The sequence below is a fragment of the Aptenodytes patagonicus genome, chromosome 2, assembly GCF_965638725.1.
Source record: "Aptenodytes patagonicus chromosome 2, bAptPat1.pri.cur, whole genome shotgun sequence".
In the NCBI taxonomy this organism is placed as follows: domain Eukaryota; kingdom Metazoa; phylum Chordata; class Aves; order Sphenisciformes; family Spheniscidae; genus Aptenodytes; species Aptenodytes patagonicus.
This window is the reverse complement of record NC_134950.1, coordinates 137,123,350-137,266,449: the sequence shown is the minus strand read 5'-3', so window position 1 is coordinate 137,266,449 and position 143,100 is coordinate 137,123,350. Positions and strand designations below refer to the sequence as shown.

Genomic DNA, 143,100 nt, shown 5'->3' with positions numbered 1-143,100 from the left:
AACTCACTGTTATACTAATATAATTTAATAATAAATGAAGGTCTTGGTATCTTAAACTCTAAATTTCAACACCTTTTCTGTCATCTCCTTAAAATTTCTCCTTTACTCCTTAAAATTTCCATTTAGATAAGATACTTTTCCCCAGACTTCATTTCTCTGAATGGACCATTAGCTCCTAACAGAAATGTTGGTTCCCAGTAGAAGTATTTTCAGAGCCAGATGTTTTTGACAATCCATTGTTTTGGTTCAAACAATCATTTAAAACATAGTAGTGGTATTTTACCTTAAACAGGAAGATTTAAGTTTTGGGCTGATGATTTTTAACATTCCTTTTCATAGGGATGAATCAAAATTCATTAAATCTAATAGGCTTCTCAACTGTTTCTCAGCTAGAAAATCACTATAGAGGATATTTGTACTCGTAGCTTTGTGAGACCCTGCAGGTGGGACCCTGCTGACCCACATAAAGCATCTACAGGATTTCAGTTCACCTCTGGGCCTCAGAAAAGGGCTTTAGTATTAACATAGTCTATCGAGGTTTTCAGTACAAGGGTGACCAATCATTAGTTCCCACATTTTTATTAAACTCTGCCACTTCTGTCTTTGTTGCATAATGGAGTTTACCTTGAAGGCATCTCAAGTCGGTGTTTAAAAGACAGCGCTGCATACCCTGCTACCTCTCCAAAAACAGATCTGACCAGTCAGCTTCCATTTCCCGACTCCGCTGAAACCCATACTCTGCAACAACTTCTCTTTGAACATCACTTGATGAGGCACTGTGGTTTTCTGCAGTTTGACTCATTTTCAAGGCAAAGTCTTCCAGAAAGCAGATTTAGACTGTTAGGTCTTAGGAATGCTAACTATTATGTGGACAGTTAATAAGCAATTCCATGTGTTTAATTAACTGCACTGTTTGTGTACAGGGGAAACCCACATGCTGTACACGCAGACAAAAGCAATAGCAGATGCTCACAGGCTCATTTGGCAATATATTTTTCACATTTTTTGTTTGCTAAGCTCAATCCACTTCTCAGATATATTTCTGTCATTGAAATCAATGGAATTTAGGGAGGAATATTTTGGGACAGAAGCGGGACCTATGTGGTTAGTTTTGGGATGGAAAGTTTGGAAGGTGATAACACATGTATGTAGGAAGCCCTGGATGAAAGCTGAACACGATGGGTCGGTCCATGTGAACGCAGTGACTAGCGTAGCAAGAACAGGAGAGCTGGGCTGCAGCAACCAGGGCTGCCAACTCCAGGGCCCAAGCAACATCATGGGATACTTATGTCACTTTGGAAGTGGGTGAATGCCACCAGGCCACATCCTTTCGCTTTTGCAACCTTACTGGTAGTGCTGGCAGGATCCTGGAAAGCTTGGGAGCGTAAACAGTCACATTCTGACTTGACATAACGTAACATATATGGGAAGTGGCAGCCATGTCTTCACTTTTCATTCAATTACTGTATGTGCTTTCCACTTCACTGATTTTTTTCGTTTGTTTGTTTAAATAACTACATATTTTGATGGCTAAAGCTAGCGATGATTGCAGGATCAAAGGGCTCACTTCGGTTCTGTCTGTAAACATATTCTATTTGCCTGCAATAGATGGAGTAGCTGGGGCAGAAAGTAGCATATCGTTTTGGACCTGATCTCCGTTTTGCTCCAGTTCTCATCAGAAGAATGATAAACACCAAGGCTTCAGGGTACATTACATATCGTTCTCATCCCGTTTGTTTCAGTCGTTCCTAAAGCTCATGAGAAAACAAATATGAACCCCCTGCCCATCAAACCATTAGAAAAGGGGTACCATAAACCCTAGGCTACGTGACAGTTACCTGTACAATGATTTCCAATGAAAATTAGCTGTGGCCACTACACCATGGTTTATGCATGCATGTGTGAGAGAAAACAAAGGTACAATGTCAGGCCATTCTGGATATAAAGAAGCCACTTAGACATGGTCATATATATATATTTTTTTTCTCTCCCCCCTCCCCACCAGTGGAAGAAAAACTTCCGTGGCAGAGAATATTCTAGCCAAAGATGCTTACATGTGAGGTAGCAGCTTGAGTATACCTCCCAATGAAATAACATTTAATAACCAAGAGAGGTGTGGGGGTGAAAATTGGGTTTCTGCCAGGTCTATGCTAGAAAATGTTTAATAGTATAGTTATGCTGTCAAAAGTGGTTTTGGCTGGTTTTACTGATTCCAGAACCCTGAGTATAATCTATACCAGCAAAAGCACTTCTTCTGCCAACTCTGTGTCCACATTAGGGCTGTTGCCAGTATCAAACGTCGCCAAAAATCACATTCCTAAGGGACATTACTTATACTAACAACAGATTCTAATACAAAGCAGGCTTTACAAACACTCCACCCAGGCAGGCAAAACCACCTTTCCTGATGAATAGTGAACCAAAGCAATCAGAAAGCGTTTACCTGGTTTCTGAAGGGCAGGACACACTTCTGTACAACGTTAAACATCAGAAAAACAACTCTCAAAGCATGTTGTATCCTCAGCGGGCTATCTCTTAGACTTTAGTCAAGGTGAAGACTTCGTTTAAAAAAAATCTGTGGCATCGCATTTTAATGAACATATAGAACTTGTGGCAACAGTACCACCGTATGGGAAACTGCAGCCAAAGTCTGCAGCAAAAATATGTGCTGAAACTGCTGCAGGCAATAGACCAAACCGAAACAACACTGTGCAGCATGGAAGTTGGTAAGGAAGATGTTATATTGAGCAGCAGAATCTATATCTGTATTTACTATATCTGCTTGCACTCTGGGGGGAAAAAAAAAAAATTGAATCAGTTCTCCATGGTGAGCTGGACCAAGAACTGAAATTTGTTTTAAAAAAAAAAGGGAAAAAAATACCACCCAGAAAGTCCTGGTGAAAATACAGTTATGATTTGCATATATCAACTCAAGGAAAATCATTGGTTTCCTCTAATATTTATCTTAGTGAAGGAATAAATATACCATGCCCTTATGCTGATTGAACATTAAATTATTTGAAAAAGAGAGATTTTTTTTTCTTATGAAGAGAAAACTTTAAAGAGGATTATCCAATCAAAACATTAATATGAATAGGTAGCTGGCAAATTGGACTGAAGAATATTAGGGCAGGAACTTTCCTGAATGGTGAGCATATGGTTGCCAAAAGGGAGTTGGAGGAAGGGCTCTGAAAGTGGTAGAGAAAGAGCTCTTTCTCTCTTGAAATAGCAAGTGGGTTGGAACTTGTGCCCTAGGGAAGGACTCACAAGATGTCTTTTGTACCATGAAAACATTTGTGTTTCCTCTCTGTAACTAAAGCTGTTTAGCTTGGTTAGTTGCTACATTACTTTATACAAAGTGTGTTCATTACACAAACAATTTCTTTTTGTGTTTATACCGTTTTCACTCTGTTGCTAGCAAGCCTCTCTCTCCCACAGCCGAATCTGCTGCGCTCTGCAGGGAAGGTTCACTTACTCCATTCCCACAGAGAAAAGGCACTAGGTGACCTCAAAAGAAGGAAAACAAATTTGGCTTGAACATGCAAGCCTACCACCTCAGTCAATAAGGCACAGGCAAAGACCACCAGGGCCCAAGCAGTGTTTTGCAGAGACCCGTCCTGGAGAAGCGCTTGCAGTGATGCCTCCAGATCCGAGGCAGAAGCAGTAGTAGGCGGCAGGGCCACGTAGCACTTACTTCTGTAGAATTAGACTGGGCAAAAGAATAGCATCTTTCAGGTTAGGAAAACCCTATTTTTGTCCTAGTTCCTCATTAAATCCCATGGACTTGTTAAGATGGATCACTTCACTTACATTGCATGTCACCAAGGAAAATGTTCCATGTGACAGTAAAAAAAAATCTGCAGGCGGGAGCGACAAGGCAAAAGAATAGGGTCCAGGCCAAAAAGTTCATGTCTTAAAAAGTAATGAGCAGCGGGGCAAGAAAAATACTGTCCCATCTCAGAAGATTTTCTTATATTGTGTTTCTAGAAATGATTAGCAGGTTGTACTCAGCCACACTTGGGTAGAAAAAAACTGATTACTAGAGATGAAGCGAATAAGATTTCTTTGTTGTTTTTAGCCTGATTTCCTCAGGAAACAAGGTCTATACAATCATGCTGTGTCTAAGACTCCGACTGATCCTCCTCACCACCAGTTTGTGAATCCATTATCCAGTTCAGCTCAGTTCAGTTCAATGCAGGGACAGACATCTCAGATTTGGTTGAATGCTGCAAGTTTCTTGAAAAGGCTCATCCAGATAAAAGAGAAAGCTAAGGATCTCTGTGGAGGAAAGGTTACTATGTTATTAGACCTCAGAGAATCACACAGAAAACAACAAATGAAAGAGGGACTGTTATGAAAACACAAAATCCAGAGAAGGTTTCAGGGCTTGTCCTTTTTTAACAGTTAAAAATCCAGTTCAAAACACAAATTCACCAGAAATTCAGCTGCAGAAGCTCCTCTTGCTCATAGGGATACCTTTTTTTTTTTCTTTTGGTTAGTCAATGTCCATATAGGAAAAAAGAAGATATTTATGTGCATTTATACAACATAGACATAAAGAATCAGAATCTGATCTCATTGTAGATCCCAAGCAGCTCTGCTGAATTAAGTAGTAGGTGGCTAGCTTTGACCATAAAGGTTGTCAACATGGACCAGTTTTTCAGCAACGAGTAAGTTGAGAACTTGAAAATCTGGCCACAGATGCCTCACTGTGAGTCAGGAGATACCAGATGCTTTTGAAAGTTAAGCCTTTGTTTAGGTGCCTATATGGAAAGCAGGATCTACTGAAAATCAGATTTGAACTACCAGGCTAAGACCTGAAAAATGTATTCTAGCACCATTACAAACTTAAAACTGATTGTCTCCATGTTAGATAGGGGTTGAACACTGGCATAAATAATAGGAGTTTCACATTCTTCATGCCATTTAAAACTGAAAGTAAATATTTACTAGCTGTGGTTTCTTCCTTTTACTTCAGATTGATAAAAATGCAATTTTGGAAAGGCTCAAACACATTAAAACTCTTCTGTCATACCTTCTTACCAACTTGAATAATTATTTGCTAAATTATCAATTACAGCATAATTATAACTTTTTACCTATAAACCAAATATTCATCCCTTTATCACAATTATACCTCCACTAATATAGGAGCTAATAAGCCCTGAAAACTTAGGGCCACAAATTCAGTGCTTTCTTCATTGTAAAGAGAAGGCTTTTTTTTTTCCTCCAGTTGAGAACATTTCCTCAGGTTAGTAGAAAATATTTCTCCTATTTTAGGTTTAATAATGCCTTAGCCTGCATTGAATGATAAACCCAAATGTAACTGATTTGTTGAACTGTGACCTAAAAAGCAGCTAAATAGCAAGTCAGCAGTGAAGCTGTGAATGGAGCTAAAGGCTGACTTCTAGTCCCTTCTCGCAGTCACCTGGCACCCTTAACCACAGCACGTTGTTGCTCACTGTGACATTTCCTTGAAATGTGGTCTATTACAGCGGTCCAGTACCTGAAGGGGGCCTACAAGAAATCTGGAGGCAGACTTTTTACAAGGGCATGTAGTGATAGGACAAGGGGTAATGGTTTTAAATTGAAAGAGGGTGGATTTAGATTAGATATAAGGAAGAAATTCTTCACTATGAGGGTGGTGAAACACTGGCACAGGTTGCCCAGAGAAGCTGTGGATGCCCCATCCCTGGAAACATTCAAGGCCAGGTTGGATGGGGCTTTGAGCAACCTGGTCTAGTGGAAGGTGCCCCTGACAATGGCAGGGGGGTTGGAACTAGATGATCTTTAAGTTCCCTTCCAACCCAAACCATTCTATGATTGATTCTATGATTACAATAAGCCAGATGACTGTACGTTTCTGCAATAACTGAAGCAATAGTCTAGGTTTACTACATTTTTGACCTATCATACCCCATACTTTGTGTCTAATACCTTAAGTATTCATTAGTCATATCTACTGTGTGGTATATCAGATAAAGAAATGTAAAGATTTCCCTTCAAATGTTGCGTACAACTAGAAATAGGAGTCAGGGTGTGGATAGTGGCTGTAGCATGAAAAACAGTATGTGCGAAACTATCATAGAATTGTATGAGAGACTCAGACTGATCAGGTTTTATTCATCAATTACTTATACATCATTTTTGTAGATTAAAAATGTACAGGTTTTCATTGCATTTTTCATCTATTTTCCTTAGATAATTTGACCATATTTATTTTTATAGCGACTCTAATCAGTTAAGTTCTACTGTGCCTTTGTCACAGACTTGAGATAGAGAACTATGGATCTCACTTTCTGTGTACTCATTACCTGGAAAAAGGCACTCTGTTCCTCACTGTCAGGTACAGCAGGCAAGGGAAAAATCTTATAACAATGCAAAGAACAAAAACCACCACTGATAAAGAAACTATTCAGCTATGTAATCGCTCGGGTGTTCAATTAAGTTTCTGAGTCAGCAAAACATCAGATAATCTTGTTGATGCAATCCAGATGCATATTTAACTGTGTATTTTGATGTTTTGCTCTTTAGGAACAGCATTATCATACTTACATTGCATATGTATATGTTTTTTTCTGAGCTGGAATCTAAGCTCTGGAGTACGTATCTCTCAGCTCCACAAGCAACCGATACTAACCAGACACTGCCACCATCCTGATAATACTGTCTCACCTTTTAGTAACTCAAATGTAATTTTCCAAAAGCTCTACAAACACTCACCTGATCTGCAAAATGCTATTTCTGGAACTGAAATCTTTTTTCTATAACAAGAAATTTCTGGTGCACTGTGAGCGCATCACCCATCCTCCTAATGCAGACCAACCCCACTCCTTTCAGAAAAGGCCTGGCATTATCATCCTTGCAAGGGAAACACAGGACCTGGCTTTAATTCCCAAGCAACCTCACATGGCCAATCTGAAGCACACATAATGGCCCTGAGACCTTCCTAGATGGTCTTTAACGTTGCCTACCAAAAGGAAAGATCATTTCTGGCCCCCTTAGGAGCAATAGGGCTGGAGCCCAAGAACATTTCAGCTGAAAAGCCACTCCCAGACCTGGCGAGCTCTGCAAATAGCTGCTGTCAGCTCTGGGCCCATGGTACTTAAAAAAGATCCCCTTATTCAGTAATACCACCAATTGCCTCTGATTACCATAATGACTGTAATTAATGCCTATGTTACCAGAGCAGTGTGTGTTTGTACAGCAGCCCTCACCAGCTGCCCGCACGCCTGGTCATTCTCCGCAGTGTACGAGGCAGGGGGAGCTGTGCACTCCCTGCATGTACTGACATTTTTTGCATTGAGGTTGCTAAATAAAGGAATAATAGTAGTGCAAGAAGACAATATTCTGACCTCATTTTCTGTTAATATCATGATTCTCTTTGTTTTAAGTTTTCTTTTTTAAGGCTTTCAGAGGTTCCAACTAAAAATTATTTGCCAGCTTAGAGAAAACCTGCAAGGTGCAATAAATAGTATGATTTAAGTGCAGCGTATGCTGAGAATGCAGTTATAAAAAAGAAATAATGCCAGATCTTCAGCTGCTATTAATCAGAACAACTCTGCTGAAGCGAAGGGAGTAATTCCAGTTTACATCTTCTGAGGATGTGATGCCTACATTTACCACCAAAGCTGTTAAACATGGAACATCGCTTCAGCACACTAGGTCCCTGTTAACTGAAAGCTGTGGAAATAGGAGCATATTTGGTTTTGAGGCCTTTATGGGACCTGTTCTGGAAGGCAGGTTCCTGCAATGCACTGAATATTTTCAGTGCTGACTGGCTCAAGGGAATGCTCACTCAGAAATCGTGCAAGGTTCATTCCTGTTGTCTTCATTTTGAATGTAATGATTTATCTTTGTTGACACCTACAGGAGCAGGATAAGATCAAATAACAAACTGCTTTAAACTTCTTTAAAAGACATGGGTGGTTTCAGGAAACCTTTTCCAGCAAAATAATACAACCGGTGCTTAACCTGGCATCTTCCAGTGTTGTACACAATTCTCTTTGCCTTTTAAAACAAATGCAGTGAGGAAGCTGTGATTATTCAGGGGTGATGAAATTGCAGTTCTGCACCAAAGCTGATTGTGGTGTTAACAGCTGCGACTTCGCTGACTTCAGACAACTTTGAGTTTAGACCAGCAGTGACACTGCCCTGTGGATGGAAGTTCAAGTAGGAACAGCAAATAAAAAGGGCTGTAAAGCCATCTCAAAACGTAACAAAGAAAAACAGTTGCATTTCACTAAACACACACACAAAAGTTACTCAGTCTATGAAGTAAGATGGTTTCAAATAACAGTTTGGATCACAGAGGATCCATCAGGATTCCCTTTGCATGCATTTCTTGCTGAAGGCCAAGTTCAAAAACATACATAAATTGGACAGTGATGCTGGCATGCTTCAGTAAAACTTCTAGACTGTAGTAATGCAAATGCAAAAAAACATAAGAAATGCTCATAAATACTTGCCTGTATAAAAACCTACATTTTTGCTTTCGTATTATTAGCTACTCTTTTCACTGGGTTAGTTTACTGGCATTTTGGACTTCATTTCTATACAAAGAAATACTTTCTGGAATAGGGCCTCATTATCTCACTTTATTAAGAGTGGACAAATTTAGTCATAGTAAAATACTATTCATTAAAACATTAATCTTTTAAATGTGAGAGAAAAGAACAACTTACAAGTCTGAAAAAAAGTCCAGAGAGTGATCTTCCTGATGAGCGTCTTGAAATGAATTCTTCAGCAACATCTGCAAGCGGTAAGTCGTCATTTTTTTCCCCTCATAAACATGTAAAATCATATACAAGTTCAGTCATGATTGTTAAATTGTGGATCAGAGCCACAGTTCATTATAATGAAGGAGTACTTAAATATGCCCACAAGCAGTATTCATTATCAGTGCCACCAGGCCCATTGTTACTGCCTTCACTGCTTTTGAAAACAGATGATATTGATGTTTGGTTGAACAAATATACGCATTTCTGATCTGACTTTAACAATCTTGTTGTGAGCTGACACTGTCTCGCAACAGATATGACCTGTCAAGCCTCACACACTGAGAGGTCAAGGCTCATGCTCATGACTCCAGTCTCCTGCTCCCCTGTAGCTTGGGCCACATCTCATGCACTAGCCATGCAGTGCCTTCACTCTGGTTCCTTTACAGCTGTTTATTTGCTGACCAGCTGCACCTGGAGCATTTGGTTACAGAGTAGGGGAGTGTGCCGTGTTGCCCCATGTGGAAGGACTTCTTCCAGGACTCATTTCTCTGGTAAAAACAGTGCTACTTCCATGCCAGCCCCTTTGACTCAGATCTCAACCTCACATCCCCCTTTCCACCATCCAGAATCTTCCTCATGCATTGAAGCAGAAGAATCCTGAAAGGAAAAGTACTAATGAAGTTGGAAAATCAGTCAATCATAGTTGCAATTAGAACCATTCATCCAAAGCACATCTGCATGCATGTTTCTATTAAGGTTGACATCATTATGAATTTCGAGATCTTATATAATTGGTGCCTCTTCCGTTCAAAGTTTGATTGAGTGCTGGACATTGGGAAATGTATTTATGAGCCAATGAAAAAGTCATAAAATACTTTGATGAATTTGAGTTTCTAGTTTTATTTGTCAGCCACACTTTCTTTGGAACTTTCTTCCTCCTTGGAATCTCAAGCACCTCCAAGAACTTCTAACTTCACATCTTTTTGGTGGATTTGTCCTAGAATATAACCCTTTGGCAAATCATTCCTGCCAAAATGTCTGTGGCAGTTCAGAAATTACACCTTCACAGATTTTTATCCTTGCTTCCCTGCCAAGGATTCTGTAGCTAGAGCTCTTCAAGCATAACATATCAGGTGAGTGCTCCTCTTTACAGACATAATCTGAAACTGTACCATGAAAAACCTCCTACTGCAGCCCCATTCTGCCATTTGAATTGCAAGGTGCTAATCTTTGCTTGATATCTTATTTCTAGATTTCAGCAATGTGAGTAGACAGAAGTAAGATTTGCCTTCTTTTGCTGCAACTTGTGTTGGAAAGACGATCTACCCTTTTTGGAATTTTTCCATATAACTAGTAGGAAAGAGGGTGACTTTTAAAACTCACAATACTTTGCAATCACTTCAAACAATCATTTTAAATTCTTTCTTTGCATGTCTCCCAGTTTTCCTATTGCAACATGTTCTAGTCAGTTCAGAAATTAAAACTAGTGCTCCTCCACACATATGCTATCCTTTTGGTCAAATTCCTTATGATGTCATCATTACTCTTCTTTATTTGGCCTGAAAAATAACATCTCCTTTGTGTCCCTTAAATTAAATTTGATAGTTTGGTAAACAACTACAGAGATATCACATACAATAGTAGTATTTTACAGTCTGAAGCCATGCCAAATTCCAAGCATGGGCATTGTAATGAGCAAACAGAGCCCTTGCCAACTCCATTTTGCTACATATGGTACTAAGCTTTCCATAGTATTGGCATCCTTGCAGAAGTTTCCATGACAGTTGTTGAGCCTCAGGACTGAATAAAATATTGTAACTTTACCATTTTAACTACTTCTCCACATTGAGTAATCTTGTGGACTCTATATGTACCTTCCATCATTATCCATGTATGCTTGAATAAAGTCAGTTGCTTTTTCTTGGGGAAATTTCCTGTTTCATCAACCATAATTAGATACTGTTTAAAAGAAACCATTGCAAAAATAGCCCTCACAGACTTAAGATCCACGATTTCTGTTATCTCATTTTAAGTAACTGGAATTGTGCATTTGTTTTGACCCTTTTCCAGTTGTTGTAAAGTACCGGGATCACATCTGCTTGCAAAAAGCAGTTGAATCAAATTGCACTCGGCTTCTGAGACTGTCTTCAGCTTATTCTGTACAGTGATCCTGTGGTGCAAATCTTTGTCTTGCAAGATGATGAATGCAACTTAGAATTGTGTTATCATTTGCCTTTTTCCTTCTTTCTCCTACGAATACTGAAAACTTACCAGGTCACTGGCATCCTTTGTGGTTTCTTGAAGAGTAAGAGCTCTGATGCCTCAAACTTGTTTTCTGCTTAGGGGACCCAGGCTAAGTAAATGCTTCTGAGTAGTTAATCAGAAGTTATTCACAATTAAAAGCTGCATGACCACACAAATGGAGTGCATTGTCACAGACTTCAAAATAGAAGCCCTGAAAATCTTCAAATTAGCAGAGCAGAGGAAGGGTTTCATTTCCCAGAGTTGCACAGAAGAAAAGGCTTCAGTGGCCTCTCATGAAATGTTTCAAATGTTTTCCTGGGATCAAGTACTGTTTGTTCTTGTTTCAGGTGCTGATAAATATAGGCCATTACTACACCAAGAAAAAAGGTTCACTTTTTGTTAGAACTGGAATTCCACTTTTTAAATAAAGATTTTAAAATATATTTTTAAATATATTTCATCTTATTTTCAGAAAAATATTACACTTTCTCATTTATTTTGTTCAATCATTACTTTTTTTTTTTTTTTTTTTTAATATAGGACTCCTGACAAATGAAACTGTTTAGTTGAATTTGGGTTTACTTCTTAACTGTTCTTTATAAAGCAATCTGAGATACAGCAGAATAATGAAGGGAAAGTTAGAAAGTTAGGTTCTTATTTGTCCAGAGAAGAAGTATCTTTTCCTGGTTCTGAGATAACTAGTTATAACCAGTTTGTTAAAATAGAATTTTAATGAAAAAAGAAAAGAAAAAAAAAAAGGAAAAAAAAAAGGTTAAAGATATTTCCTGTAAATACCTTTTTTCCCTCAAAAAGTCTGGGAACTTCATAAAAAGTACCTTTATTTAAAACTATTTCAAATAGCAAAAAGTAATTAAGCAGAGGTTTTGACTAAAAACTTTTGATCTTTTCTTCTATTTAAAAATCTTCCCAAAGTCACATATAGATTTTGCAAAAGAGTGATGGAGATTTTTTAATCATAGTCTAACCTCACCACAAGATCCACCTTTACCACAGTGCCTCATATAAAGTTCCCAAATAACATAGGCCAAACTTTCACTAAGTGTCAGCTTTGCTGTAATTGCCACTTGCCCTCACTTTTTATTGTTTTTTGAAAGAGAGGAAACCAGGAAAAGAGCTATGTCTGGTAAAAGAAACAACCTTACTATTTATTTACTTTTGGAGATGTCCTGCCAAATGCTTCAGGTTCATTTTCATGAGAAAGAGCAACATTACCAGAAGTGAAATATGTCTTTGTGGCTCTAAACATCAGCAAAATACTGGTGAATCAGAGAGATAGAAGTACACTGCCAAATCACAATTTCAACAGAACATTTTTTTGTTTCTTTAACTGAATACTTTGTTAGAGATAAAACACTATTTTACCAAATCAGAGAAATGAACCATCCTTTCTTCATTCCGTCACCAGCAACACAGTGGCTCTAAAAAGTAAAAAGCCAGGAGCCACATCTCAGGGTTTTTTGGTCTAAATAGAAAATCTGGTTACATCCATGAAGTACGAAAGGTGTATTTTTCTCACTGTCCCTTTCCTTCCCCTTCTGATTTCTTTCTAAACTATCCTTTACTCAGTCAATGTTCACCATGAAGACCAGCAGCAGCCCACTTAGAAAAGATCAGAAAACTTTACATTGTTCTATAAGTTCAGGAGTTAATAGAGGTTTAGGTTTTGATTTTGAGTATTTGGATGTTACTGCCATGTTTCTTAATAACATAAATGGTCATTTCAGCATGCATAATGACTTCATGTATACCTTAACAACTTTCTTAATATTATGATCTTTTTTTTTTGCTGTTACTTTTCCTATAAAGACCTTATCCCAGTTAGTCATTGGTCATTGAATTCACAGTGGTACTGATAATTTTTTCATTACTTTAACCTCTGGAGCATGAAAGTTTTTAGCTGTATGTTTAACTTAAAATGTTTGTATTTAATTGAAGTGTGCATTTACATGCTTTTCTAATGTCAGATATTTCAAAAAAAGTCTTTAAAATTCAATTTCTACAGTAACACGCATTATTTTAAAAAATGATCTCTATTCTGTAACAGATGTCATATGGAAAGTTGAACAAAAAATGTGAAGTGATTTTTATCCACACCAACTTACTTTCAGATGATTTGAATCAAGAGATCATTGAATGTGATCTATATATAAACATTTGAAACCAGGGTTAACAGACATCTTGAAAACAAAAAATACTCTAACATCTTTTACAAACGTTTCCACTGACGAAACACCCATGAGTCATATTTTAAAAGCTTTGCAATAAAAAAGCTGATATAACAGGGCTCTATTCCACACGCACACACAAAAACGGTTGGAAACTCACATTAGTTTGATAGTGGAATAATTCTATTCCAGAACATGTTCTTTCGCCAGCTTTTTTTTTTTTTTCCTATGGAAACAGCAGATCTTTCCTCATGAAATACAAGGCTAGAAACACAGTGTACTCAATCACCAGAAAAGCATGTGCATTTTCATAGAGTCTCCTTGTAACAGGATAATACAATTAGAAATAAAAGGATATTTTGCTTTTATTTATATTTCAGTCAATGAACTCATATTTCAAATGAAGAATTTATGTTTATCATTAGATGTAGAATTAAATATTAGTGATAAGGAAAACAGAAGTGAGAAAGAAGTTTATAAAGCATTTTCTAAAAACTTAGAATTTTCAAAACCTAATGAAGCTTTTAGTTTACATAAAATTCTTTTAAAACTTGCATTCTGGTTCACTAATTAATATACTAAAAAATGGAGTCAATCTATCACTGGCTTACATATTCTAACTAGACACAAAATTAAGCAAGCAGATGTAAATCAGGCGTGTTTGCGCCTTGCAGTGTTTGTTCCAGGAACAGAGCTTTTTAAGAGAGCAGCAGAGAGATGCTGCACACTACAATTGCTTGCAGGTGATGACCTTCAGAGTACTCAACAGGCCTGGCACCCGGCCACCTTTGATAAACCATACAATTTGCTATGCAGATCTTTACTACTGAGGTACTATCAGAAATAGTGCCAACAGACAAAAGTCCAGAAAGTGAGGAAAGTATTATATCAAAATATTTGCCTCGCATTCCTGGACGGGAAGCCTAACGAGAGCTATCAGAGAGGCCTGGGGTAGATCCTCCAGCACAAGCAAAGCTTAATGGTGCAAGTGCAATCTTTTTCAGAGAAATTATGTGGAGTGTTTTATCTGGGAGTGCAAAACAGATGATCACAACAGTCCCTTCTACCTTTATGATCTATGAAAAATGAAGGATCCCATAAACTCCAGAAGAGTATTTGAGACAAAGATAAGGCCAAGCCTGTGAAGAAGAGAATTTATAGAGCCAAGACTGGCCTAATAAACTACAGCAACAAAGAGCAGGCCAGGGATGGTTTGTACAGAGAAGACTGCTAACACAGCTGAAGGGTTTGGGAGAAAGGGCTGAAATAAATCAACTCTGGAATTTTTAATGGGATGAAAGATGTAGAAAGGCTTGGTAGGGCCATGTGATAACTTTAACTGAGTGAGATGCATCAAGAAAATGCTTGTTGTGGAGGCTTCTCTTGACAACACACTTTTCATGCAATGATTAACAGTAAGGCAGTTTTTAAAATTATTTTTTTCCTTTTCAAAAAGACCTGAGGACCCACTTTAAATCCCATCAGGCTTAAGGGAAAAATACACAGCTCTTACAAATGCTTGAAGGCTGATTTTTTTGCATCAGTATCATCTTAAGCATAATTTATCACTAGGTCCCCTATAATATCATTCTTTACCAAACAGGGTGAATGCAGAAGGCACACAAGAAGATTTCTGCACAAGTCATGACATCGCCATGGGCAAAGCGTCATGCTCCGGGGACTTGCGGCAGCGCTGACTGGCTGAAGTAACCTCACCAGCTTCAGGAGCCAAAGATGCAGAGTCTCTCTTGCCATGGTACCCCTTCCCATCAAATGGAAATGATCCCTGGGTTTTGTAAATGACATCGCCCAATTATCCAACACAAACGTTGCTAAACATCTCTAAGTTAGCAGAGTTTGTGTGTCCTTTTGCTTCTTTTTCAATCGTCGTCTTTGATGTTCAGACTGCACATGTTGTCTTAAGGGAGAAAGAAGAACTTTCTTCTTGTTCCAGAGCAGCTTTTCTGTGTTTTCTTTCGTAATACTGACTGAAGATAAAACTCACGAGTTCATACTTGATCGTTGCCAGATACACTGCAAAAAGATGCTAGTGTTGTTCCAGAAAGCCTACAAATATTTTGGGGATACCTGTTTCAGATCCGCATCTGCTCTGTTGTCTAATAATAATTATACTCCAGAAGAATCCCACAGAAAAGAGGGGGAGAATGAGGACACTTTTGGGGTTGCCTGAAATGCCCCTCACTGGAGGGGTTATAACAGGATCTTAAAGGAATCTGAGGCCTGTTAATCCCACGGGTCATCAGGATCTGGAAAGAAATTGCCTCCTCGAACAGAGGTAAAAATACTTTGAAATCATGTAACTGTGCACAAAAAGAATCTCAGCTGCAACTTCTGAGCCCTTGATTTTGCAGCACACATTTTCAATGGAGCAGGGAACGGTAGAGAGGAACGGGCATGCAGACCACCTCTCTACGGTCTTAATTAGGTGGAGAGAATACAATTTTCTCATGTTTGACGGGATATTTGCCAGGCCTCTGTGGGATGTTAATTATAGCACCTTTTCCTTGTTCTCACCTTCCTTGACTGTTGGGAGGAAATTATCACTTTCAGGCTACAAGTAAATGCTCAGGAAAATCATTAAGGTGGCCTTAATGCATGTTTGGTTCCTGGTTATCCAGTAAGTCTGGCTGACTAAAGCTTTTTATTGCTGTTCCAAATAAATGACTGCTATCAATCTCCCAAGTTTCTCATGGAAAACCTCTTAGCACCAAAATTTGACTTGTGTATATATTTCAATGTTCAGTACGACTGGGTATTGGCCACCAGTGGTCTGCAGACCACAGTTCTGGAATCTGTGCTTTAAAATACTGGCTAAGTTAAACAGAACTGGAAAGCTTTGGAAGGTTTCTCATCATTATTGGCAGTAAAAAAAAAAGGGGTTGTTTTTGTCCTGGTTTTGGCTGGGATAGAGTTAATTTTCTTTCTAGTATCTGGTACAGTGCTGTGTTTTGGATTTAGGATGAGAATAATGTTGATAACACACCGATGTTTTAGTAGTTGCTAGGTAGTGCTTACACTAGTCAAGGACTTTTCAGCTTCCCATGCTCTACTGACTGAGAAGGCTGGAGGTGCACAAGAAGCTGGGAGGGGGCACAGCCAGGACAGCTGACCCAAACTGGCCAGAGGGACATTCCATACCATGTGACGTCATGCTCAGTACATAAACTGGGGAAAGCTGGCCGGGGGGGGCGCTGCTCGGGGACTGGCTGGGCATCGGTTGGTGGGTGGTGAGCAATTGCATTGTGCATCACTTGCTCTGGTTTTATTATTATTATTATTATTATTATTATTATTATTATTATTATTATTATTATTATTATTATTTTATTCTATTTCAATTATTAAACTGGTTTTATCTCAACCCACAAGTTTTCTCACTTTTATTCTTTCGATTCTCTCCCCCATCCCAGTGGGTGTAGGGGGGGGAGTGAGCGAGTGGCTGTCTGGTGCTCCATTGCCTGCTGAGGTTAAACCATGACAGTTTTTTTTTTTAAAAATAGGCGTACTGTGTGCTTTGTAGGGACAGTTTGTCACTTTGAAATAGAAAGTATTGGTCTTGGGAACTGATTGTAACAAGTTAGGTGTGCCATTAAAATGTCCCTTTTTCAGCATGGTTAGCACTCGGAAACTTCTCCATTTACAGGAAAACAATTCCACTCCTAGCCTTCTTTTGCAGTCTTTCATCAGAGGTCTCAGTGCCAAAAAAAGTCACAGTTGCCAGTCAGAGTTGTTACAGGTTTTGAAGGCAGATCTCTCACTGAAGTATAGTAATACTATTTTGTATGAGGGGGACTCTGTGCTTTACTCCTTACTGTTTAAGGATCAGACCATGGATAAAGTAAACTTGCTATAAAACCACTTTGAATAAGATTCTTACTTTCCTTTTCAAGACTCCATCAAAGGAGGTAATATAAAAAAGGGGGTTTCAAACATAAATTACATTCCAGCTTACTTTCACCATTGGGGTGCAAAACAACGCAGAGCTGCTTTACCTTGGAGAGAAGCTTTTGCTGCTCAAGCTCCCTGGCATGCAGAGGAGGAGCAGGCATTCCCAGCCGCCTGGCTGCCTCCTCAGCCTGCAACGTGGGGCAAGGAGAAAAGTGCATTATAATCACGAGAATACACATCCGTAATAGTTTACAGTCATGCCTACCTAATGTGGGTCTGTCAATGAAATGTATAATTCGCAGGCTGCCCCTCCAAAGCGCAGCCTGGATATAAAATGAAAGTGAAAGTTGCCACAGTCATTTGTACACTGCAGAGCACATTGTACAACCACTACTACTCCTTTAGCTCAGCAGGTTCAAAAGTGATAATAATCTCTCACAGGATTTAAAGGACCATGCTTTATAACCAAATCACAGTTATACATTTAGAAATATAATGTCGTATATTGGGAATTTTATTAGGTTGGAGAAGAATAGAAAGTGAATATGCTATTCACCTGGTGAATTAATGTTTGCCATATAGGTAATGTGCAGAATATCAAAGACTGTTGTGTAATTTTTAGCCCTAGAAATAGTAACAACCAAGAGACCACAGGCTCTCTGCACATTAAGTTTTGTACTTTGGCCCATCATCAGTATATCAGCATCTCATACAAGAAATGGACTGATAGAATCCTTTTTAATTTTTTCCATTTTGGGTTATAGAAAGCTTTGATTTCGCTAACAGGTAGAGAAAAACAAAGGTAGTTAATAATGGTGTCATTCTGGTCCTGAGAAGGAGACTTCGTCAAATAAAAGGCTGGTGGTAGTTCTGCATATATCTCATTTAGCCAGCCTCCTCGTAAGAATGCACAGGATTTACACACAATTTTTTTTAATGATCTGTATTCCCTGGAATAATACAACCTTCTGAATAGTTCATAAGATTATTGTAAAAGTTCTTCTAGTGTAGTTTTACGCCTAAGCTTTTGCATTTGCAAAACCTTGAATTCAGCATTTGTGTTTGTTGTTTCCTATGTTTGATTTGAATTTAAGAAAGAAAAAATGCAAAGTCTGTTTTTCTTTCTTGGGAACAGACTCAAACCCATACATATGAAAAACAGTGGGTCTAAGACCTGAGGAAGCTTTGGGATGGGGATGCTTTGAAAAACTGATCTTTAAGCAAGTGACTTGTCAAACTCTCAGAAAGGGGTTAGGAAAAATCCGGGTAGAGAACTCAGTTTATTCAGAGGAAAAGGTGCGATTCAAATACATGAGTGACAACCTACAATAAAGAATGCTTGGAAGAGCGATTGCACCCTGTAGCATGCACTTATTTGGCAGAATAAAAAGCGCTTATACATTTCTGAGGACCAGCACAAGGAGTGAAACATTGAAGTACACTTGTAGGTGAACAGTCCTGCAAAATACCGTGTACTTTCAATTCTCAAAAAAATTAGTGGGAACAGAATGCAGGTTCGAACCTTTATACAACTAACACCTTTTTTCTAAAGGATGATTCATTTTTCTTTTTTTTCCTTTTCCCTAAGGGGATTTCAGTAATCTCTTCTATCAGTATATTACCTAGCATATTATACAATGTGTGGAGGGCACTAGCCTGGAATCTGAGACCTTACTTTGCTCCAGATTTTCCATATGACCTTGAACAAGTCAGGTGTTTTGTTTTTTTTTTTTTAAGAAACTAAAACATTTTGAAGATCAGACCTTAATCTCCCATCTCTCTCTTCTCTACCATTTTTTGGTTTGTAAAGTGGAGATAACAAGACTTTTCTATCTTACAGATTATAAGAAAAAATAAATTAAAAAATTTAATGCAGTCAGATACTGAAGGGTTTTTTTATAAGACTGTTAATGAAGCATTATACATGTAGTCTGCATATTTATTCCTGCTGGGGAAAAAATGATGAAATTATACAAACTATAATTACAGACTTGTCAGTCTCTGTCTTTGAAAGCAAGACACTGCCCATAAATTGAGTTAAGATACTAACTTGGAATTTAATGTATGATAACCACTAAAAAATTAGGCTACTTTTAATTGTCACGACAAACCTGTTTAATCAGATCATTTTGAAAGGTCTAAAATACAATATAGGTCATTGTAAATGGAAGATTGAGAATACACATGCAGACATGAAAGAGTTCATATAGCTCCCTGTTATCATGGTCCCAACAGATCAAAGTATTTTCTGCCAGACAGGCTATGGAAAACAGACATTTTGGGTGTGTGCAACTGGGAGTGATTTTCTTCTGGAATTAATATATGTGTGGAAAAGTAAGAACTATGCAGACTTTCACATACTTAGACATGAATATACAAAATTACACATAGGTATGTGCGTCCAGTTTATATAGATTGAGAAAAGCTTAAAAAAAAAAAACAACACAACCAAAAACAACCATGAAAGATTAAAAAATGACAGGCAAATTAAGATTTAATTTCACAATTCTGGGGAAATGAGCTATGGCTTATTATTTTGAGGGCTTGAGTTTGACAGTAATGACTGTAATAGAAACAACATCAGTAGTTCTCTGTTTCTTGGCGTATTACCTAGGACAGAATAATTCTGGAATCTGCAGTTTGTGGCAGCATTTTCTCATTTTTATTTAGCATAAATTTAGAATTCATTTAGAGTTTATATACTGAAAGAACAGGGCCATATACACATGCACAAACATATGACGTATGTATGTATGTAACATTTAACTCGGCAAGTGGAAAATGAGCTGCAATTAATCCCTCGCTTCATAACTGTGAGCCATACCATAGATTGTTTATTCATTTTTCTTGGTGACTGTGATAAAGGACACACATGTTCTTGCCCTAAAAGTCCATCCCTGAATGGTAAAAGGGTAATTACTGCCCATCAGAAATAAGGATTTCTGATTCTAGTAACAAAAAACACATACTCTTACATATACACACACCACTTCAGCACCTCACCAGTATCATATGAGAAAATAAAATCCTGTTGTACCTCTCAAGTTGTCAGTCCTTTAACTCTAGACAGTGGCTTTAAGTCTCTAATATGGAAATCTCTGATGTGTCTTTATCAAATAGAGGGTTTCCGTATTTCATAAGCCTGGTTTTCCATGCATGAAATAAACTGCAAAACATAATGGCAGGCACCAATTTATTGAACGGGCACAGGTGAGGAAGAACAATCTAGAAAAATCAACAGAATAAAAACATTAGTAGAATGACCTATCATGATATGAACATTCAGCTTCATGATTAGTCATTAGAGTTTAAAACACATACTCAGGAATGAAGAATCATATTCTTTTATTCTGAAGTATATCTTCAATGAGGAAAACAAAATGGTAGCTCTGTTTAGGCTGTAAGGAATATTCACGCCAGTATATCAAAGAGAATTTCCTCTAATGTGTTCTGATGTAGAAGATAAATATCTAGAAGACTAGCTTAAATTTAAAACTCCTGTATGATTTGTCCGGGGGTGATTTCATTTGCAAATGACTATGGAAGGGTACATAGTGGAAGTAGGGTGGTAAGATTAAGCAAGGAAAGAGCAGAGGAGGCCTCTGACAACATGTGCATGGGAGCTGAAGACAAGCTTATTGTGATGGGTTTTGCTGTGAAGAAATGAGAGCTTGTACTGAAGCATCACTTTCTGTTTCTTCAAACATGCCTTGACAAAGAAATTATATTATATATTATTATATTAATTGTATACTGCATGCTACTGTCATCCACTCTGTCTCCCAAAACCTAGAACTTCATTTTCTCACACGGCAGACAACTTTTGGTCACCTTGGTCACACATTGTATTCTTCCATCACAACAATTTCTTGGGGAACCTGGGAATAGTAAAGCTATTGGAGATGCAGAGAGAACAGAAATTGTAGTGAGAGGAAGAATGTAAAAGACATTTGAGTTGTTTCCCAATGGGAAAAATGAGAGGTAGAAGGACGAAAGTCACCAAAATACAGAGAAACTCTGGGGCTAAGCAGAAGCAACCTCACAGTCAACTTTTCTACATACTTGACATTTTGTTTCATGTTTGATGCTTTTTTCTGTCTCATATTTTCCATTAATTATAATTTTAATTTGTGTCACACTGTGCCTTTTTAATCAGTTGACTCAATGGAGAGATCCATTTACCTCTGATTTCAACCTTTCTAACCTTTCAACCTCTCTAACCAGAAGAAATAAGTTAATTATGCAAAACGTGAAATATTGAAAAGGTCACAAAAACCTACAGAAAAGTGAGATGTAAATTATACATCTTGGGACAGATGTGTATGCATGTCAATCTATCTGTATTCACTCAAATGCCAAGCCTATCTTAGCCTTCTTCAGGCATGCCCTTTACAGACTTCCACGTCACCCTTCAGCTAAGTTCTCCAGCTCTTTTCTGGTCATTGCTACTTCCAGTTTCCTTTGCACCAGTCTGACTTCAGCCTTTTTCTAGACTACACAGTAGGCCATGCAAAAGGGAAGAAACCACAGCATAAAGCTGCTAGAGAGGGATGTGAAATCTGGAAAGGTTCCTCTGCAAGTGGGGCAACAGAAAAGGCACGAAAGATGCCCCCATGTTGTGCTGCGTGGGAAAGCAGGGACAGAGATGAAGGCACGGGTCTACGACCCAGGATGTGAGGCATAACAGGTCTGCCCTGTCCTGTGTCTGCCATGGGTTCTCCCTTCTTGGCTTCTAGTTCAGTTTTGTCAGATGGGGAGTGCCACCTACTGGGTGACCTTCTGAAAGTAAGTCATTAGCTTATGATTTAAGATAATAGTAACAGGAACTTACACAGAGCAAAAACACAGCAAAGGCCTAAAATTAATGAAACGGCTAATCAGACTCAGTGAGAAGGACAAATTGCACTTAAAGTGGCTCCCCTACAGTTTCATGACCAGCTTGCTGCTACTTTTAGTAATCCTTTTCTGGCACGCTGGTCAAAAATCCGTAAATCTGATCATAACTTGCCCTCTTTACGTGTAATGAAGCTTTTCAACAGCCGGCATGCAGAACCTACCTGCCTGCTAAATCTCTCACAGATCTTAGGGTTTGATTCTAAGGTGCGATACTGTTGTATTTATACACAAAAGAAAAGAAAGAGCTGTCAGCTCTTGACAAGGTCTTACACCTACACATTCAAAGTCAATCACAAAATATTCTGAGTCCTCCTGGAGATCCTGAAGGAATTTTCTGTGGTTCGCTCAGTATAACTGTGAATAGCCAATGGATAGGATGGATCAAAATTTTCCAAGCACTGTATTTTAAATGTGTACACATATCATTCTGCTAATCCTGACTCCAGGATTCCTAAAATGCCTTAGAAAGCTGGCCTAAGGATGTTTAAGGAATAATTCTACGCATAGAGAATGTTGCAAACTGCATATAGAAACTGTTTCTATTACTTTCCCTGTTATGGGAAGGTGTTCTAAACTAAGGTGAAGGTATAAAAATGTGGTTCTTTATAACCAGATTTGGGCGGGTGTGACACTTCAGGTACAGCACATCATCTGCCTAAGAGAAGAACTATGATTTTCAAACAAGAATATTATGCTTGGTTAGTTGATAAAAGAAGTTCACGTTACACATGATATCTCAACCTTTATCTGCAGTTATTAAGAAAAAAACAAACCAAAACAAAACACCAAAAATACGTAATACTGAAAAGAAACAGGAAGAATTGAAGATGGAGCTGAACTAAATGAGTGATAAAATCCCAGAGGTTCAATGCCCCATAGATCTCAATGGGCTGCCCAGGAAAATGCAGCAAGGTCTGTAGTGAATGTCTTGGCTTCAGAACCAGACAGGAGGCTGCCCAGAGAAAGTCAATCAGGGTCCAGCGCCTGACTATTGCCGAAATACACATTGGAAAGGTGGAGGTGAGCACTTAATTAAATGCAACCACAGTGCCATCGTTTCCCAAACTGACTACCTCTTGATAAGAGAAAATGGTCTAAAACATGGTAAAGCGATCCTGTGAGAGCTGACTGGAGTACATTAATCAACTTCTGTGTGAAAAGGCTAGCAAAGGACACAATGCGAGTGCAGCAAAGCATAAAGCAGTAGAAAAATCACACATACTGGCATTAGTTTAGGTTTTAAGATGATGGTCAATGACCAAACAACACAAAGGTTTTGGTTCAGTGGCCATCTGTGGCCAAATAAAAGAAGGAGAATATCTTGTTGAAGGGATTTCAAAGGGATTACCTACAAGAAGATGGAGTGGAATTGAGAAGGTGGAGCCAGGCTGTTCATAGCAATGCGTGGGGGGAAGATGAGAGGCAATGTGTGTAAATTGAAACAAGAAAAGTTCAGACTAGATATAAGGAAAAACTTTCACCACAAGGACAGGCAGGCAGTTGAAACAGGTTGCTTGATTATGAGGAGGGTGTGTTGTCTCCATCTTTTGTTTTCAAGACCACGATAAAGCCCAGAGCAACCTGGTCTGCCCTCATAGCTGCTGTCAGCAGGAAGTTGGACTAGATATCTGCTGAGGTTTCTTTCCAGCAGAATTTTCTGCGAGTCTATGATTCTTTTATACTGTGAAAGTAAATAACTGAAAAATTACTTAGGCTGATAGAAATCTACATGAGAAGAAAATGGTTTAAAAATTGGTTGGCAGAAGAAGAACTATATGTTATGATGAGAAAAACAAAAAGAGCCCAGTAAAATTCAATTATATAAAGATCATATGAGCATTCAAATACCTCTTCTGATGTGTAAAGATCATGCAAGAATTGCAATACCTCAGCTGATGGGTAATGACTGTGAATAACAATGTTGGTTTAAATGTTAGTGGTCAGGATGAATAGAATGAGAAGTTGGAAAATCCCCACAACAGGAATATGCTAAATAACCTACAATGTCGAGTGAACTAGACGATGATTAAGCAAGTCACAAAGTACATGTCAAATTGGTGGCCAGCAAGGAGGGCAGAAGAATGACTACTGCATAGAAAGAAAATGGGATTTCTCAGGAGAGTTCTGCATAAAAGGGCAGATATGCAAAGAAATTATAATCACAGTCTAGGGAACCCTTCTCACAGAAAAGCTGTGTGGAATGAAAAATTGCATTGTGGCCAAAAAAACCAATTTATAGAATTTTTAAAAAATCACAGGAAAGAACAGAAAAAACTGAAAGAAACTGTGGTCAGCTTGAAGGTAACGAATGAGATCTGCTGACTCCAGAATTAAGATAATAAGAGTACCTAATTTCATAGATCTGCATAACACTTAAAAAAAAATAGAATGCAATAATAGTCTCATTAAAAATAATTGTCACTGATATAAATCAAGCCAGAATTTCACCCCTGGGTTTTGTTCCAAAAAGCTGATAATCCTCAGATGGACCTTGGGAGGACTATCTTTTTGTGAGTAGTCCTGCCCTCGGTGTTACACTAATAAACTCTATGTGAACATGCAGCTCCAGGCTGAATGCAACAGGTGATGATGCAAAGGGAAAAGACAAAAAGAAAACACAGATATGAAACTGCTTTGTTTTACCAGCTATTATGAATATTTTAAAAGGGTTGCATTGTCATGCTAGTACTAATACATATTCTTGCATTTAATACCCAGCTGATCAATTGTAATAATAATAATTTCCAGCTTGTCCATCTCCACTTAGCTTTCCCATCTTTGTTTTAGATATCGTTTCATATATTTGGGCTTCTTTTTTTTTTTTTTCATTTTGTCTTCCCATTATCCATCTCTGCTCATTTTTAAGGCAACGTTTCTCTTTGAAGCTGCTCAGGAAGCATGCTTCTTCTTCCAAAAAAAAATATTATTACTTTTTAAGAATCATAAATCAAGACAAAATTCTGAAAGCTGATTTTTTTTTTTTTAATGGGAGTCCAGAAGCTATATTTTTAAAAAAAAAGAAAAGCAAAACGTTCCAAGGGCTGAGTCTATGTTTCTGAAGCCAACAATGTTGCCTAGGCTCCTTAATGGGTGGGTGTTTGGGCAGCGAGTTCCCGGGGGCTCTGAGCTTCCCCATCCTTTCACACGCTGCATTGCAGTGGCCTGGAAGGACTGAGTGCTTGGGACTCAGGAATCAGCAAGTTTCTGAAGAACCAGTTGATGAAAACCCTGGGATCCTGGTGCCTAGGTCAGCTGCCAAGGTATAAAACCCACTTTGTAGAAAAGCCAAACAAGTGTCTACAGAGGTCAACATCCCCAGAATAATTCCATTTTCAGCAAAGTAGTTTTCTCTGACAGAAAAACTTCACATCAGAAAATGCCCAGCTGTCATTCTCACCTTAGTTGCATTTCTGCACAACGGGCCTGTATATACAAAATACAGCGCTTAATCATGGCTCCGGCTTCCAGCTTCACTGATCGTAGATTGACCTTTTCTCAACGCCAAATCTGCATTTACCTTTCTAGACAGTTTGGAAGCCTATTTTATTGTAGCATACATGAACCCTTCTGATTTCTGCAATAGTCCTTGATCTAGATGCTTTGGGTTTTGTGCTAACATAAGGAAATATGAGCTTTTCCCTGTCAAAATATTGTGAAGCAAGCATTCAGTAATCACACTGACAGCTTGCTCTTCCCAAGAAATTCTTTGGGCAGGACATCATTAGCTCATGTTGTATATCATGGCAAAGGGTGTCACGCCCAGCGGTGCTTGGTGACAGCTTTGCATTAGATAAAATGAAAGACCAAAAAAAATCACTACCCCCCAAAAAAAATGCAGTTAAAGAACTAGAAAAAAGCTGTTCAGTTTTCTTGTCTAGTTACCATATGTTTGTTCCTTAGCAGTAGAGTAATGAGTCTCCTCTTGGAATAGAGAAGTTATGGCCTCATATTAAAGAACTGTGTTTTTCCCCTTGGTTTAGCAAAAAAAAAAAAAGATTTTTACATATGTCAAAGTTTCAAGATGGTACTGAACCTGGTAGATAAAGAAATCGTAACATATCAAACCATTAAAACCCAAAAGAGACAAGAAGGAAAGGTTATAACTGAGGTAGATCAGGAACCAAAAAGCTGAATACAAAAATGGGGGAGAGATGTGAAAGTTCTGGGGAGACTGGCTGGTTATTTACTAGTGGTTGTCTGCTGTCAGAGATATGCATAACGTGAAAAGAGTCTACTTTATTGCTCCTGATTCTCACATTTTTGCACTCCAATCTGACATTTGCATATAGGACATCTAATTATGAAATACCTGTTAGATACATTTATTGTCTTCTGTTTGATTGGCAGTGATATGGCTGGAACAATATTCTCAGTGGCTTCAGTCTCATGCCCCTTTTACGACATGGGAAGTTATACTGCTTGATTTGAGTCAAATCTGTTCTGACACTGGACCCCTGCCTTGAAATAATACTTCATTATATGGCTTCAGATATTTTACAGTGTTTTTTTGACTAATGCTTCCATGCAAGAGAAAGTGCAGTTGTAGGAAAACCATGAAAGAGAAAGTGCAGTTGTAGGAAAACAATGTTTTCTAATTATTGTAATTATTTAGCAGTATTTTAAATTCTGATTTTTTTAAATTCGATTAAATGATCTTGCATTGTTTTCATCACTCTAATGAAAGCTCAGTCTTAAAGAAAAGTTATACAACTTAATTTCTTCAGAGTTTTCATTGTAGCCTCTAGTCCTTGAGGTTCTGGAGACAGAGAATAAAAATACTTATGTTTGTTTCATGACTCTGTCATTAACAAAAATGTGCCATAGTTCAGGGCCTCAGTATTTATATCTAGAAAATAGAGAGCATGTGTACTTGCCTTTATAAAATATCTGAACATCTAAAATAATCAAATTTCAACAAGCTTGAATGGAAGGTTCCCCTTGGGATTTATTTCATGGTAAAATCATGCTCCATGTACATTTTTCATTTTTTATATTTTCCTACACCTTGCTTTGCTCGGTTTCCTTCACTTCTATTATTCCAAGCTGAACCAAAATTTGCGTGTAGTTCACTTTTAATTTTAAGTAAATTTTAAACTGCCAAACCCCAAAATGATATATGTCATTTGGATTTTACTGGTAGAAAACTGAACACCTGCACAAACAGAACTTTCCTTTAGAATATAATATGGATTCCCCCAAACCGGTATTTGATGTCACATTTTGACGGAAAAATCTAGACAAGCATTAATATCGCTATATGTCACTAAACCATCATTTCCTTTTCAAAGATTCTACTTAATTGTTTTCGATTTGGTAAGACATTTGTATTTCATTAGTTTAGATTTCATGTCCAGATATGACTTTTTCTTCTCAGATTGCTCTGCTTATCACCAACATTGTGTGCAAACCATTGTGCTGTACATTTCAGTGCGGGGGAGCTTTTTTGGTCATTGTGTATAACTGTGTGTGGAAGCATGTCAACCCTTCTTGTGGGTTTGTGTTTATGAAGTATTCTGTTTTCACATACTCCAAGTAACATAGGAATCTCCATTTGTGGTAGCTTAATGTGCTTTTTTAAACTAAAACACTAAAAACTCTCGCCCCGTTGAGACTATGTAAAGAGACTATTCATACCTGGCTTTCCGGGAAACTTACTTTAGGTTTCATATGTACCAAACTACGTATTTTGCTGAAACTTTTTAGAGGCAGCAGAAAATGAATATGCAAGAGCAGAAAGGCAGCCACCCCTATGCTTCTCATGGTCTAGTTTCCAACAAAAGCCAGATTGGCCCCTAAAGTCTGCTTTGAAGGGGGTACGCCAGCTTACAGTTGTCTCTACACATCTGCCTAAGAGGGGCAGAGGGCTATCTATTCCAAAAAACTTCTAGCCTGAGACTACCCAGGGTAGGTAAGGAACTATCCTGGTGCTGCCAAAACAGTCCAAGAATTCCAACTGTGCCACTGTGCAGATATCTGGAAGGCTCTTCATGCACCCTGGCAGCACCCAGGATCAGCCCTGGAGACCTCACCTCTGACTGGGAGAGCAGTGCCACCAGTGACAGCAGAGTAACCAAAACGGGAGCTCACACTGTGCAATGCAAGAGAGGTTCCAGCATCGCCTCTTACCCCCCTGTTCCTGGCTCCTGGGCTTCCAGTTATCTTACTCTATGTTGTCAGTACCCAAATATCTCCCATTCGTGCCATGCTCTACCACCACCAAAAAATTTGACATCCAGAATACATGGTGGTGCCACAGCTTATTTAGAAATAAGCATCTGATTTTAATGTCTCTCTTGCTAACGCTGAAAGTGCATTTGTTCTGAATATAGTAGCTCAGCTTGCCTGACAGTGTAATCATTTAAAGCATTGCTTCTGCCTGAAGAACCCTGCCACCGTCCACTGATTTGTTATCTACGTAGCGTGGAGCATGCATTCTTTGCTTGATGAGATTTTAATATAGCTGTGACTCTTACTAGTTCCCAGAGGTTAGATTTGCCATGTTTCTTTTCAGTCCCTGTTTTTCCTACCTGTCTGTGGCACATATATACCTTTTTCAATAAAAGTAAAACTTTCAAACTAATTATGTTTTACACAGCATTAACGGTTTCCCTTCCTGTTTAAGCCCTTAGTTATACCCCGGTTACAGAAACTCAGTTACCCTTTAAACTTCACCAAAACTTCAGTCAATTCCTTTTCTGTTTCCAAGGACAAAACCATTTATGTCACACACATAAATTAGCCTGTTTCAGACAGCACTGGGAACATTCGTAGTTCTTGGAAATTAAGATTTCCCTATTACTGACCTTCACAAGGGTACATATATTTCTTTTAAACCTGACCTTACTAGTGAGAGAGTCACTAAGAGTGAGCCCCTAATAGCCCAGCTAGTGTTTAGGTAAAGAATAGGCTCAAATAATATTTCTGAACTTTTAAGAGCATTATTTTAACAACCTACCTCCAGAACTGAATGAGGAGGTGACAGTCCATCTTAATCAAACATTAGTGACCATTTTTGAAAACAGTGTCAGTGTGTTCCAAAAATGTGTTTTTAGAAATGAAAATGTAAGAGATCCAGAAAACTCACATTCAACCATTAAGTTCTCAAGGAACTAGAACTCATTTAAAACGAGGTATTTCTGCCTACACAGGAGGAGGGAATTTGGTGTCTACTTCCCACTTGATCCAGCAGTTATTTGGAAGGTCTTCCAAATATTTTAGTTCTCTAATGAGATTAATTCTGAGCATACATATACATCTGTATTAGGTAATACATATGATATAGAGGAATGATAATAAAACACAGTCAAGTTCACTCAAAAACCTGGCTGGTGGTCACAGCTGTAGAAAAATATTTTAAAATCTGTGCCTTTATTGTCTCTAAAACATCCCTGAAGAGAAGCCCACATGCCTTAATAGCTTCCAGATGTAATGTTAAGAATGGGTTATCCATGAAGGAGGTCTATCTAATTTATAGCTTGAATATTTTCTTCATGTTGTGGTACTACACAGTGATGCAATGCTATAAAAGGCCATATATATTGAATTCCACAAGCTACTTGCAGAAAATGAGAGACCTATGAAAATAATGCGTATAAGAAAAAATACAGGAGCGGTTTTAACCTATCCTTTTTGATACCACGTGCTAGGATTCTTACTATTTTCATGGAGAGCTAGAGGAAAGTGATAATACAATGAGATATTTAATCTGAAATAGAAGCTATGATTTTAGACAGCATATGCAGGTAAAGTTGTGCACTTCAATAAATGTAGCGCTGACGTTGGCATGAGCTTTCCCTTTGCTGAATTACTGGCTACTGGAGAGAAAGACCATTATAATATTTTCTCCTTGATTATCTGAGACTGTGTCACTTTCACGGATATTACTTTTGGAGTACAATGATCCAGGTAGGTAGCTCATGTGTACTGTGCTGGCTTCTCAGAGACAGAATCGCATCTCCACAACTGTATGTTTAGAGGTTCTTTTATCCAAAAGCTTAATGAAGATTTTTTGTGTATGCCAAGTGGCAGATGCTTGGGTTTCAGAGCAGAAGCACTCATCCTTTCTCTCTCGGAAGTTCCACATGGGCTCAGCATATTTTATAGCAATGAAGAAAAAGGAATACATTTTTACACGTTTGTTATGAATACTGAACTCACAGCAAGCAAGATCTCTTCACATCAGCAAAGTCCTCACCGCTGCTTTTTCTGCAAAGTTTTATCCATTTTATTGCTGATTTCCCCTTTTCTTTTAATAGCACTGAGGCAATAAAAAAGTTTCTGTATTGTCCTTTATGAAAAAAAAAAAGTAAAAGAAATGTTAGAAGAATGACTAATCTTTTAAAAGCTATTCCTAAAACAACAACAGATCATTTAGGATTAGGGATATTTTATTGTACTTTTGATGGAGAAAACAAGACATACCAGGACAGTGTTTATACTGTTTAAGCAGTGTATTTATGCCTTGAATTACATTCCTCTGGGGAATCTGTCTGCATCTATATTTTGTCTTTGCTCTGGTCCATCTCCATAGCAACATGTTTGTTCCTATGGAGAATCTGGGCGAATAATTTCAAATTGAGTCTGAAATTTTTAAAACAGGGTTTCAGTTCTCTATAAAATAATTATGGACAAAAGCAGTTTTTAAAAACCTCAAAAAATAGACATAATTTTGCCCTTGTTTCTTTTACCCTACTGTAGACATGGTTAGCTCTGAACAATCCTTTGATCTTTCTTTCCCGTGATGTTCAGACTGGGAGCAGGCTTATCCACATGACTTCAGCAGCTGTTATAAAATCTGGTGGGGAATTTTTCATTGGAATTTGAATGGCTCACTGTATTTACTAATTATGTTATTATATACACACATTCCAAGTTTTTGCTCAGGAACTGGGACCTTCACTTAAAAAAAAAAAACAAACAAAAATTTCCTAGGAAGAGGGGGGAAGAGAACAGGACAAGGTGACTTTACAATGACTTTCAAGATGATATAGGTCATTTTAGAGGTGGTCTTTAAATTATAGTCAGTATCACTTCCTGCTCATATTTGTAGCTCTTTCATCTCAGGGAAAGATTCTATGGCTGAGAACTATTTATTACTACAAGATAACAGTGTAAAAAAATAGTTTTTAAAAAAATTACTGTTCATTACCATTAATACTAATTAGCTAATTAATGCTAATGTTAATTAATGCTAATGAAGCAATTGTTTCTTCATTTCTTCAAATGTATGCACCCAGAGAAATCTAAAAAAGAGAGGATATTTCCATCAGAACCTACTGGAAAATAAAATAAATTTAAAAAAAAATCAGAGGGGAAAAAAAAACCCTAAGAAAAAAAATTATCCCTAATTATATGGTATGTTTTTTTATCATGAGTTTTCATAGACCGGTATGTCTTTTAAGTCTAGTAGTAAAATGATCCAGCTAGTTTTGCGCTCAAATAATTTCAGGAATTCTCATGGAATTGCCAGATTTGTCTGACCAAAGTCATCTTTCCTGCATTGCACAATATAGCAAGACTGAAAATCCTGTGTATAAAATGACATAAAAGGCAGGACCCTTGTTTTGTTTAATTGCTCAAGTGGTGTCAGCCTATTGAATCCAGCTCAGACAATGCCATTCATCTAACTTACCAGAATTACTGCTGTGAAGTTTGAACAATTCTGCAATATTTTAAGGCAGACGCAGCATCTGCATCATCTGGAGGTAATGAGGCTTTCATTCTCTATGCCAGCTATCCAAGTCTTATATCCAATACTCAAAAAGTTTTCACAGATGGTCCGTTCCAACCTGTTCTTTTTCTGCTTCCCCTGGGTTTGTATTTTTTTTAGGCATTTCCCATCTGCCTGCTTTATGATCTTTAAGTAGATGGAATATTCTGGTGAAAGGAATGAATACTTTTATTCTGCCTCCAAATTCCTTCCCAGTGATGCCACAGGCACATTAGAGCTGGCACACCCATACTTTGAAAAGAAGCATAAAGTTGAGAAGCAAAATATGACCTGTTTTATGTAACAGTGAGTCACTGCTGCATTTCAATCATAGACTACAGACAATAAAAAGAGAAATGAAGTGTCAATGATTTAATTGGCAGTAATAGACAAAGGCTGTACAGAGACAGTGTTATCTCTTTTAAACTACAAAAACATGTTCATTTACTGGATAGGTGCCCTGCCATCAGCCAATGAAGACAGCTTTAAAAACCTACATGGCCTAAGTAAACAGGACATACAACTATGGAAGTGGTTTCTGGATATCACTCAGAACAATATACTTGAATGGGACAAAAATAACTGAGAAACAGCTACTGAGTAAAGAAAGATGGTATCATTCATTTTGAATGAAAGTATAGAAAGAAATGCATTCCTATCCCACAAAGTAAAAAAAAAAAAAAAAAAAAAAATTAGGCAGTATCTGTGATGATTTGTTGTGAATCATTTAAGCCAACCTTTCCTAGTTCAGCTAGGAAAAAATGGAACATAGAAAAGGATGGCAGCTTTGTTTGGAACCAAGACTGGATTTCTGTAAGAAAAAATCCCATGTGGCATGTGTGGCTTTTATTATGGCAATGTGTGCACTGAACTAGTCAACCATCTTCAGATTTCAGATTGCAATCCACTTGATTTCAGCGGGAACTAGAGGGAAAATCAGCTCTCTAAAATTGTGTTGCTTAGTACTGAGGTACTTTGAATCCCAGGACATTTTTGAAAATTTGGGTTTCAGCGTACAGCAGACTATATTCACTTGCAGAGTCCACTTGTATTTGTAATTCAGTACTTCTGCTTGAAAAATCTATGAAAACCTGCAGAAAGAAAGAGGAGCAAGTTCATCAGAATTAAAGGGACTGAAGACAACTTATTACTCAGGTTCATGCAGTTTTAGTGTTTTCTGGCCTAAAATTCAAGTTGATAAATATATCCTGCAGTGTAACATCTGTGTACCATCCCACAGTGAAAATCATGGGCATTCATCAACTCTGTGGAATATAAGTTAAAAAAACAAGACAGTGAAATACTGAAAGATGTTTTTTACGTCACATGAAATAGGAGAATTAACAAGCAAGTCAGGAATAAAACACTGAAATGTGAGAAGAAAAAAAGCCATCAGACTCATTTCAATAAATTAAAGTGATCAGCAAGTCTCACGTGCAGTTTTTTAAAAGCTAGTGGATAGATATATCAATGAGATGTTATTAAAACGCTAAAAGCCTTTACCCGACAAAGGAAAATTTGGAGACTCGCCATATAATAGCAAACAGTCATGGATAAATAAGTTCTTCTCTTCAAATCCAAGGACTGTCTCTAAATGTGCAGAGACATCATAGGAAGCCCCTGGGAATACTGTATGTGTTTTGGATCACGTAACAACTAAATGACTTTTAACTGTGGTTATATTGGAATCTATGTCATACTAGAGGTTGTACGAGGATACATAGGATAAAAGTTAAACAGCTAGTGAACCGAATAAAATGAGCCATATTACTATTTATCAGTCTTTGGTACTGTGTATATTTTGTATAGCCTCATCTCATTCTAAATAAACGCTACACTGTCCTCATGAAGGACACAGTGGCATGTCATGTTAGAACAGGTTCTTTCCACAAACATCTTTTCTATATATCTATGTTAAAGAAAGTCAGGCCAGAGAAATATGCTTTGGACTTGGAAGAAAATATGGAAATATCTAAGGTGGTTTAAAACCTGTAGAAGGCAATTCCACTGTTCTTTTGCATACATAAGTTTATTTTAAAAAAGTAAGGAGAGTTTTACAGAGCTGGAATAAGGGCATAATATACCATACCATTCATGTAAGAGACAGATTGACATTCCCACTCACCAAAGTAGTAAGCCAGAAGTTAGGGCACTTGCCCAGAAATTGAAGCTTGTCAATCCAGGGAGTGCCTTAACTAATACATTAGCTTTTCCATCTTGGGTTGGAGTACTTTTCCCCAGGACAATGTATCCAAGCCTATGTATTGCCAGAAAGTATTCTGGTTTCAAAAGAGGAAAAAAAATATAGTTAACTTTTTGCTGGCTTTATGGATAACAAATTAAGAGCATGTTAACGACTGCTAGGATAGGACCTAGCGAACTCTGGATAATATTAACAATCAGAAATAGTGCTTTCTGTGGAGCATCCAAAAGGAATTGAAGACGACTCAGACACTATAGGATGAATTAGCCAAATGTAAATTTGCATCAACTAGCCAAAAAGATGAAACCTTCAGACTCCTTCTATTTAACTACCCTTCATCTCTTCTTGGTTGGCTTTAGCACCATCTTCTTCCATGAAATGTTCTTATCCAACATCCAAAATCATCTTGTTGGCAGCATGGTCTTAAGTGATTAACATTACTTACAACATTTACATTTCACGCTAAGCATAGATACACTCATTCCCATAAAATAAAATCCTTTACATGCACACACATAGATTTTACATGACAAATACATAAAAAGACACAACAAAATGTGTTAGCAAAATAACAAAGATACCTAAATACAAATTATGCCCCTGCCAACATTCCCTAAAGTCTAGCCATTACATTGAGTAGGCTATGGATCATACCTTTCTCCATAAGAGTTCTTCCTAAGCACTTCTTCCTGAAAAGGCTTACCTAGACATGTAGACATAATTTCTGCTTTTCCTATTTCATCACCTCCTCTGTGGCTCTGGCCCTCCGTTGTGTTTTTGTTTAGAGAGTAGAAACACTTCTGCTTTAGTGTTTCTCTCCATTTAATGCTGTTGTATAACAGTCTATGGGTGTTGCCTAATTTGAAAGCCTTGGCCGCTTAAAAAGTGGCTGTCAGCAGCAGTTGCTAAGAAACTACAACTTAACTGCTTTCAAATGTGGTTTTACTAAAGTGCAATTACCCACACCTGCCATTATTATTTATATGAGCTAAAGTGTAGTTCCTTCTTCACCATATGGGAGACATCCTCTCTTACCTCCCATTGCACTAAGCCCCTTCTTTCCAGCAACTTGTGAGATCATTTCTCATCTCATCTAAACAAACATTTTAAAACCACCCCCGTATCCCAAATATTCCCTGGGCAGGGAAATGTGTCACAAAACAACTTAGCGTAGCTCAGCACAAGACAGAGCATAAATGCCCAGCTGGTCACTGTCACTTAGAAAACCATTATTATGAGGCAGAGCCTCCAAGGAAATTTTACCCCAAGATAGGGCTGAATAGGAGGTGGATGGGCATTTTTTAATTGAAGGAAAAGTTTATGTAGTAATAAATTGTTTAATTAAAAAGTAAGTGGACCATTTAGTAACTCTGCTTCTAGTAAGTCAGCCTCCAACGTTTTGTTATATGGACAAACAAAATGCCAGTAATAAGGAATATACACTTAAGAGGAGTGGGTGTCTTTTGGGTGGAAGACTTTTGTCTTTACCTTTTTTTATCATGTAAACATGTATCGGTGCCTCCTGAATAACAAGGGCATCTTTTATAGTATCTTGGCTGTATTCCACATCAGCTCAGACCATTCTGTTTACTAAGTAATTTCAACCATGTGAATTAGATGCCTTATTCTTTGCTTCCTGGAGGTGAATGCAATCAAGCAGGGACTTGAACGAGAGGAAGTTCTGGGCAGATAATGGGAACAATTAAAATGCAAAGAATTTGTAAAGCTTGATGCCTGCCCTTTTTATGCAACAGGAGGTGAACTAGCATGCAGCAACACAGGGTAGTAAGGGGATAACGGCATTAATAAGAACAGCATGGCACCTCTCCATAGGTGGGAAAAGCCAGGCTTGCTTACCTCTTTGCTTCCACTCAGAGCTAACTAGACACAAACCAGTGAACAGGCTCTGCAGGGAGGCAGATGTATTAGCCTCAGTCCAGGTTTGTGTTAAGACAGCTGTAAGTCTTCTGGACAGACCCCTGCTTGTACCTGAAGAGTCAGAAATACTGGAAATGGAGCTTACATATGTCCCCAGTTATTCACAAATAATCTCAGGTCCCCAGGTACTCACAAAATAGAGAATGTGAAAGAAAAAAAAGGAAAAGGGGAGAAAAACCAAATCTCCTTACCTAATAAATACCCACATACTCAGATGGACCTTCTACATTTACAAGCTGTTTAAAAGAAAGTTATATTTTCTAACGCAAATCTTGATGTAAACCAATCTTGTTAATCATTAAATCACAGTCATTTAAGTTAAACTACTTGATTTTTAACATCTGGTTTGTAATCAGAGTACACAATTACTTCCTTCACTGCTGAATTTGGATGTTTGTTCTGCACGTATGTAGGTTTCTGGCACTGCAACGTTGAATACTTCAGCCTATCTGCGGGATGGTGAGACGATGTATGCTGCATTAGACTGCAGAGGTAAACAACGTGATTTGTTAACGTTGTTGTTAATTATGCCAAGAAAAACTTTGGGAACAGTACAATAAACAGATGAGGTTATTTGTAAATCTCTCATTTTCTGGTTTTAACTCCCCAAATACATAATATAAATGTGGCAATGTTTTCTTGCATGAAAATGACAGTAAGTTAAAAAAAAAAAGTAAGTTCTGTATCAAAAGATATCTCTGTGCAGCTATTTGTAAAAACAAAGATGCATTTTCTTCCCTGAGAGAAAGTCTCTGGAGTCTAGTTTCTTTCAAATAATTTTATCTTCATTAACAAACATTTTGACATCTCTAGATGACTTAATAACATATAGTAAGAATATATTTCAGCAGAATTTCAACACATCTACTGCATAACTGCAGTAAACTAACCTCAGGATTTTGACAAGTCCATTTTATGGGAAAAAAAAAAAAACAAAACACAAAGCTCTGTTTTAGAGTTGCATGGGGATAATAAGCCTGAAGACATAATTCCTGAACATATAATTTGAATGACCACCTTTGGAGGTGCAGTCTCCCACGGTATGCCCCAAATTGCCCAGGAGACTTGCAGAGACATTGCAGTGCCAGGGAGGCAAGGGGACCTGCAGGCCCTACCGCCCTGCTGTGATGGGCCATGGGGCAGAAGAGATGCATGCCAGGGGAACACCAAGTGTTTCCAACCTCCTCCCAGGTCCAGACACACGTTATCATTCACGTTCTGAATACAACACAAAAGCACTATATTAAATGCCATTTTGAGAAAAAAATTATCAATAGGAGTAAGATGTTAGGCTTTAGGGTGAGCTTTTAAGAGTACTTTGAAAGAGACAGAGGATGGCAGAAGGGCAACAGACCACAGCGAGAGCTCCCAGGTGCATTCCTGTATATCCAGACACATCCAGCTTTTTAATAATTGTTTCACCTGTGGGAAATTACTTCTGCTTTACTTTTGGATGGATTAGAAATTAATTCTTCATCATATCCTCTTTGCCACCTGAAGTAGAGACCATAAACCACACAACTAATAAATCTAGGGATTCAAACTGTAGCCCTTGGCTGCCACCTAAAGGTTTCATATACTCCTTCAGAGGGATACCATCAGACTGCATTCCTGTGTTTGGAATGGAAAAATGCTTGCCTACTATTGTTACAGGCAGCCTCTACAGTTGCTATGGCTGAAAGAGATTAAGGGGGGGGGAAGGGGGGGGGATTGCTCTGGAAGGAAAAAAAAACACAAAACAAAGAAAAAAAAACCACATTAGTCCAACAGCACTCCAGAAAGAATGATTTCTTCTCTCTGCATGTACTTTGGATTTGAAAGCCAATCTAAAAATTAGGAAAAAAAATAGTATACATTACTTGGTTTTGGTAAAAGAAGAAAGCCAGAACAAAGAAACAATATAAAAGAAAGCATAAACTACAGAGCAATGGATGGCTCAAAAGCAAAAGGGGGTGGTATGCCCAGCCACCATTTGGGTAATGCGACGGGGGCAGCAGGCAGGTTGTGTAGGTCTTACGCTCTCTACAGAGGAGAGAATGCTCTCTACAGAGGAGAGATTGCTCTCTCTAGGCACTCTTTAGAAATTCAAGCTACTTGAAAATAGCAGGAGCTCAGATGGAAAAGAAAACCCTGGCCACTGACTCCTTTTTGTACCAACAGGCAGAATTCTGCCTCAACCCTCTATTTAGCTACAACTGTCTATAATTTCCATCAGTTAACTTAAAGTCATTGTTTCTTACTCATGGTGTCTGTAGTAGGTAGTCAATACTGACTTCTTGCACAGATATTTTGAATCTATTACAAAAATTTGAATTTCAATTAACTATCAATTTTACATAATGAAATCGTATGTTGGGAAACCTTTTTCTAATCATAGAATCATAGAATCATAGAATCATAGAATCATTGAGGTTGGAAAAGACCTCTAAGATCATCGAGTCCAACCGTCAACCCAACACCACCATGCCCACTAAACCATGTCCCTAAGCGCCTCATCTACACGTCTTTTAAAAACCTCCAGGGATGGGGACTCAACCACTTCCCTGGGCAGCCTGTTCCAATGTTTCACCACTCTTTCAGTAAAGAAGTTTTTCCTTACATCCAATCTAAACCTCCCCTGCCGCAACTTGAGGCCATTTCCTCTCGTCCTATCGCTTGTTACTTGGGAGAAAAGACCAACACCCACCTCGCTACAACCTCCTTTCAGGTAGTTGTAGAGAGCAATGAGGTCTCCCCTCAGCCTCCTTTTCTCCAGGCTGAACAGTCCCAGTTCCCTCAGCCGCTCCTCATAAGACTTGTTCTCCAGACCCCTCACCAGCCTCGTTGCCCTTCTCTGGACACGCTCCAGCACCTCGACGTCCTTCTTGTAGTGAGGGGCCCAAAACTGAACACAGGATTCGAGGTGCGGCCTCACCAGGGCCGAGTACAGGGGCACGATCACATCCCTACTCCTGCTGGCCACACTATTTCTGATACAGGCCAGGATGCCATTGGCCTTCTTGGCCGCCTGGGCACACTGCCGGCTCATGTTCAGCCGGCTGTCAACCAACACCCCCAGGTCCTTCTCTGCTGGGCAGCTTTCCAGCCACTCTTCCCCAAGCCTGTAGCGCTGCATGGGGTTGTTGTGGCCGAAGTGCAGGACCCGGCACTTGGCCTTGTTGAACCTCATACAGTTGGTCTGGGCCCATCGATCCAGCCTGTCCAGGTCCCTCTGCAGAGCCTTCCTACCCTCGAGCAGATCAACACTCCCACCCAACTTGGTGTCGTCTGCAAACTTACTGAGGGTGCACTCAATCCCCTCATCCAGATCATCAATAAAGATATTAAACAAGACCGGCCCCAGTACTGAGCCCTGGGGAACACCGCTCGTGACCGTCCGCCAACTGGATGTAACTCCATTCACCACAACTCTCTGGGACCGGCCATCCAGCCAGTTTTTGACCCAGCGCAGAGTCCACCTGTCTAAGCCGTGAGCCGCCAGCTTCTCTAGGAGAATGCTGTGGGAGACAGTGTCAAAGGCCTTGCTGAAGTCGAGGTAGACCACATCCACAGCCTTTCCCTCATCCACTAGGCGGGTCACCTGGTCATAGAAGGAGATCAGGTTGGTCAAGCAGGACCTGCCTCTCATGAATGTATCTATGTATCTAGAATTCATAACATTATACAGTGAATGTTATCTTTTGCTCCTTATATAAGTGGATCTCGTCAAAACTTTTTGGTAGGCTGTAGAATATAGAGTGAGGATCTGAATAAGGAGAAAGAGGGCTCTGAAGTGATGGAGCCACAGAGTATAAATGTAAAACTACCAGAGAATCAACCTATACTTTGAAATAAAGTTGTACTCAACTTTTTAGTGTTGGAGTAATACTAGGGCACATTCTTTTTATCATTTCTGTGATATGTTCATCCTATATGTCTTACATCCCAGAGCACAAACAGCAAACAAAAGAACAAATTAAGTAGGAAATATTTCAAGAGGACAAAACTATACCATCATAGGCTCAAAGAATTTCTGGACAACAAAGAACTGTCTTTCTGATGGTTTTGGTTTTGAAGTTTAATCCTGATTTACACATCCAACTCCATTTTGACTCCCCGCAGGATCTGATCTGTTTTATTTTCGGTTTACCTTCTCCTCCTACAGGAATGACACCTCTCATGTTCTTACAGGGAAGTGGACTGAGCAACTGACAATGATGCACTAAAAAATAGACCAAGAGTCTACAGAGAACTAGTGGTTTCTACCCACACATGGGAAGAAGCTTAGTGACGCCATCATTTTAGCCCCCATTTTAAAAATGAAAACCCACAAGTAATCAGTAAATTCACAACTGCATTTGCGAGCTGTAATCATAGTGTATTTGAAGTATTCCCTGGGAGACAGTTAATGGCTAAGAGCAAAAGATCTAGTCATTCTCTTCTGTCCCTTTGAGTGGTCCATGTGTCTATGTCTTCTGTGGCACACACAGTTATATTTGAGTTTACTACCTTGATCACATCTCTTGAGATCATAACCTTCCATGGCATTTATTATTATGATGGTTTGTGCATAGGTAAGGTGCATGTCACTGGTATTTGTACTGCTTATGGTGCTGGCTGTTCTCTCTTTTACTTCAGTTTTGCATCTGTATTTTTCTGTTGAGCATGGTGAAATTTTAGTTTAATTTGATGTAATGTAATCCTTACCTGTTTCAGAGTCAGCCAGGACACATACCCTGCAAAGTAATATTTTGTGTTCCATTTTCTTCCAAGGCCAAGTCATACAGTTTTGTTAATTACCTGTAGAAGTCTGGACACTTAGAAGATTAATAGAATTTAAATCAAGAAAGAATGATAATGATCACCTTTTCTGACCTCCCATGTTATATAGGCTATACAACTTCACCTAGCAATTTCTCCATTAACCTTAACACTTCTGTTTGATCTATAGTCTGTCTCTTATACAACCATTGTGTCTTGAATTAAAGACCACTCGTGATGGGAAATGGTGCCTTAAAGACCACTCGTGATGTGAAATGGTGCCAAAGAAGAAGTCTAATCAGAAACATTTTTCTTCAAACAGAGTTAGGCTTACTAAATGATTTTGCAACCTCTCTTTCCCCTCACCTTCCAGTGTTCATTAATATGTCATGTCACATGAGAATTATTTGCTGGCAAAGTACCACATGAACTAAATTCTAAAGGAACAAATTACTAGTTTGCCTGTAACTTAATTATGTAAAATATTTTCCATTTGAGATAAAAAGATAAGGCCTGGCAAATCCTAAGGTAGCTGTGTACTCTTATCAAGTATATGCTAACAGCGTGACCTTAATTTTAGTCCTCAGTTTATACTGACTCTTTAAATATTGTTGAAGAATTCAATTACTCCTAGACTGCCTCAACTCAGGCCAGAAGTGTCTGTCCCAAACAAAGTCGTGTCTGTCCCTTAGCAATACGTGAATCCTATAGTCCCTCTCATGCCTTATCCTGACTTCAGTAACGGTCGGTACCAGATGCTTCAGCAAAGGTAGAAATCATCTTTAAAGGACAGTGTCACTATATGGCTGCAGGGAAAATTTCGCTGCAACCCCAGACAGTGGTTGGTTCTTGTTCTGAAGCATGAAAGCTTACCTCCGTTATGAACCTTTATCCCGGCTAGTGTAAAGGTACATAAAATTCATATAAATATCTCATCTATTTTTAAATTCTACAAAGTTCTTATCTGGAGCCAATGAATTCCACAAGTTATACATTATTTTGAAAAGAATCTTAGCTTTATTACAGCACGAAGGAAAAACAGTAAAACCAGTAACTACAGCTCTACTGGATCCTGGAATTAGACAAGGGAAGATTTATTGATATGAATTAAAAAAATGTCAGAAGTAGGGATGAACTTGTACGAGGTGCTGCCCAAACATAGATGCTCCTATGCCAAAGTGATAACAATCTAAGGATAAGCAGGATGTGAGAAGCAAGGAGACATACATACAGACACATATTTGAAACAATTACAAAAATCAGTAAGTAATGGGTTTTGTTGGTTTTTTTATAATTTCTAACTGCCCCCATCTGCCTCCATTCTTTCTCAATTTCACCATTAAACATTTCTTGATTAATTTTAGTTGTCACGTTAGCAATGAGTCTTGAGCAGGTCTCTGGAGAGAGAGGGAAGGGGATATGCAGATAAATACCCCACAGAGAGCAGCCTGGCTGTAATGTGCACACCACATTTCAAGACTGAAGACAGGACCAGATGAAATCCTATCAGAGAGCCTCAAAACCTTTGATAATTCTGGAAAAACACACCCTCCCCGTCCCTGTTCCCTACCCCTCCCACTTCCCCCCTCTGCCACGCACACACAGAGTTTGCCTGTGGGATTTTTCCACTCGTCGGCCACCACTCAATGCACCAGATCGAGCAGCTTAGCTATGGACAGGAGAAATGATTTGTAGTCAGCAGTCACCCGGTTACAAACTTCTGCGTTGTAACTGTACGATACTTTTGAGTCTGATCTATAGAGGCTATACTGTGCTAAAAGTGAACTTGAATTTCTGTTAAACAATACTAGTGCTGTTTCTAAACCACAACTTAACTTTCCCTTTCAACCTCTAATACTTAATTTCCTCAATAGTTTCTCAGGAGGAACTTTAATCTTTCAGAAGTCCCAAGAAATATTTCCTACTATTTCTCCACTATATTCTACCTTTTTCTTTCTACCAGTTCCTTGTAAAACATTACATAGGAAACCTCTGGGAAAGACAAGTGAGCTAATGGTGACAGGGGCTTACCTGGGAATTTTCTCTGAAAACTTTCCAAAATGTTGTCAGGCCTGCTGTATTATTATAGAATATTTCATCTCCCCCTTTGGTAACCCAATATCTTAAATCCTGGGGATGGAGAAAGGCTGAAATCATCATGGAAAGAGGATGAGGGAGAAACTGCAGCGCTGCTTGAGATAGCTGCAGCAGCAGCAATCGTGACCTTGGGACCCCATTAGGGAAGTGAGAGAAGCAGAGAGGGGGAAGATGGAGAAAGCAAGAGGCCTGTAAAGTATCTGGGGATCCATCCGAAGTGACTGGGGGGGGGGGGGAAGAGAAGAAAGAGTAAAAAAATAATTTTAATGTAGGTGAGGAGGGAGGCAGAAAGGGAGTAATAGTCTTCAATGCAAAAAAGAGGAAAAACTAAATTTTGAGGGAGAAGAAAATGAAAAAACCTGAGGTGTAACACAGTCACTTGATTGGCACCTAAGCTGGCTCTCAGCAGTAAGCAGAGATTACATATCTTTTTCAAGTACCAGAGAGAAAGGTAGGAGACAGGCAACAAGAACAGAAGGAAATGGGTGGAGGTAAAAGAAAGAAAAACACATGGAGTGTCAGTGTAATGTGGATAGTTTCAGCTTGCAACAATACAAAAAAAATCTGATAAAAGTGCATGACTGTTGCTGAACTGCACAGTGGCTGTTGCTCCTCTGTAGAAATGAAAATGCTACTTGTTTATGTCACAAATTGTCCTTTGAAATGTGTGTTTCCAGAGGAGCTCAGCAGCCTTAGCATCTGTGGATCTACACCTACATCTACCAAGCGAAAAACCTGGCCTTCACCCATCCTCCGTGGAGCTGGAAAACCATACAGTTAGCATCAAAATTGTAATGACTTTTTGGGGTGGGCTGCAGTCCTCTGTGAATATAAAACTAAGTAAAACAATATGTTCTTCGTTCTCTGTTAATCATTGAAGGAAAACAGGAAAATGGCACAAAGACTAGTAACACGGGGCCTGGTCTTCAGGCCTTCAGGCAAAAGTCCCACTGAAATAAGGTCAATGAAATAACTTATCTGGCTTACTGCTCTTCTATCCTATTCCTTCCAGAAATCAAGCCGCAGTGCCTGTAAATCTGTGGTGTAATATCTGGAAAATATTAATGACAACATTTAGAAGAACCCCAGGTAAATTTTATACTTTAAAGACAGGCCACAGGGGAGCTCTTCTGTCTGAAGTCAGAAAGGCTCTCAAAGCATTATTTGTCAAAAGGAAGAAAACACTTCTATCTGAAATACCAGTTCCGCCACATAAAAAAGCATAGTGGAAGTACTGAAAAATCTTAGTGTAACAGTGTTCTTTAAAACTCTGCATGTGACAACAATTAAAACGTTCTTCTTTCAGAATACATCTGTTCAACTGAATGTACTGCTGGGGGTTTTTTCAGTAAATACTTCCAGAAAGAGATTATTAGAGCATTTCAATAAACAAACCTAAGCTTTGACCACTTGTTACAATCCATGTTTTTATGCTTTTGAGCATCTTAGTTGGATTATATAGATAATTTCTTATGTTTGCTTGTCTCTAGAAAAATCATCCTACTCTTTCTTAAACAGAGGGCGAGGGCACCTTCACTGAGGCCTCCCTCAATACTAATTTACAGATCAGCTGTCTGTACTACAGATGCCCTAGGAAATGAGTGTCTGTATCGAGCTTAAAGCATTGGTTTTGACCTAGTAAACCCTAAACAGACTGATTCCTCCTCACCTGAGAAGCCACTGCTGTCTCTGTCTCAACTGCATGCTGACCATTTCAGTTGAGAACCCACCTGCACTGCAATTTTTTTTCTCTCAATGGTGTGAAATATCTCAGGTTTATTGTCTTGTAACACACACTTCTTCAGTGGGCTTCTGGCAAGCACTGAAGCACACAATATCAAGGTCTGGGATTTCTAGAGGACCACATACTCTATTTTTAATATACAAATTTTAGAATTTGATTGGTTATACAAGAAAGGAAGAGAAGTGTACCGCTGGGGTTTTGCAAGTAATTCTCTACAGAAAAGCAGAAGGGAGGGAATATTGCTGTCACTTAGACCAGAAGAAAAATCATCTTATAGTTAAACCCACACAAATAAATGATGAATGAGAACAACAGTTAGACACAGTATACACAAGTTACCAGGCTGAATGTATGGAAGATAGGAGGTGTTATTCCACCTGTCTCTGCATAACATTGACCAAACTGTTAGCATCAAGAAGGTAAATGCAAAAAGATAATTCTTCAGGTATTGCCAGATTGTTTCATGCAGGCCTACTGAAGTTGCAAACCCAAGGAAGATTTGCAAGCCCACATGAAATGCCCATGTGGAATCAATGGAAGCCTTCATGAAAAACTCTAAATAAGAGTATCAGTCATTTCAGATTATTGCTTTTCCTTAAGATGCACCATTTTCTTTGTGCCATGTGCATCAGAAAGTTCAGTAGTGTGGACTGGTAACTAAGGTAGGCATTAATGAAAAAGATCATGAAAAATAATATTTTGGGGAGTAAATATTCTATTTTGAAAGTTGACACTACCAGTTTTCACAGTGAGAACTGAGCCTAGGAATGAGAAACAATGTGCGTAGTTTTAATATTTTATATGGAAATGCATCACGACTTTGTCAAAATGACAAAATTACATTTTGTTAACAGTTTTGTGTATTGCACAGGGCAGTTGGAATTTTATGTAGAATTTTACTGGATATAAAAACCAGCATAGGTGGATTGTTCACAGTCCACACTGCTGGGGTAGAGACCTATGATTCCTTGGCAATCTGTTTCTTGGGAACAGCTACTGAATTTGAATTGTTCCATCATTTTAAATTGATGGGTTATGAAAGATTTTCAAAATACACTGACTTCTTTATATGAAACAGATGCAGTTTAGATTCAAATGTTGTGTAAAAAAAAGAACCCAAGCTATAGCAAATGCAATTGTATCTGACAGACAAGCATGTGATCCTTTTATTCAGTTGTATAGCAAAGAAACACAATTTGCATGTCAGTGGGACCAAATGAAGCCACCAAATCCAAAACAATTACGGTACTCCAGCAAGATTTTAAATTATTAAAATAGGGAAGTTGGAGGAAACTGCAATTAATTTAAGTATACCAAAATGCTTTCTATGGGGATTTTAATAGCGTCTAAGATGCCATGATAATGTAAGAAATCACGTGACAGGCTAATGAATACATAATGCATTTTTCATTTTTAAAAAGTTTTGATATTAGAAGTTGTAAAACACCATCACTCTTCCCTTTGCAATCTTGGTTTGGACTCTCCCCCATGAAATGGCACATCAAAGATGGCTGGAAATATTCAACCAAAAAAGGAACGTGGTTTTTGTAAGAAATGCTTTGGGTTTTTTGACCAGCTCTAGTCAACATTAATTGCAGATGCAACATTTTCAAAACTGTTTCCTTAAAAGAGAGGCTCTTCACCAGCACTGTGATAGACAATTATATTTTGTTTTCAATAAAGCAAATGTAAATGCTGGAAAGAAAGCACAGTTACAACACTTCAAGAAATTGGGTATACATGTAATATAAGGACAGAGAATTACACACTGTCCACCATAAAAATTCATAGAATAACTTAGATTGGAAAAAGCCCCCAGAGGCCCAACCAGCCCTCCGCTCAAAACAGGTCCAATTATATCAGGCTGCCTGGGGACTTGTTCAGCTGAGTTTCAAATACCTCGAAGGGCAGAGATCCCTCAACCACGTTACTTCAAGCATTCATGGCCCTGTGGATAGGACAATAGATTAACATTTGAATTGAGTTCCAGTGGTCTTAAACTCCTTGTAAAAGTCTCTTATGTGACCTTAGATGATTCAGTTTCTCCATTTGTAAAACCAGAATTATTATTCAAATCTCCTGCATAACGTTCTTTGAGATGCGGCTTATACTATTGCATTATAAACACTGTCTAAGCAACAATATATTCAAAGATGCTATCACTGCAAAGTAAATATTTTTAAGTCTTTGGCTTCCACCATGAGAGGAATGAAGCTAAAGAAATAAGGAGAAGCTGCATTTTTCATAAACCAGCAGAATACTTTGAACAGTTACAGTGGCCTCAACTGATAGAGGCCTCAACTATTGGCACCTTCAACTCTTCGCTTTGTTACTGCTGATATTGGTGACTTTTACTACTCAGGGTGCAGAGTTCTCACCCAATACTGGCATCGTTTTACTCAGTGTTTAATGAATAGAGTGTGTTCATTTTGGTTACCTTATTCTCAGATTTTATATTCAAAATTATCCATTTTTTCCTTCCACATTAGTCTGTAGGTATTGTCTTTCTGCCCAGAATGCCAAATCTTTGGACATGGTTCTCATAAGAAGTAGTATGTGCAAGGACTCCATTTCCTGTTTGTATGATGAACAGCCTGTGCTTCAAAATTCACAAGGTAATTCATGCTGTTGAGAAAAAAGACATTTTCTTTACGATGCTTATGATAATTTAAATTCTGATCTGATAAAGAGATTCATACAGAAAACATCCATATGGAGTATGAGCTGTATTCTTCCTCCCATCAACACTACTTAGACTCTGCAGGCGAAAATCCCAAAGTAGAGAGATCTCAGTTTCAGCAACTTTTGCTTCTGCAGGGATTTTGTTTAAAGATATTTCCTTGAATTTCTTTATGTCCCATCCTGGATCCTTTTTTCCAGATACATTTGAATCACTGTGAATTTGCAACATCATGACCCAGGAGTTAGACGTTATAGTGTCAAACAGGAGTAAATTGAGTTTAGTTCACCTGGCACAAGTGCATCTCATTTCAAAGGATAGCACCCAACTGAGCTCTCATGGGACGTGTAGCTCTCCACTTACATAGTTTCAAATTGTGACCTCTGAAATCATAGAGCTTTTAGGTCAAGAATGCCACAATATTTGAAGTCATGTAGATGCTACCCTTTTATGTTGCCATCACCGCATATGGCTTTCTCGCATACCATATCCGCATTTGGGCTGTGGCCGCTTCGGAAATGATGCTCAAATGTCTGAAATGGGGTATTTTTCCAAGATGAAGCAGAAAGATGATACAGTGTTTAAAAACTCACAAGAGTGGGAGTGTAGGACTGCTCCATTGCCGTCTCTTCCTTGGCGACCTTGAACAAACCCAGCATGGGTTCAGTTTCTGACCTTTGACGTGCAGATGATAAACCATCCTTACCTCAGCGCCACGAGGCTTAGCGCGGGGTCTGAAAATGCTTCGACAGCCTTTCATTCGTAAAGACTGTGAAACAGCACAGTATTTACACGGGTTGCATTTGCATGATTTATTATCACTGTACCCTGCACAGGCAGACTTGGACGCCGCGTCGAGATACTATTTTGGGATCCTGCGCGCACTGACATCTGTTCGGTAGTAACAGAAATGAAGTGATGACACAGTGATGGCTATCGCTGCCTCTGTGCTCAGCCCAGAGGCCGGCACGCCTACCCCCCGCGGTGGGGCCCGTAACCCGCTGTGACAGGACGCGGTGCCCAGGTGCGTTTCACCTGCGGGAAAACACCACCCACCGCCTCCTCCGGGAGCGGAGCCCTCGAGGGGAAAACGATAAAATTAACGACAGGGGAGCCGGGAAGCGGAGCGGGGCTGGGCGCTGCGGGCTGGCAGGAGAACGCACCTAGGCCCGGCGGGGCTTTCCTGGCCCGCACTGCGAGGTACTTTCCGCCCGGCCCAGGGCACGGTTAACCTTTGCGTTACTCCCACTTCGCCCGAAGGGGTGGAAACTCCGAGCAGAAATTACTCGGGGAGGGCGATAGGAGCGATAAAAGGAGGGGAGGTATTTTTAGGTAACGTGAAGTAATCGGCGGCGGCGGCGGCGGGGGGGGCTGAAGGGGTGCGCTGTGGGAGGGCGGTTTGCCGGCCCGCACGAGCGGCCGGGCGCGCTGCTGGCACCGGGGCAGAAGGACGCCCGGGGGGGGGGGGGGGGGAAGGGGGGACGGGGGTGTTTCTGAGGTCGGGGGCAGCGACGGGGAGGGGGGGGGGAGGGTGAGGAGGCGGGAGCGAGGGTCGCGCGAGCGCCCGGTTGCGGCGGCCGGCTTCACACGAAGAGAGGGCCACAACCGCCGGCAGGACGGAGGGCTGCTGACGGGGCCGCCCTCCGCCGCGCGGGGCCGAGGCGGCGGGCGAGGGGCGGCGGGGACGGGCGGCCCAGCGCTGTGCCCCCGGTCTTCGCCCGCCTCCCCGCGGCGGCCGTTGGCGCGGCCGGGGACAGCGGCGGTGCGAACAATGGGCGCCGCGAGCCGCCGCCGAACAAAGAGGCGCGGGCGGGCGCAGTGACTTCACCGCCGGGCCCGGCCCCGCCCCCGCCCGCCCCCGGCCGCGGAACCTGCCCCGCTGCCGTCTCCTAGCAACCAGGGGGACCCGAGGGCCCGGCGCGCACCGACCGCGGCGGGGCCCGACGGCTCTGCGGGCGGCCTGGGCGGCATCGGCGGCGCAGCGCCGCCGGCCGCGCTCCCGTGCCTCCCCCCCACCCCGTCCCCGCGGCGTGGAGAAGCGGCCCCGGAGGCGACCCGGCACGGCGGCGGGCAGCGCCCACCTGGCGGCGCGGCGCCCCGGCCGGGGTGCGCGGCGGGGGCGGGCGGGGGGCGGCAGCCGGGGGGGGCGGGGACAGCCGCCGGGCGGTTGTTTCCCTGAGGGAGGTGCGGGGCCGCCGCCGCTCCCCGAGCGGTGCCAAGTGCCTCCCCGCGGCCGGGCAGGGCGGGCGGCGGGGCGCCCCTTGCGCGCCGGGCTGGAGGCGGATGGAGGGAGCCGCCGTCCGCGCTCGGCCGGGGCCCCGCCGCCGCCGCTGCCGCCGGGGGGCCGTCCCTCACGGGGCGCGGGGGCGCGGCGGGCGCTGCCCCTGAGATGCAGCGGCCCGCGCCCGCCCCGCCGCCGCCGCGCGCCCTACCTGTGCCGGGCCCGCCGCCGCCCCTCCCCCGGCCCCGCCGCCGCCGCCGCCGCCGCCCCCGCGGGGGCCGGGACTGAGCGCGCCGCGGCGCCGAGACGCGGCCCCGAGGAGAGGGCGAGGGAGCGGGAGCGGGAGCGGTGCCACCCGCGGCGCATGATGTGGGTGCCGCTGCTGGCGTGCCTCACCGCGGGGATCGTCTCCGTGCCCAAGTGCCAGCGCGGCCCCGGACCCCTCCTGGGGGCGGCCCGGCTGCTGGCGGCCGTGCCGGGACTCTGCCAGCGCCGTAAGTTGCCGAGCCCCTCGGGCTGCTCGCCGTGCCCTTAGCTGGTTGGGGTTGTGGTTGGGTTTGGTTTTCGCGCGGGGGCCGTGCGTGGGCGGAGGGCATGCCCAGGCTCGGCGGCTGCCCCCGGGGCACGGCCCTGACAGCTGGGGCCGCCCGGCGCCGCGGGCACACGCCGCCCCGGCCGGCCAGGCGGAGCTGTCGGGCGGCGGGCGGAGGGTACCTGCGGGGAGAGCCGGGCTGGAGCGGCTGGCCCCCGCCCAAACTTCACACTGTTTGAATACCGCTAGTGCGAGCCCGTGATTTGATTGTCCATCCCGGGGGCGTCCAGCCTTTACGGAGCCGTTGCAGCTACCCGGGAGCGTGGGGAGCCCGCGGGGAGTGTCGCGCCGCGGGGTGCTGCGGGTCCTGCTTTGCCCCGGCACCCTCTGCGTGCCTCCGAGAAGCGGCACACAGATCCCCCGGGGAGTCACAAACTGCGGACGGACAGTTCTTAGGAATGAAAACACTCGGGTTTTACGTCGTTTATATGGCATTTAGTGGCAGGGCTTAAAATGGCTAGAGTGACGGGAAGGTTGTCTTCTCTTTGCCTTGGGGTAACCTGTATGCTGACAGTTCCCCGGGAGCTATGGTACTGGTGGTGGCAAAGGCTCTGGTAAATGCGGGTAACCCCTCAAATTGCGAAAGGGCTTTCCAAACCCCTGGGCATCAGTTCGGATGCATGCAGGCTGAGAGGAGTTTGTGCAAATGCACCTTAGATCATACAGCAGTTGATCAGACAGAGCTATCAGGTTAGTCAAGTATTTCGTAAAGGATCTTATTTAACTAGTATTGGTCAGAAAAGCAGATCAAGTTGTCAATCACCTTCCCTTATTTTTTTTTTTTCCCCTTGTGGAGTAATTGCATATTCCCAGTTTAAGCCTGGACTTAATTTAAAATGTTAACATGTAACCTCTAAAAATAAGATTTACAATGGGAACAATGTATCAGTCTTAAGTTCTTTATTGCCTATGTGACAAATTCATGCCTAATTCAGTGGGATTTGCCCAGTGCCATTAAAAACAATGGAATAATTTGTTAACTTTCATAGGATAATTTATTTTGCTTTTTTGGCTTCGTATTTTGAATTCAAAACCAAACTAAATGTCAATAGGAAAAATAAAATATAATATTATTAAATTTCTTATAAAACATGACATCTTGTATTTAGTATCCCAGATTCTTTTTTACGCAGCGTAATTGAGTTGAAAGGCTAATTGAAACTTCATGGGGAGGATAGTTCTGTGCCTGAGTGCAGCGTTGTGCTTGCTCATGAGTGTAGCTCCTGGGTACACACTAGTGCAAATAATGTGTCAGAACAGAATGCCATAGGGGGAGATTGTGCATGGGGCTTTTGCGCCGAAGGATGCTTGCTCTCTTTGTTGTGCTTGACAGTGAAAATATACATGGGTGATACGTCATGGGTTACGTGTTTATTGTGACAACAGCTCCCAGATTGGGCAGACCGTAACTCAGATAGACCTTGTTTTTTCCTCTTCATTTGAAACCTCTGCTAATTCATGAAAGCTGAAAGTCACACTGAATTCTTTCCTTCATACATAATCGCTTTACAGGCTAGAGCCACAGTTGAAGCAAGAACAGTGTTTTGTTTTGTTTTTCTGTGAATGAACACATGAAATTTTTCATTATTATTGTTGTTGTGTGCTTTTTACTTTTGGTTGTGAAAGCTCTGTCAGCCAGTGCAGCACCACCTGGATTCTTTGAACTTCTGCAGGCTGCTCTGAGAGAGACTCTGGGCAGCAGCTCTGTGTACAGCTGTTTGGCAGCACAGCTTTGTTGAAGCAGCCACTCCTCTTTGCTTCTGCACTGACGGTGCTGGGCATGGAGAAGAGCATCATGCCGTTCCCGTGCCATCAGCAAGTTCCGTTTATTTACGTGCAGAGTTGGCAGAACCTGCATATCTGTTGCATTGAATCTCCAGTTCTAAAAGAGACTGGAATTAATATGAAATGTACATGGAACTCAAGTTTATTCATTCTTGTTGGAGCATTTGTGGCTCTTCTAATTGAAAAATGGATGGTTTGATGCTACCTGAAGTATTTGTTCTACAAACTGCAGTTTGAGATGTGAGTTACTGGTTGGGGATAAGTAAAGGTAGAGTTTGGCCCTGGGTTTGGAGTTACGAGGAGTGCAAAAGGAAATCTCACAGCGCTGTAAAGTTGCAAGTCCCACATTAAAGGTTCTGTAAGCTCAGATAAAAAGGTTAGTGTTGCCGCCTTCTACAAAGGGTCCCTTGTTCAGTAAGTCTCACCAAAGGAAATTTGCAGTTCACTAAGCCAACTAAAACGAATACCTGACATAAGAATGGAGCTAGTTCCATAGTGATTTCTACAGATCCCAAATTTATATTTGAACACTAAAACCTGTCAAACTCCTAAAGATGCAAACCAGTGAACTGAATAAAAGCTGGATTCTACAGCGAGAGCACGTGTATGCATTGTGTTAACCAGTTGTGTAACTGCTCACTTCAGTGGAGAGAGTCAGTTCCCTTGCCTTGTTCAGAAACTAAACTGTTGAAACTCTTTAGTTTTTATCTGCTGTATAATCACATGGAATATGTAGGGCTTAAATACTGAGGAATGACTGATTGGTCAAGGTCAACAGAGGACATTGGTTCAAATCTCAGCAGTGTCTCAAAAACAGTTTTTATGTATATTAAAATTTGAAAACTAAGGTATTTGGTGCTTTCAGAATTATCTAGGTAGTCATTTCTGTATGATGCTCAAGTAAACAGAGTATACTTATGATGTGCACACAGGGATGGGATGGCGTGAAAATCTTTATCCCTAATTTAGGAGTTGGAGGACAGTCACACAACCATTCTGTTACATACTCATGGTTGAGAAATCTCTTGACCCTTTAAAAGTTGGTATTTTCAGTCTTCTTTAGAGTGTCATTTGGAAAGACCAGTTAGGGGTTTTGGGAAAGTAGAGGATCTGTGATCATGGCAGGTACAACTGTTAATCGATTTATCCCAACAGCATGACTTCTGATGCCAAACAGATTCATTAGTGTTCCCTCATCTGGGTCTTTGGTGTGTTGCCAGTCTCGTCACGTCAGATTCTCATGTGTGTTCCCTCTAGTTAGAAAGTTTCATAAATCATTACTGTGTTACTTCTCAAAGGAATAGGAAAAGTCATTCAAACCACCCATGGAAGAATGTTTTTGAAGAGAGGTGGTCAGGAAATGTCCCTGCACACACAAAAAAGTCTGAAATAAATGATACATCATGATAGCTTTAACCAGTTGTTTGTCTGTTGATTTCTCTTCTGTGCTGGCCCATTTCCTTTTGGGGCTCAGTGGAAGAAGCTGTGTTGTATGGGATACTCAGCACTGAGACAGTTCTGCTCTTCCTAAGGCTTAAAAGAATCCAAGAAGAAGAGAAAACCCATTTCTAATTTCCTGAGTCTGCGTGGGTGTTCTGCTCCCTAGGGGTACTGGACCGTCTTTGGGAAAGCCAACCTGGGTGTTTGAGAGGGCTGTAGGTTGCAGTTCTGAGGAATAGCGAGGGGGAGGTTTGCTTATCTGCACATTGCCCAAGGAGCATATTATGCCAGTGGTATGCATAAATTTGCTTTGCAGATTGTACACTTCTCATAATCTGTTGCAATTTCACGTCTCTTCAGGGGTTTTATGTGGTAGGTATTTTTTTTTTATGGTTTTTGCAAGTTGAATGATACTGGTGGTTACATGTATAGTATTTACAAGGTTTCCATCCTACAGATGTTTGAGGTGGGGTGAGACTGGGAAAAGAGAGGAGATGGGCAGTTTACCAACTAGAAGAGCAACAACTGTACTCTTGATGCTCTGGAAAGGTTGTCTCTATGTCATTTAGGACACGCTGTTGCTGAAGGAAGTTGTGAAGGCAGCCGAGGATTGCGTGCAGCGGAAATACTCTGTATAGCGGTTTGAAGAGGCAGTAGCTTCTTTTCTGGTCCTTAAACTTTCAAGGGCTGGAGCTGCAACAACTGAGTAAGCAGGAATTATACCCCATTAGTCAAGAGGCCTGAATGAATAAATTTGATTTTCTGTTAAAGTACAATCTAAGTTTAATTTACCTCCCCAGAACATCAGAAACATGTCAGAATGTGAGCTTTATGGAAGCTTAAGAAAATCTTCATCAAATAAGCCCTCATCTGCTCCTACGTTCAACAAGAGGACATTAAAATGTCTGATTATAATCTCCCTTATACTTCACAAAGTGCATAAATGCTGGTAATATTTTTCAAGTCCCTAGAAAGAACTCATGATGACACGTCCATGTTAGTTGTGTCTTGAGTTTGGGACAATTTGTATTAGGTACTAATCTACAGTAGGAGGTATGAGAAGAGAAACATAAGATATTATATTTACAAATTGTGTAAGTTGACATGGGCTGCTGATATCTGATATCTGATAGTCAGATTCGTCATCATTATTTTTGGGAGTAAGTCCTTAGTTAGAAGCTAGGGATCTCACTTCTTTAGAATAGGCCTGACATAAGAAACATTAGCCTTATTGTACAAATAAAATCTACACTACATACATGAGTTATTTTATTTATCACCAATGTACATTTTAAAAACTGCGTATAGCGAAACCATACTTTTTTAGTATCGGGATAGGTGTCTCTTAGGCAGTGATTGGGATTTAATGAGTTCTGTCAGGGTAAGAAGGACAAGCGGAATGGCTTTGTGTCCTGAGCTTTAAGGTGTTCTCAGTGTTCTTAAAATACATTAATGACACTAAAATCCTATGTTACATTTTCAAGAATCATATATGTGAACTATACTGTGCTTTTACTTTAACTGGTAGTGCAGATGTCTTGGTATAAATCTGGCTTCTCAAGTTGAATGTACTGAAAACAAAATTCTGGAGAAGAATATAAATTCCTTTGTGTTAATAAACTTTTTGTGGTTTTTTTTTAATCAAATTCTTAAGGCCTCGGTGTTTCTCTTTCTACTTACGTCCTCCTTTCCAGCAAAATCTGTCTTCAAAGCTCCTGTATGTGTCCATTACTAATTGCTGACTTCTGTCTAACTAGTGGAAAGATGTAATACTTCTTTCTGATCTGCTTAAATAGGCATAATTTATGATGGACAAAGTAGGATATGGTCTGTTATTCTTTTCTAAGCACTTGAACTTTATTAAAAGATAATTTTTTTTCTTTTGGCAGTTTACATAAATGGACTTGGGCTATTTAGTTTAGCTTTTGGGAAGGAAGTAGGGCTCTAATGAATTAGTTCACTGTCCACTGTAATGGAACCTTTCTTCAAGAAGAAAAGTAAGCTTCTTGCCAGCCATTCAGGATTCCCCCTTGTTCTGGTGGCAGAACAAAAATAACCCCTTGAGCAAAATGTAAGTGTTTCAGGATGACCGGAATTTACAGCGTTATAAAGCTGCCAAAAAAGCAACTTCTAGCTGAGGCTATATTTGCCTAAATTGAAAAGTTTGCAAAGCTCATAATTGACTTTTTTTCTTCATATGTTTCTATGCTTCACATGACTTCATTGTCATATGTCTGCGGTGACTTCTTCCTGTTATTACCCATGGTGACAATAATGAGTCTGAAGTATTTATAATTATTAAAAGATATTAAGACAGAGATTTTAACTACAATTATTGGAGGAGGAAAATTCTGTAGCTTCAGGCAGGTGGAATGATGTTCCTGGATGCTCAATTTTATTTTTCTTCAGGCCCCTTCTCTGCCCACTGACTTGGGAGCTGAGTTGTTAGCACCAGTATTTCATTGGGCTCAAATCTTGAAAATTTAAGTATTTTTGGTATTTTGCTGTTGTTGTAGCTGTGTTATGAATACAGCTGCGTGATGGCATCACAAAAGTAGTCCAAGTCTGATTAAACCAGTAACTGCCCTTTCCAAAATAAATTCTGTTCCTTCTCGGTGTTCAAGGGAATTAGGCTAAGTGAATTCCACTTGTTCTACTGTACTTAAGAGTACGATTTATTTCCATGTCATCTCTGCAGGGTGACAGGGGTTAGTACTGTGCTGAGGACAACTTGCTTCTCCCGGATGGGAGCTTCTTTCTGGAAAGCTGAGCTGAGATCCCACCTTCTTGTACAAACAGGACTCCCAGGAAATAAGAAAACTTGAGACAACTTACACTCTGGCACAAATGATGCAAAATTACCTAAATAAAACTAATGACATCAGCAAGCGTGCTCTTCCAATCTAAGTGAAACTGTTGGATTGCATTTTGCTGTCAAAAATGTTGTGCCATTACTTCAGAACATTAAATAAACCACTACCTGTTTAAAATCTTGAAGTTGCGTGTTTGAAGGCTGTCCCTTACAGAGCGTTTAAACTGCACCTGCAGACCATGCACATATGTGAATACTTACTTGCAGAAGCACAAGCAGAAGCTTGCATTCAAACAGTATGTGTGCACCAGTAGTTATAGTTAGTATGTGAGTCTGCATATTTCACAGCCTGCAGTCGTGTTTTGTGTAACCTTCACCCCCAAATTATAAAAACCTAACAGGCTTATATAAACCTAAAATGGAGGTTGGCCAGTGTCTGTTCCTAGACAGGTATGGTTGGGTTTCGTTTGGGGTTTTTTTGTGAACAATGCATGTATCTCCTATTTGAGAAACTAATTTCTCAGTATTCTGTTAGAAGATCTTTGTGTTCATTCATTTTTGATCTATATATTCAGAAAAGCACTGTGGCAGGAAGAGGTAGTGCTCTTATGGGGCAGAAAGCAAGAATTTGGAGAAGACTAGATATGCAACAGAAAGGTGGATTAGGGAGGCGATTGGGGGTTGAGGGCCTGGTTTGAGGAGGTGAAGCTATAGAAGATGGTGGGACATAGAGCTTGGACTTGTCTTTCATTCAAAGTTGAACTTCTTAAGCAGGCAAAAAATAGTCTTTTGTGTCTACCTTTATATTCATCATGACCTCATATTTAGATAAAGACATTATAGTATACACAGGAATATACTGACCATTCTAGGTTGTTGATATGCTACTTGCTAGCAGTGCTTACTAATACACAAGAAATCAAATTAGCAGTGAAATACGGCAGTAGCCATTCCAGGCTTCGCTCGAGCAGCATGACTGTATCCAAGCTGGCCAACTCCAAGGGATATTCTAGCAGCTGGAAATGACTAGAGTATAATGATTCCTATGCCCATGTTCCGTCCTAGGAAACAAGGGAATTAACACAGCTCTGCACATCCTGAAGTTCCCTTTAAATCAAGGGATTTAATAAAAAAAAAAAGAGATTTAAGCTCTCTGGTTCCATATGCTTCACATTTTTATTGGGGCAAAGCTGTGCAAACAGGACCATCAAACCTGTGCCATAAAAGCTAATGGCTGTGGGAAATGAGTTTCTTCTAATGATATAATCAGAGTAAATTGTCCTGTATGTTTTTATTTGCAAGAGACAGAATAGGTTGGTTTCAGAAGCCAAATAGTCTTTGACTCATTGTTTGCAGGCGTGGATTGCATCAACAAAATTTAACCATCTCCTGGAAAAGCAGGAAGTTTCATAGAAAGGAGAGGCTACAAGTAAAGTTGGCCAAGAAACAAAAATTGTGTTGTGAAAAATTTCAAGGTTACATTGCTTGTTTTCATTCTGTATTGCGGCTTGGGAACAAAGTCAGTCTGCAGTAGTCAATAGCTCTGTCTCCCACAGTCAAGGTCATGTTTGAGGCTGTGGTTTGAATGTTGTGTTTGTGAGTCCTAACTGCTATACCAGTAGCTATTTTGGATAGTACCTTTTCCAAAATGCTGTTATATGCATCTTTCTGACAAAATAAAAAAATCATCTAAATTGATATATATACATGAAAAACTTGAGTTTATATGCATCTGTGTGAGGCTTCTGTTCTCCAAGTTTTCCTCTTGAATGATGTGCGACATTCATACACGTGACGGAACTTTTCAGAGGAGAGATGAGGCTAAGAAAGACACATGTAGGCTCAGAGAGGTGTCAGGAGTACCTCCTTGAAGCCTAGTGTCTTTATCATTCCCTAATTATTGAAGTGTCCATACACTGCTTGGGAACTCCATCTCTGCGTGCCATTACACAACAGACACTTGCTGTCCCCCAGCATCAGCTACGACTGTCCTTTTCTGCCAGAGCTTTCCTAATGCTGTGTTGACAGACGTCTCCCCCTTCTCCTCCTCCCCCTTTGCCTTTGCCTTGTTCAGCTGATATCCAGCATCAGTTCTCAAGTGGCGTCACTCAGAGCTTGCACAATGTGCAAAAAAGGAAGATCTTGGTTATTTTGCTGCATAGTTTGCAAAGGCACATGAACTCTCATACAATGAGGCAGACTGCTGCATTACTTTCCACTTTGACGGCTTTTTATATCTTTCGTGTTGCTCTCAGTAATGCCCCTCATGTTCATAGGGTATTGTGTTCATATGGTAATGCAGATTAATTGGGGAACCCCAAAAGTACCAGGGGGATATTGGCAGAGTTAGGAATGGGAGCACATATCAGTCATCAGGACTTGTTCGCTAGTGATGATTTTCACTGCATTTATCCAGATATGCATATATACTTCTTATTTATGTCTCAGTTATATCTCTTATCTTCTAAACCACATTATGGTTTATCTCTTCCAGTATACTCCATTTTTTCTTTTTAGGAACACTGTAACGCTTTTTTTTTTTTTTTAATGACTAGTAGAAAAAGAAGGTCTAGGGTGTTTTTTGGTTTGGGGTTTTTTTTTGTTTGCTTGTTTGTTTTAATGGAAAGGTGTTTTTACTCACTTGCCAGGTTTACAGAAGCATTTTTCCAGGGCTCAGGACTTAACAGTGCCAGTCATGTTTTGCACCTTTCTTTTACATATCATGTTTTTCTTAGCAAACACATGTCTCCTACATGCCAAGTTTTTAGCTGCTTCTCTTGCTGGTAAAGGATATTTTCAAATCAGTGTGCAGCTTAGCTCCTGTCTGAATAGTGAAGCTAAAGTGGACAACCACTAATAGAGAAGTGAAACCAATTAACAAATCCAGTATGTAATAGAAAAAAGGGACAGGGAAGAAAAGTTGTCTGGTATTTTTGCTCAAGTAATCTTAGGAATTTATTATAAAGCATAATAGATGTACAGTTTTCAAGTTGAAATCTCCTTTTCTGGGCAAGGGTGAGGACCTCTTAAAGCTGATTCTGAGGCGTACCTTGTAACCCTCTTGGAAAAACTGGTGGGGACAAAGCGTGTTTTTCAAGTATGGCGTTGTGCACAAAGAGCAGGGAGAATTATTGCTTGTTTGGAAAAAGGGGGGAAAACCCCCTAATTCCAGGATTAGGTTTTAGGATTGGCAGTTAAAGCACAGGCACTCATTTTTTCCTTGTAATCTGAGCAAGTCAGACACAATAATCATGGAAAAAATTCCCCCTCTGTAACATTTTTACAATGCTTTTCATTGTATCTGCACATTCAGCCAAAGTGAATTGAGAAGCTGTGTGTTAGCTGGGACAGTTACTGCCCGTCCCCTCTGCAGGAGTCAGTTTAGCTCCTGAAGAAAGACAAAAAGCTGAGGATAACTGCAGTATACTGCATAAAAGCTGCAGCTTTCCTCAGAAGCGATGCTACACGCAAGTTATTGAAGGCCACATTATCTGTGGAGAGGGACAGCCTGGCTGATTGCTGCCCTAGGCCAAGATTGGATACAGAATTTAAGGAAAAAAGCTCTGTAGAGGCTAGATAATTTTGTATCTTCTTGCCTTAACTAGTGTTCAACAGTCTGAGGATCGTGATCAGGGAATATAAGCTGCTAGTTATATTTTGGCTTTCTCTTTTAAGAAAGCAAATGGTACGCCCTCCAAAAACAGCACAAATGTGTACCAACAGTGAAGTTGATATAAATCCGAATTCTTGGCTGTACTTGAACAAAGTGCTGTCTGTTTGAAAACCTGTTTAACATTCCCTCTCAAACGCCAGCGTGCGTTATTGTTATTCCATCTCTGAGATAAATACCCTGATCATGATAAAGTTATTTTCATAAAAGGGAGGCAGGATATGATTATAACATGTATGATATTTGTCTTGCCTTGATCCCTCTTGTTGCTGGGAGTTTAGGCTTGCCACACCTGTGATCACTGGAAATAGCTGCAGTCGTTGGAGCATGGTTGTATTTCGTGGAGGAGGCTGGAAAAGTGCAGTTTAACCTGCTGCACTCACTTTTTATTATATGCATATGCCTGTGCAGTTCCCAGCAGAAAATTTGGCCCTTGTTGAAAATACCTTTTGGCATACAGCAGTTATAACTAAGCCAGTAGAAACTTGCCCTTAGCTTTGGCTGAACAGTAACTCAGTCTTGTCTGGACTCTGTTTTTGGTGAAGTGGCAGGAAAAATCTCAGTTCTTTTTTCAGCCAACTCATAAAAAAAATGTTTCTTGCTTTAGCGTATGATTTTAAAAGAAACTGAGAAGTTTATAGTAAATCAGTTATGGTTTTAGAGTAGGCTTATAACTAAATAATAAATATTTGGTGCATGAAAGCATGTCCATAAATGTTACTGCTATAAGGGACTATGTAGTTGGGAACTACAGTAGTGATGTAGCCAGAATGTGTCTCGGGCATTAATAAACCTTTTTCAAGTTTCGCTTTAGTCCAAAAAAATCAGCTTTTTGAGCCAATGGTACCAAGGTTGTCAATTGCCAATCCGTGACTTCATGTTGTGAAAATGGGGCTCTTGAGACTGGAGAGTTATCAGCAAAGAGATTTGCATCCAGCAATACTGTATATCTCATTTGTTAAAGCATTTCATCTGCCATGATCACATTGAAAACCCAAACTGGATTTTAAGATCTTTTCTTCTGCCTTAGCAGTTTAGAAAGATAAATTCCCCCCTCCCCCCCATATTTTACCGCATAGATTGTATTAATAAACTAAATCAAGCTTCAATAGATTCAGTACCTAAATTAACCATACAGAAAAAAAATTTGGAACAATCATTTTTCAGTCAGTTTTCCGATGCATCTGGAAATATGGTACAGTTGTTCCAGTCATAGACACATACTATTTTTTTTTAGCAAGTGCACATTACAATAAGACGTGAATGTTTTGCGACATGGTCAATGGCATTTAATCTTGGGAAATGTGTGTTATGCAGATAGGATTATACATTTTAAGAAAGGAGTCTCAGAAATTACTGCAGGAAATTAATTAGGCCAAACTCATTATTTCATTTACTTTGGTTTACTGATTACGATGACCAGGAATTAATTTGGCTTATTCCTTATCTGTATAGCTAGATACACAGGTCTCCCATTTCTTCCTGTCAACTATTTATTCTTACCAGAACAGCTCTGTCTCTTATGGTGGATGTTACTTGATTGGCAACTTCAAAGTTCACGTCATCTCCTCCCTGTTTCGTCCCATGGTGGTCTTTACCCACTGTTACGCTGCACATCAGCAATTCTTATCTTTTCTTGTCCTGTGACACTTGTACTGAATCCATCCCTTTACTCTCTTTTTCTTGTAATGTCTTTCATCTCTGCTGTCTTTGGTATCCAGTTGAAGATGGGAGCGATGTTTCTGTGCCAAGAACAATTACATTCCTTTTATTTTCACTCCTTCAACAACTTTTCATCCTGTGCTTTACCAATACTGTCTAGAAAGGGATCTGTAGCAAGCTCTACAACCCTGTGCATGTCAGTACCTACCTGGAATCCTCACCCTCGTTCTCCTCTCCTGCGGTTTGTGGTAACTTTTTTCTATGGCCTCCAGGTCAGCTCTTTCAGACTGCAGAACATAAAGTGCTGTTGCCATCTTCTTATAAATGCAAAGAAGTTTTATTGTGTCAGTGCCGAATGAGCTTGCTCTCATTTCACATCCAAGTCAAACTTGCTGTGTTTGTTTTTATAACAAACAAACAAAAACCTTTTGGATTTTGTCTTGTTCTTTTCTCTCTCCTTAGCGGCGACTCCTTTATTTATCCCTGCCCACATCTCCCACCCGTTAATCAGTTTTCCCTCTGTTCCAGCACCTTCCTGGGCTGCTTTTCAGCTTATTGTTCCTATCGTATCTGTAAGAGTTTCTCTCCCTTTTGTAGGCATTTCTTTTCTCACATTGCCTGCATGGCAAAAATTGTCAACAGCAGTTTATATGAAATAGAAATATAGGTCTGACCTTTGAAATTAATGAAATTGCCGCTAACCTATATGTTATCAGTATAATGCTGCAACTGTACTGTTCTAGGCTTTTCTATCTTGTTAATACTGATAATGGTATATATGTTGTTGATACTAATAACTTGCAAGTTGTTGTTAGTTCCTTGGATCATCAGTTATTCAAAGTGACCTATTGAGGACTAGCTGTTCATGTGATACAGGATCTCATCTTTGAATCCATAGCTGAAATCAGTTAAATAAATATAAAGAAGGTATTTTAGTACGTGTTTTCCTAGGACAGCTTTTCACTGTGAGAAGTTGCTTTCATTACTCTAAAAAGAGAGATGGTTTGCATTATTGCAGGTTGGAAAGAAATAATCTGAGAGACAGTACATGCAGCCAAAACTTTGGACGAAAAACAAGCCTTTCTTCAAACTGTTTTGGTATAATGATATGCACATTATCATGATGGACCAATTAAGAGATGTAGCCTTTCCAGTATGCAGTCATTCATTTTATTTTGTTTCCAGTATATTTTATAATCATATCATATGCTGTGCTGAATATGCCACTGAGCAGTGTTGTTCAACAGCACTACTACTGCGCTGTGCACTGAAGAGTCATATTGTGTGCCTTCCTCATAGCTCTTGGCAGGTGAATTCTGTCCCGTGTAAATGCACACCGGTCTGCAAGAGCCTTGTGCTGAACGTGCTGAAAGGGTACGCTAATGCTGACATTCAAGTTGAGCTGACCAAGTGCCTTGAAAAGGCTACCTCTCCTTCTCAATTCTGACTGCCAAGGTTTCGTAGCAGAGAGTAGTAACTTAAGCAGTGACCTATAAAACAAAGCTGTGAAAAGGGTATAAAGGGCATTGCTGATAGACCTGTTAATAGGCACAATTTTTGCAGTTGTTAGTACAGAATGATGTGTCTTCAATCTGTGACACACATAATGTTGGATAAATTTGTATTCGCTTCTGGGAAAAAAAAAAAAATCTGCCTCTTCTGGGAAACTATTCATTCCAGAAAATGCAGAGGGGGAATATTTATAGAAGGTGAGAAAATATTTTGGGTTCCATGCAGAGTGAATAATGAATAACTCAGTCAAGTGTAAATGACTTAAAAGGAAAATGTCTATGAAGAGATAAGCTACCTGGTAAATTTTTTCTGTTAGGCAGTAAATCAGCAAGGTACATGCCAAAGATAAACTTTCACTTCAAAATTATTCTAAATCAGGATCTTAAAAATTTGGCCTTGAGAATGGAGTTTATTCAATCTGTACATATAGTTCTAGACTGTAGACAAAAAAAATGCTGCAAGTATTCCCTCACCGGGCTGCCTTTGTTCTGTTTTACTTCTGTTTGGATACGTTGTCATCACTCTTAATCTGGTGAAGTAATTTTTGAAATCTTGGTTTAAAATTAGGTATTTTACAGTTCCCACATAACATCATAAATCACGAATGTTTGGTTTTATATTTCATTGCAGCGGAAAACAGATGTGCTACTTCAAATGCAGTAACATGCACAAAGTGTCTTGCTTTGGGTCCAGAGTGTGGCTGGTGTGCTCAAGAGGTACGGCATTTTTATATTTTAGCTGCTTCTGATCTTTATAAAGATAAAAGACTTTTAAACTGTGAAAATTATAGTGAGAAATAGCAAGAAAATCTTTAAATGACCTCTGGAGACAGAACCTGAGAAATCATGTGAAATATATTTTGTTTCCAAAGGAGAAAATACAATCTTTTATTTGGAAAATTGCAGTAATTTTAAATAAAGTGAGAACTTTTTAATGCGTTCCATCTGCTTTGTAGACAGCTTTGGCAGACTTATAGTAACTTTGAGAGTTCAACAGTTTTTGGCTTCAAAAGCAAAATTACTTATCAGTAATTTATATTAAGTCCTCATTATATATCAGAGCAAGTCTATACATATATGCCTATTGCATTTAGCAAAAGGTTTTACTAACAGTGGAGTTAACTTTGACTTCACCATATATTATGACGCTGTCACAAATGGAAAAAATGATACTTTTCTTATTTTGACACTTGAAACTATCAGTTCTGAGACTTATCACAGAAGATAGATCTTAGGTAGCAAGAATTATTCTGAAATTGTTATTGCTTTGCAAACTGTAAGAATATGGGAATTTCTGGTTTTGTTGATTACGTGATTTCAAGTAAGGCTGAACCATTTTAAGCACTTCAGAGGAGCAAGGTTTTTAAGAATATCTGGCAATTACAAACTCATATGCTCTTGAAGGTCACATGCAAATTATCTGTAGTAACTTTCATTAGCAGAGAAGGTAGATAAATTCCTAGGGTGTGCCTGGAAGAGATAAGGAGTGTAAGGCACTGGTGTAACTTTATTCAAGATATTGCGTCTTGGAATGATTAACTTAGTCTGAAACAAGTATAAGGAAAAAGAATGCAATAGAGGCATGGAGGGCTTGTTTTCCAAGAGGAGCTGTAGGGCATGTGTAGATGGCACAATGGATTGCGATGTGGAGTGGTCCATTATTGTGGCCTGATGTCCTGTCTTACACAGGGCACAGTTTTATCCTGCTGCATCTGTATTTATCACAGAACAGCACTTCTTAGCTTTCCAGTGCTATGGGGCTGCAGTATGTCTCCTTCTAACTAGGCGCTCAGATTTGACCAGGTTTCACTTCTGCCCTGCTTCTCTTGCTTCACTTCTCACGTCAATCCCGAGAGCTGTTCATGGAAGCCAGGGGTTTGTCAAACCCTCTTAGACCATGCTTTGATAGCCAGTTCACCTATGCACCATCCATGGTTGTGGAATGGCAAAACCCATACTAATGCAGATAGAAATTTTCCAGAGGAAAGTTAGAGGCATTTTTCAGCTTAGTATGCCTGCTTCATCTAAACAATGTTTTTAATGAGAAAATCAGCCCTGAGGAACACTTGAGATGCTTTGACTTTATACCCCCATACAGTGAACTTCAGAAAATCATAGAATCATAGAATCATAGAATCATTGAGGTTGGAAAAGACCTCTAAGATCATCGAGTCCAACCGTCAACCCAACACCACCATGCCCACTAAACCATGTCCCTAAGTGCCTCATCTACTCGTCTTTTAAATACCTCCAGGGATGGGGACTCCACCACTTCCCTGGGCAGCCTGGTCCAATGTTTCACCACTCTTTCAGTAAAGAAATTCTTCCTCATGTCCAATCTAAACCTCCCCTGGCGCAACTTGAGGCCATTTCCTCTCGTCCTATCGCTTGTTACTTGGGAGAAGAGACCAACACCCACCTCGCTACAACCTCCTTTCAGGTAGTTGTAGACAGCGATGAGGTCTCCCCTCAGCCTCCTTTTCTCCAGGCTAAACAACCCCAGTTCCCTCAGCCGCTCCTCATAAGACTTGTTCTCCAGACCCCTCACCAGCCTCGTTGCCCTTCTCTGGACACGCTCCAGCACCTCAACATCCTTCTTGTAGTGAGGGGCCCAAAACTGAACACAGTATTCGAGGTGCGGCCTCACCAGTGCCGAGTACAGGGGCACGATCACTTCCCTACTCCTGCTGGCCACACTATTTCTGATACAGGCCAGGATGCCATTGGCCTTCTTGGCCGCCTGGGCACACTGCCGGCTCATGTTCAGCCGGCTGTCGACCAACACCCCCAGGTCCTTCTCAAAATGCTGCATATCTATCAGTCGTTAGTGATAGCAATGAGAGTAGCTAAGTTCTTTATACATTTAAAAATCTACCTTTTTGAAATGTATATATGTCAAAAAGGGTATATAAATAGCAGTAACCTAAAAAAGTAGTCTCTGTTGTCTACATTAAAGAAGGTTATGGAAAAAATATATCGGAGGTAGACTACAAAAATGAGTTGGAACTTGGAAAACAAGATACATGACTGTTGAGTCTCATTCTTCAGGAGCTTTCTCTGGTCTTTTCAGGGTCTGGATGACTATTCTCTAATACACAGTTGGCTCTATGCACTTTTTGATTGTTTATTTTCTCTATCTGCCTCTGAAATATCAGAGATTGTCCATTGTTTGGTCTCCAGCTGTGGCTGGGATGGACGAATGCTTTGAAAGAGTACAAAGGATCTTGGGGTTTTTTTCCTTACATGATCAGGATGATGTTAATCATCAGATTTGTGGTCAGGAAGGATTTTTGCATTGGATCATGTTGGCACAATTTTGGCAACTTTGCCCTTTCACTGCAACAAAGGATGTGCTGCTTCTGAGATCATCCTACTACTAATCACTTTTCTGTTGTTACAGGGGCTTTTTTACGTTGGTGGCATCTTAAACTGTCCCATCTTGTACTACACAGCTTTCTCTTACTGGGGATTGAAATGATATAGTCCAGCTGGTCTTTGGATTTGGTGTAGGGTATAGGGTAAAACTTAAACATCTGTGATATAGACAAATTCAGGTTAGATAAATCTAAAGCTGACTTCTGCTGCTTTTTACTTTTAAATATTAGCCTAAGTAAGATTACCAGTGGATTACTCTGAAAACTAACCTGTTTTGATGTGTGAATGACACTTTCTTGGTATAACTAACTCATAGCACAGCACAGAACTTTTTTTAGTGACACAGTGACAGTTCATAGTTTCCTTTTTCTCCAAAGTCAGCTTGTTCTGATTGTGCAAGATCCTCTTTCTCATACAAAAGTTTTGTCCTCTGTAGAAAAAAGTCATGGTGCAATTAGGTTTAACTTGTAATTTAAATATTTTGTCATTGCCCTTATTAAACACATATGGCTTCCATGAACTCGTTCTACAATTTGTGCAATTTTGGTAGCATATTTTACTGTTTCAAAGACTATTATTTTGTTTTTCTCTTTCCTTTGAAGATATTACAGCTGGTTTTTTCAGCTCAGATTGTTTTGCACTTTTTGTCTCTTATAAAACAGGATTTCATGGCCGACGCAACACAGAAGGGACGCTGTGACACCGTTTTCAACTTAATGAAAAGAGGCTGCCAGTCAGATTTTGTAGAAAATCCCACAGTTCATGTCACAATACCCAGTGACCATGAAACAAATACACAAGTGACACCAGGAAAAGTTTCAGTCCAACTGCGTCCAGGTTGGGTTGTCTCTAACACATTGATATTACAGTCAATTTAAACTAAATACAATAATATTAAGTACAAATATTTTGTGAAGAAGTGGCTAGAATAATTATTTTGAAGAATGATGCTATAACATTATATTGTAGGACTATGATGGTGTTGCTCCCATATTCAAGTATGGTCTTCAGCAAGAAGTGTTTCTGTCAAACACAGCTGAACATCAGAATAATGCAAGTAATAAGTGGAAAAGGGATTTTAGGTGGTCTTTTCTGTTGTGGTTTCTTGATTCTTTTTCTTTAGCCACTTACACAAAGAGTTTTCCCTTACATGTGTATAAACTGTATTCCTCACTGAAAGTAAATTGGGTTAGAATTCCTAAATTCATCATTTGATAAGCTTCTTGATTATTTGGTTACTTTTAAGTGCATTGATTAGACAACTATGAAGACACCAGAGCCAATATATAGGAAAGGACTGGATTCCTAAAGGAGACTTAGGTATTCACTGCCTAACATTTCATTTATAAAATGTGAGACACCTGGCCCTAATAGAATCTGCAAGTCCCTTTACGGATCTGAGATTTTATAGTATATCTCTATTTGCCCTCAGCTGAACTCGAGTTAAATCAATGTTATGTTCTCTAAAAGAGCTGTGGCCAAAAGCAGAAATGGAAGGTGAAATAAAGGGATGCAGGGTATGTTTCGTATCATAAAATTTAATGTATTTATTTCTTTTGCAAACGACAGTTGGAGAAAGAAATATGTCATTTAAGAGGGATCAATCTTTTGTAGAAAAACATTAAGAGAATAGGAAAAGTCTGAGTTATCATAGTATCTTGCTGATCTTCACTGTATAAAAGATAATTTTCTGTCAATTACAAGGGAAAAAGGAAGGATCTGCGTGAGTGTAAAGCACAAAGGAACTCCGGTTTTCCATCTTTATAATAATAAAACTAAGAAAGTAACATTAGCACTTCCTCTCCTTTCCCCACTCTCCTTCCAAAGAAATGACTGATACTCTGCTTTGTACTGAGAAATGGTCTCAGGAACTGAGCTAGCTCTAGAAGTGTCTGTAATCACATTTATTTCCAAAGGCATACTGGATCCATAGAAAATACTTAGCTTTCTAAAATTTGGTTTAATGAATCTTTTTGCCAGTAAGTAGTGAAATTAAGTTTGGGGTTCCATATCCTTTGCTGAAGCTCTTGCATCAGGGAGGCAGAAGGCTGAAATTCGGAGGACTCCAAAAGAATAACTTTTGATATACAGACATCCTGCCCGTAGTTTATTCCCCAGGGAAATACACAGATATTCAGCTATAGTTGTGCCTCAAAAAAGAAATTTGATACAGTATAATCATGCAGACAAAGATGGTTTTGTTTTGATACTGTTTTTTTTTTATCACTGTTTACATATACCCAACTGTCAGGATTTATGTGGGAAAAAATAAAAGCTGCACTCAGCATCTCACTATACGCAAACTGGAGACCTGCAAGGGTCATTTACAAAAAGTAATTTGATTTACATTGGCAAAGAGGAAACGCATAAGTTACGACACACTGAAATTCTGTTTTCTTCATGCAAGACCTGATACAGACAAATCCTGAAATTTTCAGGTGGATTATGTTCAAAGACCATTGGAAGAAAGTACTTTGCATGTTTAACTTCTCTGGGTCAGATCTTTGTTACATGTACTTTAATTATGCTCTCTTGCAATGTCACATGCACTAGTAAATGTCATGAATAGATAAGTCAAATTTCAGGTGTTTTTTTTAGTGAATCTGTTTCTGACTGTGTTTAGATAGCTTTTACTGAAAACCTGCATAATTCTTCTATAATGTCTCCCTTCCTCCTGTCTTTTGCTGTATCTTCATTGCATGATGCTGAATTACATTCTGCACTCATCACGTGAAGATCCTACTCCCTTATTTCTTCTGTGAGCTCACACTTTGGGTGAACAATTTGAAGTCATGCATTACTGTACCTATGTTGCCCATACTCCAGTCACTTCACTCTTTTTGCTGGCATTACAGAATATTAGGCAAGCAAAAATGTGGGGACTATTTTTAGTGGCTTCCAAAGCATTCACGTTTTTATTACATATGAGAGTGTGATGTGGTTCTGCAGGAGAGACAGAAATTTATCATCCTGAAATAAGAGAAAAGTTCTATTTTGTATACACCAAAAGATGGATTTTTTTCAATAGTAAAACCTCTTTTTTAAAAAAATATTTTGATCCTACTGAGTTTTCTCATCGTATCTTTGGAAGTAGATTGGTATAAACTTGAAGCATAATTGACGTGAGTTTTTCAGGCTGTGCTGTCTTTATGGTACACGTGTAGTCTTAAACTCATGACAAATTATTTGCAGGACGTGTGTCAACCTTGAAGTGACTGACCACGATTTGTATGCAGATCTGTGTCCTTTGTGAGTCATAACTGCTTTTTGGTGCAATGCCAAAGGGATTGCATAACCAGGAATTTAAAAGAAAATGGGGAGAAGTCAGATTTTTACAATAAATTGCACAGTGCTCCTGCAAGAAAAAAAAAGCAAGATGTTCTACAAAGAGCCCCTTTATGGCTTATTTTTGAACGATGCTTCAAAGTTTCATTTACTCTTGGGAGGTTTTCTTGTTTGTTTGTTTTCTATTTGCTGATACAAACAACTTTGTGCTGAGGTTGCTGCAAAAATAAATGTATTTTTAAGAGAGTCCATTCAAAAATAGTAAATAAACTTATTTGTTTCCTTTGGATCAGGAAGTGAAGCAAACTTTATGTTAAAAGTTCGTCCTCTAGAGAAATACCCTGTGGATCTTTATTATTTGGTTGATGTCTCAGCCTCTATGCACAACAATATAGAAAAACTAAATTCCGTTGGATTTGCTTTATCTAAAAAGATGGCGAATATTTCTCTTGATTTTCGACTTGGATTTGGATCCTATGTGGATAAAACTGTGTCACCCTATATTAGCATTCATCCAGGTAGAATCCATAACCAATGCAGGTATGTAGTCTTTGTATATTTACTGTAACACTGAGAAATTATTTAATTACACAAATATGCATTATGCATATTTATTTTTAAAGCTCTTCAGACTCTGTCTTTGTTTCATTATACTGTGGTTCTCCAGCAAAGTTCCTAAGAAAATGCTGAAAATTATTATACAATGAATACTTCTGAAATATCTGGCAAGTGATTTCAGAAAAACTGTTTCTGTATCAGAAAAAATGTGCAATATTTTCTTTAGCAAAATAAGCCAAACAGCATGCTGCTTTGGTATATTTGAATATGTTTTGCATTTAATTTTATAGTCAACTGTTGAGTTCTTAGTTATTTTGGATATATGTTCCCTAGATTCATCACAAAGTTTTCTACTTTTTGACCTAGGACTTCTCTTCTGGTGTATGGTTGTGTATTCATTAATTCTTTTCATAAAACTCTACTTTTGTTGATGTGATGCAGCTCATTTAATGAACAAAGGTGATCCTCTGATCTAATTTCACAGCTGTAATATGAATGAACTCCCATTTTAAATAAGAAAGGTGTTCTGGGTTGCATTTCTTTTTCCTTGCCATGTCTTTTATACCTTGTGTTCAACACTTACGTAAAGCGAGGGATCACTTCCAAAACCTTCTGGAGAACAAGATTATTCATAATCAATTCAAGTCTGTATAAACTGTAATACCTGGAAAAGTGAATATTAACTATTCATACCTTCTTGCTCATTATTATCTTTCCTGGGAAGACATGACCTAAAGTTCCGTGAAGTCCATAGGTATCTTTTTTGATTTCAGTGATTTTTGAATTGGGCACTAGTAGTGGAATTCATTAGATAGATATAAATGTCTATGTCTGAAGTAGTCCTCTAGACTGTCTATATAGTCAGTGGAGATCAGTTAGCACTGCCAGGACACGATTCATTTTGCCTAAAAGTAGACGTCTGCAGAGGTATTAATCCTTACAGTGCCAGTTTCTCTTCATTGGCTCTAAATTGAGTCAGGGGCAGGCACGTTATAGTCCAGATGTCTACACTGTATGCAATGGAAGGTAAGTGAGACGAAACCTGCTCAGCATCTCTGAATCAGCTGAGCACCTCAGCTTGTGCCGTAAATTCCACTGCCCTAAATGGGTCGCAGAGCAGTGACCTGTACAAGTGCTATGGCATTAGCTTACTTATGTCAGACTTCATCCTTTCTCCCCTTATATATAATTTCAAAAAGTATCATTTACAACTAAGATGATACAGTAAATGGAGTTTCCCATCCATTTAATGACGTAACTGTCACTAGTCTCAACATCAGTTTTATGTACCTTTACTTACTAATAGTGGATGTAGGAACTTAAATTTTATTTTAGTTTTGATCCAGTAGCCCGTGTATCGAGCTATTAAAGGATCTTAATGTTGCAGGGTAATAGCCCTTTCCTCAGGATAATGAAAAGCAAAGCTGTACCGCTCCGTTGATGTTCCAAAAGGGATGATATACTCTCTGAGATCATACCATCACTCACATCATGTTTCTTCTTGTTCTGTACAGAAACAGTACACGTACACTGTTACTATATAAACTAAATTATATTGTATACATTTCCATAACATACCAAAAAAATCTGTTGTTCATAGTAAATTCAAACTAATCCCCACTGAACTTAATCTCACTTGAAGTTCTTTTTCTTTCTTTAAGTATTTCTTTTACTGTGCATATGTACATCTTCATTAGTAACAGGATTTTATGAGTTGATAGGGAATATTTGCATCTCCTTCAAATGGAAAATATGGAATGTGTTAGACTTTTGTTTTCTTTTTGTACAGTGATTATAATTTAGATTGTATGCCTCCTCACGGTTATATTCACGTGCTATCCCTGACTGACAATATAGCAGAATTCAGAAATGCAGTGAATAAACAAAAGATTTCTGGGAATATTGATACACCTGAAGGGGGTTTTGATGCGATGCTCCAAGCAGCTGTGTGCCAGGTAAGGAGCTTATTAACAAAAGACTAAATGGTAGTTCAGACACATATATATATATATATATTGGTACAAGAGTGCTCAGTGTTCCTGAATTCAAAATGTCAGTTCTAGGACTGATAATAGTAAGATTTCTTCCTCCTTTTCCATTATTTCCCCTTTAGCTATACATTTCTGTTTCCCATTGAAACTGATAAAGGAGAGCATAAGGAAATATTTTTCAGTATTGGTTAATGATGTTCTTTAACAAGCCTAACCAACATAGGATGGACAAGGAAAGCAACTGCTTCTTGCTTGAACAGGCACATGTATTAATTTCAGCCAATTACAAAATTTGTTTCAAAAATTATTGAAGCCCTCCTTGTGTTCCTAAGTGAAGACATACCATTTGATATTTCTTCTACTTAAGAATGTATTTGAAAACTGAAGGATCAGTTACGTATCTGCTGATGTAGATAAGGAAAACAAATGCACTTCAGTGTTATCTTTTAAAGAATTTAAAAACAATACAAATCAACTAAAAATTAACTTTTGTATATTAATAAAATTTCATCACCATCTCTCCCATGCAGAAAAGGATGGAAAAGATCTGCATCAGTAGTTCCCAAGCTATAAGCATATTAAATAATAAGAATTTGTTTGCTCTAAAGGGCTCTTTTGCATGTTGTTTTTCTTCTATGCATAGTAGTGCAATAGAAATTTTGAAAGTTGGCTGATTCATGGGTTTGCTAATGCTCTATAAGATACTCTTTCTGGAGCTCTTAAAAAAAGTAATTCAACTCCTGTCCAAATCACAGGCTAGGTGTGTTTCTCGTCTCTTGGGATGATGTCAGGACAATTCTTTTATCTTGTCCATCTTCACATTCTGTTTTGAAGCACTAGAATGAATCAAGGCCAAAAAGGAATCCCAACTGTGTTAAAAATTAATACTTTGGCCCCAATTTTATTTTCACATTTTGATGAGCTGTAAAACAGGTAAATAAAAGCCACTCTTCACAGACACTGTGATCACAGCTGTTATAAAAAATTATTCTGAAGCTTTGGAAAAATTCCTTAAAATCAGTGTTTCTCATTGGACACATTCCACACTTATGACATGTGAGCTCTAGAATAATCTATGCTTCCAAAAACAATAGAATGGAAACATTCATGAGAATGGGGAGGCTTTCCTGCTAACTGAATTGTGAACCAAAATGGATGAGAACAATGTGCAATTCATAACTAGCATCGTGAACTGTAATTCATATTAATGTGCACTCATCTTGTCTACAATAGAACCTTATAACTTGCTCCATCTTGCTTTAACCAATACATCCCTGTTGCAACACTAGCAGGTTAGGACGTGAAGCTTCTTTAAAATTTTGGTTACTGTGACGTACATAGGTAGGAATCTTGAGGTGACAAAGTGAAATGGTGGAGTCCTAGCAGCAAGAAGTTTCTATGGTGCTGGAGGAGAATTTGAGATTATTTAAGATATAACCTGTTTATAAGTAAAACTTAAAATACCCCTTCTTTAGGGGAATGCTGTCTAGGATTGTCTGAGGGGGACTGATGCCTACCATGTAAGCTGGAAAAGATACCGCACCCCTCTGTACTTATTATCCCTACTGTTATGAGATACTCCTTCCCCATTCAGAGCTATCAGAGAATGAGCCTGAGAAGGGAGCTAAATCCCTCTTTGCAAAGCAAAGAAAAGAAAGGTAGAGAATAAGACATGAAGCCTGGCTGAATAAATGAACTGTATTGCAGATACATGTTTCACATGAGAGGAAAGATACCTGGAAGTGTTAAGGGAAATGGTAGAAATGAGATAACGTTGTAGGGAGGAGGAGCAAGAAAGGAGGAAAAAGGAGGAAAAATGGAATTAGTGAAGAAGAACATGGAATAATTGAGCGAGGGAATAATGAAAAAGAATATGAGGTGATTCATGTGTGCCTCTAAAGTTTGATTTAAAGCAGCCGTTTATTCCTTGCAGGAAAATAAATGTTACGGAAATATAAATTGGCACCTAACCCTGTTTAGATATAAGCTTGCCCTGCTACCTCCTTCACATCACTGAATTCCTAAAACACATTAAATTCACCCTTGCGGATGCCACATTGCTATTTAATCCCTTAGGATGGTGGATAGATGTAGTATTTTGCTGCATAATAAAGAATTACTCAATTTGCAGGTGCATGAAGACACTCAGGCTTTAGTTTATTGGTTAATCATATGCCAATGTCCTTTCTGGAAAGCTGTGTAGGAAAAGGAAATTATAGAATAATGAGAATATAAAGTAAATAAATATAACATAAAAATAGAAGAGGGCACCAAGTACCAATACGAATTAATGCGTATTTGTTGGTTGTAATGCTTTTTGGATCCCCGAGAATTACACAAATGCTATGCATTTGCATTTGTATGTAATAGTGACACACACAATGTGGCAGCTGTTACCCAAGCCCACTATATAATGCGTAACTTGTATATATGTTAGAGAGATCTTTCTTCAAAAAGCAAAGAAAGTGGTAAGTGGATCTCTGACTCGCAGTAGTAGTTTTCAGATGTAGGACATGATATATGTTTCCACACAAAATGCTTTAACTAGCCTGGTTTATACTCAGTGCTGCTAAGCAGTGTAATATCTGAAAGTAGACTTTCACATTCATTTTTCGTTTTGTTATTTATTATTTTAGAAAATGGGTAGTTACTGCTTGCTTATGCTTAATTTTGTTTTCTTTTTAGAGCCATATTGGATGGCGCAAAGAAGCAAAGCGACTGCTTCTTGTGATGACAGATCAAACTTCCCATCTGGCCCTTGATAGTAAATTAGCGGGGATCGTAATTCCCCATGATGGAAACTGTCATTTGAAAGATAATGTGTACATCAAAGCTACGAGTATGGTAAGGTATATGTCATACATTCTGCCTTCAGAGAAGCAGTGTAAAACTGCATAAGTGAGGTTTTTAGATTGCTGCCAAAGCATTGCTTTTAATTCAGTTATTAGAATAGTATTTTCCCAGGTAGGCAAGATGTGAAATGAAGAGTCAATCACCAGGAAATATGGACATTGTTTTTGTCTGGGATAAAGTATTTTGGAGTCTGAGACACAGCGGAGGAGAATGTTACTGGGTTTGGTGTTGTTTTTTTATTACCATTTCATAATGATGAGCAATTCTCACATGCATATGTAAGAATTGCATGATCCTGCTAATGAGACAAAGGTAGTGGTCATGCTTTATGATCAGAAGATGCGTAGTTGCACTGATTGAAAAGGCTTGGTAAGAGTAAAACAGAAGACGTACAACAGCGATGAGCTAATTCACCCATAATGGACTAGAAAATATTCTTGTGCCACAAAGCTTTGCTGTGGTAATGTAGCATTAAATACATTTGAATCTCACAGTATAAAACCAATGTGTGGTAACACATACCTGTGCAAAAAGTTGCATCAAATCTACTGTAGCAAAATAATACGCCTTCAGCAGATATTTTAACTTTCAAAATAATTTCTTCAAGAATGTATAAAGTAGTCATGAGTGATTTAAGACAGGCATTTTTTTTCTAAGATTTGTAGTTTTTAATTGCTTTGGCTATTGCCTTAAATAAATATGAATCATTTATTTAAGAAACATGAATCACTACTTAATTGCTGTGTAATCACCAGAAAACAGACATATGAACTGTGGTATCATTAGAGCACATTACAGTTTTATTCTCGGCGCTAGCTGCACTTAGTTAAAGTATATAGCCTGTGTTCAGCCCAAGCCAGCAATGTACTAGTGAAGTCAGTGAGGGCTACGTGTAAATTAGGCTAGACCTGAATTTAATCCCAGCAACTGGTGTTTACAAGGATGGTGGGGCAGCAGGAAGCAGCCACCATATGGTGTGTGATCATGAAATACGGGAGGTTTCTGGGAATTGGTGGGTGTTCAGGACCTTGCTGAGCGGAGGAGGGAGCTGAGCGTGTGCTAACAGGAAGGTTGGTTGGATTTCCGATTATCTGATGTTCTTGCATTCATATACTCCCTCTGTCACCTCTTGGATATTCCCTCACAGATGTCAGGATTATTTATTTCCCTCTAGCCAGTCTGTTCAGTTTCAGTATTCCTACAGTGTCCCTGGGATAAAAACAACCCCTTCCTTTATTCTACTTAAAGCAAATAATCCTGAAACTGTCCTTTCCCAAAGCAGAGCATACTTACAGGTCATGGTGTCCCTATCTCTATTTTTCTTTCTTCCCTCCCCCCACCCACCCCCCCAATTTCAGTGCTATAAATGAGAGGGATTTTGCTCTGCTTATTAACAATTGCTGAAGGTACAAATCTTACTCTGGTGTTCAGGATTTCTTTGGTAATTAAGATATTGTCTGTTTCAGGAAAAAAAAAACCAACTATATTTATTTTCTGTCCAACCTGAGAAATTAACTTCTGTTTCAGCTGGGAAAACCTCACCAATATAAAATACAGACAAAATTAATTAATCTCTTTCTAAGGAACTATGACAGATCGATGGCTGACTGAAGAAAGTGTTTTCTGGATTCTGGGCTGAAAGATCATTATTTTACTGTCCCATACAGAATAAGAAATCTCCGTGATTATTGCTATTGATACCTGTTGTGAAAAGAGGTAGTCTTTTTAGCCACCCAAATCAAATGACCTTGAAAGATGCTTAGATCTGTGGCGGCACGTTTTGGCCCATGTGTTTTCTGGCTGCTAGCCCATATCTTTTTCAACCACGGGCTAATTCTTGCATGCCCACATGTAATAGTGGGCATGCACTTAGTAATAGAAAAGGAGTAGAATGGAAATCTTTCTCAGTATTATTTTCTGGAGTAGATTTGACATGATAACACAATAGTGTCTGTAAGGGTACGTGTACTGGTTTCCTGCTTTTTTGTCTTCTCAGTGGTATATAGCCTGTGATTATTTTAGTCATAGAGATCCATAAAGAAACTTCAAATGAACAAGTAAAATCGGGGGGGGGGGAGGAGGCTGTTTGATATTTAAATGAAATGTCATGAAAGGCGGTCAGCTTTTTAAAAAATACGTCATATGAAACATATTTTTGCTTTTTTTTCCTTATCAATTAATTTTGTTGTGCTATGCTAAATTGAAGAGCTGTCTGTAGTCACATTGTTTTCCTACTTTGATTCTTAGCTTCTGGTAGTCTTGCGAAGATTGCATTTTGGCATGTTTTTATTTCCTCCTTGTGCCAGTTAAGAGGACTTTGCTTTATTTATTTGCATAAGCTCAACCTTTACATCAGAAGTGTTTCCAGTTAGTCACTTCTCTACCTGTTTCTTTCTAACTTTTGCTAAGCAGTCACACAGAGGTCAACAAAAAAGCATAAGACAGGAAAGAAATCTAGTCCATTTTAATTAGATCTGTGCTTGCTTAACTGTCTTTCTGAAATACTTAACATCTGTATTAGTTATCTTCTCAGCTTAACACAATACGTTAAAATAATAAAATGAATGATGTAATTGGAACAAGAAAGATGATCTAAAATGAAAGTACATTCACCTGAGCAGTAGTGGGAAGAGATAAGATAAAAATACATAAAGTACAGCAAGGCTTTTACAGCAAGCAAAATGAGGCTCCATGAGTGACCAACAGTTCTTTATGTCATCTCTTTACATGCTTAAAATGAAAAAGATAGTGTGGGTCTGTTGATGCTTTTTTTTTTAAAGTCTCTTCTAACAAAAAGAAAATTTTTCTTTCTGCTCTGAAGTGAGACTTTAATGTACTACTAACCAAGCTGGACACTAGTGAGTTAGAGCTGACAAGTATACTTGTAAGCAGACTAGGCAGTTTGGGGATCTAGTCCCTGCAACCCTTGCATGTCTATGCATGTCATCTCTTGACTTCAGTAAGCTCCATCTGAGTAAGTTTTTGTTTCATGAGGGCTTGGAAACCCATTTCTGATACCACTGATCCCAGAGTTTTGCCAGTAGTTGCAGAGATGTTGAAGGGCCACTTTGCTGGAATTTGGACATGTCTAGTGTCACGTATTAAGCAGGAAGACTGACTTATTTGACCACCATCTCATGGTCCCTCAACACTGCTCCCATCTTTCACACATTTATAGCGCAGGAGGTACTTGCAAGCATCTGGCTTCACTCGCCTGTGTCCTGGGACCACTTGGTGTGTCTATGATCTGCCAGACAGTTGCATGTGGCCTGTAGGGTTGTGCAGCACAATGGAGGCCCCACCACTGTGGTCTGTGGTCATGCAGAAGGCAGGAGGCTGTAGTACTGTGTTACAGGCTATTGAGAATGGCAACAAAGCCACTGCTGCTGCAGTTCACCCACAACTGCTGTGTAGTGGGAACGCATGCTCACTGGACCCTTGCGTATGCCACGCTCCCCAGCTGCAGCTGTAAGAAGGCCCATTTATTGCTACCTTTCATCACTTATCTTAAGGAATATAATCTCTTACCAAAGGGTAGAAAAGTTGAGAAAGGTGTGGACCCCGTCTAAGATCAAACTGCAGCAAGAAACTCCTTTGTTCTTTCTATACGAGGCTCTTTATAATGGTGCAATATGATGGAAAACGGAATTTGCCCCCTTGCGTAACTTTGTCTCAGCTGTCTTAGCATTCAGATTACTGTTAGGAGAGCAGTTGACTTGCAGGGTGCCTTGAGTAACAAGTGGCACTCTGAGGAGAAATGAATTGTGCAGGGAAACAGAGTGTGTTTGTGCAAGAGAGAGACAATATGGGGCAGATGGTGAGAAATATCAGGAAGAGAAAGACAGCAGAAGTATGTGGAGGAAAGAGGTTGAAGGACCTGACGTAAGTGGAGGTGTCCAGATGAAATCTCTGTAAGGGGAAACACAGGCCAAGGCCCCAGTCACTTCTCTATGTTCAGTCATGAATTTTAAGTGTTGAATTTACTTCTTGAGAATTATTCACAGATGCATGGTAAATAAGCGGTGACTTTCAGATACAGTTTGTTTTGGAGTGCTGGAGCTGGAGGGATCTCACATAGCCCAGGTGTACAAAGCCCACTAGGACCACACAGACACCCTTGTGCTTCCCCAGATCTTGGTTGAAGGGATAGCAACGCACCTCTTGTTCTCAAATCCACGTCAGATCTCTCAATGAGAAGTGTAGAAGAACAGGTCACTGGCACAGGACATGCTGTCACAGGTACTTCACCAAATAGAGCGACGTCATTACTGGGGAGAGACATGAAACTCATGCTACCTTCTTCAAGCACAAGCGTGGTTAAGAAAATGTAGCAGGTTGTCGCGGTGAGGACTGGAGGCATCACTCCTAAGGCAGGTCTTGGACATACAGAGACGGAGAAAGCTGTCAGCCGTAAGATATGTACAGAATACTGACATTGCTAGAACCTGACCCAGTGGCTGCATTTAGCTGATGTGTCTGATCCCTGGTGCTAAAAATACATTTCTCAGAAACAAACTTTTAATTACTTGCCTTGCTGTTCCCAAAAGCACACCTCATCTCCGTGCCATCTTGTTGTACTTTCTCCCTGACTTTTGCACAAGCACCCGCCTATCATTCTCAGGAATCTTGTTATTCTTCTAGATGGACCATGAACAGCATCACATCCATATTTCTTAAGCATCAGACTCAAACCAACAAAATAGTACTGCATGAGTTAGTCCTCCCACTGTGCAGCATCCCTGCATAGTTGGCAACATATAAGCCTGTCACAGGGCTGATGCCCTGATGATTTTTTTTGTCATGATCTGTTTATTTGGTTGGTCCCACCTTCTCTTGGATGTAGGCCTAGCATTTCTCTGTACATTTAGAAATAAGGGTTGGGGTGGTTTTGGAATCCTGTACGGTGTCATATGTGAAATATAAGGTTTTTCTCTACTAATCTGCAGTCTTCTCTTTTCTGTTGTATTTTGCAGGAGCATCCATCTCTTGGGCAGCTTTCTGAAAAATTGATTGACAATAACATCAATGTTATTTTTGCAGTTCAAGGAAGCCAGTTCCATTGGTATAAAGTAGGTTAGAAACCTGATTTCTTTTTCCAATTTTGAAAGCACAATATTTATATTAAATATTAAAACTGTGCATAAATTATTGTATTTTTCATAGGATCTGTTACCTCTGTTGCCTGGTACTGTTGCAAGACAGATAGAATCACAAGCAGCAAATCTCAATGATTTGGTGGTAGAAGCCTATCAGGTATGATAAGAGTGACAAAGTTGTATGCCGTATTTGTACAGGGATTTTTCACATTTCATAGACTAAAGTTGGAATTTCCAGGATCTTAGCTTCTATCTGAAGTCCACGAGGATAAGTTCCCTACTTTTCTGAACGTCCAGGTTGGTGGGTGACACTATCCTACGATAGCTCTCAAATTCCCAGGCTGTCGGGGTCTCAAAGCCAAGAGCTAGCACTTTTTCCTTTCTAAGGACGCTTCTAAATATGCTGTTTGATTCTCTGCACCTGTTGCCATGTAACTTCAAAAGAAATGTCTGACTTATTTGAATTTTGGCATCTCAGATCTTTAGTTTACAGACCAGACGCCACTGTCTAGGCACCATATAAATTCAGAAAAAAAAGATAGTGCAGTATCTAGAGGGTTTTACAGCGTAATTCTTAGAAAATGGACAACAGGTGGGAATTTACAAGGAGGCAGTTTGACAACAGTGGATATTGTGGAAAGCAGGGTTTACACTGCACAAAGCAGTGTAATGACTCGGGGTTTTGAGGCATGTCAGTGAAGAAGAGTTTTGATAGGGATTTGGGAGAGAACAATGGAAATGGCTTTGTGAACTCTTGCCTGGAGTTCTCAACTGAAAGTAATAATATGGGAAAGAGAAAGTAATAGTATGGGAAAGAACATAAAGTTATTTTCCACAAATGTTTGACAGGGAATGGCAGCTTGAAAGTGGAAATTGGCATCTCGATAGTGAGTGAAAGATGATAGCCTGGTAAGAGGGGGCATAAATAGCTTTGAAAATGAAGCCAAGTAGTATACATTTGATGTACTAGAGCACAGGGAGCCCACAGAGCAGCACCAAAATGAACGTGATGGGTTAGATGGTTGAATGCTGTTAAGGTGTGCAAGTTACACAAACATGCAAGTTCCAAAAGCTGAAAAATCAGTTACAAAGCTATATGCAAGTTATCAACATGTATCACATTATTTTTAATTAGTTGGACGTGGGAGGCTGAAATTATCCGTTGTACTAGGTTAACCATCTAAATCAGGCTATTTGCTTTCAGCAAATTGGCTATAATGAAGAGCCAAGTCTCATGTCTGTTCCTAGTCAATATAGTGGGTTTGTGCACATTTTTCTCACTGTCATGTTGGAAACATTGTGCAGAAAGCAAAGACATTCGAAAGCAGAGGAGATTAGGTGTAATCAAATTGCAGAGAAGTTCCAACTGATATTGTACTTTCTTTTATAAAATTGAGAAATCTCATTTTGAATATGGAGGTTTGCAGGAAATTGCTGGCAAAAAATTTTGAAGATCATAGTCCTTTTGTATGCCACTTTTACACTGTCCATCCTAAATTGCATCCCGGTTTTTAGAGCACAGTGCAGGGCAAACATTCAAGGAGAGGAAACGAAGATTTACAAAATAATTATTTAGTTCAATGGAAGATTCTGTGGGACTTTCCTGCTCCAGCCACCCCCAGTTTGCTCTTGCCTTATTTTCATTTTTTAGACAGTATCTTCCTTCCCATCCTAAACTTCATTGGATTTGATACTTTGAGATTTTTATCATAGTTTTAGGGGCTTGTAATATACAAACACACAGTGAAGAGGGCTTGAATGTTTTGCTTTCTTGAAAGCAAAAGTACTTAGATAAGAAAATAAATTTAGTGTTGATGTTTGATGACAGTGAGCCTCTTGCACTCTTGTTCTGGGCAGGGAAACCTTAGGCTTAGTTGTGGAAAACCCTGGCTGAAAATCCCTGGCTAAAAAGCCAAAGATGAGTCACTAATTTTCAAAAAGTTACTAAAAGAAACATGTGTTCAGATTCATGTAATTAAATTTCCATTTGTAGCAGTAAAAATATCCCACTAAACTAATTTTTTAAATACTAATATGCCAGGAATTTTAATAATCTCTTTGTGCAGTTTTCAGCTCTTCGGTTTGTACAGAGCTTTAATAAATTTTTAAAAGGCCAAGAAGCAATATTCCTTCTTGGAAGGAAGTAGGATTTTAGAGCATGCAGTTAATACAAGTCACAAAGTAGCTGGCTTTTTCATTATTTGTAATGTAAAAAGCCCTAATGGGAATCAACCAGTTGTTGACTTATATAGTCCTAGCTGACCCAAACAAATCAGTAAGAATAATCCCAATAGCCTTTAGATCACCCTAAGGTTTGTTCAGAAAAAACTTTTCCAAGACAGATGCAAAATATCAGAAGTTTATAAAGTGTCAAGTCAATTAGGAACCTTTTCTGCCGGATAGCAATAATTGTATGTATGTTTACTGTTTTATTTTAAATGTGTGGCTAAAAGGCAGTGTAGTCTGTCAAACAATAAGCAGTTTTTGTTGTCACGGTTGTTAGAATAGATTTTCAAATTGCCAAAAATACAGTCTCAAAACCATTTTAGAAAAGCTGAAAACGTTTTTATCTGGAAAACGTAATCCTCTTTATCACAGTTACCAGTTCACTGGCTGTGTATATTTGGAATGTAATCGGGTCTTTGTATGGGAAACAATACTTTAATTCATTCCTTTATTCACACAGACAAGCTTTCTTCATTTTTAGTCAGACATAGTAGCCGTACTTGGTGTTAGTCACTAATGCATGTTATATGTAGAGATGCAAAGCGACTAAAACTTGTTTTCTGGTTACAGAAACTAATCTCTGAAGTGAAAATTCAAGTGGATAACCAGATCCAAGGTCTTCATTTCAATATCACTGCAATCTGTCCTGATGGAAGTAAAAAAACTGGCATGGAAGGATGTAAAAATGTGGGATATAATGAAGAAGTATGTTGATAGTTTTCGTTCTTCAAGGAACTGAAATACTTATTTTTCTGTTTGGTTGGGTTTCAATGGTGTGAAATCCTCTAGGGATTTACTTAAACTGAAAATGGATTTATGTGATTAATGATCACAGACTCTCTATTATTGTCTGGTTTTATTTTTCCTGAATCTTATTTTAATTCTCACTAATCTCATGGAACTAAGGCTCAAAGATTTTCCTGAAAGCTAACGTCCATTAAAACTCTCCTTCTTTGTCCTCCACTGGGCACAATGGCCATGTTCATTGTGATGAAATCTGTACGTAAAGAGGTTGAAAGATAATCACTCGGTGGAAAAGAGTCACTGGAATTCGTGTTCCTTGGGTCTGTACAAGACACCACCTTTCCCTCTCCTTGCTCTAGTAGTCTTCATGCACACTCAGGGTTGTGGATAATTAGTTTATTTTATAAATCAAATTAATAAAATTATTTGTCCCTGTTTAGATCAGTGCCACCTACTGAATGAAACAGATTATAAAACTGGAGGATCATGCACCGTGAAAATGTGGGGGAAGATGTCTGGCTAATAAAAAGAACATGGTTTTCTTCCCAGAACAACTTCTCTGTGCCTTGATATATTTATTTAATTGCTTGGACTAGTAGAGTAATTCATTTAGCTTGCCAGGAAGAGGTCTGTGTTTCTGGAGAGCGGGGTCAAGGAGTTCTTTCCTTCTTGACATGTACATACATCTCAGCTGGTGTGATTTTTACTTGTGTCTGTGTGTAGGAATAGCAAAACAAGTCAGTAGATTGAATGTGTGAATTTTAAATACATTAATTTAGATGTATTTTATGCTCTTCTGAATTTTGTCTGCATGACTTGCTGCTGATTATCTTCTACAGTTTAAGGGAGATTTGCTATGTTTTTCTTCTTAATTCATCTCTTCTCCAGTGTTGTTCCCTGTGCATGTCGTAAGAAATAGGGCTGGAATTCATTCTGTTTAATGAAAAGAAAAATATTTATATCTGTTTCTTTTTAATAAAAAGCCAAGCCCGTTGATTGTAAAAGATTGCATGTGGTCCTAAACCTCTACTGCTGTTGAAAATGAGCCATCCTCAAGAGATTAATTTATTTTAACTGTAAATCCTCCTTTTAGTATTTGTTTACAGGCAAAATGCTTTTCCTTAATTCTCACATTCCTTTCATTGTCTAATCCTTCTTCCTTCCTTTTCTTACCAAAACACAAAGCGTATTCTATTCTGGAAGAATCCTACGGCCTCTTCAGGGTGCAAAACTAACTTTGGCTATTAGTGAGTGTCAGTGTTCACAGTGTTGTAATTATTTAGTCACAATATGTTTAATCTTTCTGCTGCTGTGTTCAGACCCATCAAATTTCACAATTCGTATGCAAGACATGATTTGCCCTTCCCTCCCATCTCCCTGCCATTCCTCCAGTAGTGTGTTGTACGTGAAGATGATGTTCTCTAGCAGGATTCTGTGTTGAGTAAAAAGCACATTCTCTAGCTGCAGCTTGTCCTCCCCATGTGATACGCACCTGCTGTATGAATTAATTAGTGCGTAGCCACACTTTTGCCTCGTAACCGAAGGGAAGAAGTCTCATGCACGGAGAGTGTAGGCAACTGAGGGGTTATGTGTGTAGTGGCGCATTTAAGAAGCAAGAAGAAGAAAAGCAAAGGGTGAGACAAAGCCTGTGTGCCCCCTCAATACGACATTAAGAAGCACATGCTTCTGCACAGCATTCTTCTCCTGTTGTCCGTGTAGGCAGACGCAGCCCCACTCGCCACAAAGCCACCATTGTCCCCAAGGGCTCAGCTGTTCTCATATGGGGGCGCAGCGGGAGCGGGAGACAGCGATGAGAAATGAATGGTCTTAGTCTTTGCGGGTAGTTTCAACCTTGTATGTAATCAGCTTGTTAGGTTTTCTCTTTTTTTTTTTTGATTTGGAAATCTTTGTTCTTTGGTGGTAAAGAGTAAAGGTATTTGCTTCTCTTGGGCTCCTTTCTCGCCTTTTCCTCTTGGTTATATTTCCTCTGTGAGGAGGCGAGGAAGAGTTGTTTTCTGTCAGCAGGCTAAATAGCCTTAGTGAGAATAACCTGTCAGAAGCCTACCAGTCAAAAAAACCCCAAAAAACAATTGTGAAATACAAGATTGCTGTCCAGTGAAAGTATCACAGATGCCGGAGCTGTCAAAGAGTTTTGGTAGTGGTTGATGCAAACCCTATGGCAGTCACCTAATCACCAAAATGAACCAGGGTCCTGTGCCAGGACTCTGGAAAGCCACGGGGGCTGCTGCTGCAATGAGCATTACCGGGGTGAGGACCTGGGGCATGGTGGTGATGGCCATGACACGGCCAGGAGCTAGGCACTAGGTCCACTCTAAAGCAGCACTTGGTCTGCCCAGGACCACAGCAAGAGCAGCAAGACTGTCTTGCTCCATCCCCATTGTAGGAATTGGGAGAAAGAAGCTGATACTAAGGTGTGAGCCATTTCTGTGTTTTAGTAGGAGTAGATAGGGCCATCCAAAAAACCTGTGTAGTTTATATTTGCACAGACCATTTCTGCAGCAAGAACAGTCATTATAGGTTGTTTTTATGAAGAGTATCTCTGTTTCTGTTTGTGTATTGCCTTCCTCAGTCTAGTCCCAGTTCTCATCTGAGTATGTCTATAATATAACAATGTACACATTAAAGAAGATCAGGAGGATGATGATGGTAATTCTATTACTATTTAACTTGTATTAAACTTGTCTTCTGCAACTATGCTTTTTTAACATGAAAAGTAGACTGCTGTCAATCTTCTATTGTTAGGATTTTAACTGTATTTGTGATGCCTATCATTACTCATATATCATATTTGACAAATGGCCACTGTGTATCTTACTATTAGCTAGTGTACATTCATATGCAATGTAAGATTCTGCTTTATGTTTTAAAAATTTTAAGCAATTTATAGGAAATAATAATGATGTAAAATCTGTCTTTATTTCTTCTTAGGTACTTTTCAATGTATCAGTTACAATGAAAGGATGTGATACAACTGGAGGAAGAAAATATGCAATACTTAAGCCTATTGGTTTCAATGAAACCGCCATCATTAACGTGCAGAAAAGCTGTGCCTGTCAGTATGGAGACAGTGCAAGGCACAAAAGAGTATGGGCTGATGAAACTTTTTCTGATGGCAAACAGTCCCATTGCAGTGACAATAATTGTAGCTCTAATAGAGATACGCTTCCTTCTGAGAGGTGCAGACGACACCAGGGCCAGCCCATCTGCAGTGGTCAAGGAAATTGCATAGGTGGAAAATGTTTCTGCTACAAAAACAAGCTAGGCAAGGTGTATGGCAAGTACTGTGAAATGGATGATTTTTCCTGCCCGTATCACCAGGGGAACTTATGTTCTGGTAAGCTGCAGAGTTTATGTCTGTGTTTTGTTTTTGTTTGGGTTTTGTTTGGTTTGGTTTTGTTTTCTGAAGCTTATATACATGATGCAGCTGAAAACAATGATATAAGGCTGTCAAGTACAAGAATGTGTGTGCAGAATTAGTGTGTGAAATGTCCTGAACAGCCTGGTAGGAATTCACGCTCCTGGGCTTTCTTCACCACAGAGGTATGCGCTGTCTTCTAAACTTCAGCACTGCTTTTTAGGGGATTTATTGAGTTTTTTCTAAGTTTAACTATTTTTAGATTTAAATCTCAAACTTCTTCAGAGGTATTGATACTGAATATCTTGGATAAAACAGTAACATTATTCGAGAAAGTAAGTTGATACATTTCAGTCTAATGGGAATATGAGACACTAAGAGATTAGGAGGAATCATAACTTCCAGTGAGGTTCTGATTTTCTAACACCCTAAATCAGTCTTGTCAGAGATGCAGTGACACTTGATTTCAAATACTGATATATATGCTAACACTGTTCGGAACACCTGCTCCAAAAAGTAGAGTGGAAGTGAAACATAAACAGGGACAGTGGTTAGAAATTATTCTTTTTGTGGCCTACTTTATGTTTTTTTAAAGAAAGCATGCAAATGAAAATTGCATATGAACAAAATACAAAACTCTACTTTTAAGTTAGAGTTATTAAGGAAAAATAGGATTGAATCAATCAGTATCATTACTGTATCTCTACCAGAATATTTTTTTCTCTCCTCAGAAGTAATTAAATATTTTAAAATCCATACTGCTGTCCTGCATCCTTTCATTTCAATGAGTGAATTGAGGGACCAATTTTTTTGACCGCAGTTGGATAAATTTAGAGTAATACTATGGATTTTAGTAGAGTTACTTTGGTTTCGCTCTGCTGGTGACTGTGAACTTTACATAAAACGAAGAGAAATAATGTTACCTAATCCTTTAAATACTTCATTCCAACACAAAGAATTACAGTTCATCTTCTCACTCTTCCTCCCTACCCCCAACCAACTTTGCAAATTTACTATTTCCTAACATAAGCAGACCTTTCAAACTTATATGCTCCTAAGGCCTGAGATGTGGTGCCCTGGTCAGCAGAGGAGGCAAGGAGATCTTTGTCTAAGAGATGTTGGAGATTGTCACATGTGATGGATTCCTGCCCTAGGGTACCACAAGGGGAACCTGCCACCTGGGGCCATGGCTCAGCAGCGTGCCTCTTCGTGGGATATTTTCCAGTGCAGAGCCCTGCTCTGAGATGTCCTATGATCCCCTTCCCCACTCCATTTTGCCCAGCCCAGGTGAAAAAAGGGGCAGCCTATACCTTGGCCTCACTCCCATTTAGGGGATCCCATCTGTTAGATGGGACTGTCTCCCTGCAGCTGCTCCGTGGATCCCTGGAGCACAAGAGGGCCATCACAGTTTGTGTGGAATTTACGTACTGCCGAGGCATAGTTGAGGAGACCTCATGAGATCTGCCCGTGCTTTATGCGCTCTCTATTTCTATATTTCCTAAAGGTGCTTTCCCACGCTGTAAAAATGTGACTAAACATTATCAGCATGTCGGTTGTACAGCTGCCTAAATGTGCTACAACATGGAAAACATATGGATTTTGCCCTAAAGCTCCCACTGCTTTGCCTGGAAAATTGTAAAGGCCACCAGAGGTTCTTCATAGCCTTCGAATCCTTGAGGCTGTGCCTTTTAAGTTCTTATTAAACAACCTACAGTTCATAAGCACAGCATACCCACCTGTCCAGCTCAGTCATCTGTCCTTTAGAAAGGCAGAAAAGCAGTGCTATCATGCATGCTTTGAAAAGAAAAGAGAAAAAAAACAACCTGGCCTGTGCATATGAACTTGATACTCCTTCCTCCACTGAATCTTGCTGTTTATTTGAATTGAATGCTTTCTTGCTAAAGAGAAGTTTGTTTAGTTTGCCTGAAGACTGTTTTCCTGGTCGTTGTGTAATTTTTAATCCCCACTGCTTTGATCAAAGGCAACAGGGAAAATTCTAGTAAAACGTTTTAGGATGACATCAAGGTAGCAGCTTTTGCTCAACTTAACAGCAAACAGCAGCCATAAATATGTATCATGCTGGTAATTTCAGCCCAAATAGTTAACTTAAAAACTAATTAGCAAACCAAGGTCTAAATTAGCTCTCTTAAATGTAAAGCACCAGCAATACAAACGTATGCATATAAAAATTGACTTTCTATGTTTTCATAAAAGCATATGACTCAAGGCTATCTGATGTTCTAGGTAATGGTGAATGTGAAGCTGGTAAATGCAGATGCTTTGCTGGCTGGGAAGGTGACCGTTGCCAGTGCTCGTTACAATCAGCAAAGCACTGCCTGAATTCAAAGGGCCAGATTTGCAGTGGAAGAGGAAAATGTGTATGTGGAAAGTGTGAGTGCACAGATCCAAGAAGCTTTGGCCGTTTGTGTGAATATTGCCCTACTTGTAACAAAGCCTGTGAAGAAAACTGGTACGTTTCTTGTGCTAGACTTTACTTTTTAACTCTGTAGTCTTGAAACAAGGAGAAATATTTCTGCTTGGCTATATTATTGTGTGCTATATTTCTTAGATAATTAGATTGTAGGAAATCGAAACAATTCATACTTGAGACTTTTCTCTAAGTAGCTGAGGGGTTCACACTGGCAATTAAGAGAATTGCGTGTCCGTATCTGTGTTCACCAGTCTGTGTCCAACTTTCAGCTTTCTGAAGTCAAAGGAGGTGTGTCCTATGAGTATCTTTTTTTTCATATATTTATTAAAAGATGGTTCTTCGTATGAAATCTTCTGGGTAGGAAATAAAGCCTATAAATTTGGAGTTTTAAAATGGACAGTAGATCCTTCTCTTTAATGCCACCAAGTCTAACAATATTGTCCAAATTTGTTTTTGCGCACTCCTCGTGCTTCTCAGCTGAAAGAAGGAGGCGTGGAACAAGAGCGGTACCTGTGCGTTATCACTGCCATTGGTCAGCAGAGCAGAGCTGGTCTTACCTAGAGAACAACATTCTCCGTTACTCAGTTTTAAACCACTTGGCCTTTGCTGTGCTAGTTTTAAAGCATGCCATTTTTCCTTACCCATGTAAAGGAAGGGACAGTGTGGAGGTGGAAATGAGCAGCCCAAGGAGGAGAGAAGCTAGACCAAGCTGTCAGTGGTACACTGGCTGGCGCTGGCTTAAAGAGTCAATGAAGCCCTGTCTTTGGGCACGGCTCTTCTACACCCTCCCGTCAGCACGTGTAATCTTCTGCATCCCACTGTGGCCAAGAGGGTGAGAGATCAGCCTTTAGTTGGAAAGGGAATTGTCATCAAGACAGAATTGTTGTTTATTCGTATCCATTTGAATTATAGCTCATCTGGCGAATATACTGGAGAGACAAGCTGGGCCATGTCTGAAAAGGTGACTGCTAAGACTTCACTAGATAAAATGCAGGTAGCCTTGCTGGCTTACACTTGTTCAAAGTCACTGTGAAAAGCGTGCCTTTAATAAATTCAGAAGATGGCATAGCTTCATTAAAAATTCAGTCAGGGCTTTTTCAGGATCACTTGTGATGTCCGTCTTCTGCAAGGCTATAAAGTGAAGATGGCAAGACTGACAGCGCTGCCTCCCACTGTGCTGCTGACCCTCTGAACTGCCCAGCAGCGGGACCTTGCGTGGCTTTGTCTTAACATAACATCCAAAAAATTATTAACAAAGCTGTGCTTTCTACACCTATCTCTTCCCTTCAGTCCCAGCGTGTATCCCAATGAGATTGATAGATAAGACAGACTGGAACTGAACTGGAGGCTGACAGCTGAAGAAAGGGTGCTGGACCCTTAGCTACACCCCCTGAAAAGAGCACATCACAAAATGCAGAGCAGGGGCCGGATGAAGGTGGCTCGAAGCCAAAGACATGTTTTACTTTACAACTTCTGACTAGTTGGTTCTGAGAAGCATCACAGGGATAAAATGCTGAGAGGCATCACATTTCAGAAAAAAATAAATAAATGTCGCAATGTTTTTACTAACATCAGGAAAGCATTATGTGCAAGCGATACGTCAGCCTGGTGATACAATCTCTTTAAGAGGAGTGCAGAGAAAGACACGGGTTTTTAATTACATTTTTACTTTACAGGAATTGTGTTCAGTGCCATCATTCTAACAATGCATCTCAAGCTAAACTTGACCAGTGCACGACCTCATGCGCTTACCTGCTGCATTACATTGACCAAACTCCAGGTATGTAACATTTTCTAGGTAATTTTAATAAGAGATGAAAATCTGTTGGGATTAATAATTGAATTCACCACTGATACAATGTCTTTCAAAAGTGTGTCATACTATTACAATAACAGAGAAAGAAAGCAGGAAAAAGGGAAAAATCACTCGTAGCTTCAGGGAAAGTAAAAGATAAATAATAACAGGAAATGTGATTGGCAAGGATTGCTAAATCAGATTTCCCAGCTCCTTGAGAAGTCACATCTAATAATAATGAATCCTGCGTGAGCAACGCTTAAAGAAATATTTATAAGAATCTGTTATGGCATCTGTATATTTTATTACTATGGATATGCTTACATTATTTGACATTACCAGAAACGAGGAGAATGAAGAAGAATGCTTACCTCACGTTCAGTAATGTTTAAATGTTCCTTTCAAGTACAAAAAACTGCACAGTTATGAGGGCTGTGGAAGAATAAATTATTTTTTTTAATAAAATCTCATAAAGCTTAATCAGTCTACGCTGCAACAAAAATGCAGGTAAATGGTTACCTTTTGTCACTTCACATTTTTGCACGTCTTTTATCTTACAGTTGTTCATAAATGAGAAAACTAACTGAATACTTTTCTCATAACTTTAGTATTAATTAAAGGAAAGCTTGCTGCGTGAGAGAGGTTTACCAGTGAGGAGAGCACTGGACAAAAATTCAAGAAACCACATTTTCTTTCGTATTTTGCCAATGATCTGCACTGTAATCTTGTGAAGTTTAAACTGTCTTGGCCCCATACATCTCTAACTTTTCATCCTCTCTATTTCAGCTATAAGCTCACCGGCTTACAGAGAATTTACGGTGGCCAACACAATGAAGCCTGAGTCTTAGTTCTGTAGATTAAAAGAATAATAGTTTCACTGTTTTTCTACAGTGGATCTTAATTGGAATTGCCTTTTGTGATATACCCCGCTTTAAAAGCTTGCATATGGCAACTTTTCCCCTTAACTTCCTTAAAGTTATTTTCCCTTAACTTTTATCAGGCTCATGTTACATTTACGTGACATTACTATGTAGATATGACTGCGTTTGAGGGATGTGCCTATTCCATACGTTAGGCTTTACACTTGTGTTTTCCTTTCGTTGCAGAATGTTTCTCTGGACGAAGCTACTTTAGAGTCTTTTCCATAATCTTTATAGTTACCTTTCTGATCGGGTTGCTTGTTGTCCTTATCATCAGGCAGATAATTCTGCAGGGGAGTAGCAATAAAGTTAAATCTTCAGCTGATTACAGAGTATCTGCAACAAAGAAGGTAATTGATTTCAAAGCCATCATATTCAGTAATCTTTTTCTTGCACATAAAAGTTAGCAAATCGTTGATAAAAATTGTATCTTCTCCTTCAAGGATAAGATGTTTTTGCCTACTGTTTGTACAAGAACAGTAACGTACAGACGTGACAAACCAGAGGAAATAAATATCGACATCAGCAAGTTACGATTAAACGAAACTTTCAAGTGTGAATTCTGAAGACAGTGTGTTTTCTGCAAATGTCTATTTCCGTCATGCTCGACTTTTTAAAAGTTACCTTTTGTACTCTGTCGGAGTCTTGACTGTTGCCGTATGGTTTTGTGTCGTGCGTTTTGTTGAATACTGTAACTGAGTGACATGTAAGCATATTCACGTCATGTGACTATGTTTGAGACTATAGCTGCTGTATTTTTTTTATTTTTGAAAGAGAAATGTGCGTTACTACTGTTCAGAAACATTAGTGTTGATGTAGCACTTTAGCATATTCTAATTTATTTAGTTATGGCCTAGAATGTAGAAATGAACCGGTCTGACAAAGCACTGATCTCACTCTACATGTAGCTAGTACTGATGTGCTCTGTGGGAATGGACAAAAGCTGTGACTGAAATATTAACATTGCTGTATATTATAGCAATAGATAAAACTGTTCAAACGCTCTTAAATAGAGTAAACGGTACTTTTATAGTTCTCTCAGTTGACTAAATTCCACTGATTTGTCTCCTTTAGCCTCTTAGCTTCTCCTCATTACTTAATAAAAATGACTGGATTAAATGAGTGCTTAATTACTGGTGTGGATGTATAGTTGTGTGTGTATACACACACATGCGTGCACACACACAGAGATAAATTTTATATATATAGTTTTTTATACGTTATGACGTCACTTAAAGATAATTTATATCTGAGAAAGAGTAATTTTTAGCTTTTTTACTTGTTTCAACATAAAAATTTATATATGAATTTTAAGGTATTTGGAAACTGAGTGGCTACAGAAAACGAGAGAGTTCCTCTGTCCGACAGCATAGTCTACATGATGATCGCTGCCGGCTGACTTCACCTTTCGAGTCAGCAGCATCAGCTCCATTGCAAGCAGATAAATTACAGCAGAGCTGTGTTTGTTTTGCTAGCTACATGTCAGTGTTTTGCCAAATAAGGGCTTTGTTCTTTTTGTATGATGTCAGACCTAAGTCTGATTTTACACACGTGCTCTTTTTTCCTATGTAAATTAGTTGACAGGATTAGATTTCGTGAATCCTTACGTAACCACTTCAATTTTTGTGACTGTGCATTGAGAAATGTGTCCAGTGTGATGTGGGAAAGAACCTGCAATTTGGAAGAAGGTGAGGAAAACAGGAGTCTTTTTCTCAAGAGAACACATTCATCGACTTCATAAATGTGGGATCAAATTCTGCCTTCAGAAATGGGCAAAACTCTCTTCTAAGCACAGTGGGACCAATATGAGCTTATCTGAGAGCAGAATTTGAGCTACAGGGTCAAGCAGAAGCATTTTCTTACCCCTGAACCCGGCTTTAGTGGTAGAAGGCTTGTTATTGTTATATGCTAGTTGGAAGAGTCAGCCAACAGTCTGATTTACTAACTTTATGCTGCCAAAACCCTACGAAAATCTGATCAACCTCTAATGCACTAAAATCTTGCTGGTAAAAAAAAAAAATCATCTCAGAAGAGAGTATGCAGTGTATCATTTTAGCAACATTAATTACTGATAACTAAATATTGGTCTGTACTGGTCATAGATAAGAGTTACAGAAACAAAGCAGGACTTCTTTATATGCAGGGTTTAGAAATTAGTATATATTCATATTTCCTATTCTGTATTTCTTCTGCAAATTCCTACTGAAATCTGAGGAGTATACATGTGAAAGGAAGGCGGGATGCAGAACAAATGACGTTATGAGAGTGTTCACAATTAATTTATTGGGTCGTGGATCAAGTGAGGGATCAAGAAAAATAATATAGAGAAAGTGGGCTTTCCATTAAATTGTCATAAAAGCTTTAGGTTTTAGGGCTTGTTTAAAAAAGAAATGTAAACTGGACTATTAAATGTTTCTAAAGCAGTCTTCAAAGGAGTCCCTGAGCTTTCTACCATACAGGTAAAAGTGTCTTATTTAAAGAAAAGGGGGGTTCCTTACACTGACCCCGATTTTAGTGATAGCTTCATTGTAATATCTTAATTATAGATTAATTCTGTAATCTATCAAGTATACCTTAAACTTCCATTTTCTTTTAAAACACATAGAACCATTTTCCTCCTATGTAAATTAACAGATTCCAAACCATTGGTTTCAGTGGGATTAAGATAAAACATCGATAAAGGTTTACCTGCTGTTGGCCTTGTCACAATTCGTTAGTATTTTTAAGCGAGTAAGAAACAAAGTCTCTGGGTATCTTTCACTTAACAAAATGAAACAAATTTAAAAGCTCAACAGAAAATCTGAGTATATAACAAAAGATGTGATTATGTTCTTTAAACAGTGTGATAATTTTTATTTTTTTTTTTAGCAAAAAGATTCCTCAGATGTATTTCTCATAATGGCCCTGAAAGCATTTGCTGACGTGATAGCTAATGTTTTTTCTTTAGAAATTACTTTTCACTGTTAGAAGGAATTAAATTATGTGGATAGAGGACAATGGAGCTGGGTTCTTCGTGGGAGAAGGATTTGAGCTGTAACACCCACCTTCCACACACATCACACTGCTACTACTTTTCTTCTGCAGTGCTGCCTGTGAAGGGGCACGGCCAGTATTTCCTTATCAGACACCTGCCTGAATGTTTAAAATGCTCTGGTCAAATTGAGCAGGCTCACAGGACAAATTGCACTGTAAGCTGCTTGCTGTCCTGAGGTTAAAAAACAGCATATTAAAAAAAAAAAAAAGTTTTTTAAGAAAAAAAAAGAAAAAAAAGCTTTTTTGCATCTCCCTCATGGTTTTGCTGTATTGTGGAGGAGGCTAGTGAAAAAGAATAAGCTGCTGCTAATGTGACAGGTCAAGGCTTTTAGAAGGCCCATGGGGAGCTTATACAGGGCAGGATTCTTGGGAGGAGGCTTTGTTTCTAGGGATGGAATCTATCCATGAGAAACTCTGGCTTTGCTTGGTACTTGTTTCCCTCTGCCTTTGACCATGTTTTTCAGAAGAGCTGCTGCAGGAGATGAATAGCCCAACAAAAGCCTCACTATTTAGGGAGCTGTGTTCCCTCAGCACATGACCTTAAATGAGAAAGCAGCCTGTAATTCACAAGGAATTTCCTCAGCGATTGCAGAAGGACTCTGCTTCCTATAGTGCTTAATATGGGAGATATTGAAGACAAATTAGTTCATATTAGTTTTCAACGTATTGTGCATCAAAGATGCTCGTAAAAATAGGGGAAAAAATACCTAGCCTCAGAATAGAACGTTCCAAACTTCTTAAATAAAACTTCTTATACTAGGCTTCTTCAAAAAATGAAAAAAAAAAATCAAATAATTTGACTGCATGCCTATACCCAAAAATATACCGGCAGATACTGTTGCATCTCATCATTGGTTTTGGGAGTTGTTTTTAGATTTGCTCCCACAAACAGAGCATGTGCATGACTTTTCACAGCAGATTTGTTAATGTTAAAATCCATATGTATAATTTTCAAATTCTAATCCCACTTTTTTGAACCTTTAACGGGTTATTTGTCTAACATTTCAGAAATTACATGTTTATGCAATTAAAAAGCATGCATTTTACTTCAGATTTTTTTTAAAGACTCTAAAATGAAGAAATACTATGAATTGGTCATTTCCAAGCATCATGAGTATGTTAATAATATTGCTGCAGAAGTGTGTGGGAAAATAGCTGTTTCATCCAGAAAACGTGCACATGGTATGCAAGGAATTTTCATTGTGCCCAGCTGAAATTCCCTTACGTTCACAAGGAATGTTGAAAGTGAACCTTAAAAAGGAAGGACGTTTGTATAGGCATAGTTTACATTTTATCCATTATTTTCAACTGGATTTATTTTTTCCTCGCTATGGTGTCATGAAAACCTGCTATGTAAAGTATTCTTCAGACTGCAGTGGAAAAAATTATTTTCCCAGTCTGATCACATATATTTGTTTCCTGCTTAGTGTGCATACCTAAATGTACATGTGTTGCAAACTGTGGGAAGGAACGTGTGAAGCAGCTTCAAGCAACCCTTAGTCCTAAAGTAGCCATAAGGCCTAGCGATGCCCAGGGCAGAGAGATGCAAGGGAACTGCTGCCTGTGCAGGGACTTGTAGAGGTATGGCATCCTCAGCAGGCGCAATGTGTCCTACAGTTCCCAGAACTGGGAATGATCCTACAGCTTCCCTACAGAGATGGTGCTGTGAGACCACACTTCATCTGTCAGGGCAGGAGGCCTCTTCAAAGTAGGTTGGCTTGGCAGAGGTGGTACAGTTTCTGTCCTAGGTGCGTGGCCACACGCTATCCTCAGCAGCGCAGGCTTTTCGCATCTTTACTCATCAAAAAGTGTTTGCGTGTAACATAGCAAGAGACCGCCTGTGCCAGTACGTACTGTAAACCTGGATGCTGCAGACCTCCACTAAAGCTTCTGGGAAGTCTTTGGGCATCTGCCCATTGACTTCCCACCAGCCCCAGGATCTCCACCAGCCAGCCTTAAGGAATGTAAGCTGTAGCTGGGCAAGGGCACTTCTCACAGAGGCATTCGTGCTGAGTCAGTGCTGGGTGACACTTTCTCTGCTCTATGAGTGAAGCGTAGTGCCAGTGTTTTGGCTGTCCATTTGCAAGACAGGGGAAAGATTTATTTGCTAAGCAGAAATGGAGCAGTAGTTAAGAAGAACACTACTTTTTAATGATCTTGACACTGCTCTGGTGCACAGACATCTCATGGATCTTACAGAGAATTGAAATTCATGGAGAGGGAAAAAAGGTTAAAATTAGCCAGCGTGAATGCATTTCTATAGCGAGCCAAATCAGTGGGGTTTCACTGAGTGCAAGCCAGCTCAGAACGGTTGGCCTTTCGGGGGAGGGGGGGGGAGAAAAAGAAAAAACCTAAAATCAGTAGATTCTTAAGCTCTAGAAATGCTGCTCTGGATTGCGTGTTCTCTTTGTTTCCTTTTCTGCACACACTCTTAAAAAAAAAAAATAGGTACCTACTTATTAAAAAAAAAAAAAAAGTCTGGCATTTGTTAAAATAATGGCTTCTACCCAAATCCTAACATTTCATCCTGATACCTATATTGTGTTTGGGCTGTTTCAGTTATATTTTGAAGGGAGATGTTGAAAGATGAAAGATTCTTTTGGGAAGGCATTAGTGTTGGATGAATTCACTGTGCTAACATCTTCTTCACTTTTACCTACTACTGCTTCAAAAAATAAAGCTACTTTAAAGAGTCTTATTTAGCAATGGTGTGACAGCTATTAAGAATACTACAGTTTTTAACTTTCTATTTAACATATACTACCTTTTGTAAAAAAGTATATACAGATAAATAATGTTTCTCTAGTCTTTATGCATAGAGAATGTTAGTAAGGGAAGAGGTTTTAAATAAATCTATAACTTCTTACTGTTCATTTTACATTTTAAATGATACTTTTAAATCACTACTTTTGTTTGTCTGGAAATATACTGAATATTTTATTATTTAAAATAGTATACTTTTATAGCTGTTTATTAATTTCAGTTGACTACTAACTTCTATTTTGATATTTATTAATGAGTTGACACTGTAGTATATTGAGATGTTTATTTTTCTATCAGAGCTGTAACAACTATGACATAGCATTATTTTAATGCAACATCATTGTACTTGCTCTCTAAAAAATAAAATCTATATTTAATCCATATGGATTTTTCATATTTTTAATGTTTAATACGTCTGTGATAAGTTAAGGAAGAGATGCTCGCCTCCTTTTAAAAATACAAAGCACTTTCATTAAGGTGCACAAATGTCTGCAAAGGGAAGCATATGATTACAGTCATTTTTAAATGGAATAATACTGTGTCAGGAGAGATAAAATATGAAGAATACCGTGTTTATCAGATGTAGGCAAACAGATGAACGCACGTTCAGGATGAACTTTGAGAAGGTGGGAAGGAACATGATAGCAGTTAGCAGTTTGGAGGTGCAGCTGGTTTACCTTGCCCAACCCGACTGAAACGTGAATGCACCAGGAGGTGTTAGCACTTTGTAGGGGACAAGAAGATATTTCTTGTAGAAATATACTCTATAGGTTGATAGGTGGTTACGATAGCCTTTCTTCTGCTTTGCTGTGTTGGGTGGTAGAGGAGCTGATCTCCGCAGATGCCTCATCTATGCCACTCACTGCAGGCTTCGGTTGCTTTATGAGTACTGGTGAAAACGCATCGCTAGATTGGGAAGGTGACACACGTTCTGTTCTCGAGCAGAAATCAATAATAGCCTTTGCTTTGCACAATGCCACGAAATTTCTCATGAAAAGGACTTCAGACGTGCTGAGTGTAAGGACATTCAAAATTTGTGCTGTCAGACCATGATGCCTCAGTAAGAGCCAGCTGTGGCACTAGGACACCTGACAGACATCACTGGTAAAACCAGCTGTTCACGCTTCTAACATGATCCAGTTTTTGCTCTGGGGATGAGAGAGCTAGAATCAAATGACAACTGGTATATGCTCAGTCATCACGTCACTTAGTGTCCAGGACTTCACAATACAACAGAAAAACCTGGGAAAAGGTGTACAGCAAAACTAGAAAGAAAAGTAAGTCAGTATCACAAGGACAATCTGTTCATCTTTGTTGCTTCTTCTATCAAAGCAAGGAACATAATCCCAATATATGCCTGATGAGATTGAGGCTGAGAAATTTCCTTCACAGAGGCAGGAGTCATCAGCCTTCACTGACACACAGAGCAAGCACGTGCAACCAGTCCTACAAACTGAGAAATACACATTTTCTGTGAAAGCTCTTTATTGAGGGAACATTAATGTTGTCACCAACTCAGAGTAAACACAAACCCGGATCTGAATTTCAGACATATAATTTAAGCATATAACTTGAGCTACAGACAAAGGGCTTCATTTTGCCATTTGATAGTAATCTTGAAACTAAGGTTAGTGTTAACACTTAAGTCGCCTATAGACAGTGATCCTGGCACCGAGCTGTGTTGCATACCCTGTATGTTGTGGAATGATGGTAAGTGATCTGTATGAAGGCTGTCTTTCTTCCTGTGTCCTGAAATCCAGCAACTAAATCATGGCTATATACCTTAAAATGTCCAGATAATGACAGATAGGATTTTTTACACTAGTGGCATTGTATTTAGCCAATTTTTATTCACATCCACGAAGTTGTCGGTGAGGGCACAACAGTGCCCTAATTTGGCCCTAATGTAACGCAACTGCTATTTTGTTGCAGATACCATTGACAAGAAAAAGGCTTGCTGCTCAGTCTCTCCAAAGAGGAAAGAAACCTAAGTTACAGCCTCTAAAGCCGGAGGAGGAAAGAGATCCTGATTTCAGCCACTTTTTTGACACCAGTCATGTAGGTGCACGCTATTACAGAATTTCTCTCCCTGCATGATTCCCTTTGTGGTCGGTGCAGAGTTTGATCCAACATACAGAGAGGATGGGAGGAGGACAGTTCAGCATTAGGGACAGCTGGTTTGAGTGAAGATCTGAATATGCATGATGACAACCAAAAAGCAATAATTAGAATTAAGAATAAAAACTCTGTTAACAGACTGATTTTAACCAGTAAGGAGTTAATCTGAAAAGTGAGTGGTTTCTTCTGCTTTCAGGTCTACAACAAAGACAAGAACCTTGGAAATACATTCCTGCTACCCTGGGTTTAAAACCAAACAGTTTAAATGCATTGTATGAATTAAATAAAAAGTCTAGTTTTACAGAAACCCCAATGGTCTGAAGCTGTGTTTAGGGCACAGGTACTGTCAGTGTGGTGCGGGGGCTTCTGGCTGCTCATCTTCTGCTTGGCAGTCTTGGGGTGGTCCAAGTTGGGTTGGACTGGACGGAATTCATGTTACCCAGACATAGGCTGCCAGTTTGATTTATTAGCACTAAAGAAGCCCCGACATTATCATCTCCTGGCCCCTCATCCCAGGGAAACAGTGGTGGGTGGCAGAAAGCAGTGTCTTACTTTTTGCAAACCATTCTATCACCTACTCAGCCCAGAGCATAATATGGCCTCTGATTATTTTCTTGGCCTTGAACTGCATGATTCATGAAGGACAGTTACTGTTTAATAAAGATGATGTATATGTAAGCTGATAAAACTAAATGATTAACCACAAAAGCATAATATTGCCAAGTTATGTCACGTATGCTTATTGAAATCAGGGCATGTGATGTATTTCTTTCAGCTTTGCAGCTTGCCAACTCCCCCTTTTGGGGCCCTAAGCCTCATCCTAAGCCTCTTGTTTATGCCTCGGCAATCTGGAGAGCCCAGGACCTGTTCCTGAGTGGGGTTCCTCTGCTCTCAAAGCTGCTCACAGGAGCAGCCTCTCCCACAAACCGCTTTCTGACTCTTTAGCCTTTGACCATAGCATTAACACATCCATTCTGAAAGCATCACCGAGGCTGTAAGATACACGGCTGAACTGCTGAGAAGACCGGGGACATGTCAGGGGATGGGTTTTCCACAGAGTTTTTAGACACACCTTCGCTTTACTCTGCTTTAGACAAAGCAGGAATTTTAAAGGCTTCTACAACTTAGACGTGGTGCTCTCTACCTAGATTATCTTTGTCTTCAGCAGTCTTTAAGGTGTACAGCTTGTGGTTTGGCTCCTGTCCTTGAATCATTCTGCAGCTGCGCCCAGGCTCCTGTGCAAAAAAAAAAGCCAGCTAAAATAAATACTTTGTGTCTTTCTCAGCTTCTTGTGCCTCTCTCCATATCTAAATTGGGCTATCAGAGAAAATTTTCCTCACTGTGCCTTCTTTGAAAATTGCAGACACTGAATCAGAGGGCTTCATCAGTGAACAGCTGATGAGGAGAGCTTTTTTATTTTGGGGGCAGACAGGAACAAGTTAAAGTCTGTAGTGCAAAGCTAAACAAAGCATCTCCGAACCTGGTCAGATGCAGTCACATTCCTCTGCTCCTTTCCAATGTTAAGAAGTCAGGGCTATTTCTTGGTGAACTATCCACTCCTCAGATACCTGCAGGGGTTCTCCTGCTGTAACCTTTAAATCTGATACCCTCACAGCTTCTGAACCCAGAGATACATTTCCCTTCCAGTACCACCATTCTGATGGCAATTTTTATTATTTGTAAATATTTCTTCATGTATACATTTGTGTGTGTGTGTCTGCATACTCCATCCAAATTAACTTTTCTTCAGCATCAAGAAGTCCATCTCTGATTGCCTAATAGCCTGTCAGACCAAACTATATAAATACATGTACTATGTAAATACATGTACACTATATACAGATATAGTCTCACATACCTTTTTTGTACACATTTAAAATGGGATCCCTCCCCTAATTTCTCATGCATAGCAGGATCTTCCTTTAAAAATTCCTATACATATCCCAGTTTCTGTTAATGGCTAGGCTGCTATCGTGTTGAAACCATGACTTGAAGTGTTCCCCAATGTTCATCTCCTTCAGCCTTTGCACTTTTATCTTTTTTGGTTGCTGCCTTGCACTTTAAACCTAAATCATGGAAGACAGACACAGCACCTTACACAGGGATTCTTGTTTCATGAATAGGTTCTAATCATGATGTTAAAAATAATAAATTAATATTTTTTTAGCCAATTTATTCCTCATGCCTTTGAAAGTGAGGTCTTGCTTTTTAAAAAGGAAAGAATCATTAGGTCAAAAGAAAGAAAAGATAATGTGTCAGATCATTTTGCAAACCAAAAAAAGTGGCATTCTCAGAAGGAAGATTTATTGTCATATGACAGACAGAGTGTTTCATGCTGCCTAAAATGAAAGCCAAGTAGATTAATTTCCAGAGAAAAAAACAAAACAAAACAAAACAAAAAAACCCACCAAAGATAACTTTGGTTTCAACAATTTTGTCCAACGTTCAATTCTGTGAAATTGCCGGGCCCTTGCAGTTCAGCTGAAGACCATGTTAGGAGTGAACACGCTGAGCATCTTTGAATATCAAGTCCATAAGGTCCCCTTTGAGATCAGATATATAACAGATTAGGAATGTCAAAGTAACAGGTGTTATATTCCTTCTTTGAAGAAAATGTTACATTACAGGACCTGTTTGGCAAGCCAAAACATAACAAGCTTTATTTATTGTCTTAGCTGATGTTCCCCCTTGGATCACATCCAGTATTTGCATCACTAACCACAGTGACTTAATCCAGGTTTCCCTGAATCTTCTGCAATTCCCTGAATTTACACAAGCAACTATTGTAGAGTATTCTTACCTTTTCTATTTATCCCTTTTCACTCACCAAAAAAAATAGTTTGAACTACCTGAAAATAATGCAACGCATAATTCACTGTAAATTCCTGTACTACCCAGGAAAACAAATGGCTGTCAACGTCACTTGAAATGTCTTGAAGGAACGTGTGTTACTGAGTTTAATTGCTATTATTTAAGCTATTTGATACATTTGATGACCTAGTTCATATGGAATTCAAGTGCTTTTACCTTGCCAAATTTTACTCCCTACTTGGTTAGTGCCCAGTTACTACTGCTTCTCTAGGCCAATGCAGGTGCTTGCCAACAAAGTGAAGTCTGCAATGTCCTTTGAACCAGCAAGATAAGGGAATTGTTAATCTTGAGCAAGCTTTGGCAAAGAAGACAGTATTATAATTTTGCTATGATTACATCACCTGGGTTATTGAAATTTAATTGGATATAAAATTTATAGTCAATTTATACACAGCTACTCCTGAAGTTACCAGTATAGCATACCCAAAATCTTGCTAATTCTAAGGATTATTGTATGAGGGACTTGCTTGAAGAAACTCTTTTTTTGAAATTAGAATCTTTTTGAGATGTCCCTTGGAGTGACACTTTTCAGATACTTCACTTCCCCAGGGTGCCTCCCTACAAGACATTAAAATAGGATTTCATTTACAGTATTCACAGGGAAGGTGAGCGGCACTGTGCCTTCCTTACCCCAGGGATACAGAAGTGACGAGCGCTCTCACAGCACCAGAACCATGTTCTGACAAGAGTACTTACTTTTTCTACCAGTCCCCATGAGAATAGCCAGATTTTTTCGGACCTAGAGTCCGTCTAGCCCGGTGTAGCTGTCTCCAACAGTGCAGAGGAGCTGCAGTGACAAGCGTAAGCACACTCCAAGTGTATATTACTTCCCTGAGTTTCCCCCAGCCTCCAATCATTTTTCAGCTTAGGTAATTTCCTACATCTGATTAGTTTGTTTAATCAGTAACCCTCACTTTCAGGTATGTGCCATTGAACTTACTTTAAAAAAAAAAAATCCACCGAGGTTGGAACTGCTGCATGAAGAACTGCTTCCTTTTGTTTTGAACCCAGCACTTTGCTTGGTGGCCCATAGCTCCTGCATTCAAACAGAGCGGACACTGAGCCCCAGCCACTCTCTTCTGTTGAACTTGTCACATCTCCCCAAGTCACCTTTCACAGACTGCAGAGTCCAAGCATACATGGTCATTCTTTATACTGAAGCCTTTCCTTATCTTTGATCATTTTTGCTGCCCTTTTCTGATCCTCTCCCATCACCGGCATCCTCCTTTCCTTCCTTAAGGATGAGGGAGTAGAGGTATTTTCAAGATACAAAATGTAGATGAAACACCTATTTACATAGGGACATACTGATGTGAGCCTCTTCCTATTCCTTTTATAATACTTCCTAGCATTTGTGTGACTTCATTGGATACAGATTTTTCATGTCTTTCTCCTTAACAGAGGTCTTATACTGAATTACCGTCCTACCATGTTTAGCTCTGAAACCACTGAATGAAGGAAAGCTGATCACTCACAGCTATCTTGAATGCAAATGCTAGCAGTTTGGTTCCCCTTTGGTTCCAGCAGAATCTCTCTCTCTTCTTCACAGCTTCTGCTTGGTCTGCAAGTAGCACTGTTCCTAGGGAAGCAGAAATCTCCTCCAAATACCACCCTCCTAGCATTACAACTCTGCCTTTACTTCTCTCTCCAGTCCTGCACAGGATACAGTGAATATTTCAGAGAAAGCTCCCACCAAAGTCCTGGTCTCCAGCTTTTTTTCAGAGCAAAAAAGTTTTTGCCTCGAGAATTTCCTACCTTCCCTCTTCTTTATGTGGTTGATGCTCACCTGAATACTACCTACCGGCTGCAACCCACTGCCTCTGAGGCTTACCAGCTTTGCATTAAGTAGGCAAATTGTACGTTTGTCTGTATGTCTGAAGCCCTGTACATCTGTTTGCTGGATGAGAGCATCTTCCCCCTCTTCCCTTCCTGCTGGACATCCTAATACCAGAAGGGCACTTGCATTAAGAGAGGGCACATATATATAATCCAGCTAAGAGAAACCTGCTACTGTAATCATATTTCCTTTCACTTGCCAGTATGACATTCCTGAATATCTCCTCTGTCAGCCTAGGCCTCAGCAGAAGTAAACTGCTTTTTTGAAGACTAAACTGCTCAGCAACCTCAATGTGTCTTCAATGAACATCTCCATTGGCCCACTTCCCTCTGGGTCAGCTATCCTACCCTGATATCCATACACACGTATGCTGGCTTCCCCACAGGGGAAGCACTCATATAAGTCTCCCTCTCTCCCTGCAGGAAAAGTACTTCTAATGTTCTTCCTTCCTTTCACCTTTCTGAATAGGTGCAAGAGCAATTCCTAAAGCAGTCTCTTTTGCCAGCTGCTCCTTCTTCCATTAACCCTCTGTAGCACAAAAAACAGAGAGCCGCCAACCTCTTCTGCTCCTATCTCTTTACAAGAGCGAAAAATCCTGTCCGGCCACTTCCTTCTAGACTCCTACTCACTCCGTGCTAGAGCTGGCCTTAACAGAGGAAGGGCATCCTTGCCTTGCCTCTGGCTTTATACCTGTGGCTGGCTGGCCTCCTCCCTCACCCTCCTCCAAACTCTTCCCAGACTGGGTTGCTGTCCTTGAATGCCCTTGGTTGGCTACTTGACTGGCTAATTAGCACCTTGGCTCTATACAGAGGGTTCTTGAAAAGGGAAAATTTCTTAAATGTGATATTGAATTAGTCCTACAACCTCCAGAGTTGTAAGAGGGATGTGGAAACAAATTGTATTTAAGGAGATTATGAGATTTACAACTGAAAGGATTGCAATAATTTTAATTTTCCTGTAACAGAACTAAGTTCTTTAGCTCCTAGCTCCGCCTATTACTTCTTTTTAGCTTTTCTACCTACTAGCCAGTCCACAGCTTCCCACAATGGGGAAGGTACCTATAACATCACAATTGCTCAGCAAATCTGCTACCTCCTGGCTAAATTTCTCTGTCTGTCCCCCATGCTTCATAGCACAGCTCCTTCAGTGTCTAAGTCTGGTTTCCCATGCATTGATTCTGCATCTTTGGGATCTATCCCTCCCTATCTTCAGCACTTTTGCAAAAGTATTTTTGGGGGAGGGGGGAAGGGGGAAACAAAAAACCCCAACCTTAATCTGTGGTTGGGTAACTTAGATTCAAACTCAGTAGATCTTAGAGAAAGGGTCTAGAAATCTGAGGAAGTTTCAAGGTTTGGGGGCCAGAGTTAAGGGATTATGCCTGAGTCACATAGAAGACGAAATTTTTATATATGGGCCCTAAACTGTCCTGCTGTAAATGATATCATCTGATAACCAGGTCATTTGGTAAGTGTGGCTCCCTGAATCTTTAATTAGACACAACTAAATTCAACTAGCTGAATTTTTAATTAGACACAACTATGGCAATAGGAAGGATTGTTTCTAAGACAAAAATTAAAATGAGACAGAAACAAGGGTGCATCTGAAAACAGTAAAAACAAGGATTATCATGTCCTCTACTATAGTGACTATCACCTTAAAATGGTCTTTTGGGGTGGGAAATAATTATTTCACTCCTAGGCTTTGTTCAAAGTCTAAAGACCTGACCTTAAAAATTTTGGCAGAGATTCCTCCAACTTTTGGCACAGCACAGGCCCAAATGCACTCCTACGTTTGTTGAATCCCAAGAAGTGGAAAATTAAAACACAAGAAAAGGCTACTGGGATAACTCTGAAAGTAAGAGTCAGCACAGCGGAAATCTATTAAGATATTTTCCACAGTATGAATCTCTAAGGCTTTTCCACATGGGGTGAGTATTTGAATTAAGGTAGACATCTTGACAGGCTGGAGGAACGGGCCGGCAGGAGCCTCATGAAATTCAGCAAGGGCAAATGCCAAGTCCTGCACCTGGGGCAGACCAACCCCTTGCGTCGATCCAGGCCAGGGTCTGCCTGGTTGGGGAGCAGCTCTGCTGGAAAGGATCTGGGAGTCCTGGTGGACACAAGTTGAATGTGAGACAGCAGGGAGCCCTGGCACCAAAGCAAGCCAACAGCATCCTGGTCTGTATTAACAGGAGTGCAGCGAGTAAAATGATGGAAGCGATTGTCCCCCTTAGCACTCATTAGACCACATCTAGATATTGCATCCGCTTTTGGGGCCTCAGTACAAGAAAGAATTGAGAACCTTGAGCAAGTTCAGTGGAGGGCCACCGAGGTGGTTGGGGTTGCAGCACTGGCCCAGTGAGAAGAGGCCAAGGGAGCTAGGCTTGTTCAGCCTGGAGAAGAGATGGCTTCAGGGGACCAAAGAGCAGCCTGCCAGGGCCTATGGGGAGGTTATCAAGAAGATGGAGCCAGCCTCTTCACCAAGGTTCGTGGTGAGATAATGGACGTAAGTTGAAACAGGAGATTGAGACTGGATATAAGGAAAAATGTTTATTCTGAGGTTAATTAAGCATTGGAAGAGGTTGCTTAGAGAAGCTGTGGGGTCTCTGTCGTTCAGTGTTTTCAAAACCCAGCTGGACAAAGTCCTGAGCAAACCATTCTGATGCAGTGTTGACTCTCCTTTGAGCAGGAGGTTGGACTAGAGACCTCGCAAGGTGCCTTCCAACCTGAATAGGTCTGTGAGTCGGTGATAAATGTGGAGCCTGGTTAACTCCCAAGAAGGCATTGTTGTTCCTTTCCGTATTACCTGCATTTACTTCAAGAGGCTTGCTGTACGCAAGTGGTAAGTGGTACTGCTAGCAACGGTTTACTAAGAATCTGCTGGGAAGGAAAAGCTGCGATTTTCAAACTCCTTTGCAAAGCAGACAAGTCGTCTTCATTGAAGACATAGCTATATAAGGAAACTCAATACAGCGAAATTTATAGCATATGTTGATTTTTGAATGTGTATTTCTCATCTGGCCATGGAAGAGTTTTGCCATCTAAAGCAAGGGACCATATTCTGCTCTGAGGCGTATACAAATCCCCTTAGCTTCAATGGGAATAGCATATACATAGCTGAGGGCATGGTTTGGCCCATGGTCAATAGCCTCCTAAAAGCTTTTTTCCTACATTTTTTTTCTTGCAGTATTCATCTTTTTCCTTTCCAAAGGTTCTGATGTCATTCCTGTTGCTGCAATTATAGAGTTCAATTTAGTGGGAACATCTTTGAAGTCTAATTAGATTTCTTGAGAAAGACCACGGGTAATCTGAAATACAAATTCACAAGATCGCTTAAGGCCAAAAGTGTCATGGAGCAACATTAGACCAAATATTATGCAATTGTTCTGTAATTCATGAGCTGGGTTTGAAAAGCTTGTGGAATATATATGATATATGAGAGAAGTGCCAAATGTTCCTCATATAGTCCATTCTCACACTTCCTTTGGAAAATGTCCCTTCTCACAATCTTCCCCTTCCCACATTAAGCTGAAGTTTGTCCATTACACCAGGGTAACATCATCCATGTCCACAAAGTTGCAAAGCATAACTTGGTTCACTGCAATTTAGAAATACTGTGAAGGGTATTGTTAATTTATAGGGAATTTAAAGGGGATATATTGCACGTGTATGAGAAACTTCACAACAGACTCACGTCCACCATATGTCAGCAAAGCATGGAGTATCAGCGTAGAAAATTTTCTATACAGTGTCAACATTGGCCAGAAGTGGAGACTGCCACAAGGCATAAGAAAATAACAACACAGGACAAAATGTGCTTAGGCCTTATCTTGCCGGGGCCAACTCCGGGGACAGGATAGCTCCTGTGACTTTCCCAAGGAAAGCCTTGCGTGTACATGAGATCTGTTCCGACCGCAGCATCCAAGGCCAGGTACAGACTGCATCCATAGAGCTAGCAAGGTAAAATATTATAAAATAAACACAGCTGGCATCTATGCCCTTTTTCTAGATACACGTAAGTGATTATGCAGAATTATTCACATATGACTATAAAAACTTGAAAATTGAACCTTACAGCCGTTTTGAACCAGTCCTGGTCTTGTCCATCTGCCACAGTGTTTGTGGTGGGTGTGAAATCAGGTCTGATTTGCCTTCGGAGGTGGAGGCAGAGGTCAGGGAGGGGAGGGGATGAGATTACACATGCACATGTCCATGCTTTACTCAGGTGGCCCCTCACAAAATGAACTGGGAAGTGCTGGGGAGTGGGGAGAGACACTGTATCCCATCTTCTAGCATCTCATCACTTCCCTCATTCCCAACAAGCGTCTCTGCTTTGCAGCGCAGAAGGGAACGTAGCATGGACTGCTTTTACACTACAGCAACTTATTGTTTACAACTGCCCAGAAGATCCTGAAATGTATTTACAAACTCTAAGTTAAAATTTACTCTTAGTAACTAAGTTAAGCCATATTCTGTCTTCAGTGGAATAATGACAGCAAAGCTTGTGTCAGGCTTGTCCCGAGACGTGACTGTCTGGGGCTGAGCTCAGCCATGTTCATCTTGAAACACGACAGCCGCCTAACGCAGCCTAACACTGCTGCGCTTGAGGAGGGGTGCTATAAAGAAATGCTGTCCTGGCTGAACTGCTGCAAGGATGTAACCAGAGAGATTGTAATGCCACAAGACAAAATATCAGTGACACACCGGCTTTAACAGTCTGGCAGCTGAGCAGAGAGCAAGGCGCCTTGGTGCTGGTGGCAAGTGCTTGGTTCATGTCTCCTCAGCACTGTCCCCTCTGCTCTGCCAAGGATGGGGACCCCAGGGCCACCTGAGGGTTTGGGAGAAAGCCTCACTTTCCTTGGAGGTTTCTCACTGAGGCACCAAGCAGGTGTGACCCTACTAAGCTATTAGGAGATTGTAGCCCAGGGTTGTATGGCCACAAGTCATTGCTAACACACACTGAACAGACTAGGAAAAAACAGTTGAGTTTTCCATGTAAAAACCTTGAACCGATACAATAGAAACCATAAAATGGGTATGCGTGTCACTCAAGGTCATACAGAAATGTTTTTTCTTTTTTGTTTGTTTGTTTGTTTTTCCCCCTCTGGGCATCTATAATATTGCCTAAACTATTGGGATGCAGCCATAACATTTTTCTTTTTAAATTGGGATCCTAAGGGGAAAACTCTTCTCATAAAATTTTGAGGTGAAAACAACTGCAGGGGTGGTTATAACTGAGGGAGAGACTTAAGCCCTTAGCTGCTGACTCATAGTTTATAAAAAAATAGAGTTTGGTAGGGAAAAAGTATGATTTTGAGAACGCTTAACCCACTGTCAAATATTTTATTGCATTTCAGAATCAAATTGCAGGCTCTAAACTATTTTAAATATTAAACAGAGGAATATAACAGAGAAATTCTATAAACAAGGCAAAATGTAATGCCACTCACGATAACTTTAGGAAGGCACTCTGATACTACAGCAGTGAAGGCAGATTGATTTCATAGGGAAAAAAAAGGAAAAGACACTAGATATATGTATATTTTTATTAATGGTTTTCTTTTCCTGTCAAAAAAGGGACTGATTGACAGTCTAAAGTGAAACTGCAGTAATGTTGATATTTAAAAAAAACAAAAAAAGAACCAAAGATTCCTCAATCTGGTGTTAATTTCCCATTTATGTAATAAAAATGTCAAGAATGAGGCTAAACTTAACTTTTGCATCTGTGCCTTCTCTGATGTTTTGAGATTGCTTTTTAACTTGTTTAACAAACAAGGAGAAAAGTAGAAGTCCTAGATTAAGACACAAACTGAATATTTTCCAAAAATATGCATTATTAGCTTGATTTGTAAAGGATGTATTTCTATAGCTCCAATAAAACGTTCTTTAAAATAAATTCTAAACCAATGCATATTCTTTTAATCTTCCTTGAAATTCAAGATATAATGTAGTATATACCTGTAGGAATTGGAACTAACAAAAAACAGAGTTGCAATTAACTTTGCAATGTTTAAAGTTAAAATAAACCAGACCTGCTTTCAGTTACTTTATGGGTTATATATTTATAGAAACACGACATCAACTTACTGTCTTATATTTTCCCACATTTTCAAGCATGAGTACAACAGCTACATCTGACAAAACTTGGTCTCTTTGCAAGTACCCCTGGCTAATGGGTCGATGTATACTTCCTTTGGCAGGGTCTGCAAGGGCAAGACTTAGAGAGGTGACCAATGACCCACATCTTTATCAGCATGTCATGATTATGGCAAACCACATGGTTGCAGTCCATGATATTTCCTTTCTTTAATGAATATGAGGAAGTTTAAGATCCCAGAAGATACCTGGAGGTGGGATGGTATTTCTTAAAAAAAAAAGAACACTTTTAACTTTTTTTTCTTACAACTTAATCCTGCAATGGGTTATGTAGTAACCTGGGAACAATGGACACAAACCACTCCCGAGACCAGTGTTCTCCATACTGGCAAGGTGCAGATTCTGATGTTTGCGTTGTTCATTTTGCATCAGGATAGTAAAAGGGAAGGGCGAAATCTGGCAGGACTTAAATCAATAGTAGATCTCTTATGTCATTAACACTGTGCTTTCATCAGGTTTACAAGAAACTCAGTGTTGCAACCCAGGAAGGTAGCCACCTTCAGGACAGCTCATACTGGTTTCCTTTGCACCATTTTGTCACCGGTGTCAGAAAAGCCCTTTGTGCCTCCAGCCAGGACGTATGGGTTGTTCACGTGTAAACTGTGTAAGCACAGACCTGCCATTTTGGCATTGCAGGAAAGGCGACAGCAGTGTGCCGTGAGTAAGGCTGTCTCCCCTCCTGGGGAGCCGCTTGGCGTGTTTGAGGTGGACATGTGCCATTTGGGTGACCAGGAGAACATGGCTTCAGAGCAAAACATGAAAGACACCAGCTTGCCAGTACAGATGCACTCATAAACTTCCTATGGATGCCATATTTACATCCCACAAAGCTATCACACATTTAAGTCTTCATGTGACAGATTAGCACACCACAAAAAATATTAACTATCCCAAAAATGTTGCCCAACACTCCTGTTTTATAACATATTCCAATTCTTAGTCCATAGTCACAGTCCTTTTCTTAGTGGTAGGAGACCTGCGGTGCATTTCTTCTAGTGGACTCATGGCCATGAAAGTTACATTCAACTGTTACTTTTTCAACAGCTAATAACTCTGATAGTCAAGGAAAAACAAACTATTAAAACATTAAAAGCCAGATTCATCCAAGCATCATTCCAATGTTACTCTAAATGCCATTTATGAAACTGGACTTATGCCATAATGAATCAGGCCTCAAAGCTATGCACTGTAAACAGATGGTTGTAACCGAATATCAGCTTTAATTCACACAAAGGGATCTGTTGCTGTTTGTGGGTTGCGGCATCAGTAAAGCTCTGAGAATAAATTAGGGGTCTACAGTATATTTATTCTATGGGCTCTATTCTCTTGACAATTGCTTTAAATTCTTTACGAGAAACAAGCACTGAATGTACGGAATGGAAGGCTTTTATCCACAAAGCTTTAGTTTCAGAGACACCAAAACACTGCTGATTTTGCCTGTGGATTCAGTAGGTCCAAATAACTCCGTGTGTACCTTTAACTCCATTCAAAGTGGGGTTATTAGTTATACTGCAGGAGCAGCCAAGATCCTGGTTACTCACCCATTGTGCCATGGGCAACACAAGCCCCAAACGAAAAGACAGTCCCCGTCCCAGGCGTCCTTGAAGTCAGGATGATCTGTTTGGGATGCTGTGGGCAGGAGGAGCATTGTTTTGGGGGCATTTGGTGGGCACCCCAGAGTGACAGGGTGGGAACCCGCTCTCCATCATTTGGGTAGGGCCACGCAGATGGGCACAGATGTGTGCGGAGCAGCAGGGGGGCAGGAGGGTAGAGGGCTGGGTAGGACCCACCCAGCCAAAAACCCCACAGTTGGACCTCTCTGACCTATCATGCTTTCCTCCCCACTTTCTGTAGCTGCTGGTAGGAGGGGGATGAGAGCAGCATAGCAGTGCCAGGGGGCCGGGGCCAGCAAGGGCCAGCTCAGGAGGAGCCCCCCCAGGGGAATCCCAGCCCCAGCTCAGGATCTAGGCACTGCAACCAGCGCCCCATTGTCACGGCACCTCTGCTCAGCAGCAGCAGCAGCGCCGACACAAGTCAGCCGCTGCCCTCTCTATTAGTGTATCACACTCCTCTTTGCCTCTTTTTCTGCATTTTAAACACTCTGAGGAGAAATAATTAGGATCCCTAACTCATATGCCTTCTATAGGAGAGCCGACTTGTGCACTAGAGACTGGTGGTGTGCCAGGACTTCTCCTTCCTTCATGCTCATGCCTCGGGTTTGTGTAGGAGTCTTTGGTAATATTAAGTACAGGCTTTTTTTCAGCTTCATTCAGTGGTTTTAGGTCTCAGGGGTACTACTCCTTTTCCCCATCAAGGGGATCCCTCCTCCACACATGAACTGGTCAGCTATTCATACAAATACTGTTTATTCTTCTGTTTTTGAATTATGCCTAATAAAGAATTTGCTTTGCTGCAAGAGCGGCGTCCCTGGGATTTGGAACTGGCCACGTGCCACCATTTCCACATGCAAACCCTTGGAGCTACTCTCAGCCTTTCCGTCATGGCTTTGTGCTTCTACAGCCTTCACGGGTATTGTTACTTATTTATTTCCTCTTTTTTTGATGTGCGTTCTGAAACTAGGCATCCGATTGTGCCTTTCAGACTTTAAAACAAGTAAAAAAAGCATGAGTCATGGATCCGATGAAGTCTGGTTGCTCTCCACCCACCAGAAGCCTCCCCATCTTTCCCTGATAACCCCAGCACCCTCTTTCATGTCCCTGTTTATTTCGTTGGCAGACCAGAGGTTGAAGCAATGCATGCGCCGATCAGCAGGCTGGTGTGCCTGCAACAGCCAGCTTTTGGAAAGGGTAAGGGGACACTGCTGTTCCCATGTCTTGTGTCCCCAAGTACCATTTTATTCCGCCCAAAACTGGAAGAAATTTCTACATTTAAGAACTGTAGGCTGCTGTCATCTTTCAGAAGTTATTAAAGGCAAGTGGCTGACTGAAAAATGATATGATCATGCAAATTTCTCGTTCTCCTCCTTTTTTTTATTGTTATTTTTTAGAAAACCACAATAAAAGTTCTTAAGCTTTTTTCTGTGGTTGATTTGGGCAAACAATGGTACTCACCCACTTCGCAGTTGTCACTGGGTTTATGTCTCCCCATGAAAAAACAGCCAAAATCACAGCTGAAAATGGAGTTGGGGAGGAAAGGTCCCATATGAGCAACAGGCTGCCAGTAAAGCCTGGCAAAAGAACACTGCTACTGTTCCTGTGTATTGTTATTGTACTACCAAGGTTGAATATCAGCCTTATATGACTGCTTTTTTCTTGAAACACTACTTGGGTAACTAGTAATGTGTCTCACTGGAGGCAAACATTATATGTCATAGCTTTCCATGCTATGACTTACAGAAATCTTCCCCACTTTTCCTCAAGGGAAGAAAAAAGAATGCCAGCAAGAAAAAAAATCAATTACAGTACACTTGACAGCATGAAACAGAGGCCTTGAAACAAAATAGGCAATGAGGTTCCAAAAAACTCAACTGGCAAATTAGGGACACTTCTGTAATTTTAATGTTTAGACCTATTAATTGCAATTTCTTTTTAAAACAATAAGTATTTGATCAGGAGCCTAATTGCATTTTGTTAGACCTTTATACTTCTACTTTTTCAACCATTTTTCTTTTTTTTTACAAATTTGAAGACAGTGGAGCTGCATAAACAGGAGGGAAAGCAAAGTTCAGTGTTGTGACAGTTGCTCAGATAGTTGTTTTGGTTGATTGATCTATTAAAGTAGTAGCGTTTGTGGGACATCATAAATTGTGTAATGACAAACTACTTCCTACCTGGTGTATGACTTTGGTTTTCTAGTTTGGTTTATTACACTGTAAATAACTACCTTGCATCTCCGTTGATTTGTTTGTTCATGTGCATCTGAAGGAAAAAACAACCCAGTTTTGCAATAGTTAAATAGAGCAATTGTGCCATCCAGTGGCTAGCTAGGTTAACTCATTTCTTCTCCTTCCACATGATCATTTGGTATTTCTTCTTTCTTATTCAAAAAATATGTAATTATTGTAATGTACAATGTTCATTCCATTGCTGCATCCCATCAATATATGTAATAAACATGTTAATTCTAGTCACACTTTTTTGCTAATATCCTACTCAAACGGAAGGCCCGAAAGAGAAGAAAGATGAGCCGTATATCCTTCTGGATCAATTAGAGATAAGTTACACGTTACTACACATCCTATCATCAAATGTCATGGAACATTGACAACAGTGAGCCAGGAAAAACAAAGCTCTTGACTCAGCTCGTCTACTGTGCCCATGGACCATGGCAGAACCTTTGATGAAGTGTTCCCAATATAACTTTTTGTAATAACAACCATAATTGATTTTATAAATTGATTCATGAAACATCTCTGACAGGGGGCAGACAATATGACAAAATAATCCTACAGTATGATTACGTTCTTATATGATCAGTCTCACTCATTTCACCGCCATAATTTCTAAAGCAATTGTCTGGAGCACAAGGTGACACCTGGTCTTTGTTGCCTGAGTCTGTACTGAGCAGAATGGGAAATGTGGCCATGAGTCATGACTTGAAAAGGTCTCCTCATTTCCAAACCAAAGTCTACTGTGATCACTTCTGAGGAAGAAGGAACTTCCTGATTGCAACGTTTTGTTGGTGAACCACAAGCCTGTTTTGGGGGAAAGCCTCGTTGCAAAAATTAACTTTCTGGCATCCATGTGAAGCCTCCAATTTGGACAAAAGCAACACATGGGAAAGAAAAAAACAAGCAGAAGGTGCTCAGTGGAGGGGAAATGCAAGAGGCTCAGACATGTATAATGCTACACGGTTGCTGCAGTGTTGAAGAGGGGAAACGGATTCTGATGGACTATTCTGGCTCCTTTTCCTACTCCTGTGTTTTGAGAACTTCCATTGCCCTGAAACAATAACCTTGTGCAGACGAAGTTGCACATCCCGGGGACTGTCACCTGGAGAAAAAGTGCATTGTTAAAATAGAGTGGCGGCGTTGTGCTGTGGGTACGGCTCACGAAGGGTAATCTCGCAGTCCCAGCATACAGTTACAGCTTGGTTCTCGTACAAGAGCTCTGCGCTCTCGTGACCCTGGCAGCGAAGGAGAGGGGAATGCCCAGCTGCCTCTCTCTTAACAGATAGACTGTTTGTTTATTTTCACTTGAGTTTAACCGCAGCTTTTTAGCTTCTTGGGCTCTGCATGCAGTCCAGCTGCAGAGTCCTTCCAGGAGCAGCATAAACACGCGTTGTGACCCCACGCAAAGCACCCTACGCCAGGTACAGCAGCCAATCCAGCCCCTATTCCGGCGTGTCCTCCCCATCTCCCTTCTCCACTACATTTCCAACATACGTGTGACGCACTGTATCCCCATGTGATTCCTCGAGGATTAAGTATTTCCCAACGTATTTTCTTGAACACAAGCAGCCACTTCCCCTATGCCAAGAAGGACTTCCAGGGAAACCTCTGTGTAATTGTGTCTGCCTTTTGGGGACATGAATCACTGCACATCGGTGCCTTATGTACTCCGCCACACTGTGATACGAGAGACTAGTTAACACGTTGATAATCCTTTTGTTACAGAGACACAGGAAGGCTCTCCCACAAGGAAACTCTTCAATCAAAACAACATTGTACCTTGGCCTGAAGTTTAGAAGGTGGCTAGAGATTTAGAGAGTGTCTTGATTCCTAGAGGGCCAGTCTAAGAGGAACTTAAAACAACTTTTCTCCTGGCAAAAGCTCAGCATTTTCAAGGCTTCTTAAAAATGAGGCAGCAAAATCACTGGTCAGTTTTGAAAGTTTTGAGATACTTTGTCCCTGACGCACACAGCTCACATTTACAAAAGTGTTTGTTCACACCATACCTCCACACCTGGAAAGAACATTCATACTATTATTTTTATTTTAGGTATCACCAGTTCTTAAAAAATGGGGGGGGGGGGGAGAGACACTTTATATATAATATATATTATGTAGAGATTATTTATATTATGTTATGCTATGTAATGTTATGTTTTTGTTTTATGTTATGCTATGTTTATTATTTATAATAGATACAAATCTATTTTCAGAATAGAGATGAATAACAGCTAAATGCAGAAGTTCTCTCTAGTTGATTTCTTTCTTTCCTAAATTGTTATAAAAAACTAATGCATTTAAAAAAAAACCCAACAACAACAACAACAACAACAAAATCCTAGCATCGAGAGGTCAGGAGGGATGGAGAAGCAAAAGCTTCCCAAGCCAAATTTTTTTTTACCTCCTCAATGGTGAAACTCTAAGGAGACCAAATGACAATTTTGAATATTTGGGGGAAAAAAAAAAGAAATCCTCCCCAAGAGCAAGACCCAGCCTCCCAAGGCAGATTAAGAATTCACTGCTCTGGGGCCCTTTGAAGAAGGAAAGTGCTGACAGTCATCACTATTTCACTCCCACTGAGCGTGTGTCTGCCGGGCAGACCTCTGCCACCCCTCCTGCATGGATCCCATTGATCAAATCCAGCTGAAGTTGGGGCCAAGTGTGGATACAGATTTGTGGCTGAGATCAGCATTGCTGCGATGACCATGGTTCAGATCAAAGGAAAAAAATGTTCAGTTTGAGCCCTCTTGAAGAAACATTGAATTTTTACTGAATAGATGACCTAATGTGGTCTGGGAAAGCTTAACAGTTTCTTACAGCCTAAATGAATATTTTATGGGTTTATAGTAAACTGCAGTTCCCATATTTAGCACCAAGAGAAGAAAGCGGTATTAGTGCTTTAACATGGCTAATATTCTTGCCATGTAGTTAATAATGAGCCAAATGTAAAGAAGTGCTGGTAGGGTATTTTTCCATTGTCATCATATTGCTAGGAGTTTTAGCACAGCTCTTTGAGTCAAATCTGAGCAGGAAGCAGATAAGGCCATGATCATTACCTAGAGCAAGTCTTCCTCTCAGAGGCTGTGACAGTAGCTTTCCAATTTGCATGAACTCCTGAGCATTAGACGTGGTGGGGGAGAGTTTTTCAAAGGCATATAAGGGGTTTTGGAGTTTTCAAAACTTCCCCATGGTATCTATTAACCAGAAGAAATTCAAAGCTCGTCCCTCTGTGACACTTGGTGGTTTTCAAAACCTTATTCCTCCATCCTGGAGCAGCTCATTCATCTAAGTTCCTTAACTGTGGTGAAGCCCCAGTGATTTCAAGCAGCTGTGGTGAGACTTTTCACAGGAACATGCCACCTACACCCCAGAAACCCCGTGCTTTTCACCACAAGACCCCAATACACCCTGCCACACTGCAACCTTTGAGAAGGTTTGAGCTGACTGCATCCACGGTAGCTGTCAGGTCAGATGAAAAACAGGCACCCCCTCTGCTCCTGGCAGCGCCTCAGCTTCCCACACCGAGAGAGCCCTCCACTGCAGGCTGGCACCAGTGTGAGCTGGGTCACCAGCATTGAGAACATGGGCTCTGAGTTGGGACTGGGGCGCTGAGCGGGCATGGTCACTCATAGCTGTGCATTATTAACAGATGAATCGCGTGCCTGGTGGCGAGGAGGTGGAAGGGGAAGGAGGCGCGCTAAACACCCTCCGCCCAGTAAACCCTCCCTGTTGGTGCAAAGACTGGACCTGCAAACAAGACAGCGGTCACTGGGCTGAGCTTTCAGCCTGCTGGGGTATGCGTGGCTTCAGTTATCCCACTGTGTTCAGATTCCCGTGTGCTGGGTTTTCATGGTTTCCTAATTAAGTCCCTCCACTCTTTTCCCATTCATTTTTGCCTTCCTAAGCCTGGCTGCCCATGTCCCTTCTCCTCAGGGAGCTCTTGGCTGTGCAGGCATGAACTCCTGTTGAAGTTAAAGCTAATCTCTGGTAGTTTTGATATGCCCTGGCCATCTTCCAGGGTCTGCTCCATAAAAGTAGAAACACAATGATGAGTCAGGCTCATGCTTTTTGGGACTGTATGTTTGCCCCATCTACGGCTTATCTATAACAGAAGATAACAGCCAAGCCTGACCTCTTCTTAGGACACATTTATTAGCACAGTGTTAAATGGTCATTTTCATTTATCATAAAAAGCAATTGCCATGATATCAAGTTTGTGAGGAAAACTTTGTCAAAAGCAATCATCAGAGATGATTCTCTGCCTTCTTCCAGCTATGAATTCTTCTGCAGCAGTAGTATTTGTGAGCTACCCTGACACAAATTGCTCTCAGTAATTAATTTCTCTCACAGCCTGAGCGGTCACTACCCAGGGGAGGATGCCAAACCTCTTTTTGTGCTGTGTCATTAGTCACAAGTAATAAGCATGTGTACAAATTGCAACTCTGATTCCTAAAACTTCAGACAGGGAGGTAGCATCAGGAATAAACTACCAGAACTCAGCAACAAGTTTGTTTTTGGCTGTGCTGTTTTGCGTTCACATCCAGATCTACAGCTACTTGTAACCTGTGTTCACCCATCTTTTCTCACCATCTAAGGTTATGGTAAACAGACTTTTTCCTCCTTTTTAGTACTGTCTTCCCATGTATCACTTTCCTGCTGTGTTTTCCAGTGGACTTTTCACGTGTAAGACTCTCTTAGGAATTCATGTTCACTTTTAGAGAAATTATGGTTTTACTTTAAAAGTCTTCAGTAATATGTTGCATCAAAAGCTCAGGACCCAATCAGCAGCTACTGCCCGCTTTCAGTACTGGTACGGAGTCTCATAGATGTGACAGTTCTCCAAATTCTTTCTAACATTCCTGTTCTCCTAGGAGTATTTCTGTTGCTGTGATTGCTGATTTATGTAATGTAAGTGTGAAGAGAAGCAGACTACCTGCAGGAAAATCCTAATTTGTAAGAGGCTACCTGACCTTAATTTTTCATGAAGCTGCTTCCAGAACTTCACATTCACTCATTGCCTTCTTCCACATCTGCAGCATCACTAACCTTTTGGGAAGGAAGCAGAACGATTAAGTAGACAAGCTGTGGACTATTAAAACATTGATAGTGTTGAAAGGTACAGGCTTTTGCCCACCACATCTGGCGCTGGCCTTCCTATGACATGGGAAGGAGACTTTAAAGTGGTTTCCTCAAAACTATTCCTCTGCCCCGACCACCTCTGGTGCGTACGTGTTGGCTCAGGGTCTGGGTTTTGTAGATACCTAGCCATGATGGGTCATAAACGCGCATTGTCTGGTTACAGGTGGAGTTACTAATAAGGTAATTGATTAAAAATGGTTGCAAGAGGCATGAACTCTAATTGGAAGAGATGATCTTCAGTCAATGTTAATAACAACCGCACATGGTGTAACTTACAGATCAAAGTAGCTCCAGCACTGCCGTAGCTTTCACGGCTTCTAAAAAAAATTTCTCCTGTTGAAAGCTCCCAGGATTTATTTCTGCCTGATTTTGGTTGATTTAATGAATAACTATTGATTTTGATGATTTTGACTTTTCTTTTGTTCTTAGGGAGTTTGCTACCATTTCATACAGCTTTTATAGGAGAGCTTTATGGAAATACCTTTGTCCCATTTGGGGACGACTTGCAACAGGGTCCCCATGCTCAGATGGGCAAAGTGCAAGCAGGGCTTCTGTGGTCATCCAGGAAGAGCCCAGCGGCAGGGCAGATGTGCGCTGGCACGCACCACCACACGTGGAGTGAGGTGGCAGCTGTGCGAGCTGGATCACCAGTGGGGCAGAGAGGCCCCACGCCCCACGGAGAGTGTCACACCGTGTACAGAAACATCACAGGGCTAAGGCTGTGTCAGGGCAGGGGCAGAGCGATGTGGAAACCAGGCCTTTTTCTGTAGGTATACTTTAAGTCACCAAAGTGCTTTAATTTGGGTTAGTCCAAAAGCTAGTACCAGCACGGAGAAAATTCATCACCATGAATGATACAGTGTGAAGTTGAAGGGCAAAAAGACGTTTTTCTGAGATGAGGTCAGCAGAGTAAAAAGAGAAACAGGGCACAAGGGAGCAAGGTTAATACAAATTTTAGCTCACCTTACTGTAGGAATTCCTAGGTGAATTCATTTTTGCCATGAATCAAAAGAGAATTAAGATAAAAGTAATTAGGTATCGAATGAGAGGCAGACATCTCCTGCAACTACACATATATGCAGTCCTCTCTCTTGCAATTCCCTTCCAAATCTTTGGGAGCTCCTCTGCTCTGATAGACGTTTCACCCTGATGCTGTAAATTAAAATTGGTCACGAGCAATTTGCTAGACCTGACCATCAAGCCACCATAGGGATGGGAGAGCAAAGCTTAAGAGCAGAGTAGCATTATGGGCTCAGTTTGCCTATGATCTCTTGGAGTTGCTGTCGTGTCACGAGCACAAAATGCACGTGCAGAAACAGGTTGAACAAAACTCGGCTGAAAGTTTGCTCCCTGCAAAAATAGACTGTGCAAGTTCTAAGGTAGTTTTTGATTCCAAATTCCTTTTGTAAAATAAAATGGGCACAGAACCATTGCCAGCTTTTTCTGAGATAAAATCAGAGACTTAGGAACTTGTGGTGACTTAATTGGTTATTCATTTACTTTTTTATTAGTTTTTAACAGGCTGCCTTAATTTCTTTCTAAAAACTAGAACAAAGGCTTTTGCTGAGTGTTTGCTGGCAGGATCTGGGAACTGGCAGCACCAGAGCAAATGCTGCTGCTTAGCAATCCAGTTGTCTTTTGCTGAGGACAATGGAATTGCGTTAGTGTATTTTCTTTACTTCTGTTAAAGTGGCGCAAAGACGCCCTAACCAACATCCAGCCTTTTCATGTCAGATGCAATGCATGAAGCTGTGTGACTTAAATAGACCTGTTAACACAAGGTAGGAAAAGGAAGTGCTTAATTTTAGGGAGAGAAAATAGGGAAATTAGGGCAAAGCAGCAATGAAGTTGTGACAGGGGATACCCAAGAACAAGCACTTGTCTAAGGTCAGCTGCAGGGACGTGGCTTTGCTGGCAGCGAGTAGATATGTTCCTGCCTGCCTCAGGGTGGGTTAAATACTGAATGCAGGCAGATGTGGAGCTTATTCCCACATCATTGCTGCTTCTTATTGCAGATATTTCCAGAGTTGAAGGAAGTTTGTTTTGTAGGACTGGAAGACCTGCCGTGCAAGAAGCCCTCCTCTTGTCCCCCACTGATGCTGAATTTATGAGCTCTAAAGAAAAATACAGCCATTCATACCAGATAATACACTCTGTTGCGCCTGTACAAAACGCACTTGCAGGTACCAGTGACAATGCTTACAAATGTGTCTGCTCCCAAGTATAAGGTCAGATTTTCAAATGTTCACTACCCAGAAGCTGTTAGTCAATGGGCACTTGAAAAAAAAATCTGTTTTCATCAAGAGCTCTTCTTCCTCACTGAATGCCTTATTCAACAATTAATTGACTCCCAGCCTTGCTCTCCACAATTAGTGAATAAGTTGTTGAGAAGTTATTTTGGAAGGAACCCCGATGACGGAATTTTTCTGCTTTTTTCCATTTGAATAAAGTACAATAACGGGTTTGGGGAAATAACTGAGTTTGGGGGCCCAAAAAAATTGATGTTCTTTCATCAAAACAACACAGAAGATGAAAAAATATTTTGGGTGGGAGAAGAAAAGTTTGGATTTTTTTTTCCCCAGAACAAAGTGTTAGAGTGCTATATTTGAGGAGAAAAAGGAACAGAGAAATCTATTTCTAAAAAGTCAGAGCAAAAAATGTAAGAAGTTGTAATTCAGAATTGAAGAAAATCAAAATTTTCTCCTTTTGAAATCCCAGTTTAAAATGTTTGGGTTTTTTTTCTTTTTTTCTTTTTTTTTTTGGCCAGAAGTACATGTAGGATTTGGTAAAAGCTTACAAACTGTTTTGGCCAGCAGGAAGCTGCATTTTTCCATGGAAGAGAAGGGTTGTTTTCAATTTGGATCCACTCTTTGTTGCGGGACCTGCCCCAGCCAGCCCCGCCAGTACGAGGAACGTGTGAACTATGCCTACATTGCTCCTCTCCAGTACTGGTATCTCCAGCTGTACCCCCAGGCTATCAGTACAGGAAGGCAGAGTCCTAGAGGCTATCCTTTGCTTCCAGCTTCTGCATGTGTATTTTAAGTTCAATCAGCAGAGAAAGAGTCCAGAGCAGTGATGGGGCTCCAGGACCTCAGTACCACCTAGCAAGGGTCCAGACCTCAGAGAGACAGCGCAAGGCTTGGTCCTCTCGCTGCTCGGCTGTGCAATTTGCTTTCTAACCAGCTTCATCAAAGAGAACGGAGTCCTGTTGTGGTTTGGAGGCACTGGAAGGCTTTGGGAAAACTCCAAGCTTCAAATGCCATGGATACTTGTTCAATACAAAAGTACAAATCACCAGAAAGGGTGAAACATTTAATTTGATTATGGGTTGTTCCTTTTCAAATGTAGTCCCATTCATATTTTCAAATCACGGTTTCTAGTTATTGCAGTGGGCTTATTCATACAGCACTGGAAATTTGACTGAAGGTGTGTTTGTTTTCTAAACTTTCCCCAATATGTGAGCTGGACAATTTTTCCCTCTTAGAGGTTCCACTTTTTTTTTCCATTTTACTCATCCAACAAAAGCTAGGCTATTTCTGCATATACTCTGTACGCTTTTTCAGTTAATTACTTGATCAATTTTTACAGCCCAAAATCCAGTCAATGTGAAAAACTAGTTAATTCTAGGTTTTACATAATACTTAATCTGCACATCTGGAGTTCTTAACTCAACATGAAAAGATAAGCATTCTATTATGGCAAACCTTCTTTTTCCCTCTTCACTTCTGGTGAACCCTCAGAGGCCTTCCAGCTGGTACTAGACAAACTGATTTGACCAAATGATAGCTTCTTTCTTTAAATTTGTCCATGCTTTAATGACTAATTCAAAGCAGCCTGTATTTTTGTTTCCTTATTAAGTGCTGTATCAGATCAGATAGCATGGAGTAAATATCTCAAGCTGAGCAAGGTATGAAATCCATCAGATTGTAGTATTTTCTAATATTTTTTGGTCAATTTAATGAGCTTTCAAAAATTTAATGAAAAAGCTATGAAGTGCGTATTTGGAAGGGCTCAAGCTACACAAACTGAGGTAAAGCATCCCAAGCATCCTCTGCCTGCAGTGGGAAATTCATAACCTGACAAGAATACTTATATCAAAAGGCAGCCCCAACACAGCTGCCACGTTGACCAGCTGCCACCACCCTTGAAGCTACGCAGGTCTCCTCTCTGCACACCAGCAGTGCTCCTCTCCTCTTCCCTTCAGCTGTAATGCCCACCTCTTCCTGCTATTAGCTCCCTACATGCTTGTCGGATTATGTGGTCTCCCTTTAAAAAAGAAAAGCCAAAAAAATCATTTACAGAAGCATCAGTCCGGATATGACAAAGTATTTAAGAAATTTTCATATATGCTCATTACCTAACAGAATATTTTCCATAGTATTAATAACCTCAGCCTCTTTCATTAATCACATAGAGCACACTATCCTTTAATACCCCTACTGCTGTCAGCTGGACCACTCTGCAGGTGCAAAGGTGCAAGTAGGTTCAACAGTTTTTTCTCCAGTAATGTAGGAGACGTTGGTATTTGGCTGAAATGTACAATGCCATGGAATTTGTTACTCTGATGCAATTTAAAGACTGTTTGTGTTGTGATTTGGATGCAGTTGCCCCTTCAGATGCAACTTCAGTGGCAGGATTGTTAAACTGAGCTACCCGGGTGCTTTTAGTGAGGTGCTTCCTGGACCAGGCTTTGCGGGGTTGTCTTTCTCTTCCTCTCAGAAATACATAAATAGAAGGCCAACTGTGACTATATAGGCTTGGATCGTTTAAATTACGAAGGAAAACCTTTTTTTTTTTTTTAAAGAATATTCTACACTCTTCTGTTCCTCCTCACCTGATGTCAGCACAAAGAAAATGCCTTCCTAATTAATATAATTATGGAATTGTACCGTGAACTGCGGTGCAAGCTGGAAAACACTTCTAACTGGACATCTTCAGGTTGCAAATGGAGGCTATACCTTTCCAAAGCAATCTTCCTTTAGGGATTTAACTGCACTCTGTGATTTAGAAATACTATAAGCATAATTTTTTCCAACAGCATTTTGGCTTTTCTACATGCAGTCCCAGCTGGGTCCTTCAATTCTGAGATAAGCAGATATGAAAAATAAACTTTGCTAAGAAGAGAGCCAACTTGAGCAAACCTCCAAAAATGCTGGATACTGAGTTTGGGATTAACCCAAATACATTCTTATATGTCATCCAGTTCCATTATCTGACATCTGAATGGTGCATCAGAAAGAAATCAGCATTTCAGTGAAGGTAACGGCAGTAAATAGTTAACTTTCAGGAAAAGCACTATCTGCTTTAACAATTCTGGGCCGTTGGTTTTGATTTGTTTGGGGTTGGTTTTTTTTCCTCCCCTGGCTATGAAGTTTTTTTATTAGTTCCCTGAAAGTGTGCAGTGTGTCTGCAAGTTCTCTGAATTGGCCATCTCCCCTTCACGTAACTTACACGATGGAATCTGTTTTCCATGTTTTTTGTCTTCTTTCAGGTATTGAACGTATAATAAATACAAAGTTAGAAAGCCCTATGATTTTTGCAGTGCCAGTGCAGTCTCATGTGATTAACCTGCCGAGTAGGGCATGAAATGCTAAGAAACGAATGTTCCACGAGACAGGAACTGCACAGAGTAAATGAAGCAAACCATGTTTTAATGCTTTATATGAATGGTTCTGCTTTGTTTTCCCAAGGGTAAATGAATATTTTCTTATTCTTGGTTGATATACTGAAACTGATAAATATGCTAATGCCAATTACTGGTAACAGCTTATGGACAAAAATTAAGAAAACTACATGTGTGGGAGAGAAAAAGGCATACAGTCCTGCTCTACTTAAAGTCAAATACATGAGTTTCAAGCTTAGCTAAAAAGCCTGACCGTTCTGTTTCATTTACATATCAAGGCCACCTCCGTTAGTCCAGTAAGCTGGATCAGGAGGTGATTGAATTTCTGAGTAGCACTTATTTCTAAGTAACACTTGTGTTTAGCTCTGTCACAGTGCCTCCAACAACAGTTACAAGTTATAGCTAAAGCCACAGTCATCCATAAGGATTTTGCTTTGGAGCCTAAAGATCCACCTGGAAAAGGATCTTGAAGCAAGAAAAAGTTTCTGACCAGCAGGGAAACATTCACCCAAACTTTGCATGACGTAAAGTCAGTTTGCAATCCAGCCACGTTTAGGGCAGGATAATAGTTTTGGGGCACAGCTGCCTCCACAAAGCAAAACAGATCCTGGAGAAAATTTTTCCTTCACATTATTTTTTTTTTTTTCTTTGAACAAAGCCTCATACTGATCCCCTTTGCTTGCCCAGTTATTGCTTCACAATATTTGTGCAAAGCTGCAGCTGCTCCAGTTTGACTTGCACTTCTCCATGTAGTATACAAATGCATTAAGGAATGGCAGGTACTCTGGAACAAACACATCTTCCTCACATGAGAAATCAGTGGTCTAATCAAGAAAAGTCATCAACTTTAGAAAGATCTCATTGTATTTTATCCTGCTTTCCCTTTGCCAAAGAATTTGCTGTATTTATAGTTCACGTAACCCCAGAGTAAATACTGATTCTAACAAATGTTTGGCTGCGAGACCTGTGCAAACCCTGTCACAGCCTTCAGTTGTCTTCCTCTTCTTTATGCCTTTCATCATTACACGTTCTATAAAAATCAATTATTAAAGGACTGACTCTTGTATGCCTCTGAAGAGAGAACTGAAATATAATGGAATAATTAAAATACATGTAAAATGGAATAAAGGAGATCTCAGTGGCTCATAGAAGTTTTTTGAAAATATCTAAAGCCTATCAGGTGAAAATAATAAATTTACCTCTGTTGATATTTGAATTTTCAGGAAGTTGCATGCATTTCAGAAACCCACTGTCTAGAAACCCTGTCATTTTAAAGTTGTTTTGACACTAAGGTCAACCTTACTGTCTTAGAGGTAAGATCATGCCAACCCAGGCATTGGAAATAACAAGGAAATTAGCCACTGGGAAACTTCAGAAAGGAATTAAATAAATGTTAATGTCTTTTGGAAAACTCCAGCTGAAATGCCACACTGATAGGAAAAATGTTTCAAGTGTTATACAGCAGATGTCAAATTTGGCTGGAGTCTGGTTCAGTGAAGATAGGTCAGAAGGACAACTGGGAACTGATACTTTTTAAGGAGTGGAAGACACGGCTTTGTGGATCCCTTCTAGGGAAACATGAAACAATTCCAACTTTCCTGGGCATGGTTTTCCCAGGTGCTGGAGGAAATGATAGAAAATTCTTCTTTATCATGTATTTCAAACTCCCATTTCTTAAGCACAGACATGTAGGAATACATAGAAGATGTGATCATGAAGAAATAAATAATAATCCTTATCCTTATAGATATTAAATTATATGACAAAGACTTAACTTTTGTGGCAGGTCATTTTATCAGAAAGTAATTTATAATTTTCATTACATTTCTACCCAACAAACATTCACACACTATCACTAAGGCTGGAAATGCTCCATAGTGTATGGAAAATTAATTTTTTGGTATGAAATGGGTGGCAACTTAGCAATATTATGTATGACCTCCCTAAAACCAGTATGATTTTTGTAAGAAGAAAAACATCATTTTGCACCAGTAGCTCTGAAGTTTTTGTTTTATTTTTGAGAAATTAGACCACTTTCCAAAATTTAAAACTGAAATGTTGATCTCCCCACCTCCCAAAGCCCACCCCTGTGCTTGTTCCTGGACAAGAGCATGCCTGGTTAAGCTAAAACTGTGGCCTATGACAGACACAAAGTGTCTAAAATTTCTTTTTAGAATGGAAATAACTGAGACAATAGACAAACTTATACCTCTAAATTTTTTACGTCCTTTTGTCACCTTTTACATCCTTACATCACCTTGCTGTGATGTTATAGACTCTCTTCTGCTTACAAGGCTGTAAGTGTACTTCCCCTGGGCTGACTTACAGTACAGCAAAATCCAATGCAATGTGAAGATTGTTCCTGGAGTTCTCTGCCTGTTGGTATACATCAACCTGGTAAAACAGAAGATCTGCTGAGCTGTACCCAGTAATGATCGGCTTCTAAATATGGGTCTTGTGCACCAGGGCAACTCTTTTCTCTTCTGGACAGCTAAGCAGCTGTGCAGCTTGCCTAGCTCCTCCACCAGTGATGTTTGTTTGGATTAATTAGTTAACATTAGAAAGGGATGTGTCCTACTCATCACAATGTCTTGCTATGACTGTTCATTATGGTATGATGTGCATGGCAAGAGGCAGCTTTTCTATACTGAAAGGTAAGCTGAAATTAACCCCACTCCCTGTTTCTGTCACCTTGTATGAACGTCAGGAGCAGGTTCCTGGTTCATAACCTTTTTATCTCTTGAAAAATATTAAACATAAACCACCTTCTGGTAAGCAGTGATAGTGTATTTTGTAAGGGAGTTGTTAAATAGATAAGGCAGTTAAGAAACCCGACTTAAAGTTTTCTCTCTGGCTCAAGGGAAGTTCCTGCTCCGTGCGCACAAAATCAGTCTACAGGGGAGAGAGTAACAGTAACCGAATGAAGGTGTGAGGGTACTACGCCTCTTGCATAATAATTGCAAATTCTAAATGATAAGAAGAAACAGGAACTGTGTTTTTATTTTAGCATTTTCTGACTCCTCCAATGAATCAGTAGTGCTCCCCCTGCCTATTTATGGCCCCTTTGGTGGAGGAAGGCATTTTATCTCTCTCTCTGCTAGTGGTTATATCCAGTTATCTGCCTGCCACTGTTAAAACTTCCAGTCTATTTGCTAGTAATCTGTTATCAAAAGTTTTAAGCGTAGTTTGATTCTGATGTGTTTGATTTTGATTTAGTGTGGCCAGCAGGAGTAGGGAAGTGATCGTGCCCCTGTACTCGGCACTGGTGAGGCCGCACCTCGAATACTGTGTTCAGTTTTGGGCCCCTCACTACAAGAAGGACGTTGAGGTGCTGGAGCGTGTCCAGAGAAGGGCAATGAGGCTGGTGAGGGGTCTGGAGAACAAGTCTTATGAGGAGCGGCTGAGGGAACCGGGACTGTTTAGCCTGGAGAAAAGGAGGCTGAGGGGAGACCTCGTCGCTCTCTACAACTACCTGAAAGGAGGTTGTAGCGAGGTGGGTGTCGGTCTCTTCTCCCAAGTAACAAGTGATAGGACGAGAGGAAATGGCCTCAAGTTGCGCCAGGGGAGGTTTAGATTGGATGTAAGGAAAAATTTCTTTACTGAAAGAGTGATGAAACATTGGAACAGGCTGCCCAGGGAAGTGGTGGAGTCCCCATCCCTGGAGGTATTTAAAAGACGAGTAGATGAGGCACTTAGGGACATGGTTTAGTGGGCATGGTGGTGTTGGGTCGACGGTTGGACTCGATGATCTTAGAGGTCTTTTCCAACCTCAATGATTCTATGATTCTATGATTCTATGATAACTGTCATATTAAATGGAGATGAGATCTAGTAGCAAAGTTCAGACTAAACATTGGTTAAACCAGTCACCAAATATATCCCATCTGCATATCCCACACCAGCCCATAACCCTCAAGGGCCTTGTGGTAAGAGGGACACTTCATACCTCAAAATTTCACTTGTCTATTTCAAATTATATTTTTACCATCACTTTCCAGATTTTAATGCTTGATTTTGTAGCTGGAGCTCAATGCTAGGGCTCAGTATGTCTTGGCTAGGTTTACTTTACTATGATTGACTTAACTGATTGTCTACTCAGACACTGTTCCCCAGTTTCTTGATATAAAATAAGGGAGATAAAAGGTTTTGGTGCTTCACTAGGAAGTTGAAGCCCAGCCAATAATGTAATGCTTGCAAAACATCTTCAGTCTCAGATGACAGTCATTATCAAAACTCAAGGTATTACTAATCTAGGTGTGTTATGTAATAACAGCTCCAAGAATAAAATTGTTCCCACTGCAAGGGGGTAATGGGTGAACACCGAGCGTGATCAGAGACGGGAGGGAAACATCTGAATTTTTCCTCTGATGCCCAGGGATTTTTCAGTTTGTTCTGCAAGTTCTTACAGAGCAAAGATCGGGTCTCCAACTGCCTTTCCTCGCCGGTGGCATACAGAGCAGCAGCAAGGGCACCTGTCCTTGGTGACCTCTGTGAGGCTCGAGGCAGGGACAAGCACAGCTGAGCCTCGCCAGTAGATGCCCAAGAAGGCTGGTGAGGCCAGTGGCGGCAGAAAGGAGGAGTTATTTGAGGTTGAGGACAGAGGGGAGAAAGAATGGCCCTAGGAATTAGAGCAGGAGGTATCCTGGTTGCCACAGTACCTTTCTATAGGATTGTGTATGACTATATAGCATGCAACAGAGGGCACGTCTTTCATAGCGGGAGGTAAACACGAATGACCTCAGCGCAGTGTTTCAAGTTTTTTAATTAGATTGCCCTTCACATTTTTATCACGTTTCAGCTAGAGCCCAGACTGCAAATGCTGGCTGCTGCAAAGTCAGGCTGAGTGTGCTCGTATACGCGCGTGTCCCTGCACACTGATAATTGACCAACTTGTTCAGCTTTTTCTTACAGTGTTTCCACTGGTGTTTCTTTACTGTTTTAGTGTCATGGCAGGGTTGTTACTGAGGTAGAAAACAGTGCTGGCTTCAGCACTGACATCTTTTTCCTCTCTTTTAAATAATTCATTCAACATACGGGAGAGAAAATGAAGGAGGAAAGGTGACTTTTTCATAAAATGCAATAGTAGCTCTCCCACATCTTTTTTTTTTTCTTTTTTTGCATTTACTGCCTATGGTTTTGTAGCCCTTAAAGCAATTGTGCTTCAAACCCTGATAACCTGTTCAGTATCAGATATACATCTGACTTTTCTGTCTGTACAACCTGGGCACTTCGTGCTTTCTTTACATTCTCACAGCACTTCTGTGGATCAGGAAAGGTGTATTTCGTAAATTCCATTTCATAAATACACAAACATTTAATAACTTCAATAAAATCCTCTTTTTTTTTCAATAAATGGGGGGAGAAAATTAGCTGCCCAAGATCATGCGAGTTAGTGGTAAGAGAAATAAAAAAGCAAACAAATCCTAACTTTCTAGATCATGTCATCACTAACAATTGTTTTCTAAAAGATTCAGAGCAAAGTTGATATTATAAGCCCGGGGAGTGATACAATAACAGGAATAAGGGATATAACGTAAGGAAGGTTTTGTGTGGAGTATCAGCTTAATTCTCCACATTCACTTCCTTGAATCAAGGTTGAATCAACCACTCCAGTGTCTGATTTGCCTTTCCTATGAACCCTCTAGCTTCTGGTGGAAAAACTTCAGTCTAGTTTAATTCAGGATATGCACATAAAAGCAGCTGCTGGTAATACAATAACACTCCTTAATTTCCATGTTCATGTCTCCTCAGTACTCAAAGTTTCACATACTATCTTAAGGAAGCAACTTTGAACCTTCATTCTGCAATATTTTAGGAAAGCTTTTGGAGTGTAGTATTTTGAAGAGTATAGAAGTAATCTAGCCATTTGGAGAATCTTATTTCATAAAATTATATATGAAAAGCCATTGCCTTTTTGTAGCTATATAAAAATTAATTTGCCCACAAAATAATTTTAAATACATTTTGAAAACTTCCCTGAATGCTACATTTAGTGCAAGGTGCTCTTCCTACTGAAATCCATGGGAAAAGATTCTTTCTTCGTGGAGGTGACAACCACCAGGACATAACCTGAGCTCTATCCAATGCTATAGAAATATTGAGGCTGTCATGATAGCAGCATTTTAGAAATACTTCATGGTTTCTCACTCCTACTATTCATCTATATGGAATTTTACGGTTATAACATATCCTTTCCACTGTCACTGTGATACTTAGAAATAAAGCAAAGGAAAACAAGGTATACGTCTCTCCTTGACTCTCTACTCAACTTGTAACTCTTCCTTGCCAGTTACGGTGGCAATATTATGCTACATTGCTGTAGACAAATTCCATTATTATATTTTCTTGTATTAAATGTGCCTTAATGGGTAGGATAAGTCTTGCCTGTGATACTGCAGTCTTTCTTCTTCAATGAAGACATTTTAATGAGGACATCAGTAACAGCGAATTCTATGCAACACAGTAATATTCCTGGCTTTATATAAAACAGACCATCAAAGCAGGAGAAATTAATAATATGTTTTAAAAATGTGGATTTTAGCTAGTCTCTTTTCATGTGTGTGACCATTGACACAACAAGCCACATGACTTTTCTGCATGTAAATACTCAAATCATTAAATGTAAGTCCATAACATCTACCAAATTCTTCAGTGCTGTTGATTACTGTAAACTCTTATAATATTTTCAAAACACATGTTGATATGTGAAATGAAAATCATCAGAAGGAAACAACCACAAGCACAGCTTTTTATAATCCAAGGTTCAAGTCAGATGCTCTTTTTTAGAAGAGCGAGCCTTATGTACTGAGTCTCAGACAGCAAGAAGCACAGTTATCCTAAACTCAACCTAATTTCTTGGTCTCCATGAGAATGTCAACTAAGACTGCTGTGATTCCTCCAGTGCAACATTTCAAGAGGATGTTAGAGCTGAATGGATTCTGTATTTTGTTCATTTAAACAAATAACATGCTTACTGAAAGTTTTGATCATCCTGAACCATCTTCTTTACAGGCTCTCACTTGGGGAAAAAATGGGTTGACATTTGCAAAAATGTCATGATGTACGCCTCACATTCAAGTCGGGATACAGTTCCCAATTTCAGACACATCATTTTAGATGTCTGCTTGTAAAGAAGGTATCCAGCTCCCATTACTGTCAATGAACATCTAATCTATAGAGTGAGTGATATATCCAGAATGCAGAAATATGGTCAGCTCACCTTAAAGGAGATATCTACATGTTGACTAGACTCCTGTTGGCCATAATGGGAATTTGGACACACAGCTCATATGCAGGCATCGACATGTAGGCACATAAATGTAGGTATCTGAGCCTGTCAGCTGAATCCCATTCCCAGTGTAGGCTGTAGAAGAGCTCAGTGCAGTCCCGTAATTTTCCAAAGAGAATTTTAATCCTCCCCTACTAGCAAGGAGAATTTGCTGATCGTGTCTAATCTCGCCTGTAAAAATGCTTCATGCTGTGTACATAACTCGGCATTAATTGGACCAAAAGCAGGACTTGAAGTGCCCTGACAGCTATTGGACGTCCCACCAGCACGACTTCTTCTCCTCTCTCCTGCTGCAGTGGGACCTGTGTCCTGGCACTGGGGGACCCTTTTCCCCTGGGAGACTCAGAGCCAGACCCGCGACCCACAACCAGCAGAGCAGGAATTTAAACGTTCTGTGTCCCACAGTGTTCTGAGCTGCTGGTGGAGAAGGGCTTCTCTCCCTCCTTCTTGATTGTTTTTAGCACTTCAGTAAATCTTGGCTTTGTCCTGTTCCATGGCTGGACTTTTATGTGCTTTTGGTGAGGGAGGGATTGTTCCCTGTTGGACTCTTGTTAAAGCTATCATAAGCTCATGCTGGGGTCTGGGGCTGGAAAAGAGACAATAATAGCTTTCTTGATTAAAAAATAAATAAATCTCCAAGCTCTCAGGAGAAATAAGTGGGTTCTGAGCCTAGATTCATTTTTACCAGGTTTATAGGTAGGGGAATGTTGCAGAATGTTACTATTCCACAGCATTACAATACAAATGGCTTGGAGGTGTAAAAATGAATGATAAATGTTCAGACTGTGTCTTCTTATTGGTTATAGGATAGCATCCAATATAAACAGAGTAAAAAAAAAAATCCAATGCATTCACAGTGATACCGTCTGAAAGCTCCTCCTGATTGCTGTCTTGGACATATGGTATGAATTTACTTGTAATTCATTAAAAGCTTTTTTGAATTACATCAAAAAGGGAAACACACAGTGCATATTGACTTCAAGGATATTTAATAATGAGTAGTGCAGCTGGGATCTTCTAATTATTTCCATAAGTATCAGTTCATCAGAATAGTACAACTGAGTCCTAGTGAATGACGTAGACTGTTATAAGGAGGAACAGGAGGAAAAAAATTTTTTTTTCCTTTTTCGTTGACCTAAATAAATTTATATCCATTAATAAATCAAGGTAATATTTAAGTTACAACCATTTTAAACCTGAATTTCTTCTTTTTCTTTGAGCTTACTTTTGGTGAAACTGATCCCAAAAAGTTACTTTTTAGAAAGCCTATTTTACTATCATTCTGCAATGCAGCTAAAGATCCCTTAAAACAAAGTATTGCTTCTCTGAACATAAGTTATTTCATGGGCCAGTTAATTAATTGATACGCTACCTGAATTCATTCCTGTACTAAGTCACTCATTAGACAATTATGAGACCATTCAGGAGCTTCAAATAGATTTTGGTAGTATAGCATAGATAATCTGACATCCTTTTGAAAAGAATAAAGGAGAATTAAAAATACATGGCAGCAGCTACAGTTATTTTTCAATGTTCCTACCCTTTCTCTCATAATCACGGGCACATAAAGAAAGATCAATATATTTCAAAAGCTAATCTCTGATAGTCTAATCTTTTTTGGCAGTCTGTTGCTAACTAGAAAAGCCTAACCGTTTCCTGAATCTTTAAGAGCTATTCAGGTATGTTCTTGTGCATACCTTGGAAGCACCAACTCCTCCTTAAAAGGAAATACCCTTCATCAGACCTTTTTGATGCCCATGTTAATTTAGGTCCAACCAGAAGTTCATTAGAGTTCTTGTAATCTGTTTAGAAAGCAGCACAACAGAAGCAAAGTTTGGTGAAAGCCTAAGCATGACTGTGCAGTGATGCGTACAGAAATGTAAACTTACATAACTTGTTTAATATTGCAAACACAGTTAAAGCTAAAAGTTCAGCACTGCATGAAAACAGTACAGACAGTCCTGATCTAGGGTTTACATCAACAGGACAAAAACCAGGATCTGTATCTCACTAGCTCCCTTAGTCGCCTGAGCACTCCACGGTCCCTGTGAAGGGTTTCCTTCACTCTTGTGAGCATAGATTGTTAAAGATTACACTGGACAAAACGTGCTCCCAAACTCTGCTCACCTGTCAGCTGAAGGACTGGGTCAGGAACTTAGGGGAAAAGGAGGTCGGTTTAGATCCCAGCCTGCAGAGTATGCAGATAACAAAGGTCAGTGAATACAGTTACTTCTCAAGTGGAAGGCAGAAGAAGCAGAAAAAGGAGATTGTAGTGATAACTGAGAGTCTACCACATAGTACTCAAAAAGGGAGGATATTTAGAAGATGCCAGCATCTTCCTTTTAAGCGCTGGAGTTTGACTAAGTCAGCTTTGGGACATGGATTTCTTGCTCTGCCTCTCATCACAAGCTATCTACACGTCAGCAAGGTGTAATACTTTGTTCCTCCCCTCAGCCCTGCCAGTCAGTCTTGTTCCCTCTGAACCAGAACTCGGTGCTGTGGAAGCCAGCGTCAGGACTGGCCACCACGGACACAGCAGTCTGAGATGCAGCAACCACCGGTTGGCAAAAATCCTACTACTGTTGTCTGAAGTGCCAAAACATTTTTCCTCAGAAAAGAATATGTACAAGTACGTGTGAATGAGCCGTCATGGAAAAAAAAACTGCTACTCCAAGGGAAAACAATATTGTGACCACATTATGCAACTTTATGAGCAGAAGTAACATCTTCTCTAACCTAAGAGGCTTAAGCCAGGTTTACAATTAGGATAATTTCTTCTGGTGATCAATTGTAGTTTGTGCAAGTAGTACAAGGCAGCTGCCTTCAGAAATTTGCCCCATCTCCCCTGTTCCAAGATAATTCCTCATTAATCCTAGGATGCCTTTTCCCATTCATGCCCTCAGGCACCATATAACTTGGAGGTGACCATGAGGTGTAATGTTAGGTGATAGGATTTTCGATACTCAAGGCATGGAAAAAGGATTGGGAACTTCTAAACAAAGGAAAAGTGTAGTTTTGGAGTGAGGGAAGCAGTGATACCAGCTGCACAGGCAGGTGCTGCAGCTCTCAGAAGAGAGGACAACCATGGTGTGGAGCACTGTGGGGGAGGGTGTTGTAGCAGGTTATTTAGGAACAACTGTGCTCCTGAACCACATGGCATCACCTCCAGCCCAGTCCTGATACAGCCACCCTCTCCACCAGTCAGGAGGTATCCATATATGTTATTTAAATAGGGAGCCCATTTTTATTTTTCTTAAGAGTTATATTTTAGTTAGGGTTAAATGCTTCACATGTATCTTCAAACACTTACCGTCTGCGTCTGCTTTTTAAACTTTCTTTTTCCTAGATGAAATAGTATCAGTGGAAGGTCACTGTCCACACACATCTTTGCAAAAAAAACCATTCCATTTTAACCATGGTCTGTCCTGGCAAGGGAAACACGCAGTGATGTGCTCATAAGAGTCATGAAGTGCATGCTCGGTGAGCAGGGATGCTTACACTGATTCCTTTAGATGAAAAGGACCGCATTCGCTGACCCTTGGGAGCATATAAACATTTAATCAGAACATCATTCAGTAGTAAACACCTGCTACCTGTATGAATAACGCCTGTTTGATTCAGTCATGTTATTTAAATACAATATATATATTTATTTATATATTTCTATTATTTAGCATTTTACAAAATGCTAGATTATTGGAAGGGGAGAGGCTAGAGCAAAAGGGAGAGGTCCTTGCCCTCAAGATTTGACATTGCATTGAGAAATACAAATATTTAAAGGAAAGTAATTGTCACTTGTTAATTTCCTCTGAGAGTCTGGGACTAAAGAATAAATGAACTGAAATTCTCTATGTTGCCCACACCCTGTCCAGCGCTGCGCAGCTGTCGTGGTTTAACCTCAGTCGGCAACTGAGCACCACGCAGCCGCTCGCTCACTCCTCCCCCCCCCCCCGGTGGGATGGGGGAGAGAATTGGAAGAGCACAAGTGAGAAAAACTCGTGGGTTGAGATAAAAACAGTTAAATAATTGAAATAAAATGATAATAATAATAATATGATAATAATAATAATAATACACAAAACAAGTGATGCACAGTACAATTGCTCACCACCCGCCGACCGATGCCCAGCCAGTCCCCGAGCAGCGGCCCCCCCGGCCAGCTTTCCCCAGTTTATGTACTGAGCATGACGTCACATGGTATGGAATGTCCCTTTGGCCAGTTTGGCTGTGCCCCCTCCCAGCTTCTTGTGCACCTCCAGCCTTCTCAGTCGGTAGAGCATGGAAAACTAAGAAGTCCTTGGCTAGTGTAAGCATTACCTAGCAAGAACTAAAACATCGGTGTGTTATCAACTTTGTTCTCATCCTAAATCCAAAACACAGCACTGTACCAGCTACTAGAAAGGAAATTAACTCTATCCCTGCCGAAACCAGGACAGCAGCACATTCAAAATGTTGTTCAGGTCAAAGAAAGGGGCTTGGCTGGTGCTACCCTTGTAGTAAAGACATCTGATATTTTCTTCACGTTTTCATAGGTGAACTGTTGATAACTCACCATCACCCAACTTTTTGCTGTGAGATGGGGCAGTCCTTGAATAAGACCTTTCAGAAACAGAATATGCGGTTTCTACCCACACAACTTCATTCATCCCAGGGTTATGTTAGAAAACACTATGAAATCCTACCAGTGAACAAACCGTATCAGTAGCTACATCTACATGGCTAAAAATATCAAACTCCTGAAGAGTTCCATGGCCTTCATGGTTTCAACAGCTTTTATCCACTTTACTCAGAAATACCCCCTCTGGAGTGGACTGGCCACATTTCTGTGGTCTACCACTTAATCTGGGTTTCCTTTGCACCTCATGTGGTGCACCCAAAACCCTAAGATATACTGATTACTTCTTGTCTTTTAACAGTCCATAGTGCTGTGTATGAGTGCTGAGCTGTGTCACAGTGATGTTACACAGAAAGCAAAACCACAGAGACATATTTTTATAGTCCAAAGTGAAAGATATGGATTGCATGCTCTAGGATATGGCATGACGGTGTGCAGAAATGAGGGCACAAGGACCATGTTCCAGGATTGCAGAAGGTGGAAAGAACCAAAACTGTCCTATAGAAATTAGTTTTTGAGAGCAAACTCAGGAATAAACTATTCTCAAAACCAAACCCCACTTTCATCTGAAAGTGAACGGATTGGTTCACTCCAAAAAGAAGCCTGGAAGTTAATTAATATGTACGCCATGTCGATGACCCACCCCAGGATATGGACTAGGTAGCGAAGTCATTTGACAGTGCTTGAGATGGCACCTGGCAAACGTAGGCTAGAAGCAGCTACAGAGAAGGACATTATGAATCCATCCTTGAAAACCACCATGTCCTCTGAGGACAGGAGTTCAGTTCTACATCATCTTTTCTAAGTGCTCTGCCATTTGTCCATTTTCCCATCTCTCACGAGCAGAAACCTTTGCCAAAACAGTCGCCAGCTGTTCCACAGACTCAGTTTATACCTGACCTCATCTCTTTAACCAAAATACAAGATGTACCAGCGTTGTTCCATTTTGTCCTTCATTACGCTTATCAGCACAACAGAGAAAATAGAGCTGATGAGGATCTCAGAATATTCTTTCCCCAAGCCTCAAGGCAAAATCATCTACACCAAACTTTTCCTTGTAGACAATTTCTTGACTTGACCTGAAAAAAAGAAAAGAAAAAAAAAAATCAAAAATCTAGATGCCAACAGCTCCATCAGTAACCTGGCCCAGTGCTTAACTAGCCATAGAGTTAATACTACTTTCCCAGTATCTTTTTGTCTTTCTTACCATAAATCAGTGGCACAGTAGATATGGAAGGCACTGGATTACATTGTTTTTACAACAGTCCCTCATTTTTCTAAACTGAATTGCATGTTTCCCACTACACCAAACCCAATTCCATCTGTCTTTCCTCAGAGGTCATGTCTTTTATACCCGTAATTTCTCTTTCTTCCTTAATTCCTAACACCCACATCTTTCTTGGAATAACCAAATTAGACACAGCACTCCAGCTGAGGACCTAACAACGCTAAGCAGAGAAAACACTACTCCATGTGTTTCACAAATGACTCTTCTGTGCTTTTGTGAATCTTGCTCCTTTTCACAGCGGTTTGACACTGTTGGCTTCTGTTCAGTTTTCCATCCAGTGTATCTCCTAGATGCTATTCTGCAGAAAAGCTGCCTACAAAGTCATTCCCAACCTCTACTGCTTGATAGATTATTCCTACACAAAGATAGTATCCTGTGCTTCTGCATGAAAGAATGACCTCTTATTTGTGTTTCAAGTCCATAACAAGTTTGTATTAATTGCCAACTCTTTTTATCCCCTTTGCCATTAGACTGCCTTTCCATGAATAACAATAATCTTCCTATACTCAAACTTATTTTCTTTATTCTGTTGTCATTCCTCTCTTTTTTTCTGAAGAATCATGAGCTTCATCATTTCACCAGCACTTTCATCCAGATTTTCTTCCTTGATCGCATTCTACTTCTCAGGATGAAATGTAGGAGAACCCATCTCCAGTTAATTCTCTCACCTCTTAAAAGAAAATTTTGTTCCCGGCACTTTCCAAGAATTTAAGAGGCCTTTTTTTTCCTCTTGCCTGTGTTGCCCAACAGGTGTCCAGGAATGTAATGGTTTCTTTAGTCCTTTCCTTTAGGTAGACTAATGAAACATCTTCTTCCTAATATTCCTGGTCTGACGGACCAAAAACCATTGGTTTGTCTTTCTCCTGATATAGGGAAGGCCTTAGAATAAGTAACTTGCTTACATGAGGCAATTCCGCCTCCCTTTCCTTTTCTTTCCTCCCTGTCTTTCTGAAATAGGTGTATATATCTTGGCATTCAGTCCTGTGAATTATCTCTACAGGTCTTTATCAGCCTAACTCACCAATTTGATAATGTATGAAGTTTTCCTGTTTAAGGTATATAAAGGGTTCAGCAGAATGACTGCCTTCTGTGCTTCCTATGATCTTACTACTTATATCACTCTATTGCTTAGAAGGAAAAAAAATAGGTATTTTCTCTTCTTTTATAGAAAGCAATGAGCCACATAGACCTGACATTTTTTTAAAGGCAAGAAGAATTATAGTAATTACTTGAGAAATCTGCAAATTCTTCATACTTACCACTTAAATCTCTCTTAAAACAGACGTGCAAACTTCATAGAAGAGAATAAAATGCATTCCTTGTTTTTGTGCTTCGAGCAAATGTGTACTACAGAGAACTTATAAAACCATTTCAACCTCAATAAATTCTTGCAAGTTGTTCTGGTTAGAAACAATTATGATTAAATACCTATCTTTGATATAACTCTGTTTAGTTAAAAGAGTCAGATATGTTCCCACTGCCCAATTTCAGGAAAACCATAAATAATTGTTTTGCTTAGTTACAGCGTTAGGACTTTTGGACAACATAGCTCAGACTTTCTCAGAAAGTTCAAAAAGTGTTGTGACATATTTCTTTACTCTACCTCATTTTTAATTCTTCCAACACTCACCTCTACCCAGATTTTCTCCATCCATTGCACCAAATCCCTCATAGCTCTGCAGTTGCCAATGCTATAGTAGTATATATAAAACTTGGTTTTGGTCTGGAGAATTACAACATTTTAGTTAGCTGCTCCCTGTAAAGAAACTAGAAAACTTCTTAACTTCTAGTTTGCATGTGATTAATATCCCCAAACTTTTTGACTAGCTTAACCAATGGTGTAACTAAGCTTACCTTAGTAAGCAGAATTTACCCCAATCTCATTGCCCCAGCTGGTATTCTGAAACTGTGGGCTTTCTATTTTGTACTACCTCAGCTAGGTTTAGTGTGGATCACTGTGACAGAGAACGGGGAAAAAACTTCCTCCTCTGAAAGACACAGAAGCCCACAGCTCCTCCACAAGAGAGTCCTTTTCATTCCCTGTGGGTACTCGGTACTGCCAGTCTGTACAGCCCAACTTGGATCGCTCAGGCAGTGATGGAGAAAACCCTACCTCCCCACCCCCGACATTAATCAAGCTTAGGCAGAATCTTTCTATTCGCTTTTATATTGACAAATGTTAACTATGTAGGATATATTCATAAGTCCCATGTTCATAACCCAAATGTCCAACTTACATAACCTATTACTCAGTAAATTCAGTGAAGAACTTAGGATGATAATGAGCCACTCCTTTTATGCCCACCAAAATATGACCCTGTCTCAGAGTAAGGCTGCAAGTACTGTGCCGTGACTACAGCTACTACCAGTGGTTATTAATAATATTACTGTTGAGCTTGAGTACAATACATATGTCCCTGAGCTACTGTAGAAATGTGGGAATTGATTACAGCTAATGGTGACTAGCCCACAAAGCCTGCAAGACCTACAGTACCAGTGTTCCATTTTGGCCTGATTTCTGACAAATAAATAAGAAAACAGGACTTTCTTATTTTATTTTTTAAGTGATTCTGGCAAGTCTTTTCTGGTTGAATCACAGGTATAACAGATGCAAAAGTCAAAAAGCAACCAACACCAAAGAGCAGTAAGTAAAGATAAACGTCTTTTACAGTTCTGTCCTGTTAATTACAACCCAGCTGCATGGGGAAGGTAGGTGATGAGCTGCCATAAAGGCAACGGGTCAAATATGAGCCCTGACTCTCCACATGTGGCTTGGGGGTGCAGGCTGGGTGTCTTGCTGGTGCTCTTCTGATCTGTTGTAGAAGTCAAAAAGCAGCAAGCAGCTACGACACTTGTAAAATACAATGTACCTTCTTAGTATTTGATTGTTATTTTGAGGAGATGTTCCAGTAAAGCTGGGTGTCTACTACTTTTGCATACCATATGTTGTATTCTTTTCAGTGTTAATGCTTTGCTGGGGAAATGAGTTCTTGTTTCCAGCCTGTGTTTTGGGGTTTTTTAGTGGGGTTTTCTGTTTGTTTGTTTGTTTTTAATAATGTTGTGCTTATGGTTAATAGTTCTTTAAAGTAGATATCTTTTTGAGTTCAGTCAGTTATGGCTTGTGTTAACTAATGATACTTGACTGTGTTTAATTTTGCTTTTCCTGTCACTGACTGCTTTTGGACAGATGAACCAAACACATGGAGGCATGGGTGAATACTGTCTGTTTAGAACAGAATACTTTTCAGATGCAGTGAGTATTTTCCAAAGTTACACAAATATTTTTGGATAAAAGAAGAAATGTATTTCCCCTCCAAGTCACATTATATTATCCCCCAAAAATGTCCCCCCCAAAATTACACGGGCGTTACTGTAAACTACCACTTCTTGTGTTGCTTCTCTGCCTTCTTTTATTGATGGGAGTCTTCTCTGCTTGACACGCCTGTGTTTTAGTCCAGAACTTTTGCTTCTGCAAAAATGTCAGATTGTGCTAATTCAGTTTTTATTTGAGCACAGAGTAGTTAGCTGTAATTAGACTACGAGTCTGTGTTTCTCAGTAGGTTAGATCAGGAATCTTTTTCTAGGAGACTATTTCTTACTCCTTTTGTTCATTTTCTTTTTTAATCTGTTTGTTTATGGTTTGGGTTTCCCCCTGCCCCCACCTTTGGAGATGCTCATTAACCTGCATAGAGTATAACATCACTCCCACAAGAAGAAAAGGGGGGGGGGAGGGGGCGGAGAGAAGGAAACAACTTTCTTCTCAACACCCCCTGCTTCTCTTCTGCACTACTGGTAGTTTGCCCCGCTCATCTCGCACACCCTTCTTGGACTGTCTTTTCTATGCAGGAGAACTGAGGCTTTTTTCTTACCAGGCATGTGCTGTGTAGAGCAATGGACCCGAATCATAATTGACACTTTATTGCTACTGTGTGTGAATAACTGATAAGGAAGTTTTGAAAAGTGGAAGTGTCTGTGTTTCAGAGGTACCAAATACTCTCTAGCTGCCAGTGATCCCAAGTAAGATGTTTGGGTACTTAGCAGCTCTGAAAACTGGTCCAAGGGAGTTTTTTGGGGTTTGTACTACCTCCATTCCTCTATTCTGCTACCTATGTGCTCTGTCAGCCCCACACCTATCATCAAATCCAGGCATTTGCTTTCTAGGTGGGATGTCCCTATGTCTAAAATTTTAAATGTGATGATAGTTTCTTCTGAAAATAACAGTTATTATTAAAACAGAACTGTTTAATAAAAACTGAGACATGGTGAGTTGTTCTTGCTCCCATTGAGATGAATAAGAAAAAACCTGTTGCCTTCAGTGAAGTAAATACTGCATACAGCTGTGAACCTTGGGGCTGGGACAGTGAAGTACTTCAGCTTGCTGTTCTGTCTCTTCTAAAAAAATCTGTAAATTCAGATTCTTCATGGCAACAGAAGCCAAAGCTTTTCATTAAATTTTCTGGAACAGAGAACACAGCTGTGGATGTGCATCATGCAGGCTTAACGCTGATTCTGTAATATAAACCCTGGGTAATGCTAATGAGATAAGAAAGTACTAAAAAAAGTAATAGGTCTGACATGTAGGAGTTTGAATCTAACTGAACATAGAGGGTCCCAGTGGGCAGGAGAAAATGATGCCTAATAATGCCTTTTCTTCTGGGGTTCTTTCAGGGCATCAAAACCACCATGTAAAACACAGTCTGAATCCTGAGGGGAAGGCAGAAAAGGGAAGCTTAAATTAGGGGGAGTCCTGAACTTGTTACTCAAGAATAACTTCAGCTGAGTAACTGGTTTAATTATCTGGGACTTGGCTTTGGGATAATGGCATTTGAGTGGATGGGGAGAATAACTAGGAGTTCATTTTTCATAAACACTAAAGGCATTACTGGAAGCAAATGATGCAGATTCCAATATGTGCGGGTGGGGAAGCTGAAGAACTGTTATTTTTAGGGTTGTGCAGAAAATCTAATTTGTTTACCTGATTTCTTCAGGGGGAGGAGGGGAAACCAAAAAACAAAAAACACGCTCTCTGAGCTAACCCAAAACAAGAAACAGTCTTACTTTTGCCAAAACAAAATCCCACACAAATTGTGGGAAAGAGGTAGGAATTAAAT

General features: G+C 40.0%; 1 protein-coding gene and 2 long non-coding RNA genes across 5 annotated transcripts; 1 reads left to right on the top strand and 2 right to left on the bottom strand.

Moving 5' to 3' along the window:
- Positions 1–32,346: 32,346 nt before the first annotated feature.
- LOC143157499 (uncharacterized) lies at positions 32,347–34,664 on the bottom strand. The gene is made up of 3 exons (XR_012994806.1): positions 34,571–34,664; positions 33,790–33,943; positions 32,347–32,755 (listed from the first exon to the last, which is right to left on the bottom strand). It is a non-coding gene; the product is annotated as an uncharacterized LOC143157499 (long non-coding RNA).
- Positions 34,665–48,231: 13,567 nt separating this feature from the next.
- On the top strand, positions 48,232–99,635 carry ITGB8 (integrin subunit beta 8). 3 transcript variants are annotated; one of them, XM_076331366.1, is made up of 15 exons: positions 48,232–48,266; positions 63,391–63,476; positions 66,797–66,971; positions 69,713–69,959; positions 71,767–71,932; positions 74,654–74,812; positions 79,795–79,890; positions 79,985–80,074; positions 82,714–82,848; positions 85,837–86,242; positions 88,508–88,733; positions 90,371–90,474; positions 91,596–91,759; positions 99,138–99,263; positions 99,520–99,635. In XM_076331366.1, exons 3-15 carry the CDS (start codon positions 66,803–66,805, stop codon positions 99,571–99,573), a joined length of 2,142 nt encoding a protein of 713 aa, XP_076187481.1. In that variant the 5' UTR covers positions 48,232–48,266; positions 63,391–63,476; positions 66,797–66,802; the 3' UTR covers positions 99,574–99,635. The 3 variants fall into 3 exon arrangements, with proteins under 3 accessions (XP_076187481.1, XP_076187479.1, XP_076187480.1); XM_076331364.1 differs by lacking the exon at positions 48,232–48,266 and adding an exon at positions 49,601–49,781; XM_076331365.1 differs by lacking the exons at positions 48,232–48,266; positions 99,138–99,263; positions 99,520–99,635 and adding exons at positions 49,601–49,781; positions 91,853–96,929.
- On the bottom strand, positions 99,245–102,962 carry LOC143157011 (uncharacterized). The gene is made up of 3 exons (XR_012994725.1): positions 102,891–102,962; positions 101,732–101,866; positions 99,245–100,558 (listed from the first exon to the last, which is right to left on the bottom strand). It is a non-coding gene; the product is annotated as an uncharacterized LOC143157011 (long non-coding RNA).
- Between the last annotated feature and the right edge of the window lie 40,138 nt (positions 102,963–143,100).

Bases quoted from the DNA above. Each gene is read 5' to 3' on its own strand.
- ITGB8 (XM_076331364.1), top strand. From the start codon at position 49,652: ATGATGTGGGTGCCGCTGCTGGCGTGCCTCACCGCGGGGATCGTCTCC. The intron at 79,891-79,984 runs GTAGGTTAGAAA...TATTTTTCATAG, and splicing joins GCCAGTTCCATTGGTATAAA to GATCTGTTACCTCTGTTGCC. The intron at 86,243-88,507 runs GTAAGCTGCAGA...CTGATGTTCTAG, and splicing joins CCAGGGGAACTTATGTTCTG to GTAATGGTGAATGTGAAGCT.